General features: G+C 44.6%; 5 protein-coding genes, 1 long non-coding RNA gene and 1 pseudogene across 17 annotated transcripts in view; 1 reads left to right on the top strand and 6 right to left on the bottom strand.

Moving 5' to 3' along the window:
- Positions 1–1200: 1200 nt before the first annotated feature.
- Positions 1201–45704, bottom strand: LOC101283004 (zinc finger protein 77-like). Of its 11 annotated transcripts, XM_033400732.2 has the most exons (5): positions 42754–45054; positions 42250–42387; positions 34067–34193; positions 31832–32012; positions 29971–31416 (listed from the first exon to the last, which is right to left on the bottom strand). In XM_033400732.2, the coding sequence occupies exons 1-5, from the start codon at positions 42754–42756 to the stop codon at positions 30309–30311; spliced, it is 1557 nt and encodes a 518-aa protein (XP_033256623.1). In that variant the 5' UTR covers positions 42757–45054; the 3' UTR covers positions 29971–30308. The 11 variants fall into 11 exon arrangements, with proteins under 11 accessions (XP_049563139.1, XP_049563138.1, XP_049563140.1 ...); XM_049707182.1 differs by lacking the exons at positions 29971–31416; positions 31832–32012; positions 34067–34193; positions 42250–42387; positions 42754–45054 and adding exons at positions 1201–2790; positions 3431–3611; positions 5632–5758; positions 45099–45524; XM_049707181.1 differs by lacking the exons at positions 29971–31416; positions 31832–32012; positions 34067–34193; positions 42250–42387; positions 42754–45054 and adding exons at positions 1201–3018; positions 3431–3611; positions 5632–5758; positions 45099–45524.
- LOC125963793 (uncharacterized) lies at positions 7628–8911 on the bottom strand. Its single transcript, XR_007476201.1, has 2 exons — positions 8546–8911; positions 7628–8326 (listed from the first exon to the last, which is right to left on the bottom strand). It is a non-coding gene; the product is annotated as an uncharacterized LOC125963793 (long non-coding RNA).
- Positions 45705–48469: 2765 nt separating the features above from the next.
- LOC101284265 (heterogeneous nuclear ribonucleoproteins A2/B1-like) lies at positions 48470–50223 on the bottom strand (annotated as a pseudogene).
- A 3207-nt stretch (positions 50224–53430) lies between these two features.
- LOC125960246 (zinc finger protein 77-like) lies at positions 53431–84231 on the bottom strand. Its single transcript, XM_033400733.2, has 4 exons — positions 84093–84231; positions 60364–60490; positions 59137–59314; positions 53431–58731 (listed from the first exon to the last, which is right to left on the bottom strand). The coding sequence occupies exons 1-4, from the start codon at positions 84093–84095 to the stop codon at positions 57540–57542; spliced, it is 1500 nt and encodes a 499-aa protein (XP_033256624.1). The 5' UTR covers positions 84096–84231; the 3' UTR covers positions 53431–57539.
- A 5728-nt stretch (positions 84232–89959) lies between these two features.
- Positions 89960–100651, top strand: LOC101283253 (zinc finger protein 77-like). The gene is made up of 4 exons (XM_012535679.3): positions 89960–90120; positions 95449–95575; positions 96429–96489; positions 96880–100651. Exons 1-4 carry the CDS (start codon positions 90118–90120, stop codon positions 97919–97921), a joined length of 1233 nt encoding a protein of 410 aa, XP_012391133.3. The 5' UTR covers positions 89960–90117; the 3' UTR covers positions 97922–100651.
- Positions 100652–105003: 4352 nt separating this feature from the next.
- Positions 105004–121310, bottom strand: LOC101284520 (zinc finger protein 555). 2 transcript variants are annotated; one of them, XM_033400740.2, is made up of 4 exons: positions 121035–121310; positions 110436–110562; positions 109818–110001; positions 105004–109051 (listed from the first exon to the last, which is right to left on the bottom strand). In XM_033400740.2, the coding sequence occupies exons 1-4, from the start codon at positions 121035–121037 to the stop codon at positions 107590–107592; spliced, it is 1776 nt and encodes a 591-aa protein (XP_033256631.1). In that variant the 5' UTR covers positions 121038–121310; the 3' UTR covers positions 105004–107589. The 2 variants fall into 2 exon arrangements, with proteins under 2 accessions (XP_033256631.1, XP_049563147.1); XM_049707190.1 differs by lacking the exon at positions 121035–121310 and adding an exon at positions 111892–112230.
- Positions 121311–142642: 21332 nt separating this feature from the next.
- Positions 142643–144179, bottom strand: part of RAX2 (retina and anterior neural fold homeobox 2) — a 3838-nt gene continuing 2301 nt past the window's right edge. The window contains exon 3 of the mRNA XM_004277200.3: positions 142643–144179. This exon is cut by the window's right edge and continues 254 nt beyond it. Coding sequence (XP_004277248.1) covers positions 144095–144179 — 85 coding nt within the window. The 3' untranslated portion in view covers positions 142643–144094.

Raw genomic sequence — 144179 nt, forward strand, 5'->3', positions numbered from 1 at the left:
AAATATAGTAGGTTTATGGCTTAGAGAGCAGTCAGCTATAAGAGAAAACATGGGCTTCCTTGGTGGTGCAGTGATTAAGAATCCACCTGCCAATGCAGGGGACACGGGTTCAATCCCTGGTCTGGGAAGATCCCACATGCCACGGAGCAACTAAGCCAAAGTGCCACAACTACTGAGCCTGCTAGAGCCCATGCTCTGCAACAAGAGAAGCCATGACAATGAGAAGCCTGCACACTGCAATGAAGAGTAGCCCCCACTTGCCTCAACTAGAGAAAACCCATGCGCAGCAACGAAGACCCAACACAGTCAGAAAGAGAGAGACAGAGCGAGAGAGAGAGAGAGAGAGAGAACGCTCACAATAGGCCAAATACATTCAAAAGTGCTTATTGCAATCACAGAAGTATCCAGAAACAACAAATGTAGGGTCAGTGCAGCCTCAACAGTGCAACCAGGGAAGTAAGTTTCCTGCATTTGGTTGGGAAGGAAACAGCCTCTCTACTAAAGGAACAAGATGCTTCTTACAGAAATCACATAATTATGAGAATCATTGGACATGAAGGGGGGGTGTCACAGGATATGAGTAAATCACTAGGTGATCTTCTGAAGCCTGAAGAAGTAGGTTGATGGACACCAAAGAGCCATAGGAACATGCAAGGATCTGTGTGCACTTGAAAACCAAGGAAGATCCATGAGAGAACTTGTGGACAAGTGTGGAATCTGCTGCCCAACAGGGAACTAACATCAAACACATGTCTGGTTGGGGGCTGTTCCACATGGGCAGAGCCAGAAGTCAGAAAACGGTGCTGGAACTCAGGCTCACCAGGTTGCCATGCATCTCTGTCTCCTGATGGTACAGAAGACCCGAGAATCATGGCTTCCCCGCTTCTGCTTTCCAGACCTCATGCATCTTCTTCTTCCCATGAACTTTAACTCAGAACCACTAACAGAAGGAGTCTGGATATACAATTTCCCACCTCACCCAAGCTGACAACACAATTCAGTAGAACCGTCTGGACAGGAGCTTTCATCTTCATGCCAGCAAGTCACTCGTCTTAACTCCATGGATCATGTCCAATTTCCAACCAAGATCATGGACATGAACAGAGGTCAAATTTATGAACATAATCAGATGAGACAGAAGGTCCTCCAAGACCTTGCACAATTACTAATTTCTGTGAGGACATATATGCAAAAAGGAAACATGGAAAAGACATACATTTCAGTTTAATACTCCAGGGGAGGGTAAACACTGAGTCAGAAAATTCCAGTATCTGTAACAGTAGACCAGGAAAGACATTTCAACAATACAGGTCTCATGATCACATATGAGGAAAACAATGGGATGTAAGAATCAAAACTTTTTTCATCTAAAATTATACCAAGTTGCACCTGAAAAAACCCCCAAAACCAAAAACCGCTTAACATCCCTGGGTTCAAAAGACAGTGTAATGGAAACGAGACAAGTTTTATATGAGATACAGATGAAGGGGACATGGAGGGATAATTAATTATCTTAAGTGTTCAGATCAGCAACACGAACTAGAAATTAATACACTGGGATCCCTATTCAGGATGAGGCACTTACAAAGGAAAAGCCATGTTTATAACAAAAGATTTCTGTTGTGCTCTGAGTTTTCATTTACAAAATAAGTGAAGTGCTGAAGGTTTTTCCACATTCTTTCCATTCATAAGATTTCACTCCATGTGATTGCTTCCATTTACAATGAGGTTTTAAGGGAGAAGGAAGGCTTCTCCACAGTTTTGTATTCAGAATTTTCACCAGTGTGTGTCTTCATGTGTCTTTGTAGGGATATCAGATACCTGAAGGCTTTCCCACACTGCTGACACTGATAGGGCTTCTCTTCACTGTGTGTTTTTATATGTTGTCGAAGGGATGAGGAAGTAATAAACGTTTTCCCACATTCTGTACATTCATAGGGTTTTATTCCACTGTGTATTTTCACATGTTTTCTAAAGTATTTGGGACAACTGTAGGATTTCCCACATTCCTTACACACATAAGGTTTCTCTCCAGTGTGGATCCTCACATGTCCTTGCAGGGATTTGAGATAGGGGAAGGCTTTGCCACACTGCTTACATTCATAGGGTTTTTCTCCACTGTGTGTTCTCATGTGTTCTCGAAGGTAAGTGCACCAACTGAAAGCTTTGCCACACTGCTTACATTCATAGGGTTTCTCTCCAGTGTGCATTCTCACATGTTCTCGGAAGTGTGAGATGCGAGTGAAAGCCTTTCCACATTCTTTACATTCATAGGGTTTCTCTCCAGTGTGAGTTCTCACATGCCGTGCAAGTTGGCAATAATAACTGAAGGATTTCCCACATACTTCACAAACGTGGATTTTCTGTCCATAATGACCTCTCACATGTCGCTGGACAGATGACAGGCAAGTGAATGATTTTTTAGATTTCTTACACTGTAAAGACTGTTTGCTACTGTAACTTTTCACATATCTCTTAGATGCTCTCCCATCATCCTGAAGTTTGTCAGTTTTCTCTACAATGTCTGTTCCACCAGGAGGATTTAGGCATGAGACACAGGTGCAGGTTTGCCCACATTCTTCACATGGATGAGGTTTGTGTCTGGTGTGAGATCTTTGCTGATTCCTCTGGAAAGAACAATCCCTGAAGGCTTTTCCACACTTAGTGCATTTACAGGGCTGAATTGCAGTCAGATAACCCTTATGCACAGTAAGGTGTGTAAGCTGGTTCCGGGTTTCTAGACATTGATGGCCTTCTTTACCTTCACAGAGGCTCTCCACCAAATGATTTCTGTTCAAAGTAGGAAGCACAGTATTAGGGATTAATAATGATTTCTTGGGCTTCCCTGGTGGTGCAGTGGTTGAGCGTCCGCCTGCCGATGCAGGGGACACGGGTTCGTGCCCTGGTCTGGGAAGATCCCACATGCCGCGGAGCGGCTGGGCCCGTGAGCCATGGCCGCTGAGCCTGTGCGTCCGGAGCCTGTGCTCCGCAATGGGAGAGGCCACGACAGTGAGAGGCCTGTGTACCGCAAAAAAATAAAAATAAAAATAAATAATGATTTCTTTATTAATAATTTATTGATGGATGTTAATGATTATTTTGACTACGTATTTGCCATGTGCACTGAATTGGCATGTTTTTGGCACTCTCTGCATTGTGACAAAGTTCAACAAGTTTAATGCTCCAGCTGAGGGCTCAAACAGAGCCATAACTTTCAGTGTTTTTTACATATTGGGTTTCCTGATCATTGAAATTTCCTACTAAATTAAGTTTCAGATGCTCAATGTCTACATCACATTTATAAAAGTATTGTGTTGTAAAAACTCTGTGAGTACACAATTGTTTACCTAGGTTTATATCTTTTATTTAATTTCAAGTGAGTCTAACACTCTGCCGAGATCCCCCTTCTCCTTGTGGGAGTGCCACTCACCTCAAATGCCTCTCCTGGGTTACACGCTGATCTCTCATGTTATGAAATGCCCAGTTTTCTCCCAAAAAAGAGCAGGAATCATTTCTTGTGAATCTTACTATTTTCTCTTCACTGCATAGTCCAGTCTCCAAAATATCCCAATGAGCACTTGATCTACTGGTTTTAACTTGAGGGCAAGAACCTGCAACAATTGGTAACATAACTAAATCCTTGGGAAAGAAATGGTGGGATAAAGGAAAGAGGCCATTTGTACTTTTTTTCCATACGCTGATTCAAAAAATGTAAAATAGTTTTATAAAGGAAGGAAGGATATATGTGTGATATTGTGATTTATAAGAAATATATACATATATATTTGGTCATTCAGATGACCAACATACACTTCTCACATAAATCAGGTACTCATCCACAGTTCCCTGCTCACAGCTCCCAAAACCTTTGGAATTTCCTGAGTGATAAAAGCAATGGAATAATATTTGATCTCCTGTTCTCAGTTCTTGAAAATGCTTCAGGGTCAGAAGGGTGAAATAAGTGTTGTTATTCATAACAAGCCCTTTCCATCACAATTGGGTTTATATTCGTGAAGGTGACTGTTGAAAAGCAGCGCAGGATGGGGGCTGGTTGCCGATGGAGATGCCATGTGACTAAAGCGTGGAACTTTCAGTCCCACTCACACCCCCAGACACCCCAGCACCTCTGGGGAGGGGAGAGGAGCCAGAGTTTCAATCACTTGCCAATGGCCAATGATTTAATCAATCATGCATATGTAATAAAGCCTCCATAACCTCCCCCACCCCAGCAAAAAGAAGTTCAGAGAGCATCTATGTTGGTGAAAACATGGAGATAATGGGAAGACTGGCACCTGGAGACAGCATGGAAGCTCCAAGCCCTTCTGACATATACTGCCCTATGCATCTCTTCCATGTGACTGTTCCTGAGTTATATCCTTTTATAATAAACTGGTGATGAAGTACATGAAATGTTTCTCTGAGTCCCGTGAGTGTACTAGCAAATTAATTGAACCTGAGGAGGGGGGTCACGGGAACCTCTCTCATTTATAGTCAGTTGGTCACAAGTACTGGTAACAACCTGAGCTTGAAACTGGCATCAGATGAGGGCGGGTGAAGACCAGGGGTGAGTCTTGTAGGACTGAACCCTTAAGCTGTGGAATTTGAGGCTACCATGGGTGGATGCTGTCAGAATTGAGTTGACCAATTGTGAGGAGCCTAAACACACAAACACACAGATACACACATGATGCAATTGGGTCCAGAACCTAATTTATCACTCAAGCAAAGAAAAACTCTGAAGACCTCATCTATTTGGAACTTTGGCAATGGTAGAGAAAATGAGTCAAAATGGCAGCCTGTCCACTAAGAAATACCTCAAAAAGAATGGAGACTGATGTTGAGATCAATATTACCAGAGAAGCAAAGTAGCAAGAAACTGGGCAAAATGCACATTCCCAAATGCTCCCTTTATAAAAGGAGCTACAGAAAGACTTCTCAAGCGGGCAATGATGGATGAAAAGTCCAACAGGGAAGCCAGGTTAACGACAAACGTCACTTCTCAAAGACAGAGTCATGTTTCTAACAGTTATGTCCAAATATCTCTCCCTGATACAGAACCTGCTCCTCCCGAGAGGTGTGCCCTCCTGGTGATCGCAGGCACAGAGGCCCTAGAGGAAGCCTATCTCCAGTGACCCAGCTGCCACTAGGAGATCAGACGGTGCGTGGCTGCTGTCCTGTTCGTGGAGAAAATCTTCTGAGGGGGAGGATGGAGGACAACAAGCCCTCCGTGAGATGGGCCGATTCTCTGGTCCTCATGTCATTGAGGATGGGTGAGTTTGGGTTTAACTGAAGCAAGATTATCAGGTCAAATGTGTATTGATCACAGTGCAACTTTCACAGGGTGAAAACAGTAACGCTGCTCTCACTGCCCCAAAGTAACACTGGAGACCACGCTCACATTTACACAATTAGGGAGCCTCAGGATTCTGATCAAGAGCAATAAAAGTCAATTCAATATAGAAATATTTATGGTCATGGAAAAGCTATTTGACTCTAGGTAGGTTCTATAAAGGTGGGGACCACGTCTGCCTGTTTTTCAACATATTCCTATTCCTTGGTTCCAGTAAGAAAAAACATTGTAAGAAATATTTGTTCCCTAAAGACTAAGTGCAGGGAGGAAGCCGTCCTCACCCACGGAGGCCAGGTTCCTGAAGGTCTCCAGCATCACGTCTCTGTAGAGCTTCCTCTGAGCCAGGTCCAGCAAAGCCCACTCCTCTGCAGTGAAGTTCACAGCCACATCCTCAAAGACCACCGAGTCCTGAAACAGCCACAGGTTCCATGTCAGCAAGGCTCCCTCTTCACCCCCATGTGTGGGAGGATGGGGAGGCTGGCAGTCGGAAACCGGACTCAATTCCTAGGACTCCTGAGCTTACACTCTTGTGGGAAATGAACACACACAAGTCAATCAAATGCATTTTACTCAGTGATGCTAAGTGCTGGAAACTGAAGCAACATGTAACAGCAACAACAGATGTAGACTTATAGACACACGACTAAAAAGAACTGTTTTTTACCAAATATAAAATGGATAAACAATAAGGATTTACACAGGGAACTATATTCAATATACTGTAATAACCTATAATGGAAAATAATTGGAAAAAAAGACTATAGATATATACAGACATATGTGTGTGTGTGTGTGTGTGTGTGTATAAGGGAATCACTTTGCTGTGCACCTGAAACTAACACACAATTTATTTTTTTTTAACTTTTTGGCTGCACCACCCAGGACATGGGATCTTAGTTCCCTGACCAGGGATTGAACCTGCGCCCCATGAAGTGGAAGCTCGGAGTCTTAACCATTGGACCACCAGGAAAGTCCCCTAACACAATACTGTAAATCAAATGTACTTCAATTTTTTAAAAAAATTGTTTTTAGTGAGAGAGCAGAACCTGAGGTGGTAAAGACTGAAAATAAAATCATCATTCAGATAAGAAGGAAATGAATACTTGGTTTGGTCAAAAGTTATTTCCTTGAAACTCCAAGCAGGAGCAGACTGTCAGGAGGTCGTGAACACTGATTTTCCAGGGCCACTGCATCTGAACAACTCTCGCCTAGACTGAAGAGCATGTAAAAGCCTGGGCCAGTCCCCTCATATCCAACAGAGGCAGACACGACCCCCTGCCAGGATGAGGTGGACACCGAGGGCACAGACGCAGGCCAGGGCCCACGGCCTGGGACAGCTGTGGGGTAAGAAACGGCCTGTTTCCTGAGGGATCTGTCAAGCCAGCAGGGCCTCTCAGATAATCATGTGCCCAGAAATGGAGGAAAATGCTCCATGAAGAAGAGTCGAAGGATCTGACGGCAATAGGGCCAAAGGAGACTTAAACAGAGAGAAAAAAACACCTAGTTATTATCTTTAGGACAATATGGATGACACCAGACCCCTGAAATACAAAGCAAGCAATTATTTTTATAAATTAGAATTTTAATCCAAAATATAGTCTGACAATCTAAATTATAAAAAATTCCAAATACATCAGCTACAAAGAAGGCAAGGCTGCCTCGCCTGAGTCTGCGACTGGGGTTTGCTAATCACACACCTGATAAGAAACTTGTATTTTAAATACATTTTAAAAAACTAATAGGACAACAATAAAAACAAAGGGCAACAAGAGAAAAACAAATAATGCATAAATAATGGACAAATAATGTGAGCAGACATTTCTCCAAAGAATAAATACAAGTGGCCAATAAGCCCATGAAAAGATGCTGGACGACACTCATCAGGGAAATGCCAAAGCTACAGGCAGATACTTCACACCCACCAGGATGGATATAAGATGGACAAGCAAGACAAGGTGGGGCAGGCAAGGATGTGGGGAAGTTGGAATCTCACACACTGTTGATGGGAAGGTAAAATGGTGAAGCCACTTGGGAAGACAGTCCAGCAGATCCTCAAAATGATAAACACAGTGTCACCACATAACACAGCAATTCCACCCTAGGTATCTATCTACCCAAGAGAGGAGGTGAAAGCGAACACCAACACAAAAACTAACACGCAGATATTCACAGCAGCATGACTTATGACAGCCAAAAAGTGGAAACAAATCAAAAGATCATCAAGTGACTTGGATAAGCAAACACAATATAATCTCACAACGGAATATCATTTGCCAGAAGAGGAATGTTGTACTGATCGGTGGCACAAAACCAATAAACTTTAAGACCATTAAGACTCCACATAACACTTATACGAAAGGCACAGAATGAGCAAATCTATAGAGATAGAAAGTAGATTAACAGGGCTTCCCTCGTGGTGCAGGGGTTAAGAATCTGCCTGCCAATTCAGGGGGACACGGGTTCGAGCCCTGGTCCGGGAAGATCCCACATGTTGCGGAGCAACTAAGCCTGTGTGCTGCAACTACTGAGCCCACGTGCCACAACTACTGAAGACCACACACCTAAAGCCCATGCTCCACAACAAGATAATTCACTGCAATGAGAAGCCTGTGCACGGCAACGAAGAGTAGCCCCCGCTCACCACAACTAGAGAAAAGCCTGCGCAGCAACGAAGACCCAAGACAGCCAAAAATAAATAAATAAAAATAAAGTTCCCCTTAAAAAAAGAAAAAGAAAAAGAAAGTAGATTAATAAACTGCCTAGACCAAGGGCGGGTGAAGTCCTGGAATGAGGGGTGACTGCCAGCAGATACAAGTTTTCTTTTGGGGTGATAAAAATGATTTAAAATCAGAATATGAGGATGCTTGCACAATTGTAAATATACTAACACCCTGGAATTTTACACTTTGAACAGGGAAACCTTATGGTACATAAATTATATGTCAACTAAAGCTGTTTAAAAAATAGATTCAGGGGCTTCCCAGGTGGCGTAGTGGTTGAGAGTCCGCCTGCCGATGCAGGGGATGAGGGTTCGTGCCCCGGTCCGGGAAGATCCCACATGCCGTGGAGCGGCTGGGCCCGTGAGCCATGGCCGGCTAAGCCTGCACGTCTGGAGCCTGTGCTCCGCAACGGGAGAGGCCACAACAGTGAGAGGCCCACGTACCACAAAAAAAAAAAAAAAAATAGATTCAGGACTTCCCTGGTGGTGCAGTGGTTGAGAATCCGCCTGCCAATGCAGGGGACACGGGTTCGAGCCCTGGTCCGGGAAGATCCCACATGCCACGGAGCAACTAAGCCTGCATGCTACAACTACTGAGCCTGTGCTCTACAGTCCATGAGACACAACTACCGAGCCTGCGTGCCACAACTACTGAGCCCGTGTTTCACAACTACTGAAGCCCATGTGCCTAGAGCCCGTACTCCACAACGAGAAGCCACCACAATGAGAAGCCCACACACCACAACGAAGAGTAGCCCCAGCTGGCCACAACTAGAGAAAGCGTGCGTGCAGCAACGAAGGCCCAACGCAGCCAAAAATATAAATTAAGAAAGAAAGAAAGAAAGAAAGAAAGAAAGAAAAAAGAAAGAAAGAAAAATATGAAGTGCTTTTCAAACTCTCATCCCAATGGAGCAAAATACCAATGAACAATTATTCCCCTGCAGGATCCATATTAATGGACTCTCACCTTCAATCATCTCATCTATCTCCTCATCACTAAGGCATAAATTGCTTGAAAGCAATTGAAATACCAGTCTTGGAACTTTAAACATTATCTGCTTTGTAGTTCCTTCCTATTGTTCAATGGGGAACTGCTCCTCTTTAGTAAACAGATATCTGTGTACACTGCTGGGCTGCCTTGGGTCAAGATGTGATGGACCATGAGAGCTTTCAGGGTATGTAGAATTGGAAAATATATTTTTAAAAATCTGCTGGGCTTCCCTGGTGGCGCAGTGGTTGAGAGTCCGCCTGCCGATGCAGGGGACACGGGTTCGTGCCCCAGTCCGGGAAGATCCCACATGCCGCTGAGTGGCTAGGCCTGTGAGCCATGGCCGCTGAGCCTGAGCGTCTGGAGCCTGTGCTCTGCAACGGGAGAGACCACAACAGTGAGAGGCCCGCGTACCGCAAAAAAAAAAAAAAAAATCGGCCCAATGTTGTTGAGCAGAAGTGCTGGTTTCTATTTAAAACGTGTTGTTCTGCTACATATACCAGGATGGGAGCAAAAGATGCCTTAATATGTCATGTGTCATGTGCTGGAGACAATGAGTTTAGTAAATGCCTGTTTATCTTCTGTGTTTTTAGTATTGGATGACTGAGGTTTTCTGAGTGGTTTATCATAAAACCACACTTCAAGTCTTGTTTCTGCTCAGAGTCTTTTCAAGTATTCAAACATATTTCTCACTCTGAGCTCTTGGTAATAACAGACACAGAAATCTCTCTAATACTGATCTGCCATACATGCTTGATTTTTAAAATCATTAATAGAGGAGAGTGAAGACAACCTACACAACAGGAGAAAATATTTGCAAACTATGCGACCAACAAGGGCTTAATTCCAAAATATATAAACAGGGCTTCCCTGGTGGCACAGTGGTTGGGAGTCCGCCTGCCAATGCAGGGGACATGGGTTATGCCCCGGTCTGGGAGGATTCCACATGCCGCGGAGCGGCTGGACCTGTGAGCCATAGCCGCTGAGCCTGCGCATCTGGAGCCTGTGCTCTGCAACGGGAGAGGCCACAGCGGTGAGAGGCCCACGTACCGCAAAAAAAAAAACAAACCAAAAAAACCCAAAATATATAAACAGCTCATACAACTCAACAACAACAACAAAAACAACCCAATCCAAAATGGGCAGAAGACCTAAATAGGCATTTCTCCAAAGAAGAAATACAGATGGCCAATAGGCACATGAAAAGATGCTCAACATCACTAATTATTAGAGAAATGAAATAAAAACTACACCTCATGCCAGTCACAATGGCCATCATTAAAAAGTCTACAAATAACAAACGCTGGAGAGTAGGTGCGGAGAAAAGGAAAGGGAACCCTCCTACACTGTTGGTGGGAATGTAAATTGGTACAGCCACTGTGGAAAACAGTATGAAGGTTCCTCATAAAACTAAAAATAGAATTGCCATATGATCCAGCAATCCCACTCTGAGACATATATCCAGACAAAACTATAATTCAAAAAGATACATGCACCCCTATGTTCATAGCAGCACTGTTCACAATAGCCAAGACATGGAAACAACCTAAGTGTCCATGAACAGAGGAATGGATAAAGAAGATGTGGTATGCGTACACAATGGAATATTACTCAGCCATAAAAAAGAATGAAATAATGCCATTTGCAGCAAAATGAATGCAACTAGAGATTATCATACTAAGTGAAGTAAGTCAGATAGAGAAAGACAAATACCATATGATATCACTTATACGTGGAATCTAAAATATGACACAAATGAACCTGCCTCTGAAACAGAAACAGAATCACGGACACAGAGAACAGACTGGTGGTTGCCGGGGGAGGGGGGAGTTGGGGGTAGAATGGGGTGGGAGGTTGGGGTGAGCAGATGTAAGCTTTTATATACAAAATGGATAAACAACAAGGTCCTACTGTACAGCACAGATAACTATATTCAATATCCTATGACATACCATAATGGAAAAGAATATTTTAAAAAAGAAATAACTGAATCACTTTGCCATACAGCAGTAATTAACACAACACTATAAGTCAAGTATACTTCAATTTTAAAAAATAATTAAAAAAAAAAAGAAACAAGCAGTAGAAATGTAAAAGTTTAAACAGACTTTTCTTAACATAGACTTTTAAAACTAATTGTCATTAGGGGACTTCTCTGGCTGTCCAGTGGTTAAGACTTGGAGCTTCCACTGCAGAGGGCATGGGTTCGATCCCTGGTTGGGGATCTAAGATGACACGTAGCGCAGTCAAAAATAAATAAATAAATAATTAAAACTAATTGTCATTAAAATTAACTTTCTTTCTAAAATATGTTTAATAAAAAATATAAAACAATTTAATGGAAAAATTTCAAAACATTATTGACTAACACCATCCTAGAAGGAAATGAATGAAGGGATGGCGCATATCCACAGAAAAGAGACCAGGATGTCAGCTTCTCCCGAACAGGTTAAGAGTTTTAAGAAAATTCCATTAAATCTAAAATTGGCTTGTTTTGGGGATGGTTTCATTCTGTTTTGTTTGAACTTAGAGAAAAACTACTTCTAAAAACTGAAATGGAAAACAAATTTCTAATAATAGCCAAAATTTTCTATGGAACAAGGTGGTGGGATATTCCGTAACAGACATTGAAGCATTTTAAACTGCAATGATTAGGACAGGATGGTGTTAACAGAGGGATGGACAAATACACCAATGGAAAAACAGCGCACTGAAACAGGCCCACCTGTTTTTGTCAAGTGGATCAATGCCAGAGCATAAGCTGCTGGGCAGGGGCCAGATGATGACACTTGGACCTGAGGGGCAGTGATTACTGGGTATTTACAGGGGAATAAGATATCTTTTTCCTTAGTAACGGCACATGCAATAACCAATTCACTGTGAACTTAACTGTGAAAGAAGAAAGTAGAACACATTGAGAAGTTACAGGCAAACTCACTCATGACTTGAGAGTAGGGGAAATTTTCCTATACACGAAAAGAAAGGAGCTACAACGGAAGAGGTTGATAAATTCAGTTCAAGTCTATTAAAGTTAAGAATTGTCCATGAAGTGTAGAATAAAAAGAAATGATAGGGATTTCCCTGGTGGTGCACTGGTTAAGACTCTGCACTCCCAATGCAGGGGGTCTGGGTTCGATCCCTGGTCAGGGAACTAGTTCCCACGTGCACACTGCAACTAACAGTTCACATGCCACAACTAAGGAGCCCGCCTGCCACAACTAAGACCAGATACAACCAAATAAATCAATAAATAAACATTAAAAAAAAGAAAAAAAGAAATGATAACCCACAGTTTGGGAGAACATCTTTGCCATACCTAGAAATGAAAAGAGATGAATGTCCGGTGTATGTAAATAACACATAAAAAATCAATAAATATACAAATGAATTAAAGGTGAGAAAACAACTGAAAACTATCTCACAGAAGATGAGCCACCACTTATAAGAAATGCTCAGGCTCAATGATTATCAGTAAAGACCAATATACAATCACAAGCAGATCCATTTTACACACTTGAGATGAACAAAATTAAGCCGGAATTTCCAAATCTCCATCTGCCGGAAATGACGTGGAATAAACACTCGTCTCCAGCCCTCCATCCACACTTCCTAGTATTTTGAAAATATCCATAATCTACAATCCTACAATTTTCCTTCCACATGTACAAAATTTATATTGCACTGGCACTTGGAGACAAAATCAAGGAGTTTAACGGCGCTGCTGACAAATCAAAATTAAACATGAGACAACTCAAGCCTCACACGACTGTATGGAGGATTTAACCAGGTGACCTCTGAAACCAACACGTGTGAAACAGACTGGGGCTGAGAACCACAGAGAAGCCTTCTGTGTGGCATTACTTGTGTGGTACGGGTCATATTCACTTATTACAAATTCAGCAGAAGCAAAATCGAACAAAATGATGCTTGGTGATGAAGGACAGATGTAAAGCTGCAAAGAATAACAAAAAGACCAGGGGGCTTCCCTGGTGGCGCAGTGGTTGAGAGTCCACCTGCCGATGCAGGGGACACGGGTTCGTGCCCCGGTCCGGGAAGATCCCACATGCCGCGGAGCGGCAGGGCCCATGAGCCATGGCTGCTGAGCCTGCGCGTCCGGAGCCTGTGCTCCGCAACGGGAGAGGCCACAGCAGTGAGAGGCCCGCGTACGGAAATAAATAAATAAATAAATAAATAAATAAATAAGACCAGGATGATGGGCACCCTGGGGGCCGCTCACTGGGAAGTGCTACCAGCCAACCAAGGGAATAAATATCTACACCTTCAAGTAACGGAACAAAAGTCTTCAGTACGCACACTGAGTCACATGACACAAGATTCCATCAAAGAAACAAAAGGGAAGAGCAGCCAAGTGTGAGCCGCTCAGATCAGCGGCCTGCTGCCCACGGTGCACAAGGAAACCCCAAGTCAGAAGGTCAAAGCCATCCGAGCTGGGGGGCTGGGATCCCCCTACTGACACACAGCCTGGCTGGGCACCCCCAGGGCAGGGAGAGGGACCGAGCTCCAGAGCTCCACACGCCTGTGCTGCCTCTCTCAGTGTGGAAATGCCCCCTCCTTCTGGGTCTCAATTCTCACCCAGAAGGAAACGCTCAAGTTGAAGTTCTGACCCAGAGAAACTCTCCAATTCATCAACCCTCTCAACAGCAGTTGAGTTCAAGGAGCCTTCTCCACGCCTGACCTTCACAGACTCACTCAGGGTGCGCACATCACACTCAGAGCATCAACTCTCTTGGATGAAGCCAAAAGCAAAGGTCAGGGAACAGCTGAGGGCAGCAGAACCTCAGAGGACAAACCACCCCTAGCATTCCTGCAGGTGGATCCCCTCCCCTACGCTCATGCCACAAACAGATCCTTCTGTGGTGGTTCTATGGCCTGGAGGTCACCGGCGTAGGAGTGGGGTAGGGTGGACAGCAGGACCCAAGGCCACGTTCCTTCACCTAGGGAAATTCTGGGGCACTTTTATGATTTGAGGAACAGGATACTGCTCATCCCTTTCAGAAGACAGGCATCAGTTCACTAATATCCTCATGATGACGAGCTGTAACTCATCTAAAAAGAAGTGAGCAAGTCTCAGTAGCACTGGTCACATTTCACAGAATTTCCATTCATCTCTGTTGACCAGCTAATAACAGGAAGTAGACAAGACTCAGACAGTGTCAGAACTCTGCACCCTGCATGGAAGAGCCACTATGATTCCTATGAATCTTTTTAATCAGTATGTCCACCCATTTCACATGAAGGGGTGGGACTGCCTGAATTTTCTGAAATTCTAATGGAAGAGAAAACATTTTCTGTACTGAGACACTTCTCCCCAGAGGCATCTCTGGTTAAGGCCCAAAGGCCCAGAATAATACAAGTCAGCAGGAAAGGGCAAAGACCTGAGACGCTTACTACCCTCACTAAGGAGAAGAAACCAGGCAGAAAGAATGCGGAATTTTACACTTGCTGAAACCGGAAGCTGGATCAGGGGAAGCTATTAGTGCTGAGCTGGACCCAGAGGAGGCTGCTCACAGGTGTCAGGGGACAATGCTGAACCCTCCCTGAGCCCTGTGCTCCTGGAAACTTCGATGGAAGGTGAAAGGACCCCCCCACCCTTTGGTCTTCTGGAAAACGGCAGGCTGCAAGAAACCACCCCTGTGCCCCACCTGACTCAGATAAGACTCACACGGAGGCCCCCTCTTTATCCAGGACAAGGCCAGACGCAGTCCCCTCAGAGCCCCATCTCCACCTCATCAGTGATTAGCGGAACTGTTCCCCCCACTGACCAAGCAGAACAAATGTTTGTTGGCCAAACTTTGGTTCAGCTCCTCTCCTTCCCCCTCACCGCAGCCAGACGACAGACCCCTAAGGACAGGCTGGCCTCAGGGATCTGCTATCTGAGCATCACACCTGGTCCCTCCTGGTGATGTTTACTCCTCTGTATAAGAGAAAAACTCTCTTTGCCCAACTCCTGAGATGCTTGCAGATCTTAGGGTCAGATGTCCCCTTTCCTGCAGAGCCCCCTGTGCCTGGTGCAACAGACCCTTCTCCCCCTGCAGGAACTCATTTGGATAAAGGTCTCTTGTTTTGAAGTTTAGATTAGTTTATGCTACAGGCTTGACCAAGTATTCTCAGTGGCCATGTGAAAATTAAGAGAAAACTCACTAAAAAAGATGTTGGTGGGGAGAAGAGGGAGCCTCGGCCAGTACCACGTGATGTCAGTTACAGGAACAAGTGTCAATTAGAGACCCCAACAGAACAAATGGAAACAAGAAAGAATCACCAATTGAAGGCCACAACAGGAAAATATGTGCATGCATGGCATCTTCTCAAGAAACTGGCTACCCCAGCAGCTAGCCAGTGAGAAACCAGCATCACCCTGAACTCTCCATTTTCTCCAGTGGAAGTTGCTTCAGTACTATAACCTCTCCCAACTCCATCCTTTCTCTCCAGTAAATAAGTTCCTTGGACTTGCATATGGCTTTTACTATTCGTTGTCTGTCCCAAATTGCAATTCTTTGTTGTTCCCAAATAAACCCATTTTTGCTGGTAAACAGCTGATTTTTATTTTTAAGGTCAACGACTATTTCCTAGCCCACCTTTGATCAGGCTTCTCACCCACAGGCCCCTGATTTTAGGTTTTCTCCCCCACCTCAACCCCACCCTCACCCGCAGCCCCACCCCAAGCGACAATGAGCTGCAGAACAAGCCCTTGCAGACCTGGGCCGAGAATGCGCTGACCACAGGGAGCCCCGATCCTGAAAAACAGCCTTGCTCTCACCCGCCTCACAGAGAAGAGAAAAGCCCTTTGCTGTGTGGTTGGAGACGCTGGCACCTCTCTGAGATCCCAGCCTCGGCGCTATCGCAACAGCATTCGCAATACAGGCTCCTTGCTTGACAAGTCTGGGCTGGACTTCATCTGTCAGGTCCAGGGCGGGTCCCCTCCCCACCAGCGCCTGAGCGTCTGCTCCGCTGGTGCTCCCTCGGACCCCACCCCCTGCCCTCCCGGCCCAGGAACAGATCAGGGCGCTCAGACCCTGTGCGTGGATGGGATAGGACTCCTGACCCACGTCGTGGGTGAGGGTAAAGAGTTGAGTGCGGACTGTGGACAGGGAGACGGGGCCCGCGGCCCGTTCCGGCCAGTTGGAACGAGCCCCGGCGGGTCTCAGCGCATTGCCCGCGCACTCACCATCTCAGCCCTGCTCTCGGTTCTCACGGCGTCCTCTCCGCGGCCCTGTGGCCCGACCGCCCGCGCAGGTGAGAGGGACAGCGAGTGGACACCTGGACCCCATGTGGCGCGCTGGACTCCCGGGAGGCGGAGAGCGACGTCCCCGCGGGGGGGATGCGCCCGCCCCCGGCTCTGATTGGATGAGGCTCGATCCCTCGCGCCCTGATTGGATGGACCCCCTTCAGGCCCTGATTGACAACGTTGCAGGCTTGATTCTGAGAGAAGGGCCAGCTGTAGGTCACGTGGCGGAGCAGGGCGGAAGTGCCGTTTGTTGCCTTCAGCCCTTTACCGCCTGGCTTTCTATGGGACGCCACACCTGGCCGCCAGGATCCTGGGCTATGCGCAGAATCTGCTCCTGGCCACACAGCATCAGCTCAAAGCTTGCAGACCCTTTCTCCTAAACAGAAAACTGCTGACTCAGTCTCCCCTCCTAGTATCCCCACCTGTCCAGGGCTGCCCCTGCCCTTTAGTCCGAGGGCTGGGGCACGAGGGGACAGGTGTGAAAGGAAAATCAAAATGGAGTCAGTATTGCTAAGAGAGCGCTCTAAAATGGAGCCAGGAGGCCACTGAGGAAGTGGGGCTTATGCAGGTCTCAGCCCAGATGGAATCTGAACTTTTGACCACTTACTGACTTAACGCAGCCATCCAGAACATCTGCCCAATGACCCAGAAAGTCAAGATACTTATTGGACCCTTCCCCTAAATAACTCGTGACAGCCTATCCCTTAAGGACAAATATTTCCTTCCCTGTGTGATGAAATAAAATTTATACTTTGAGAAAGCACAAGTAAATTTTAACATAAAACGCTCTCTCTCCGTCTGTTTGGAGCTCCTCCCTCCCCACTGAGTGTTTAAGCATATGCACTACACGGTAACCACACCTCTTCAAAGATGGGCACGCCTTCTCAAACGTAAAGATCAAAATTTTCCCTTTCTTTTGAGGCTAGCAATGTAACTTCTGTACGTGCTTACCTGGACTATGTATCTTTGGTGAACTTTATGTGAAATGTCAGTATGTCATTTTGATGTACGATCTTTCATCTCAAAAATGTACATGACTGTGTTTTCGACTTCTAACTGGTGGAACAGTTCTCAGAGCTTCTGAGAGACTGTCTCCTGGGTTATAATCCTTAGTTTGGCTCGAATAAAATTCCCTTTCTTCTTAATTTAATGGTTACTTGAATTTTCCTCCGCGTCTGTCAGAGTCAGTCATAATTTCTGCCAGACAACTTTAACAACCTTGTGGCTTCTGCTTTATAAACTCCTGACTCTTTCTCTTCCCCAGAACACTCTGGTTTTGCCAGAACCTGTGTACCCCAAATTGAAATTCTTAAGACCCCCAAATAAACCGCTTTGTTCTTTGCAGCCTCAATACTGATTATTATTGAACATGATAGAGGAGGACCTGGGGAACTCCTGGGTCAGGGGACGGATGGAGGGCAATGTCACTGTGGATCTGTGCCCTTCCTTTAAGAACAAAGACACTCTGTGACACCACTGCAGGCATTGCAGGAGCCAGTTTTTTTGGTGGGTTTTTTTTTAACACCTTTATTAGAGTATAGTTGCTTTACAACGGTGTGTTAGTTTCTGCTTTATAACAAAGCAGGAGCCAGTTTGACTTTGACCTTTGACATTAGGAGGTCCGGCCCTCCTGACATACTCACACATCTGGGCTCCACCAACTTTTCCCCGTCCCATTTCTTACGCACATCATCAGGCTCCCTCCCCACAGGAGGAGGGAACGCTGGGTCGGCCCCACACCTGAGCAGCACTGAGGTTCCGAACAAGCCCCTGGTCAGCTTCTCCAGAGAATAGGAGACCCAGGGGACCCTGTTCAGTCCAGCCACACTGACCCGCAGTCCGCGCACCGCCCTCACTCGCCCAACTTCCCTCCTCACACAGAAGAGAAAAAGCCTTTTTCTGCGCGGTTGGAGAGGCTGACATATCTCTGAGATCCGAGCCTCGGCGCTATTGCAACAGTATTTGCAATTCAGTCTCCTTGCCAAGTCCGGGCTTGACTTTATCTGTCAGACCCAGGGAAGACCTCCCTCGCCCCCAGCTTCTGACCGTCCTTTCCTCCCTCGCAAGCCCACTCCGCCAAGGGCTCAGTCCGGATGCCCGGACCCCAATCCGCCGCCAAGGGGGAGAGTCAAGTTGGGATCCCGGGACTGGAAGCCGGGTCCCCTCCCCGCGGCCGAGGGGGAGAATTGGGTCTGGACACGGGGGTGGGTGGGACGCAGGGAGACCCTGGCCAGACTGCCTCTTCCGGCAGGTCCGGCCAGTTCGAAGCAGCTTTTTCCTTGTTCGGGCCCCGGGCCGCGAGCTCACCATCTCCGCCTCCTTCCCGGTTCTCTGAAGAGTCCTCCAGGCGACCCTCCGACCTGGGCAGGTAAGACCGACGGGGACGCGACACCTAAGGCCGCGCGGGACAAGTTCGCACCAGCGTGCGGGCCGCTGAGAGAAACTTCCGGGGGCTCGGAACGCGCCCGTCGCCCGCCCTCATTGGACGGCGCTCCGGGGCCCGAGCCCTGATTGGGCGGTAACCCTTGCCCCGCCCCCGCCCCTACGGGCAGTCCTCCTGGTCCCTTCCTACCCTGATTGGCTGGCTGTCGAGACCCCGCCCAGTCTCCGCTGACTGGACAGTTCAACCAGGCCCCGCCCCTGCTCCGAGTGACAGGCCACAGGGACACACGTCGCTGATTCCCCAGCCCGGGACCTGGCCTCCATGCAAGAACCCGCTCCCAGCCAGGAGGTCCCTGTGGCATCTGCTCGCAGCTGGGCGGCTCCCCTGTGTCCTCCTCCTGCACCTGGAAGTCCAGATTCAGTTTCCCCGCGGATCGCTCCATATCGGGAGTGAGGATGAGAAAGGACGAGACACAGGGCTTCGTGAACTCCGGAGTCAGGACACTGACCGGGGAGAAGTCACCGGGGGAATGTGCCCGTTAAGAACCAAACTCTCAGTGACATCAACACGTGCAAGGCAGGGTCAGGCTAGGTTTTGAAGTGTGACCCTTGACACGGGGAGGTCCCACTTTTCGTCCCCGCTTCCTGCCTCTGGGGCTTGAGATCAGCAACCCAAAAGCCAGGGACCTTTCCCCCTGGGAAGTCGGACCCCGAGGCCCCAGCCTCCCTGCAGCCTCAGCACATACACAGGTGTGAAATGTCACCGTTCTCAGGTGTGCATTTTACACTGCAAAGAAATTTGTGTCCGATCAGGCTTTAGTCAGTCCAAGTGAATTTTGAAACGTAGAAGTCTATATTTCCTTATTCAGATTGTATAGCGATGGTTGCACAGCTGTGCGATGTACAAAAAGCCACTGAGTTTTACACTTAAAAGTGTGAACGTATGTGAGAGTATGTGAAATATATCTTCAAAAAAACAAATTATAAGGCTATTTTATATCCATGATAACCCTACCTCCTGATCACCACTAAAATACTTTCTGTCTCACTGGATTTACCTATTCTGGACATTTTATATATCTAAATGGAATAATACAATATTGGCCATTTGTGTCTGGCTTTTTTCCTCAGCATAATAATTTCAAGGTTCATTCACATTGCAGCATATCAGAGCTTTCTTCCATTTTATGGTTAAATACTGCTCCATCCTATGTACAGACTATATTTTGTTTATCCATTTTATGAAATACAATGTATATTTTGAGGCAGGACAATAAAATTTAAATGTAAATTTCTCTCTGTCCTTTTTGGCCTCCTCCCTCCCTCCCCTTTAGTGGGCAGTGAGTATCTGCCTTATATATTAACCAGACCTCCTCAAAGATAGGATTCCTGCTCAACCATAAAGATCCTTCTTTTTTTTTCTTTCTTCTGACCCTAACAACGTAGCTTCTTAGAAGATTAGCATTCTTTCCCAACTTTGTAAGGGGTCATGGTTACTTACGGGGTTGCTTTGTACATGCTTACCTGGACGGTGTATCTTTGGTGAACTTCATGTAAAATATCAGTATGTCATTTTGATGCATGAAATTGAAAATATATTACTGTGCCTTTGACTTCCAGCAGGTCAAGTCCTTTGTTGTTTTTTTAACTGGGTTGTTTGTATTTTTGTTACTGATGCGTGAGGTTTTTAATGTATTCTGGACAATAAAACCTTATCCCCGGACTTCCCTGGTGGCGCAGTGGATAAGAATCCGTCTGCCAATGCAGGGGACACGGGTTTAAGCCCTGATGCGGGAAGATCCCACATGCCGCGGAGCAACTAAGCCCGCGAGCCACAACTACTGAAGCCCGTGCGCCACAACTACTGAAGCCCGCGCGCCTAGAGCCCGTGCTCCGCAACAAGAGAGGCCACCACAATGAGAAGCTTGCGCACCGCAACGAGGAGTAGTCCACGCTCACTGCAACTAGAGAAAGCCCGCTCACAGCAACAAAGACCCAACTCAGCCAAAAATAAATAAATAAATTTATATATTAAAAAAGACCCAACGCAGCCAAAAATAAATAAATAAAATAAATGTATACATATAAAAAAAAAACCATACAGCTCTTTGTGAAATATTGACATCGTGGTGACATGGCTCTCTCCTTTCCTAGAACCCTTTCCATCATTCCGTTTCTTTTAGTCTGCTTTGATATCATTCAATATAATTAAAAATGTTTTGCATAGAGTTCTCTCTATATGTTTCATTAATTAGACTTATTTTGATAATTGAATAATTTCATTTTTACCTTTGGACATGTTAACTTTTAAGTTATACACTCAACTTCTTTTTGGTAACGATTAGAAAGGTATTGATGTTTATTTTTATATGGTTTGCATTCTGAAAACCTGTTAATCACTTTCGTTTTTATGGTTACCCCCATGTGGTTTTTTTTTTTTTCCCCATGTGGTTTTGAGGTTCTATATGCACAACTGTTTCAGCAACAAGATACTTTTTTTCTTCCTTTATAATTCAAATACCTATTTCTCCTGGCACCAGCTAGGCTATCTAGGAGACTGCTAAAGGGGTGATGGGTATGCAATTTTATTGAATAAGTGACCTTTGACTACTTATATGTACTTTCTATCATGAAAAAATTTTTGAAGATGCCTTTCAAAAGATTATGAAAGTTCTCATCTATTCTTAAATTAGTAAGAAATTTGTCATGGATGTTAAATAGTATAAAACACTTTTTATCCATGCATTGAGATTATTTGAGATAGCTTTTTATAAATGTGGTACTATGGTGAGTTATATTGATGATATCACAGCATTTTATATTTGAAAACGCAATGCAGAAAAATGCATAAAATGTACACTCGACAGAAATATGACAAAATAAACATCATGACATCACAAACTGGACAAGAAAGAGAGGCTGCGGCTACACCTCACATCCCAGTGGTTATGATGACCTGTCAGGAGAGCCACCTGCCCGCTCAGTCACCAATACCCTAAACTTATAAAAGGTCATTTCCTTTCTCCCTCTAGTTTCATCACCTAAGTATACAATAATTTTCCCTGTTTTATATTGCATGTAAATAGAATCAAAGAGTATGTATCACTTTATATCAAATATCTCTTGTTCAAAGATATTTACAATCTTCCTGCGCTTAGCCCTTCATTCACTTTATTAATCTATTATTATCCTTCTAGGACTATACCATTTTCGTGTATTGATTCAACTGCCAGCCACTATTTTGGTGTTAACAAACCAATTTGTAAAAAAAAAAATTTTTAAAAACCCCAGTATCTGCAATGGGCTTAAAGCGATGTGCATTTTGGGCGCGGGGGTGGGAGGGGAAAAAAAAAAAAAGCGACGTGCACTAAAAGGACGTCAGCCTATACCAAATTGCAAAAGAAAAAAACCCCAAATCAAAACCGATTTATCATCCCTGGGGCCAAAAGACATTGTAATGGAAATGAGATGAGTTTTATATAACTACAATTAGTTAAAGACCTAGATAACAAAATGTATGCAGTACGGATGAAGGGGACATAGCGGGATAGTTAATGCCCAGGTTTTTTGTTTTTAATGACATTTATTGTTTTCTTTCTAATTTTACAAGTAATCCGTGTTCACTGCAGACAACTAGAAATAAATAAATAAATTAATTAATTAAAATTTAAAAAATAAAACAAAATAAAGCTCTTGAATGAATACAGTGCACCGGAAAGATGATGACGACGATGATGATGATTGTTATTATTATAAGCAGGAAAATGCCCAATGTTCGGAGTGCACTTCAGAGCCATGTTCCCCAAGATCCAAACCATCGAAAATCAAGTAAGTCAAAGAAGGACCCCACCGAAAGAGTCACCTCTTTCAGCCAAGGGGCTTGCTCAGTGAGCTCGTGTAACTGAGTTTCAACTTTCCAGGTGTTAATCCAGATAGCAGGTGGTGCTGGCCACAGCATTCACGTCTCCTTGCTCGGCTGTAAGATAACCGAGGCCTATCCTATTATCAGAAAAAACTCTGGCCAGAGTGTCTAAGGTTCTTTGTTGGGCAGCTGTGGATTCTGCCATACTTTCAGAAGTTATGGGGCAGTTCCTGATCAAGGGTCATTCACCTTTATTCCTCACCAGGAAGTAGGGTCCTGCCAAAGGAAGCAAATCCTGAGTCATCGATGCCTCCTGGAAAATCCTTTAAATTAACAATGTAAATTTAGGGGAGTTGAGCAATAAGGCGTCTCAGTAAGTTTGTAAACAGGTGGCAGCCCAGCTAGATAATGTGAGAGGCATTGCCCGCTACGCGGTAGCCATTCAAGCATTCATAGGCCCAAGGAGAACTGTTACCGTAACGCAAGTCCGTGTGCCCAACGCACAGTGAGGCTAAACAATACCAAAACATTGGAGTTTGGAACAAAGAAAGGTTTATTGCAGGGCCATGCAAGGAGATGGGTGGCTCATGCCTGAAAAACCCCAAACTCCCCGAAAGCTTTCAGCAAAGCCCTTTTATAGGAAAAGTGAGGGAGGGGCGTAGTTAGTTGTTGCCAACTTCTTGGTGTCGGAGCCTTTGCTCTTGAGGTCAGGTCACGGTCAGGTCACGATATTCCTGTAAACCTCCACCAAACAAATGTTACTCTCTGCTCTGACAAGAAAAGGCAAGGTCCCAAGACACAACTTTCACTCTCTGAGGTCCAGGTGCTGGCTAAGAGGAGGCAGATCTCGGTTGGTGGCTCCCTCAGGGCCAGGTCCCCAGACCCTGCCCAGCTGTCATCGCTGAGGGAGCAAGGCACCCATGACCCAATTGGCCCTCAGGCTCCTCAGGCCACCCAAACAGCGGGGGCCAGGTCCCACAGACTGTGTCCCACGCAGACTACCATTGCCATGAGGTCGCAGAGGCGGGGATGGGGGAGAGGTTCACCGCCCCCTCAGGACCTGGGCCCGGCCAGTGGGTGGTCCTGGTGAGGGCTCTGGAACCCTGCAGGACACACCCCCAGCCTGTTCCCTGGGTCCCCCAGCTCACCCGCCAACCCGAGGACGGGTGAGCTGGAGGGCCCCGGGGAGAAGGCCAGGATCTGCCTCTTACCCCACTCTCCACCTGACGACCACCACTCCGGCGACCCTTGGCTCGATGCCCCTCCACTGGTTGCTCATTGACAGCTGCTCGCTTGGGGCGGGGCCCACTGCAGCACCGACCAATGGCTGAATGGGCCCTCTAACGATCGCCCATTGACAGTTGCTAGCTTGGGGCGGGGCCCACTGTGCCGACCAATGGCTGAGCATGACCTCTAACGTGGCTCTAACCTTCCCGCGTTAATGGTCTCCCGGTAACAGTTGCCTGGTAACAGGGTGGAGGTGGTGGGTGGTGGGGGGTAACTGCTCGTAGCAACGGCCTAGGGCTAAGGGCTGCACACTGCAGCGCTCTATTACAGTTCTGAGCAAACTTAGTTATTTAAATGAAGTCCCAGTTTTACATAAGTACACTATTGATATTAAAGCTAATTTTAAAAATTCTTATATTTATTTATTGATCACACACAAAAATTTTCCCCGATTCCATTCTTATAAATTTTCTGTAATTTTCTATGTCCATTTTAGTTTATCCTCTTGGAAATAACCAGCTTTACTTTAGGACAAAATCACTTTCTCTCTTTTTTTTAATCGTTTTTCTCTTTTTTTTTGGCCGTGCCACACGGCATGCAGGATCTTAGTTCCCCCACCACAGATGGAACTCATGCCCCCTGCAGTGGAAGCAGGGAGTCTTAACCACTGGACCGCCAATGAAGTCCCGTAGGACAAAATCACTTTCATTTCCCTCATACCTCATACTGTTTCTAAACAAAAAACATATCTTACTTTCCTCGAAAATAGAATTATTTCCCTAATTATTTTTAGTAGTTTTAATTACATGTATTAATTAGAATTCTTAACAATTAGAACTAAGAAGTAAGCAACTGTCTTTACATTAACATTTGGAGAATTGTCAGACTTACAAGAACTGTTTACACTTTCTAGAAACGTGCTGTTTCATAGAAAATTTCTCATTTTTACCAATGGAATATCTTTAATTCCTCCATAAAAGGAAGCAAAAAGTGGATAAACCTATGCTCAGTAACTAATGTTTCAGTATTTTTTCTTATTTGGAAATGATCTGGATATTCCATGTATTTAACTTAAATCATCATTTAACTTAGGAAAACTTTAAGATTCTAGGTTACCAAAAGACTTGGGGAGTCTTTTGGAAAATTCACCTAAAACCTTTTTATCTTGCAATCTATTTGTTTGTTTTCAACTATTATGTTTCGATTCGTTTTGAAAATTTAATTAAATCGTTATTTTTTTTCCTGACAAATTTTGTAAGAGATAAACTGAAGTTACTTGACTTTAGGTAAACTTAAGTAAAAAAATTTTTTAACATCTTTATTGGAGTATAATTGAATTACGTTGTTGTGTTAGTTGCTGCTGTATAACAAAGTCAATCAGCTTATGTATACATATATCCCCTCCCTCTTGCGTCTAAAATTTTTTTTTTACATCTTTATTGGAGTATAATTGCTTTACAATGGTGTGTTAGTTTCTGCTTTATAACAAAGTGAATCAGTTATACATATACATATGTTCCCATATCTCCCCTCTAAGTAAAATTTTTATATTTAATGCTGATAACTCTAAAGACATGCCTATTTTAATTAAACCAACAAATGTAAATTAGCTTCACTAGTGAATATTCTCCCAGATGACGTGAACCTGAAAAGCATTTTGGTTAGTTTCCACTACAGTTCTGGGAATTTAATTTATATGTTTATTTTAAGGCAATTAAATAGAGCTCCTTTTACAATATAAATTAATTTTGTCAATACCATCCAGAGGTTAAAAAAAAACACCGTCTCTTTAATGTACATTCATAGACATACACAAACACACAGATCCAAACAGAGACCTTAGAAGACACTTTAAGGGTTTCTTGTTTTTCTAAGTTGAAAATAACTTTTCCCCTTTCCTTTTACTTCTCATTACAAACACATCCCTGAAGTTTGTACTTTAAACATACGGCCTAGATTAGGATTTAACATTTTTTATCTCAAAGGCACAGGGAAATGATATAAATTCCTCTAAGAAGGACTCTGGCTTCCTAAGACCAATAACTTAAAAGCTTTTTGAGATAAATAGGGAAGGTTTTAGGATTGGTAAAAAGAAATAGATATTGGATTGCCTCTACAGCTGTTTTTTTTTATTTGTTAAGATAAGTACAGTTGCTCTCAGTTCCTCAAAGAATTGGGTTATAGTGTAAATGATATCATGCGTTGCTCCACCTCTCCACCTTTGCTGGAATGTTCTTCTTTCCCTATGGGTACATTTAACTTAAGGTAAAAGGCCTAACGAAATTTTTTTCTTTCAGGCTCTGCATATCAGCTTCTAATCTGGCCAAATTTCTGGTTTAAAGTTATTAAGTCCTTTCAAATGTCGTGTCAGGTTTCAGCCAGGAGCAGTGAATATTTTTGGCAATATGAACAACGTCTTGGATTCAAGAAGTGTCCCCAAAGAGGTACAAAATATATTATCTTCACGATATCTAGAGTCACTCACAAAAGAGCCAAAGAAAGCGCCATCAACTTGTATGTCCCAGGAAAGCAGAAAGCTCAGCCAAGTTTTTTCTTTTTCCTATTTATTTATTTACTTTTGGCTGCATTGGGTTTTCATTGCTGTGCGTGGGCTTTCTCTAGTTGTGGTGAGCAGGGGTCACTCTTCGTTGCAGTGCGTGGGTTTCTCATTATGGTGGCTTCTCTTGTTGTGGAGCATGGGCCCTAAGCACGTGCGCTTCAGTAGCTGTGGCATGTGGACTCAGTAGCTGTGGCTCGTGGGCTCTAGAGCGCAGGCTCAGCAGTTGTGGCGCACGGGTTTAGTTGCTCTGCGGCATGTGGGGTCTTCCCGTACCAGGGCTCGAACCGTGTCCCCTGCATTGGCAGGCGGATTCTTAACCACTGCGCCACCAAGGGAAGTCCCCCAGCCAAGTTCCTACGACATAAAACAAGACATGCAAGGAACCAAATCTATCCCTGGGAGAGAAAGGACCAATAACCATTTGGTATGGATTTTGGAAAGGAACAGCTGTGAAATGTTATTTCCCTCTCTTGACTGGGCAGTACAGACAGAGATTTGGGAGTGCTATGATAAGAATTTTCACCCTTAGCTGATTTTGCCAGTTTTTCCAGGATCACATCTGCAGGTTCTGAGTGGGGTAGAAAGTGGAGAGCATAGCTCTGATTTTTACTAGAATTTGGCTAGGCTTTTAAATTAATTTTAATTTTAGTTTCCCCTAGGCTGTTAAAGAGAATAATGCAGCAGTTTACCAGAAAATCTCTGAGTCTCATCAACTCTGGGAGGGATCCTCCTTTCAAGGTAGGTATGAGGGTGTATATGAGGCTGTTAACTTGTTGGATTTATGTTGCCTTTTATATCATTAATTTTTCATTAGCTTTTTGCAAGGAAGCTTTTAATGAAGGTATTTTTGGAATTCTGAAGCCTTTTGGGAGCTTCTTGGTGCCAATTAAAGTAAGTATCCCATTCTGTTTGTTTCATTTGGGAACTCCTGAGTGCACCTCTGAAATCATCTTATCCAATTAGAGAGGTTCTTCTAATGGGCATTGCAATTCCCCTGGGGGCTGACAGCAGTTATGTAGGACCCTAGTCTGTTAGGTTAGGTGCAACCCACATTTCAGTCTGGCCATGTTTTGGGGTCCCCAACATGACAGGTACCAAGCCAAGTTCTCGGGAAACAAAACAAGCTTAGCAAGATTTTGCCATTACTACAAATATCTACAGCTTCTGGGACCACCGTTCTTAGATATTAAAAAAAAGCAAGTGTGCCAGAAGGGGATACACTTGACTCTTTAGATTTTAAGGATCCCATTGTATTACTGGTTTTGTATTTTTAGCTAAGCTTTTGGGTCTCTCGAGACAATCTGATAACTAAAAGGGACATGATGCTGGGTTGGAAGATGTGTGATGTATTACGCTGTTCCTCACTACATGACAATTAATCTTCTTGAGGTTTGAGGGTGACCCAGTATCAATCTAACCCATTTCGTAACCAACTTAACCTAACATGGGTGTCTGAGTTAGGTGGCAAGTGCTTTAACAGCATTGAACTTTGCATCCCTTGCCCAACTTTTGTGGCTATGGCTTCTGAAATTCCCATGTAGCAAATAGCCTTTACCTCATGTGCACATTAACAGCATCCAATGGTAACCAAGGAAATGGAGCTGTGGACACCAGTAGCAACCAAAGAACTAGAGACAGGGAAAGGATTAAACCAGCAGACCTCACAGATGGGCACTGTGGACTCATTCCTAACAAATGGAGAACTGCACTTGCCATCAGCAGTTCCCAATGTGGACTGTGGGGGAAAATTCTAATACATAGGGAACTATACACTAAACCACCAGCAGATCCCAGTAAGGAAACTGGGAACAGAACCAAGGGCTGGGGCTTAGAAATTACTGCAGACTTCCCAAGAAAAGGCCCCGTGTGCACCACCAGCAATTTCTGTGGAAACTTGGACTAGGGGAAGTGCTGACCCAGCAGACCTCAACAAATGGGGACTGTGGACTCAGGACTCCACATGGTTGGGGAACTGCAAGCTGCCACTAACAGTTCCCATGTGGATCTTGGGACAGAAAAAAGGTTGGGATTTTCCAAACACCTGAAAATTACAAACTGAAAAGCCAAGTAGAGTGGGAAGCTCAATGCGAAGAGACTGGAGATCTGAACCAAGAGGAACTTATCCATGGTCCTCAGAGACAATGAGAAAGACAGTGAACTCAAAAGGGTTTCCCTCGTACCATACCTGTGTTTCTCATTGTCCCCAAATGCCAAACATGTGTCTGGTTGGGGGCTGTTCCACGTGGGCAGAGCCAGAAGTCAGAAAATGGTGCTGGAACTCAGTCCTACCAGGTTGCCATGCATCTCCGTCTCCTAATGGTACAGAAGATCCGAGAATCATGGATTCCTCACTTCTGCTTTCTGGACCTCACACATCTTTTTTTTTTTTTAATTAATTTATTTATTTTTGTTTGCATTGGGTCTTTGTTGCTGCACGCAGGCTTTCTCTAGTTGCAGCGACCGGGGACTACTCTTCGTTGTGGTGGGGGGGCTTCTCATTACGGTGGCTTCTCTTGTTGCAGAGCACGGGCTGTAGGTGTGCGGGCTTCAGTAGCTGTGGCTCACGGGCTCTAGAGCGCAGGCCCAGTAGTTGTGGTGCACGGGCTTAGTTGCTCCGCGGCATGTGGGATCTTCCTGGACCAGGGCTTGAACCCATGTTCCCTGCATTGGCAGGTGGATTCTTAACCACTGCACCACTAGGGAAGCCCTGGACCTCATGCATCTTTTTCTTCCCTACACTTTAACTCAGAACCACTAACAAAAGGGCTCTGGGATACATAGCTTCCCACCTTGCCCAAGCTGACAACAAAATTCAGTAGAACCACCTGGATAGTAGCTTTCAACTTCACACCAACAAGTCGCCCTTCTTAACTGAATGTTTCGTGTGCAATTTCCACCCAAGATCATGGACAATGAAGAGAGGCCAAATTAATAAACATAATCAGATGAGACAGAAGGTCTTCCAAGACCTTCCACAATTACTAATTTCTGTGAGGAACACAAATATGGTATCCACTAGCAACAAACATGGAAGACACACCTTTTAGTAATATAAACTAAGGGGAGCATAAATACTGAGTCAGAAAATTCCAGTATCGTTCAGGAACCAGAAAAGACATTTCAACAACACAGGTCTCACATCATGATCACATATTAGGAACATAAGACAAAGTAAGAATCAAAAATATTTTCATCTAGGGGCTTCCCTGGTGGTGTAGTGCTTAAGAATTCTCTTGCCAATGCAGGGGACACAGGTTCGAGCCCTGGTCAGGGAAGATCCCACATGCCGTGGAGCAACTAAGCCTGTGCGCCACAACTACTGAGCCTGCACTCTAGAGCTCACAAGCCACAGCTGCGGAAGCCCGTGTGCCTAGAGCCCGTGCTGTGTGATGAGAAGCCACCACAACGAGAAGCCCACACACTGCAACGAACAGTAGCCCCCACTCACCGCAACTAGGGAAAGCCTGCGCGCAGCAACGAAGGCCCAACACAGCCAAAAATAAATAAAATAAATAAATTCATTAAAAAAATTTTTTTTCATCTAAACTCATACCATGTTGCACATGAAAAAAACCACAAACCAAAAAGACTTTCACTCTGGGTTCAAAAGACATTGTAATGGAATTGAGACAAGTATTATATGACTGTATAACTATTTAAAGTCCAAGATAACAAAACATAAGTAGCAAAGATGATGGGAACATAGAGGCATGGTTATTATCTTAAGTGTTCAGATCAGTTAACATGAGCTAGAAATTAATACACTGGGATCCCTATTCAGGATGAGGCACTTAAAAGGAAAAATCATATTTCTTTCCATTAAAAAATTTTGTCTATCCTGAGTTTTCAAGTATAAAATAAGTGAAGTGCTGAAGGTTTCCCAACATTCTTTCCGTTCATAATGTTTCTCTCCTGTGACTGCTCCATTTATAAGATTTTAAGGGAGAATGAAAGCTTTCCCATAGTTTTTCTATTCAGAATTTTTCGCCAGTGTGTGTCTTCATGTGTCTTTGCAGGGATATGAGACACCTATAGGCTTTTTCACACTGCTGACATTTATATGGCTTCCCTTCACTGTGGGTTAGCATGTGTCCTTGCAGGGATCTGGGATACCTGAAGGCTTTCCCACACCGCTGACACTGATAGGGCTTCTCTTCACTGTGTGTTTTCATATGTTCTCGAAGGGATGAGGAAGTAATGAATGCTTTCCCACATTCTGTACATTCATAGGGTTTTACTCCACTGTGTGTTTTCACATGTTTTCTAAAGTATTTGGGACAACTGTAGGATTTCCCACATTCCTTACACACATAAGGTTTCTCTCCAGTGTGGATCCTCACATGTCCTTGCAGGGATTTGAGATAGGGGAACGCTTTGCCACACTGCTTACATTCATAGGGTTTTTCTCCACTGTGTGTTCTCATGTGTTCTCGAAGGTAAGTGCACCAACTGAAAGCTTTGCCACACTGCTTACATTCATAGGGTTTCTCTCCAGTGTGCATTCTCACATGTTCTCGGAAGTGTGAGATGCGAGTGAAAGCCTTTCCACATTCTTTACATTCATAGGGTTTCTCTCCAGTGTGAGTTCTCACATGCCGTGCAAGTTGGCAATAATAACTGAAGGATTTTCCACATACTTCACACATGTGGATTTTCTGTCCATAATGACCTCTCTCATGTTCCTGAAAAGATGAGGGACAAGTGAGAGCTTTTCCAGACTTCTTATACTCTAAAGACTGTTCACTACAGTCACTCTTCATGCACCTCTTAGATGCTCTCCCAGCATCCTGATGTTTATCGGGTTTCTCTACAATGTCTGTTTCCCTGGGAGGGCTTAGGCACGAGATACAGCTGCAGGCTTGCCCCCATTCTTCACATGGATAATGTTTGTGTCCAGGGTGAGATCTTTGCTGATTCTTCTGGAAAGAATGATCCCTGAAGGCTTTTCCACACTTAATGCATTGATGGGGCTGAATTCCAGTCCAATAACTCTTATGCACAGTAAAATCTATAATCTGGTTCAGGGTTTCTAGACATTGATGACCTTCTTTACCTTCACAGAGACTCTCCACCAAATTATTTCTGTTCAAAATAGGAAGCACAGTATTAGGGATTAATGATTATAAGTGATTTCTTAATTAGTGATTTGTTGATGGTTATTCATTATTATTTTGACTACACATTTGCCATTTTCAATGAATGGGCATGTTTTCAGCACTCTGTGCATTGTGACAAAGTGCAACAAGTTTAATGCTCCAGCTAAGAGCTCAAGCAGAGCCATAACTTTCAGTGTTTTTTACATATGAGGTTTCCTGACCAGTGTTTCCTACTGAATTAAGTTTTAGGAGCTCCATATCTACATCACATTTATAAAAGTAGTTTTGTAAGAATTCTGTGAATAGACAATTGTTTAGCTAAGTTTACACTTTTTCTTTAATTTTAAGTGAGTCTAATACTCTGCTGAGATTCCCCCTCCCCTTGTGGGAGTGCCACTCACCTCAAACGCCTCTCCTGAGTTAGATGCTGATCTTGCATGTTATGAAATGCCCAGTTTTCTCCCAAAAAAGACCTGGAATCATTTCTTGTGAATCTTACTACTTTCTCTTCACTGCATAGTCCAGTCTCCAAAATATCCCAATGAGCACTTGATCTACTGGTTTTAACTTGAGAGCAAGAACCTGCAATAATTGGTAACATAATTAAATCCATGGGAAAGAAATGGTGGGATAAAGGAAAAAAAAGAGACCACATGTAGATTTCTTTCCATAGACTAATTCAAAAATGTAAAATAATTTTATAAAGGAAGGTAGAAGATGGTGATATTGTGATTTATCAGAAATATATATATATTTGGTCATTCAGATGACCAACATATATTTCTCAGATAAATTGGGTCCTTATCCAGAGTTTCCTGCTCGGGGATCCTAAAACCCTTGGAATTTCCTGAGCAGTAAAAGCAATGGAATAATATGTGGTCTCTTGTGCTCATTTCCAGAAAACGCTTCAGGATCAGAAAGGTGAAATAGGTGTCTTGTTATTCATAAAAACCCTTTCCATCCCAATTGGGTTTATGTTAATGAAAAAAATTGTTACAAGGAAGTATGGGGGCTCGTTGCCAATGGAGACACCATGTGATTAAAGGGTTGAAACTTTCAATCCCACCCACACCCCCAGACACCCCAACACCTCTGGGGATGGGGGAGGGGCCAGAGATCAAATCCACTGCCAATGATTTCATCAACAATGCCTATGTAATGAAGGCATGAAAAAAAAGTTCAGAGAGCTTCTGGGTTGATGAACACATGGAGATGTGGGGAGACTGGCACCTGGAGAGGCACAGAAACTCCTTTTCAAAATCTTACCCTATGCATCTCTTACATCTGGCTGTTCCTGAATTATATCCTTTTAAAATGAACCTGTGATCTAGTAAGTAGTATGTTTCTCTGAGTTCTGTGAGCTACACTAATAAATTAGTTGAACCCAAGGAGAGAGCCATGGGAACCTCTGATTTATAGCCAGTTGGTCAGGAGGACAGGTAAAAGCCTGGACTTGAGATTGGCATCTGAAGTGGGAGAATATGGAGTAAGTCTTGAAGAACTGAAACCTTAAGCTGTGGAATCTGTGGCTATCACTGTGTAGATGGTGTCAGGATTGAGTTGAATTCTATGATGTGCTGCTGGTCCAATAATTGTTTGTTGGTGTGAGGTGCCTTAACACATGTGCACGTGTGCACACACAAACACACATTAGAATTGGGTCCAAAACAAAATTAACACACACACACCCACACCCACACTGGAATTGGGTCCAAACCAAACTTAACACACACACAAAGAAAAACTCTGAGGACCTCAGCTATTTGGAATTTTAGCCATCATAGGGAAAATGAGTCAAAATGGCAGACTGTTCACTAAGAAATAGTTCAGAAGAGATACTTCACAGAAGCAAAGCAGGCAGGAAGTGGGCAAAATGCACACTCCTAAATGCTCCCTTCATAAGAGGAGCTACAGAAAGACTTCTGAAGTGGGCAAAGATGGATGAAAAGTCCAACAGGGAAGCCAGGTCACCTTCTCAAAGATAGAGTGACAAACGTCACCTTCTCAAAGACAGAGTCATGGTTCTAACAGTTATGACCAAATATCTCTCCCTGATACAGAACCTTCTCCTCCCGAGAGGTGTGCCCTCCTGGTGATCGCAGGCACAGAGGCCCTAGACAAAGCCTATCTCCAGTGACCCAGCTGCCACTAGGAGATCAGATGGTGCATGGCTGCTGTCCTGCTCGTGGAGAAAAGCTTCTCAGGGGCAGGATGGAGGACAACAAGCCCTCCATGAGATGGGCCGATTCTCTGGTCCTCAAGTCACTGAGGATGGGTGAGTGTGAGTTTAACTACAGCAGGATTATCATGTCAAATGTGTACTGATCACAGTGTAACTTTCACAGGGTGAAAACCGTAACGCTGCTCTCACTGCCCCAAAGTAACACTGGAGACCACGCTCACATTTATACAATTAGGGAGCCTCAGGATTCTGATCAAGAGCAATAAAAATCAATTCAATATAGAAATATTTACGGTCATGGAAAAGCTATTTGACTCTAGGTAGGTTCTATAAAGGTGGGGACCACGTCTGCCTGTTTTTCAACATATTCCTATTCCTTGGTTCCAGTAAGAAAGAACACTGTAAGAAATATTTGTTCCCTAAAGACTAAGTGCAGGGAGGAAGCCGTCCTCACCCACAGAGGCCAGGTTCCTGAAGGTCTCCAGCATCACGTCTCTGTAGAGCTTCCTCTGAGCCAGGTCCAGCAAAGCCCACTCCTCTGCGGTGAAGTTCACAGCCACGTCCTCAAAGACCACCGAGTCCTGAAACAGCCACAGGTTCCGTGTCAGCAAGGCTCCCCCTTCACCCTCATGTGTGGGAGGATGGGGAGCCTGGCTGTCAGAAACCGGACTCAATTCCTAGGACTCCTGAGCTTACACTCTTGTGGGAAATGAACACACACAAGCCAATCAAATGCATTTTACTCAGTGATGGTAAGTGCTAGAAACTGAAACAAAATGTAACAACAATACCTGATAAACACTCATGCATACATAATGAAAAAGAACGGTTTTTACTGAGATAGAGCAGACTGTGAGGTATGACACATACTGAAAATGAAATCATCATTCAGATGACATGGAAATGGACACTTGGCCTGCTCATAAGTTATTTCCTTGAATCTCCTAGAACTGGAGCAGACTGTCAGGAGGTCGTCAACACTGATTTTCCAGGGCCGCTGCATCTGAACAACTCTCGCCTGGACTGAAGAGCATGTAAAAGCCTGGGCCAGTCCCCTCATATCCGACAGAGGTAGAGATACGAACCCCCTGCCAGGATGAGGTGGACACCGAGGGCACAGACGCAGGCCAGGGCCCAGGGCCTGGGATACCTGTGGGGTAAGAGGAAGCCTGGTTCCTGAGGGATCTGTCAAGCCAGCAAGGCCTCTCAGATAAATAATCAAGAAATCAAGAATAATGCCCCACGAAGAAGAGTCATAGAAGGATCTGATGGCATTAGAGCCAAAGATGACTTTAACACAGAGAAAAATCACCGAATTAATGTTTTTAGGACAATATGGTATGACTCTACACCCTTGAAATATAAAGCAAACTATCTTTATCAATTAGAATTTTAATTAAAAATATATTCCGAAAATTGAAATGATAAAATATTCCACTACATCAGCTACAAAGAAGGCAAGGCTATCTCACCCGGGCCTGCAACTGGGGTTTGCTAATCACACACCTGAGAATATGGGACATTAGTCATCAGGGAAATGCAAATGAAAACTACAAGCAGATACCTCTTCCTACCCACTAAGAAGGCTATAAGACAGACAAACCGATGCTGGCGAGGATGTGGGAAAGTTGCAACCTTACAAACTGCTGGTGGGAAGGTAAAATGAAGCCACTTTGGAAGACAGTCCAGCAGATCCTCATGATAAACACAGTTTCACCATATAACACAGCAATTCCACCCTAGGTATCTATCTACCCAAGAGAGGCGAAAGCAAACACCAACACAAAAACTAATACACAGGGACTTTCCTGGTGGTCCAGTGGTTAAGAATCCGCCTTCCAGTGCAGGGGACACAGGCTCGATCCCTGGTCAGGGAACTAAGATCCTACACACCGCGGGGAAACTAAGTCTGTGCACTGTAACGAAGACGATCCCACGTGCCACAACTAAGACCTGATGCAGCCAAATATATAAATAAATATTTTTTAAAACCCCCAAAGTAATACACAGATGTTTACAGCAGCATGATTCATAACAGCCAAAAAGTGGAAACAACTCAAAAGGTTATCAACTGATTTGGATAAGCAAACACAGTAATCTCACGACGGAATATTATTTGCAACAAGAGGAATGAAGTACTAATCCATGACACAAAATCAATGAACTTTAAAAACATTAACAGGTTTCACAAAAGCCCACAGGCAGTATCATATCATTTATGTGAAATGTACAGAATGAACAAAGCTATAGAGACAGAAATTAGATTAATAAACTGCCTAGACGAAGGGCGGGTGGAGGCTTGGAATGAGAGGTGACTGCCAGCAGGTACAAGTTCTTTTGGGTGATAAAAGTATCTAAAATTAGAATATGAGGACGGTTGCACAATACAGTAAACATTCTAACACTTCTGAATTTTACAGTTTAAACCAGGAAACCTTACGGTTCATAAATTATACCTCAATAAAAACTGTTCAAAAAATAGATTCAGGGCTTCCCCGGTGGCACAGTGGTTGAGAGTCCGCCTGCCGATTCAGGGGACACGGGTTTGTGCCCCGGTCTGGGAAGATCCCACATGCCGCGGAGCGTCTGGGCCCGTGAGCCATGGCAGCTGAGCCTGCGCGTCCGGAGCCTGTGCTCTGCAAAGGGAGAGGCCACAACAGTGAGAGTCCCGCGTACCGCAAAAAAAAAAAAAAAAAAAAAAGATTCAGACTAGCTAAAAATATGTTCTTCTTAATCTAATGGCAACTTTATTCAAAAGCACCAGAACTTGGGCAAATAAAAGAATATGAATTGCTTAAGGAACAAAGTTACAAACGTTTCAGAGATCCAGTAGGTTGAGGAGATATCACAAACCAATTGTCAAGGATGCAACAAGTGCCCAGAGATGGAACTTGATGCATGATGTTCTATTTCTACAGGAGACAAAAATTCAGTCTGGTTTTCTTTCAAGACTACAGGCTGAAAATGGTGATTCCCCAAACTGCCTTAACAGAGATTTCCTGGAGAGAAGTAACGTGGCACATTCCACCATGTGTGAGCTGAAAGTAGAGTGGGCCAGTCATGTTCAACTTGGAACTGCCGTCACCTACGGACTGTTTCCACCCACCAAGGAGAGCTCCTGGAGAAGAGTCCTCCCAATACCCTGCACCATCCATAAGCCTGATCATTTAGAAGTTGAAACTCCTAAAACGGCCCCATCAAGAAAGAAAAAAGACAAAAAATAACCACTTTCAAAAGCCCAGAATGAAGAGTTGGCAGATAACATGGCTCAGCAAAAAGCAGCTCCCGAGGATGGGCTGAGTGGATGTGAAGCCTTTAAACACGACTGGCCCTAAAGATGATGAACGATGCTCAGTCTTGGAGATGAGGAAAGACTGTCTTTTCAAAAAGGAACTGGGCTCAAAATCTTTCATAGTCTTCCCTAGTGTGGAGGGAGGTTTCCATAAAGCACAATTTTTGATACCATTCTTGGGGGGAAAATGTTGCAAGCTGACAGTTCATGAAAGATGTAGTTCTAGTACACTATTTCCACGCACCTGCCTTAATAACAGGTGAACAGGTCACTCTTCAGTATACTTTATGGAGCCTGTTGAGCTTTGAAAATGGACAAATATGGGAAATAATAAATAGTTAGTATTAAGTTAAATGATCTTATTCTAGTAAACATGATTTTTTTTAAGGCATATGAAGTGCTTTTCAAACTCTCATCCCAATGGAGCAAAATACCGATGAACAATTCTTCCCCCACAGGATCCATATTAATAGAATCTCATCTTTAGTTAAGTTTTCATCTCGTCTATCTCCTTATAACTGAAGCATAATTTCTTGAGAGCAACTGAGATACAAGTCTTGGAAATTTTTTACATAATCTTCTTGTCATTCCTTCCTACTGTTCAACGGGGAACTGCTCCTCTTTACTAAACAGATATCTGTGTACACCACTGGGTTGCTCTGGGTCAAGAAGTGCTTCATCAGGAGAGCTTTCAGGGTGTGTGGAATGGGAGAATATAAAAAACAAATCTGCCCAATGCATTTGAGCAGAAGTGCTGGTTTCCATTTAAAGCCTCTCTCTCTGCTGCACATACCAGGATGGGAGCAAAAGATGCCGTAATATGTCATGTGTCACATGCTGGGGACAATAGCTTAGTGTCTCTTTATCTTCTGTTCTGTGTTTTTAGTATTGCATGACTGAGGTCTTCTGAATGGTTTATCATAAAACCACATTTCAAGTCTTGTTTCTGCTCAGAGAGTCTTTTCAAATATCCAACCCTGATCTCTTGGTAATAATAGACATAGAAATCTCTCTAATGCTGACCTGCAGTACATGCTTGAGTTTTAAAATCATTAATAGAGGAAACTAATGGCGTCATTTTACCAGGAAATAATACATGCAGGCCTTGACAACTCTGTGGGTTTAATTCCAGACACCACAATAAAGGAAATATTGCAATAAAGTGAATTACACAAATTTTTTTGCTTCCCTGTACAGGTAAAAGTCACATAGTCTTTTAAGTGTTCAATAGACTTATGTCTAAAAAACCTTGTACATACATTAAAAAACACTATTGCTAAAAAATGCTGACCATCAGTGAGCAAATACTTTTTGAAAATGGCACCCACAGACTTGCTGAGATGTAGGGTTGCACAACACCTTCAATTTGCAAACAACACAGTATCTGCAAAGTGCAACAAAAACTGAAATGCAAGGGACTTCCCTGGTGGTCCAGTGGTAGAGAATCCGGCTTCCAATGCAGAGGATGAGGGTTGGATCCCTGGTGGGGGAACTAAGATCCCACATGCCACAGGGCAAATAAGCCTGCGCGCCACAAGGAAGAGCCCACGTGCCGCAACGAAGATCCGTGTGCCACAACTATGACCCAACGCAGCCAAATAATAATAAAACAAACCAACAAAAAATGACAATCAACAGACACCAACATCAAAATCACACATGGAATTATCTGACAAGGATTTTAAAGTCACTGAAAAATACTTCAGTGAGTAATTACAAACACACCTGAAACAAATAAAAAATTGAAAGTCTCAGCAAAGAAAGAAAAGATACAAAGAAGAACCAAATGGATATTTTAGAACTGAAAAATACAATAACTGAACAAAAAACTGGATGGTTTCAATACAGAATGAATATGACAGAGGAAAGAATCAGTCAACTTGAAGGTAGAACATCAGAATTTACCCAATCTGAACAACAGAGAAAATAGACCAAAAAAAAAGTGAAAGAGCCTTAGTGACCTGTGGGACAAACACAAAAGATAAAACATTAGTATCACTGGAGTCTCAGAAAGAGTGGAAAAAAGTATGCAATAGAAAATTACTAGAAGAGGGACTTCCCTGGTGGCACAGTGGATAGGACTCCGTGCTCCCAATGCTGGGGGCCCGGGTTCAATCCCTGGACAGGGAACTAGATCCCACATTCATGCCGCAACTAAGAGTTTGCATGCCACAACTAAGGAGCCTGCCTGCTGCAACTAAGACCCAGTGCAACCAAATAAAATTTTAAAAAACTACTAGAAGAATTATAGAAATGAAGAACAGATGAGTGGCTGTCAGAAGTTAGGGGTGAGGGTAAGAAGGAAGTGGGGTTTGTGTGACTATAAAGGGATAGCAGGAACTATCTTTGCAGTGATAGAATAGTGTCTTGATTGTGGTGATGGCTATACACATGTACACATGATAAAACGGTACACGCACACATACACATACATATAAAATTGGTGAAATCTAAAAAAACCAAACAACCCTACACTTTCAAGTAATGGAATAAAAATGTCTTACATGCTTGCACACTGAGTCACAGGGCAGAACACTGTATTGAGGAGGACACAAAGGGGAAGAGCAGCCAAGTGTGAGCCACTCAGGTCAGCAGCCTGCTGCCCACGGTGCACAAGGAAACCCCAAGTCAGAAGGTCAAAGCCATCCGAGCTGGATGGGTACCCCCAGGGCAGGGGGAAGGACTGAGCTCCACCTAAGTATAGGAATGCCCCCTCCCTGGGCCTCAATTCTCACCCAGGAGGAAACGCTCAAGTTGAAGTTCTGACCCAGAGAAACTCTCTAATTCATCAATCCTCTCAGCAGCAGTTGAGCCCAAGGGGCCTTCCCCACGTCTGACCTTCACAGACTCACTCAGGGTGCACACATCACACTCAATCCACCAACTCATTGAATGAGGCCAAAAGCAAAGGTCGGGAGACAGCCGAGGGCAGCACAACCTCAGAGGACAAACCGCCCCCAGCACTTCTGGAGCTGGATGCCCTGCCCCATGCTCGTGCCATCAACAGCTCCTTCTGTGGTGGTTCTATGGTCTGTAGGCCACCTGCAATGGGGGGATGGGGGAGATGGGGTGGGGCAAGACCCCAGGACACCTTCCTTCACCTCCCTCACAGGCTCAGCTTGTCCCCGACCCAGACGATGCACCTGCATCATGATGATCCCTGTGGGTCATTTACATGAGACGAAGACCTGTCTCAGTGTGTAAATGAGAACCTGCAGGATCACTGCTTCCTCCTGTGTTCATGGATAATGCAGGAGAGGGAAACTTTAGGGCATTTTTATGGTTTGAGCAACTGGTTACTGCTCATCACTTTCAGAAGACAAGCATCAGTTCACTAATATCCTCATGATGACAAGCTGTAACTCATTTAAAAAGAAGTGAGCAAGTCTCAGTAGCACTGGTCACATTCCACAGAATTTCCACTAACCTCTGTTGACCAGGTAGTAACAGTGGACCAGGATCAGACAGTGTCACAACTCTGTACCCTTCATGGAAGAGTCACTACAATTTTTATGAATCTTTTTAATCCATCTCTCCACCCATTTCACAAGAAGGGGTGGGACTGCCTGCATTTCCTGAAATTCTTCTTCCTTTTTATAAAAAATAAATTTATTTATTTATTTTTGGCTGTGTTGGGTCTTCATTGCTGCGCGTGGGCTTTTCTCTAGTTGCAGCGAGCGGGGGCTACTCTTCATTGCGGTGCGCAGGCTTCTCATTGCGGTGACTTCTCTTGTTGCGGAACACAGACTCTCGGCGCGCAGACTTCAGTAGTTGTGGCTCGCGGGCTGAGCAGTTGTGGCGCACAGGCTTAGTTGCTCCGTGGCATGTGGGATCTTCCCGGACCAGGGCTTGAACCCGTGTCCCCTGCATTGGCAGGTGGATTCTTAACCACTGCAGCACCAGGGAAGTCCCATTTCCTGCAGTTCTAATGGAAGAGAAAACATTTTCTGTACTGAGACACTTCTCCCCAGAGGCATCTCTGGTTAAGGCCCAAAAGCCTGGAATAACACGAGTCGTCAGGAAAAGGCAAAGACCTAAGATTCTTACTACCCTCACTAAGGAGAAGAAACCAGGCAGAAAGAATGCGGAATTTTACACTTGCTGAAACCGGAAGCTGGATCAGGGGAAGCTATTAGTGCTGAGCTGGACCCAGAGGAGGCTGCTCACAGGTGTCAGGGGACAATGCTGAACCCTCCCTGAGCCCTGTGCTCCTGGAAACTTCGATGGGAGGTGAAAGGACCCCCCACCCTTTGGTCTTCTGGAAAATGGCAGGCTGCAAGAAACCGTCCCCGTGCCCCACCTGACTCAGATAAGACTCACACGGAGGCCCCTTGTTTATCCAGGACAAGGCCAGACGCAGTCCCCTCAAAGCCCCATCTCCACCTCATCAGTGATTAGCGGAACTGTTCCCCACACTGACCAAGCAGAACAAATGTTTGTTGGCCAAACTTTGGTTCAGCTCCTCTCCTTCCCCCTGACCTGGCCTCACCGCAGCCAGACGACAGACCCCTAAGGACAGGCTGGCCTCAGGGATCTGCTATCTGAGCATCACACCTGGTCCCTCCTGGTGATGTTTACTCCTCTGTATAAGAGAAAAACTCTCTCTGCCCAACTCTTGAGACACTTGCAGATCTTAGGGTCAGATGTCCCCTTTCTTGCAGAGCCCCCTGTGCCTGGTGCAACAGACCCTTCTCCCCCTGCAGGAACTCATTTGAATAAAGGTCTCTTGTTGTAAAGTTTGTAATTTTTTTAATGCCACAGGGTTGACCAAGTGTTCTCAACGGCCCTTGTGAAAATTAAAAAAGAGAAAACGCACTAAGAAGAAGTGGGGGTGGGTGCAGAAGGGACAGCCTCACCCAGAACCACTTGACATCAATTACAGGAAGAAGTGTCAATTACAGCCCCCAACAGAAAAATTGAAAACACGAAAGAATCAACAATTACAGGCCCCAACAGAAAAAGATGTACATACATTGAATCTTCTCAAGAAACTGGCTACCCCAGCAACTAGCCAATGAGAAACCAGCATCAACCTGAATTCTCCATCTCTCCACGGACTTTACATCAACACAACCCCTCCCAACTCCCTCCTTTTTCTCCAATAAATAAGTCTGTTGGACTTGCCTATGGCTTTTGCTATACTTGTCTGTCCCGAATTGCAATTTTTTGCTGTTCCCAAATAAATCCATTTTTCCTAGTAAATAACTGTTATTTTTAAGCTCAACATCCATTTTTTTACCTAAACTTTACTCAGGCTTCTTCCCAAATGCCCCTGACTCTGGGTCACTCCCCGCTACACCTCCCAAACTGAGCATCACTGAGCTGCAGAACAAATCCCCTCTCACCTGGGCCGAGGACGCCCTGACCACAGGACCTCTGGTTCTGTCAATCCGCCTTCCTCTCACCCTCCTCTCACAGAAGAGAAAAGCCCTTTGCTGTGTGGTTGGAGACGCTGGCACATCCCTGAGATCCGAGCCTCGGCCCTATCGTAACATTAATTGCAAAACAGTCTCCCTGACCAACCCTGGACTTGACATTATCTGTCAGGTCCAGGGCGGGACCCCAGCGCCTGACCGCCTGCTCCGGCGGCTCGTCCCGTCCTCGCTCAGACACCCACCGGGACAGGGACTGGGTCGGGACTCACGGGATCCCAAGTTGCGGTCGAGGGCGGAGACCCGAGTTGGGACACGAGACCCCGCGCGAGGACCGGACAGGACCCCGGGACCGCGCGACGCGGTCGAGGGTGGAAACTAGGGTCTGGACCGGGGTCAGGGAGTCCTATCCTGCTGCCGTTTCCGGCCAATTCGAACCAGCCCCAGCCGGTCTCGGCGCCAGCCCCACGCACTCACCATTTCAGCCCCTCTCCGCGCATTCAGGTCGTCCTCCCCGCGGCCCTGCAGCCCAACAGCTCCGGCAGGTTAGAGCAACAGCGACGGGACACCTGAGGTCCCCTGAAGTAGGTGCGACGGAACGCCCGGGCGGCTAAGAGCGACGTCACAACGTAAGCGAATGCGCCCGCCCCCGTCTCTGATTGGATGAGGCTCCAAGCCTTCGCACCTTAATTGGACGAGTCTCTAGGCACACCCCCTTCTTGGGCTCTGATTGACAACGAGTGCAGGCCTGGATTCTGAGTGAAGGGCAGGCTGTAGGTCACGTGACGGAGCAGGGCGGAAGTGCGGGTGGTTGGCTTCAGCCCTTTACTGCCTGGCTTTCTATGGGGCGCCAGACCTGGCTGCCCTGGTGGACTCTAAGCCGAATGTACTGCTGGCCAGACAGACACAGCATCAGCCCACAGCTTGCAGTCCCCTTCTCCTGAACAGAAATGTGCCACTCAGTTCCCCTCAGTGCCCCCTGTCCAGGGCTGCCCCCCTAAGTCCGGGAGCCAGGACAGCAGGGGACAGGTGTGAAAGGAAAATCAAAATGGAGTCAGTATTGCTAAGAGAGCGCTCTAAAATGCAGGCAGGAGGCCACTGAGGATGTAGGGCTTATGCAGGTCTCAGCCCAGATGGAATCTGAACTTTTGACCACTTACTGCCTTAACGCAGGCATCCAGAACATCTGCCCAATGACCCAGAAAGTCAAGATACTTATTGGACCCTTCCCCTAAATAACTTGTGACAGCCTATTCCTTAAGGACAAATATTTCATTCCCTGTGTCAGTCTGTCAAAATTCATGCCAGGCAACTTTAACAACCGTGTGGCTTTTCCTTTAATAAGTCTGTTACTCTTCCTCCTCCCTACAACACTTTCAGTGTTACGCTGTTGATGAAAAATTAATGAATAGTCGATCTAAAAGAGAAAACAGAAAATTTTGTTTAAGCCTATGAGAGGATTATAACCCAGGAGACAGTCTCTCATAAAACTCAGAGGGCTGTTCCACTTACTAGAAGTCTAAGACCATCATATATATTTTTGAGGCAAAGGAGCATATATCAAAATGACACAATGACATCTCACATAAGGTTCACCAAAAATACATAGTCTAGATCTGCAGCAGATCAGCATGACCCCTGACAGGATTAGGAAAGTTATGTTATCTTGGAGTTACATTGCTGGTGGCAGAACGAGGAAAAAAATTTGATCTTTCTGGTGGAGCAGACATTCCTACCTTTGAGAAGGTCTGTTTAATGCATAATGCAGATGCACAATGCACATTAGGGAGGGCCCAATAAGGGCAGAGAGTAATGTTATGCTTAAATTTTCTTTCTTATGCCTCAAAAACATAAATTGTATTCCATCAACTCAAATCTGGGTCCCCCAAGTTGCAATTCCTAAGACCTCAAATAAGCTCAATACTGATTACTGTTCCACATGACACAGGAGGGCCTGGGGAACCTCCCGAGTCAGGGGTCGGCCTGGGGGCAAGGTCACTGTGAATCTGTTCCCAGAGTACAAAGACACTCTGTGATGCTCCCTGCATGTATTCAGGGGCCAGCCCCACTTTGACATTTTATCTTTGACACCAGGAGATCCGGCCCTCCTGCCCACACATTTGGGCTTGACCAAGTTCTCTGTGTCCTGTTTCTTACCCCACATCGTCAGATTTCTCCCCACAGGTTCCTGGACGGGGTGTCGCCCCCACGTCTGAGCAACACTGAGGTTCCGAACAAGCCCCTGGTCAGCTTCTCCAGGCAACAGGTGACCCAGGGAGCCCTGTCCAGTCCAGCCACGCTGGCCCTGCACTCCGCGCACCGCCCTCACTCGCCCAACTTCCCTCCTGCTCGCCCTCCTCACACAGAAAAGCCCTTTGCTGTGTGGTTGGAGACGCTGGCACATCTCTGAGATCCGAGCCTCGGCGCTATCGCAACAGTATTTGCAATACAGTCTCCTTGACAAGTCCGGGCTTGACTTTATCTGTCAGGTCCAGGGCGGGTCCCCCACGCCCCAGCGCCTAACGGCCCGCGTCGGGAATAGTCCTGTCCTCCCTCCGACCCCCACGGGGCCAAAGACTCGGTCCGGACGCCCCCGGACCCCGAGTAGTGACGGAGCAACACGGCAGGTCCTCAGCCCGCGGCCGAGGGGGAGACTCGGGTCCGGATCCCGGGTACCCACCCCGAGGCCGAGGGGGAGACTCGGGTCGGGACGCCGGGGTGGGTGGGACGCGGGGAGACGCTGGCCCGGCCGTCGCTTTCGGCAAGTTCCGGACGGTTCGAACCAGCCTTTTCCGTGTTAGGGCCCTGAGCGGTGCACTCACCATCTGTGCCTCCTTTCGGGTTCTGCGAAGCGTCCTCGGGGCGACCCTCCGACCTGGGCCGGTGAGACCGACGGGGACGCGACACCTGAAGCCACGCAGAACAAGTTCGCACAAGCGCAGAAAAACTTCCGCGGGCTGGGAACGCGCACGCCGCCCGCCCTCTTCGGGGCCCGGGCTCTGATTGGACAGTAATCCTTGCCCCGCCCCTGCCTTGATGGACAGTCCTCCTAGTCCCACTCTATCCTGATTGCTTTGTCCGGACCCCGCCCGATCGCCGCTGATTGGACAGTTCAACCAGACCCCGCCCCTACATCCGAATGACAGGGCACAGGGACACGTGTGGCTGATACGCCGGCCTGGGAATTGGGCTCCGTGCAGAACGGGCTCTGGGCGCGGCACACCCTGTGGCATCTGCTCGGTGGCTCCCCTGTGTCCTCCTCCTGCACCTGGAAGTCCAGACTCAGTTTCCCCGGGGATCGCTCCATACCCGGAATGAGGATGAGAAAATACGGGTCATAGGGCTTTGTTGATGGAAATAAAAAATAAACGATCTATAATAGGAATAGAAAAATCTTTTGAGCCAAACTGAAGACTAGAGCCCTTAAGACGGCCTCTCAGATAACTCAGAGAACCTGCTCAGGAAAAGCATGGTTTTTAGCACCGTTTTCTATCTTGTAAGAACTCTTAACAGCAAACAATGCAGGGAAACATTCCTTCAAGGTTTCAAAAACGAACAGATCAGGGACTTCCCCAGTGGTCCACTGGTTAAGACTTCGTGCCCCCAGTGCAGGGGACGTGGGTTCAACCCTTGGTCAGGGAACTAGATCCCACATGCTGCAACTAAAGACCCCGCATGCCACAACGAAGATCTCGCGTGCTGCAACTAAGACCCGGTGCAGCCAAATAAGTAAATATTTTTTTTAAAAATGGCAAAAACAAACAAACAACAATAACAAAAACCAACCAAACAAACAAACAGACCAGCACATAGGCTGCAGCAGGAGGCAACGAGTAGCTATCGAAGGAGGACCAGCATTAGTGTCCCAGGAAGGGAGACATCTAGTCTTTATTTTTAACACGGACATCTTTTGTTCTGGTCAATGTGTCCTTTAATAATTAAAGCAGACAATGTGTTTGATAGGCCACAAACAGGCCATTTTAGTTAGTATAAAATTCGAGTTAAATCATGTATAAGTCCGAATAACTTCCCCATACCTCAATAGGTGAAAATTTCTTTCATCAGCTTGGTGATCTCCAGTGTCAGGGCATGGCCCAGGGCAAGGTCCCGGTGGAAATGTGCCCTTTAAGAACAAAGACTCAGTGACACCACCCACCATGTGCAACGCAGGGTCAGGCCTGGTCCATGTGTGACCTTTAATAGCAGGAGGCTCTGCCCTTAGTCCAAGCTCCCACCGCTGGGGCTTGAGGTCAGCTACCCAAGGCCCAGGGAACTTTACCCCATGGGAAGTCAGACCCTGAGGTCCCAGTCTCTCTGCAGAACCGGTCTCAGTACAGACACTGAGATGTCACAGTTCTCAGGTGTGCATTTTATACTGCACGGAAATTTATGTCAGATCAGCTTTTAGTCAGTCTCTGTGAATTTTGAAATGTAAGAAGTTATATTTCCTTTTTCACACTGTATAGTGATGGTTGGACAGCTGTGCAATGTACAAAAAGCCACTGAGTTTTACACTTAAAAGTGTGAACGTTATGGTATGTGAACTGTATACTCATTTAAAAACAAATTATAAGGCCATTATAGCCATGATAACCCTACCTCTTGGTCACCACTAAAATACTTTTTGGGGGGCTTCCCTGGTAGCGCAGTGGTTGAGAGTCCGCCTGCCGATGCAGGGGACGCGGGTTCGTGCCCCGGTCTGGGAAGATTCCACATGCCGCGGAGCAGCTGGGCCCGTGAGCCATGGCTGCTGCGCCTGCGCGTCCGGGGCCTGTGCTCCACAATGGGAGAGGCCACAAAAGTGAGAGGCCCGCGTACCGGTAAAAAAAAAAAAAAAGAAAGTAAGGGAAGCTCTGACACATGCTGCAACATGAATGAAACCTTGAAAATATGCTGAGGAAAAAAGCCAGACAAAAAAGACCAATATTGTATGATTTCATTTAGGTATATAAAATGTCCAGACTAGGTAAATCCAAATACAGAAAAAAAAATTTTTTTTAAGAATTTTTTTGGCCATGCCTCGCAGCTTCTGGGATCTTAGTTCCCCCACCAGGGATTGAACCCAGGCCCTCAACAGTGAAACTGCAGAGTCCTAACCACTGGACTGCCAGGGAATTCACAGACAGAAAGTTTTTTGTTTTTTGTTTTTTGTTTTTGTGACACGACAGTGACAGGCCCACGTACCACAAAGAAAGAAAAAAAAAATTCTTTCAGCGGCCATGGCTCACGGGCCCAGCCACTCCGCGGCATGTGGGATCCTCCCGGACCGGGACATGAACCCGTGTCCCCTGCATCGGCAGGTGGACTCTCAACAACTGCGCCACAAGGGAAGCCCTTCCCTTACTTTTTATGACTATTATTCTCATCCTATGTACAGGTTACACTTAGTTTATCCATTCAGCCACTGATGGACATTCGGGACATTTCCATCAGCCACTGATGGACATTCAGGACATTTCCACCTTCTGGCTATTGTGAATAGTGCTGCAACCAGCATTCACGTACACATATTTGAGCATCTGTTTCAGTATAGGCAGGAGTGGAAATGTTGGCTCACAGGGTTAATTTCATGTTTAACTTTTTGAGGAACCACCAAGCTCTTACCCACAGTGCCTGCACCATTTTACATTCCCACCAGCAGTGTACAGGGTTCTAATTTCTCCATATCCTTGACAACACTTCTTTTTTTTCCTTTAGAATTATTTTATTAAATCATAAATGTACAACAGCTTCTTAACTCTAAGACACACTTAAATTTTTTTAAAGGAAAAATGTTATGTCTTATTACACCATGATCCTGGCTAATAGCTTTTCAAAACTTTGAGAAAAATCTTAAAAAAGCTTTTACATGTCACCTGAAACTTACAAATTTAACATTATCAAAGGAGGAATGCTTCTACACTTACAAAGACCGCTAGAAAGAAACAACAAATAAAAAGCTAAGAGGGCTTCCCTGGTGGCGCAGTGGTTGAGAGTCCACCTGCCAATGCAGGGGACACGGGTTCGCGCCCCGGTCCGGGATGATCCCACATGCCGCGGAGTGGCTGGGCCCGTGAGCCATGGCCGCTGAGCCTGCGTGTCCAGAGCCTGTGCTCCGCAACGGGAGAGGCCACAACAGTGAGAGGCCCACAAAAAAGAAAGCTAATAAACTGTCTCAAAGGCACTTTTTTTTTTTTACAATCCTTCCTCCACAGTAATGTTATTAAATAATCCAATCCATTCACAGAATGGCTCTCTGCATCTGCTCTGGTGTCTTCTGCCATATTACTGCATATTTATGCATGATTGAGATAAGAGTTTCCTTAACATTGTTATTTCCATAACCTGAAGCTGTTCTGTTACCTCTGGGCTCTCATCCTCTCATATTTATACAGTGAAGCCCATGGTAAATAGGAAGAAGATCAATATCGGCTTCTCCCTCCATAACGCCCACTTCCTTCACTGCTTCCTGGACCATAGTTTCCTCCACCATATGGTCCCCCCCATGTTCCTGCTACCACCAAAGTTTCCACTCTTCATTGGACCGTAGTTAGAAGGTTGCTGGTTATAATTTCCAAAATCATTGCCATTTCCACTTCCACGATTTCTTCCTCCATAGATGCCATACCCACCCCAGGAGCTCCCACCCTGGTTGCCAGATCCAGAACCTCTACTACCATATCCTCCTCCTCCATAACCTGGGTCACCTCCAAAATTGCCACCTCCAGGCCCTCCTCCATACCCAGCATACCCATCTCTAAATCCAGGACCACTTCCGTATCCATCAGGTCCTCCTCTTAAGTTACTTCCTGGTCCTAGTCCTGGTCCAAAATTGCCACCAGCACCACGAGAATCTCCAAACCAAAGTGGCCTCCTCTTCCACTTCTAGAACTTTGGACTTCCTGCATTTCTTGTCTAGACAAAGCCTTTCTTACTTCTGCATTATGACCATTGATGGTATGGTATTTCTGCAACACAGTCTTATCCACAGGATCATGCTCATCAAAAGTAACAAACCCAAAGCCTCTTTTCTTTCCAGACTGCCTATCGGTAATTATCTCAATGGTATCAATTTGTCCGGATGCCTCAAAGTAATCTCTAAGATAATGTTCCTCAGCATCTTCTTTAATTCCACCTACAAACAGCTTCTTCAGAGTGACATGAGCCCCTGGCTTTCCAGATTCCTCTCTTGCAAACAGCATGTTTTGGCTCAATCGCTCTCCCATCAGTTGAACGAGGTCTGGCAGCCATGGCAGCATCGATCTCAGCCATGGATGAAAAAGTTACAAAATCAAATCCTCATGATCTTTCGCTTGCAGGATCCCTCATTACCACACAATCTGTAAGTTTTCCCCCATTCGCAGTAGTTCTTCAAACTTTCTTCTGTAGTTTCAAAGCTCAGGCCACCAATAAAGAGTTTACGGATTTGTTCCTTTTCTCTCTCCATCGCAGACTCCGTCGCTTCAGCTCGATTTCCCGCAGCCGAGCGAGATGAGAGAGATCTCCGCGGACGAACACGAACCGGACTCGTCCCCGCGCTGTAGTCAGAACTGCCGCTGCTCTAGGAGCACCTCCACTCTCTGGACCCGGCGCTACTGCTACTGCCACTAGAGCCGCCGCCGCTGCTTTTCTCCTCAACACTTCTGGCCATGATTCTAGCCATCCTAGTAGGTGCAAAGTGGTTATCTCATGTGGTTTTGACATGCATTTTCCTGATGATTAGCGATGTGGAGAAAATTTTCATCTGTTTATTGGCCATTTGTTTATCACTCCTGGACAAAAGTCTATTCAACTTCTTTCCCATTTTTTAACTGGGTTGTTTGCATTTTTATTATTGATATGCAAGGCTGTTTAATGTGTTCTGGATAATAAAACCTTATCGCATGTATGATTCCCAATATGTTCTCCCACTCTGTGGGGTGTCTTTTCACTCTCTTGATAGTGTCCTTGGATGCACAAAAGATTTTATTTAAAAAAAATATATATATATATATAAGATTTTACTTTTGATAAGGTCCAGTTTATCTATTTGTTTCTTGTGTTGCTAGTGCCTGTATTCCTGTCTTACTGGTTGTTTGGCCTGAGGCGTTCAGCACTGGAGTTTGCAGGCAGTTGGATAGAGCCAGGTGTTGGTGCTGAGATGAGGACCTCCAGGAGGCCTCACTCCGATTAATATTCCCTGGGGCCTGAGGTTCTCTGTTAGGCCAGCGGTTTGGACTCAGAGCTCCCACCACAGGAGCTCGGGCCCGACCTCCGGCCTGGGGACCAAGGTCCCTGCAAGCTGCGTGGTGTGGCAAAAAAAAAAAAAAAAAAAAGAAAGAAAGAAAAAAGGGAGAAGTACAATATCAAAGAACAAAATAAAATTAGAAAGATGAAAAATATATTAGGTAAAATAAAAACATAATTGAAACAACCAGTCGCTGGGGGTTCCTCCCATCCCCTTAGGTGTCTGTGGTCCCCCACTGGTGCCTGGTAGGTGCCCTAGTTGTGCAGAGACGCGAATTCCGCGTCTTCCTAGTCCGCCATTTTCCCTACGTGAAGTTTTAAGTGATAATTGTTTTATGCTAGATCTATTTAGAATAGCTTACCAATTTTGAGGGGGTAATTTACACCCTTAGAGTTTGCTACGTTAAATTGAATGATGGGAATTCATTGAATGTCTATGTCATTTCTGAGTAAGATAAAACACTGAAACATTAGTTATTCAATACTAAACAAGTCTAAGTTTACCTACTTTTGCCTTATTACAGAAAACAAAAGATATTTGGATCTATTAATAAGATACTTTTTACTGAATTGGAAAAGAAATATTGGTATAACAAACAGTTCACAATTGCTTACTTCTTAGTTTCATTATAAATTAAGGTTTCTAAAACTACTAAGATTAATAAGGAATACATCCTTGTATGCAAGAAAATTAAAAGAAAAATGTATAAGTAATGGGAATGCATTTTGTTAAGGAAAAACGAAGTGACTTTGTCCTAAAGCCACTTATTTCTAAATGGGAAAGAAAACAAAGGACAGGTAAAATGGACATAGAAATTTGTAAAAGTTTTGTGAAAAAAAGGAATCTTTAGAAAGGATTTTTTTGTGTCATCAGGACTGGCTAAAATTGGAATAAATTTAGGTGAACAAGTTTTAATATGACAAGTAAGTTAGTGCAAAAGTAAAAATTGGTTGTTCTGTTAAAAGAATGAATATTTTTTCTAGTGGTCTGCTCGTGATAATAAGAGACTATAAAAGGTGGACATGTTTTGTCAAAAATAACCACTATGTTCAGTGTTGTCTTTATGAGTTCTTTTGTTTTAGGTACCTCTTATAGCTTTAATTTTCTATTAGTCTTTTGTAATGAATTTTTAAGAAAATTTTTTTGACTTTTGGAGGCCCCTACATGCCAATTAATCCCATTCTGTTTGTTTCACATGGACGCCCTCACTTTTAAGTACACTTTCTTTTTAATTCTTAAAAATTTTTATTATTTTAAAAATGTTTAGTAAGTGCACTTTTTTTTTTTTTTTTTTTTGCGGTACGCGGCCTCTCACTGTTGTGGCCTCTCCCCTTGCGGAGCACAGGCTCCGGACGCACAGGCCCAGCAGCCATGGCTCATGGGCCCTGCCGCTCCACGGCATGTGGGATCTTCCCTGACCGGGGCATGAACCCGTGTCCCCTGCATCGGCAGGCGGACTCTCAACCACTGCGCCACCAGGGAAGCCCAAGTGCACTTCTTAAATGATCTTATCTAATTGGAATGTTCCTTATAACAACAATTGTAACGCTAGGTTTTAATTTCCCTGAGGAATGAGAGCCGTTTGGTAGGACCCTAGCTGCAAATGGAGATTAATATACATTTCTGTTTGGCCATATTTTGGGGCTCCCAAGCCATGTTCTCAAGACACAAAATTTGTAGGTTGTTGTCAGTAAGATTTTGCCATTTTTACAGATATTTATAGCTTCTGGGATCACAGTTCCTAACAGGTGTACTGGAAGGTGGCATGCTTATTAACCATGTGGATTTAAGGATCTTATTTATTTATGTATGTATGTACCTTTCTTTCCTCCCTCCCTCCCTCCCTCTATTTCTTTCTTATACTTTCGGTCACTTGGAGTCAAACTAATACCTAAAAGGGACATGCCACTCAGTTGGAAACTGTGGTAGTTTACAATGTACTACACTGCATAGAAATTTTCTTGAGTTTGGCAAGGGACCTTGTACCATTCCAACCCATTCTGTGACCAACTTATCCCAACATGGGAGTCTTTGAGTTAGGTGGCAAGTGTTCTAACAGTTCTTAAATTCTTGATCTGTGACCACCAAGTTTTGTGGCTTTTTGGTTTCTGAGATCCATGTTAGCAGTAGCCTTTATCTATACAAAACAAGGTAAACATGTTCACCAAAACAAACCAGCAGCAACCAAGACACACTGCTGCAGAAGTCCATGTACACCACCAGTAACTCCCAGCATGGGGGACTTCCCTGGCAGTCCAATGGTTAGGACCCTGCACTTTCACTGCAGGGGGCACAGGTCCAATCCCTGGTCGGGAACTAGGATCCAGCATGCCTCAGGGCATGGCCAAATTAAAAAAAAAATCCCAGCATGGACTAAATAAGGAGACTCTAGCAAATGGGATCAATAGACTGGAACTGGGGAAAGGACTGTATCAGCAACCCCAGTAAAGGGGAAATGCAGGGTGCAACTTGTGAAAGGGATTCCAAACAAGCAGGAGATTGCAGACTGAACTAAGAACTAGGGACTAGGGTTCTGGATGGAACCATCTTCTAGCTCAAGCTGACCCACTAAACCCTTGACTGGAAAGTCAATTCGATTGGGAGTACAACAGAGAGCAGAGCTCAGAAATGAGAGGAACTTATCCACAACCCTCAGAAATGGTGAGAAAGACAGTGAACTCGAAAAAAGGTTTGCTGGTACCATGCCTGTGTGTGTTTTTTTAAATTAATTAATTATTTTTTGGCTGTGCTGCATGGCACACGGCATGTGGGATCTCAGTTCCCTGGGATGAACCTGTGCCCCCTGTGGTGGAAGTGCAGAGTCTTAACCACTGGACCACCAGGGAAGTCCCCCATGCCTCTGTTTCTGGTCATCTCTGAATACCGTTGGAAAATCCTTTGATCCCACTGCTGCCACCAAATCTGTTAAATAGCAAAAATTCACTGAGTAAATTTAAAGATCAAATTGGCTTTATTGAACAATTGATGAACTGGGCAGTGTCCCGTCTGGCAAGTAGAAAGGCACACCACTGAGCTTCAAAATAGGAAAGGTTTTCAAAAGTGGAAAGGAAATTATTAGCAAAGAATGCATCGTTTCAGGCAATGCCGCCCTCCTAAGGGGGATGGAGGGGGCCTGTCAAGGGGATTACCTCACTAGTGCTGAGCAGGAAAACCCAGATCGACTGGTTAAAGGTCACACTCCTGGGAAAGACTGAAAGTGCAATTTGGCTAGGTGGTAAGTTTTGGCTTGCTGACATGGGATTCAGCACAAGTGACTACATTTTGGGCCCAATGTCTCCTTTTTTTTTTAACACATGATGTCATAATCCATACAAGACAGGGAGGCTGCTGTCACACCCCCCACATCCCACTTGGGTTTATGCCCCATCAGAAGCCCCACCCTGCCCTCTCACAGTTACCAATATCCCAAACTTTTAAAAATCATTTCCTTTCATTTACTTTTAGTTTCATCAATAATTTTTCCTGTTTTATATTGCATGTAAATAGAGTCAAATGGTATGTATCATTTTATATCGTGTCTTTTTTTTTAAATATCAGCTTTAACAGTCCACTTTTTAAATTTTATTTATTTTTTAATTTTAGCTGTGCTGGGTCTTCATTATGGCACAAGGGTTTCTCTAGTTGTGGCACTCGGACTTAGCTGCCCCTTGGCATGTGGGATCTTAGTTCCCCAACCAGGGATCGAACGTGTGTCCCCTGCATTGGAAGGTGGATTCTTAACTACTGGACCACCAGAGAAGTCCCTATCAAGTGTCTTTTGTTCAAAAATGTTTTGCCGTCCACAGCTTGGTAATTTATGCACTTTTATTAATCTATTTTTATGCTTGTAGGACTATACCATTTTCATGAAATGATTGAACTATTAGGAGCTTTTTTTCCCCATATTTTTGCCATTGGGACCAATGTTTGTAATAACATTCTCTTACAATATGTTTTTATTTTTTAAATTTATTTTTATTTTTTGGCCACACCACAGGGCATGCGGGATCTTAGTTCCCAGACCAGGGATCGAACCCACACCCCCTTGCAGTAGAAGCTCAGAGTCTTAAACACTGGACCGCCAGGGAAGTCCCTAAAATATTTTTAAAATTGTAATAAAATTCTCATAAGTTTATCTTCTGTCTTAGTATGCCCTGATCTCATCTTCATCTCAGCACACTCCAAGTTCAACTCCTTACACTCCAGCAATATTCTTCTCCATTGCCCACGACCTACATGTCAGTTGATGGCAATACCATCATGCCAGTTTTTCCTGCACAAAATAATAGAGCCACTCTTGACTCTTCCTCTCACCCCACCTTCAAGCCATCAAGAAATTCTGATGGCTCTTACTTCAAATTACATCCGGGCTCCAACCTGGCACATCATTGCCACTGCTACCAACCCCATCTGATCCACCACCTTAAGTGACAACATCCTAGAGTCTGTTCTCAAGGTAACACAGGGACTTTGTAAAGCTGCCTCATCTGGCCACTTTTAGGCTCTGTCACTCATGGCCAATGTCAGTGCACCACAGCATGTCAGTGCATCAGGACATGATGTGCCTACCCACCGCCATTGCTCTCCTCTCACCTCTGCTGTTCTTGCCACCAGCACACTCTGCTCCAGAAACACTGGCCTCTGGCTGTCCTTCAAATATCCAAGGCCCACACCCTCCTTAGGAACTACATTAGTCTGCTTGGGCTGCCCTAACAAAGCACCGGAGACATGGTTTAAACAACAGAAACTTATTTTCTCACAGTTTAGGAGGCTGGCCGTATGAAATGAAGTGATCAGCAGGGCTGGCTACTTCTGGAGACTCTGAGGAGGAACGTGTTCTAGGCATATCTTCTAGCTTCTGGAGGTTGCCAACAATCCTTCGCATGACTTGGCTTGTACAGAGATCACACCAATCTCTGCTCTGTCTTTACATGGTGAAGACATGTCTGTCTCCTGTGCAGGTCTCTGTGCCCAAATTTCCCTCTTTTTATAAGGATACACATCATTGGATTAGGACCGACACCAATCCAATGTGACCACATCCTGATTACATCTGCAAAGACCTTATTCCAAATCAGGTTGTGTCAGTGATTCCAGGTGGACATGAAATCGGTGGTGGGGCAGGGGAGGACACACTACTTAAGTCAGTATATGTGTACGTATTTTATGTGGGGGGCTGTGCCGTGTGGCACGAGGGATCTTAGTTCCCTGACCAGGGATCGAGCCCGTGCCCCTTGCATTGGGAACGTGAAGTCTTAACCACTGGACCAGCAGGGAAGTCCCACACATTTGTATATATTTTAATAATCCATTTAGGTATCAACTTCCAGTGTTATCTGAAATAATTAGTTTAAACTTCCGCTATAATATTCCCTGGAATAAATGAATGAATGAAACATCCATCTCCATATCCCTCTCATCCCCACTGTGCTACATTTCTTGGTACTACTGTGAAAGGTCAATGAAATCTAAAGGTAGATATGTTTCTGCTGAATTGTTGTTTCACTGAGGGTAAGGCTGGGAGGTATGTTTCCCAGGATCCCCGCCTTTACGATTCCAGGTTACAATTCACCAACAGCTTAACTCATATGAGATTTGGAAGGCACCAGTGAAGAAAGCATTCCTCCCAGGGTTTGGAACCACCATATACAGACAGACCAGTGCACAGGGGCTTGTGGGGCAACCAGGTAGGAGCTCGTGATCACCAGCCAGGTCAATCAAGTAAGTAATCAAACCAGATGCCAACTTTTTCTCTTCCATTTTCTAGGGGTCCTGGCTTCCACACATTACCTCTATAAACCCCCATCATGGATCAGATTCTGTAGCCAGAAATCCACAGGGTTGGGTTCATCAAACATGTCTGATTGGGACTGTTCCACATGGGCAGAGCCAGAAGTCAAAAAACGGTGCTGGAACTCAGGCTCACCAGGTTGCCATGCATCTCTGTCTCCTGATGGTACAGAAGACCTGAGAATCATGGTTTCCACACTTCTGCTTTCCAGACCTCATGCTTCTTCCTCATCTTAAGAACTTTAACTCAGAACCACTAACAGAAGGACTCTGGATATACAGTTTCCCACCTTACCCAAGCTGACAACACAATTCAGTAGAACCGTCTGGACAGGAGCTTTCATCTTCATGCCAGCAAGTTGCACTTCTTAACTCAATTATCATGTCTGATTTCCAACCAAGATCATGGACATGAACAGAGACCAAATTACAAACATAATCAGATGAGAATGTTATTTTCCAAGACCTTCCACAATTACTAATTTCTGTGAGAAACAAAGATATGGTATCTGCTAGCAACAAACAACTTGGAAGACACACCTTTCGGTAATGAAGGTGCAAGGGGAGGGTAAATATTGAGTCAGAAAATTCCAGTATCTGTAACAGTAGACCAGGAAAGACATTTCAACAATACAGACCTCATATCATGATCACATATTAGGAAGATAATGCAAAGTAAGAATCAAAAGCTTTTCACCTAAAAATTATACCAAGTTACACATGAAAAAAAAAACAAAAACTGAAAACCACTTATCACCCCTGGGTTCAAAAGACATCATAATGGGAATTCCCTGGCAGTCCAGTGGTTAGGACTCTGTGCTTCTACTGCAGGGGGCATGCATTTGATCCCTGGTCAGGGAACTAAGATCCCGCAGGCTGAGCAGGGCAACCAAAAAAAAAGACACTGTAATGGAAATGAGGCAAGCTTTATATGACTGTATGATTATTTGAAGTTGGAGATAACAAAATATAAGTAGTACAGATGAAGTAGACATAGAGAGATAGTTATTATCTTCAGTATTCAGATCAGCAATATGAGCTAGAAATTAATACACTGGGATCCCTATTCAGGATGAGGCACTTACCAAGGCAAAACCATATTTATCTCTGTTAAAAGATTTCTATTGTGCTCTGAGTTTTCATGTACAAAGTAAGTGAAGTGCTGAAGGTTTTCCCACGTTTTCCCTTTCATAAGTTTTTCTCTACAGTGTGCTGCTCACATTACAAGTTTGAAGAGAGAATGAAGTCTCTCCCACGGTCCTTGGATTCAGAGTTTCTCCCCAGCATGTATCCTCATGTGTCCTCGCAGGTTTGCGGGGTACCAGAAGGCTTTCCCACATTGCTGACATTCATAGGGCTTCTCCTCACTGTGCATTCTTACGTGCTTTCGTAAGGACGAGGGCCAACAGAAAGCTTTCCCACACTGTGTACATCTGTAGGCTCTCTCCCCACTGTGCGTTCTCATGTGTCCTCGAAGGGAGGCATGGCGAGTGAAGGCTTTCCTGCAGTGCTGGCATTCGAAGGGCCTCTCCCCAGTGTGCGTTCTCTCATGCTCCCGGAGGGATGTGGAACAACTGTAGGCTTTCCCGCATTCCATACATTCATAGGGTTTCACTCCACTGTGCATTCTAACATGCTTTTTAAAATATCGCTGATGCCTGAAGGCTTTCCCACAGTGCTGACATTCATAGGGTTTCTCTTCGCTGTGTGTTCGTGCGTGTTCTCGAAGGGATGAGGAGCAACTGTAGGCTTTGCCGCATTCCATACATTCATAGGGTTTCATGCCACTGTGTGTTTTCACATGTCTTCTGAAGTATTTGGGACAACTGAAGGTTTTCCCACATTCCTTACACACGTAAGGTTTCTCTCCAGTGTGCATTGTCACATGTCCTCCCAGGGATGCAGGATATCGGAAGGTTTTCTCACATTCCTTACATTCATAGGGCTTCTCTCCAGTGTGAGTTCTCACATGCCGTGCAAGGTAGGAATAATACATAAAGGATTTCCCACATACTTTACACACATGGATTTTCTGTCGATGGTGACCTCTCTCACGTCCCTTAAAGGATGAGGGACAAGTGAGAGCTTTTCCAGACTTCTTACACTCTAAAGACTGTTTACTACTGCCACTCTTCACATATCTCTTAGATGCTCTCCCAGCATCCTGATGTTTTTCCAGTTTCTCTACAATGTGTGTTTCCCCAGGAGGATTTAGGCACGAGACACAGCTGCAGGCTTCCCCACGTTCTTCACATGGATAAGGTTTGTGTCCAGGGTGAGATCTTTGCTGATTCTTCTGGAAAGAACAATCCCTGAAGGCTTTTCCACACTTAGTGCATTTATAGGGCTGAATTCCAGTCGGATAACCCTTATGCACAGTAAGACGTGTAATCTGGTTCAGGGTTTCTCCACATTGATGACCTTCATTACCTTTGCAGAGATGCTCCACCAAACCATTTCTGTTCAAAATGGGAAGAACAGTATTAGGGATTAATGATTATAACTGATTTCTTCATTAATGATTTATTGATGGTTGTTCATTATTATTTTCACTATGTATTTGCCATTTTCAAGGAATGGGTATGTTGTAGGCACTGTCTGCATTGTGACAACATGTAACAAGCTTAATGCTCTGGCTGAGGGCTCAGACAGAGCCATAGCGTTCTGTGTTTCTTACATACAGGGTTTCCTGGTCGTTGTTTCCAACTGAATTATGTTTCAGATACCTCACATTTATGAAAGTATTCTCTTGTGAAAATTTTCTAAGTAAAAAATTGTTTAGCTAGGTTTATACCTTTTCTTTAGTTTCAAGTTAGTCTAACAGTCTGCAGAGATCTGCCTTCCCCTGTAGCTGTGCCACTCACCTGAAATCCCTCTCCTGAGTTTGGTGACCTCGGATGTTATGAAATATCCAGTTTTCTCCAAAAACAGAACAGGAATCATTTCTTGTGCATCTTACTATTTTCTTTTCACTGCATAGTTCATTCTCCAAAATATCCCACTGAGGACTTGATCCACTGGTTTTAACTTGAGGGCAAGAACCTGTAACAGTTGGTAACAAAACTAAACCCCCAGGAAAGAAATGGTGGGATAAAGGAAAGAAAAGAGACCATATGCAGATTTCTTTCCATATACTGACCCAAAAATGTAAACACATTTTATAAGGAAAATGGACATGGGAACAAAGAAAAACTCTGAGGACCCTTAGCTATTTGGAACTTTGGCCATCGTAAGAAAAATGAGTCAAAGTGGCAGCTTGTTCACTAAGAGATACTTCAAAAAGAATGGAGACTGATGTCGAGATCAGTATTTTCAGAAAAGTAAAGTAGGATGGAACTGGGTAAAATGCACATTCCCAAGTGCTCCCTTTGTAAGAGGAGTTACAGAAAGACTTCCCAAGTGGGCAAGGATGGATGAAAACTCCAAGAGGGAAGCCAGGTTAATGACAAACATCACCTTCTCAAAGACAGAGTCATATTTCTAACAGGTATGTCCAAATATCACTCCCTGATCCAGAACCTTCTCCTCCCGAGACGTGTGCCCTCCTGGTGATCGCAGGCACAGAGGCCCTAGACAAAGCCTATCTCCACTGACCCAGCTGCCACTGGGAGATCGGATGGTGTGTGGCTGCTGTCTTGCTCATGGAGAAAAGCTCCTCATGGGGAGGATGAAGGACAACAAGCCATCCATGAGATGGGCCAATTCTCTGGTCCTCAAGTCACTGACAATGGGTAAGTGTGGGTTTAATTGCAGCAAAATTATCATGTCAAACGTATACCGATCACAGTGTAACTTTCACAGGGTGAAAACCATAACACTGCTCCCACTGCTCTAGGTGACACTGCAGAATATGCTCACATTTATAAAATTCGGGACTCTCAGGATTCTAATCAAGAGTGACAAAAAGTCAATCAATACAGTAAACTTTGTTTTCATGGAAAAGCTACCTGACCCTAGGTAGGTTTCATGAAAGGTTGGACTGTGTCTGTCTTTTTTCCAACATGTTCTCATCCTTGTCCCTAATAAGAAAGGACAATTTTAAGAAATATTTGTTCCCTAAAGACTAAGTGCAGGGAGGAAGCCATCCTCACCCACGGAGGCCAGGTTCCTGAAGGTCTCCAGCATCACGTCTCTGTAGAGCTTCCTCTGAGCCAGGTCCAGCAAAGCCCACTCCTCCACGGTGAAGTTCACAGCCACGTCCTCAAAGACCACCGAGTCCTGAAACAGCCACAGGTTCTGTCAGCAAGGCTGCCTCTTCACCCCCGTGTGTGGGAGGATGGGGAGGCCGAAAGTCGGGAACTGGACTCAATTCCTAGAACTCCTGAGCTTACACTCTCTTGTGGGAAATGAACACACACAAGCCAATCAAATGCATTTTACTCAGTGATGCTAAGTGCTGGAAACTGAAGCAAAGTGTAACAGCAATACTTGATAAATACTCACATACACATAATTAGAAAGAATTGTTTTTACTGAAAGAGTATATCCTAAGGTATGATAAAGACTGAAAAATGAAATCATCATTCAGATAACATGGAAATGGATACCGGGCTTGGTCAAAAGTTATTACTACCTTGTCACCTCCAAGAACCGGAAACAGAACGTCAGTGCTGCTGGATCTGAATAACACTTAACTTGAAGGCAAAAGCAGCAGGGAGTCTGGTCTAGCCCCCTCATATCCAACAGAGGCGGAGATACGACCCCCTGCCAAGATGAGATGGACACCAGGGGTATACAGGCAGTCCAAGGCCCAGGGCCTGGCACATCCACTGGGTAAGCAAAGGCCTGGTTCCTCAGGAATCTGTCAAGCCAGTGGAGCCTCTCAAATTAATAACAGAGTGCTCGGAATTCAAGGAACAGGCCCCACAAACAAGAGCTATTGAAGGATCTAACGGTAATGGAGTCAAGTTGACTTTAACAGGGAGAAAAAGAACCTAATTATTATTTTTAGAGAAATATTGGGGACTTGCCAGGTGGCACAGTGGTTAAGAATCTAACTGCCAATGCAGGGCACACGGGTTTGAGCCCTGGTCCCAGAAGATCCCACATGCCGCGGAGCAACTAAGCCCATGCATCACAACTACTGCACCTGTGTGCTACAACTACTGAGCCCACGTGCCTCAGCTACTGAAGCCTGAGTGCTCCAGGTCCCACGTGCCACAAATGCTGAGTCCACATGCTACAACTACTGAAGCCTGTGCACCTAGAGCCCACTCTCTGCAATGAGAAGCCACTGCAATAAGAAGTCCACACACCTCAAAAAAGAGTAGTCCCTGCTCACCACGACTAGAGAAAGGCTGCCTGCAGCAATGAAGACCCAACACAGCCAAAAATCAATAAAATTTTTTAAATAAAGAAATATGGGACCACACTGCACTGATGATATAAACAGACAATGACAAAAATAAAAATTAGAGATTTTTTAAAACAACAAATATGGTCTCAAAATCTGAAGGAAAAACAAATCCCCACAATATCAGCTACAAAGAAGGCAAGGTTACTTCAACTAGGGTTGCAACTGGGTTTGCTAATCACACACCTGATGAGAGGCCTGTATCAGAAATATATTTTAAGAACTCATATGACAAAAAATAAAAAAAATAAAAGATAAGAATATAAAAGACAAATAATACAGTTAAATAATGGGGCAATAAATGTGAATAGACAATTCTCCAAAGAAGATATACAAATGGCCAATAACCATATGAAAAGAGGCTCAATAGCATGAGTAATTGGTGATCCATATACAAAATTGAATTGTGGAGAGACATTTCCCAACCCCTTCTATGAGGCTTGTATTACCCCGATACCAAGACAAGAAAAAGACATCACATGTAAAGAAATCTACAGAGCAGTATTCCATATAAATATAGACAAAAAAATTCCTCAAAAATATCCACAATCCAAATCTAGAGAGATATAAAAAGTACTAAACACCATCACCAAGAGGGATTTATCCCAGGAATAAAAAGTTTGGTTCAAAGAAACAAAGCATTGGTATCAAATACCTTATTAACAAAGAACAAAAACCATATAATCACCTCAATAGACTCAGGAAAAGTATCTGTTAGAACATCACCTTTTCATGATGTTCTTCTCTAAGTGGAAAAGACCACAACTAGATATATAAAAACCAGAAAGGAAAAGTTGCACTGGTAAAGTCAAAGATAAAGTAAAGGTAGTAGATCAACCACTTACAAACCTAGTAGGAAAGTTAAAAGACAAAACTAGTAAATTTATCTATATCCATAATAAGTAGTTAAGGAATACAGAAAACAACATATGTAAAATATGATACAAAAAAATATTAAAGGACTTCCCTGGGGATGCAGTGGTTAACAATCCACCTGCCAATGCAGGGGACACGGGTTCATGCCCTGGTACTGGAAGATCCCACATGCTACAGAGCAACTAAACCGGTGCACCACAACTACTGAGCCTGTGCTCTAGAGCCTGCGAGTGACAACTACTGAAGCCCACGTGCCTAGAGCCTGTGCTCTGAAACAAGAGAAGCCACCGCAATGAGAAGCCTGTGCACCGCAATGAAGACCCAATGCAATCAAAAATAAATAAATAAATAAAGTTAAAAAAACTAAACACAAGTGGGAGGACTAAAAATGCAGGGCTGTTAGAACTTAAGGTAATCATGTATATAGAAAGGTTGCTATGTATAAACCTCATGGTAACCACAAACTAAAAATCTATAATAGATACACACAAAAGAGAAAGTAATCCAGACATAACACTAAAGATAGTCATAAAATCACAAGAGAGCAAAAGAAGAATAAAGGACAAAAAAAAAAAAAAGCTATAAAAACAACCAGAAAGCAATTAACAAAATGGCAATAAGTACATACCTATCCATAATCACTTTAAGTAAATGGACTAAATGCTCCAATCAAAAGACATAGAGTGTATCCACCACAGGGCAGACAGCAGAAGCAAGAAGAACTATAATCCTGCAGTCTTTGGAATGAAAACCACTTTCACAGAAAGAATGGCAAAATGAAAAGGCCGAGGACTATGTACCAGAGGAAGGAACAAGATAAAAGCCCAGAAAAACAAGTAAATGAAGTGGAGATAGGCAACCTTCCAGAAAAAGAATTCAGAATGATAGTGAAGATGATCCAGGACCTCAGAAAAAGAATGGAGGCATAGATTGAGAAGATACAAGAAATGTTTAACAAAGATCTAGAAGAATTAAAGAACAAACAAACAGAGATGAACAATACAATAACTGAAATGAAAAATACACTAGAACGAATCAATAGCAGAATAACCAAGGCAGAAGAATGGATAAGTGACCTGGAAGACAGAATGATGGAATCACTACTGAGGAACAGATTAAAGAAAAGAGAAATGAAGACAGCCAGAAACCTCTAGGACAACATTAAATGCACCAACATTCACATTAAAGGGGTCCCAGGAGAAAAAGAGAGAGAGAAAGGACCCAAGAAAATATCTAAAGAGATTATAGTCAAAAACTTCCCTAACATGGGAAAGGAAATAGCCACCCAAGTCCAGAAAGTACAGAGAGTCCCAGGCAGGATAAACCCAAGGAGAAACACACTGAGACACACAGTAATCAAATTGACAAAAATTAAGGACAAAGAACAGTTATTAAAAGCAACAAGGGAAAAAGGACAAATAACATACGAGGGAACTCCTGTAAGGGTAACAGCTGATTTCTCAGCAGAAACTCTACAAGCCAGAAGGGAGTGGCATGACATATTTAAAGTGATGAAAGGGAATAACCTACAACCAAGATTACTCTATCCAGCAAGGATCTCATTCAGATTTGACAGAGAAATCAAAAGCTTTACAGACAAGCAAAAGCTAAGAGAATTCAGCACCACCAAACCAGCTCTACAACAAATGCTAAGAGAACTTCTCTTAAGTGGGAAACACAAGAGAAGAAAAGGACCTACCAAACAAACCCAAAATAATTAAGAAAATGGTAATAGGAACATACATATTGATAAGTACCTTAAATGTGAATAGATTAAATGCTCCAACCAAAAGACACAGATTGGCTGAACAGATACAAAAACAACACCCATATATATGCTGCCTATAAGAAACACACTTCAGAACTAGGGACACATACAGACTGAAAGTGAGGGGGCGGAAAAAGATATTCCATGCAAATGGAAATCAAAAGAAAGCTGGAGTAGCAATACTCATAGCAGATAATAGACTTTAAAATAAAGACTGTTACAAGAGACAAGGAGGGACACTACATAATGATCAAGGGATCAATCCAAGAAGAAGGTATAATAATTATAAACATATATGTAGCCAACATAGGAGCACCTCAATACATAAGGCAAATGCTAACATCTATAAAAGAGAAAATTGACAGTAACACAAAATTAGGGGGGGACATTAACACCTCACTTACACCAATAGACAAATCATCCAGACAGAAAATTAATAAGGAAACACAAGCTTTAAATGACACAACAGACCAGACAGATTTAATTGATATCATAGGACATTCCAACTGAAAACAGCAGATTACACTTTCTTCTCAAGTGCACATGGAATATTCTCCAGGATAGATCACATCTTGGGTCACAAATCACGCCTTGGTAAATTTAATAAAACTGAAGTCGTCATCAAGCATCTTTTCCAACAACAAAGCTATGAGATTAGAAATAAATTACAAGAAAAAAAACCGTAAAAAACACAAACACATGGAAGCTAAAACAATACGCTACTAAATAACCAAGAGATCACTGAAGAAATCAAAGAGGAAGTCAAAAAATAGGTAGAGACAAATGACAATGAAAAAACGATGATCCAAAACCTATGGGATGCAGCAAAAGCAATTCTAAGAAGGAAGTTTACAGCAATACAATCCTACCTCAACGAACAAGAAAAATCTCAAATAAACAATCTAACCTTACACCTAAAGTAACTAGAGAAAGAACAAACAAAACGCAAAGTTAGTGGAAGGAAAGAAATCCTAAAGATAAGAACAGAAATAAATGAAATAGAAACAAAGAAAACAATAGCAAAGATCAATAAAACTAAAAGCTGGTTCTTTGAGAAGATAAACAAAATTGATAAACCTTTAGCCAGACTCATGAAGAAAAAGAGGGAGAGGATTCATATCAATAAAATTAGAAATGAAAAAGAAGTTACAACAGACACCACAGAAACACAAAGCATCATAACAGACTGCTACAAGCAAGTCTATGACAATAAAATGGACAGCCTGGAAGAAATGGACAAATTCTTAGAAAGAGGGGCTTCCCTAGTGGTGCAGTGGTTGAGAATCCGCCTGCCAATGCAGGGGACACGGGTTTGAGCCCTGGTCCGGGAAGATCCCACATGCCGCAGAGCAACTAAGCCCGTGCGCCACAACTACTGAGCCCGCATGCCGCAACTACTGAAGCCCGTGGGCCTAGAGCCTGTGCTCCACGAGAGAAGCCACCACAATGAGAAGCCCGCGCACCGCAATGAAGAGTAGCCCCCGCTTGCCGCAACTAGAGAAAGGCCACATGCAGCAAAGAAGCCCCAACACAGCCAAAAAAAAAAAAATTCTTAGAAAGATATAACCTTCCAAGACTGAACCAAGAAGAAATAGAAAATATGACAGACAAATCACAAGTAATGAAATTGAAACTGTGATTAAATATCTTCCAACAAACAAAAGTCCAGGACAAGATGGCTTCACAGGTGAATTCTATCAAACATTTAGAGAGGAGCTAACACCCATCGTTCTCAAACTCTTCCAAAAAACTGCAGAGGAAGGAACACTCCCAAATTCATTCTACAAGGCCGCCATCACCCTGATACCAAAACCAGACAGAGATACTACACAAAAAGAAAATTACAGACCAACATCACTGATGAATACACATGCAAAAATCCTCAAGAAAATACTAGCAAACAGAGTCCAACAACACATTAAAAGGATCATACATCATGATCAAGTGGGATTTATCCCAGGGATGCAAGTATTCTTCAATATATGCAAATCAATCAATGTGATACACTATATTAACAAATTGAAGAATAAAATCCATATGATCATCTCAATAGATGCAGAAAAAGCTTCTGACAGAATTCAACACCCACTTACGATAAAAACTCTCCAGACAATGGGCATAGAGGGAACCTACCTCAACATAATAAAGGCGATATACGACAAACCCACAGCAAACATCATCCTCAATGGTGAAAAACTGAAAGCATTTCCTCTAAGATCAGGAACAAGACAAGGTTGCCCACTCTCGCCACTATTATTCAACACAGTTTTGGAAGTCCTAGCCATGGCAATCAGAGAACCAAAAGGAATAAAAGGAATTCAAATTGGAAAAGAAGAAGTACAAGTGTCACTGTTCACAGATCACATGATACTATACATAGAAAATCCTAAAGATGCCACCAGAAAACTACTAGAGCTAATCAGTGAATTTGGTAAAGTTGTAGGATACAAAATTAATGCACAGAAATCTCTTGCTTTCCTATACACTAACAATGAAAGATCGGAAAGAAAAATTAAGGAAACAATCCCATTCACCACTGCAAAAAAAGAAAAAATAACTAGAAATAAACCTACCTAAGAAGGTAAAAGACCTGTACTCAGAAAACTATAAAAAGAAATCAAAGATGACACAAACAGATGGAGAGATATACCATGTTCTTGGATTGGGAGAATCAGTACTGTGAAAATGACTATACTACTCAAAGCAATCTACAGATTCAATGCAATCCCTATCAAATTACCAATGGCATTTTTTACAGAACTAGAACAAAAAAATCTTAAGATTTGTATGGAGACACAAAAGACCCCAAATAGCCACAGCAAACTTGAAGGAGAAAAACAGAGCTGGAGGAATCAGACTTCCTGACTTCAGACTATACTACAAAGCTACAGTAATCCAAACAATACGGTATTGGCACCAAAACAGAAATACAGATCAATGGAACAGGATAGAAAGCCCAGAGATAAACCCATGCACATATGGTCACCTTATCTTTGATAAAGGAGGCAAGAATATACAATGGAGAAAAGACAGCCTCTTCAATAAGTGGTGCTGGCAAAACTGAACAGCTACATGTAAAAGAATGAAATTAGAACACTCCCTAATGCCAAACTCAAAAATAAACTTAAAATGGAATTAGAGACCTAAATATAAGGCCAGACACTATAAAACTCTTAGAGGAAAACATAGACAGAACACTCTATGACATAAATCACAGCAAGATCCTTTTTGACCCACCTCCTAGAGAAATGGAAATAAAAATAAACAAATGGGACCTAATTAAACTTCAAAGCTTTTGCACAGTAAAGGAAATCATAAACAAGATGAAAAGACAACCCTCAGAATGGGAGAAAATATTTGCAAATGAAGCAACTGACAAAGGATTAATCTCCAAAATATACAAGCAGCTCATGCAGCTCAATATCAGAAAAACAAACAAACCAATCCAAAAATGGGCAAAAGACCTAAATAGACATTTCTCCAAAGAAGATATACAGATGGCCAACAAACACATGAAAGGATGCTGAACATCACTAATCATTAGAGAAATGCAAATCAAGACTACAATGAGGTATCACCTCACACTGGTTAGAATGGACATTATCAGAAAATCTACAAACAACAAATGCTGGGGAGAGTATAGAGAAAATGGAACCTTCTTGCACTGTTGGTGGGAATGTAAATTGATACAGCCATTATGGAGAACAGTATGGAGGTTCCTTAAAAAACTGAAAAAAGAATTACCATATGACCCAGCAATCCCACTACTGGGCATATACATGCACTCCAGTGTTCACTGCAGCACTATTTACAATAGCCAGGTCATGGAAGCAACCTAAATGCCCACTGACAGATGAATGAATACAGAAGATATGGTACATATATACAGTGGAATATTATTCAGCCATAAAAAGGAACGAAATTGAGTCATTTGTGGAGACGTGGATGGACCTAGAGACTGTCATACAGAGTGAGGTAAGTCAGAAAGAGAAAAGCAAATAGCGTATATTAACACATATATGTCGAATCTAGAAAAATGGTACAGATGAACCCGTTTGCAAGGCAGAAATAGAGAAACAAATAGAGAACAAACGTATGGACACCAAGGGGGGAAGTGTTGGGCAGGGGGTGATGGTGAGATGAACTGGGAGACTGGGATTGAAATATATACACTGATTTGTATAAGATAGATAGCTAATAAGAACCTGCTGTATAAAAAATAAAATTAAAAAAAATTAACAAATTGAACAAAAAAGAATGACTCACATTCTGGGGACATTTTAAATTTTTTTTTAAATGAAATATCAGTTAGAGAGAAAAAAATCATTAAAAAAGGAAAACACACAAAGTGGCTGAATGGATACAAAACCAAGACCCATATATATGCTGCCCATAGGGACTCACTTCAGATCTAAAGATACACAGATTAAAAGTGAGGAAATGGAAAAAGGGATTCCAAACAAATGGAAACAGAAAGAAAGCTGGAATAGCAATACTTAGACAAAACAAACTTTAAAACAAAGATTGTAACAAAAGACAAAGAAGGACATTATTTCATGAAAAAAGTATCAATCCAACAAGAAGATATAACACTTGTAATTATATATGCACTCAACATAGGAGCACCTAAATATATGATGCAAATATTAACAAACATAAAGAATGAAACTGACAGTAACACAATAGCAGGGGACTTTAACACCCCACATACATCAATGGACAGATCATCCAGACAGAAAATCAGTACTGAAACACTGGCTTTAAACAACACATTAGGTCAGATGGACTTTAAATTACACACACACACACTAGAGTTTTTATATATAAAACATTCCATCCAAGAGCAGCAGAATACACATTCTTTTCAAGTATACATGGTACATCCTCCAGGATGCATCACATGCTAGACTACGAGTCTCAATACATTTAAGAAGAATGAAATTGTATCAAGCATCTTTCCCAACCACAACAGTATGAGAAATATATTCTTATATATATACATATAAGAAAAGAACAGCAAAAACCCCACAAAAATGTGGAGGGTAAACAACATGCCATTAAACAACTAATGGTTTATTGAAAAAATCAAAGAGGAAATAAAAAGATACCTGGAGATAAGTGAAAATAGAAACACAATGTTTCAAAAATCTATGGGATGCAGCAAAAGCAGTTCTAAGAGAGAAGTTCATGGTGACACATCCTACCTCAGGAAACAAGAAAAACCTCAAATAAACAATCTAACCTTACACCTAAAGAAACTAGAAAAAGAATAACAACCAAAATCCAAAGTTAGTAAAAGGAAAGATATAATAAAGATCAGGGCAGAAATAAATGAAATAGAAACTAAAGAAAAACAACAAAAAAGATCAATGAAATGAAGAGCTGCTTCTTTTAAAAGATAAACAAAATTGATAAACCTTTGGCCCACTCATCAAGAAAAAAAAAAGAGAGCCCAAATAAATAAAATCAAAAAAGAAAGAGGAAAAATTATAACCAAAACTACAGAAATACTAAGGATAAGAGATTACGCCAAACAATTACTCACTAATAAAAAAATGGATAAATTCCTAGATGTGCAATCTTTCAAGACTGAATCAGAAAGAAATATAAGAGGGACTTCCCTGGTAGTCCAGTGGCTAAGAGTCCTTGATCCCAGTGCAAGGGGCCTGGATTCAATCCCTGGTCAGGGAAATAGATCCCACATGCTGCAACTAAAGACCCTGCATGCCACAACTAAAAGATCCCACATGCTGCAACTAAAGATCCCACATGCCACAACAAAGATCCTGCATGCTGCAACTAAGACCTGGGGCAGCCAAATAAATAAATATTTTTTAAAAAAAGAAAAGAAAAAGAAACATAAGACATGAGTGGACCAGTTACTAGTAATGAAATTGAATCAGTAATTTAAAAACAAAAAAAAACCTCCTGACAAACAAAAGTCCAGGACCAGATACCTTCACAGATGAATTCTACCAAACAATTAAAGAAGAGTTAATCCCTATCTTTTTCAAACTATACCAACAAATTGAAGAGGAATGCTTCCCAGATCGTTATATGAGGCCAGCATCACCCTAATACCAAAATCAGACAGATACTACACACAAAAAGAAAACTACATGCCCATATCACTAATGAACATAGACACAAAAATCCTCAACAAAACACTAGGAAACAAAAATCAACAATACGTTAAAAGGATCATTCACTATGATCAAGTGGGGTTTATCCCAAAGATGCAAGGATAGTTCCACATCTGCAAATCAGTCAACATGATAGAACTCATTAACAAATTGAAGATTAAAAATCATATGATCACCTCAGTAGATTCACAAAAAGCTTTTGACAAAATTCAACATCTGTGTATGATGAAAACTCTCAACAAAGTGGGTATAGAGGGAACATACCTCAACACAATAAAGGTATATATGACAAACCTAGAGCCAATATCATATTCAATGGTGAAAAGCTGAAAACATTTCCTTGAAGATCAGGAGCAAGACAAGGATGCCCACTCTCGCCACTTTTAATCAACACAGTATTGGAAGTCACAGCCCCAGCAATCAGACAATAAAAATAAATAAAAGGAATCCAAATTGGAAAGAAAGAAGTAAAACTGTCACTGTTTGCAGATGACATGATACTATACGAAAATATCCTAAAGATGCCACACACACACAAAAAACTGTTAGGGGCTTCCCTGGTGGCACTGTGGTTGAGAATCTGCCTGCCAATGCAGGGGACACGGGTTCAAGCCCTGGTCCGGGAAGATCCCACATGCCACGGAGCAACTAAGCCCGGGCGCCACAACTACTGAGCCTGTGCTCTAGAGCTCGTGTGCTACAACTACTGAAGCCCATGTGCCTAGAGCCCATGCTCCACAAAAAGAGAAGCCACCGCATTGAGAAGCCCGCACACTTCAACGAAGAGTAACCCCCGCTCGCCACAACTAGAGAAAGCCCGCACGCAGCAATGAAGACCCAACACAGCCAAAACTAAATAAATAAATAAATAAACTGTTAGATTAAATGAATTCAGTAAAGTTGCAGGATATAAAATGAGTATACAGAAATCTGTTCAGTATCTAAACACTAACAACAAACTATCAAAAAGAGAAATTAAGAATAATTCCACTTACAACTGCATCAAAAAATAAAATACCTGGGAATAAATCTGAGGAGGTAAAAGAACAGTGCATAGAAAACTATAAAACACTGATGAAACTGAAGATGACACAAAGAAATGGAAAGTTTTATTGTTCTCATTGATTAGAAGAATAAATATTGTTAAAATGACCATACTACTGAAAGCAATCTACAGAGTCAAGGCAATCCCTACTAAAATACAAATGGCATTTCCCACAGAACTAGAATGAACACTTCCAAAATTTGTATGGGAACACAAAAAACCTCAAATAGCCAAAACAATTTTCAGAATGAAGAATGAAGCTGGAGGTATCATATGCTCTGATTTGAAACTATACAACAAAGCTACAGGAATGAAAACAGTATGGCAGTGGCACAAAAACAAACACATCAATGGAACAGACTAGAAAGCCCAGAAATTAACACACATTTATTTGGTCAATTAATATATGACAAAGAAGGCAAGAATATACAACGGGGCGGGGAGGAAGATAGCCTCTTTAATAAGTAGAAAACTGGACAGCTACATGCAAAAAACCCAAAAAAACAAAACCAGACTACTTTCTCACACCATACACAAAAGCAAACTCAAAATGGGTTAAAGTCTTAAATATAAGACCTGAAGTCATAAAGCTTCTAGAAGAAAACATAGGCTTGATGCTCTCGGACATGTCTTAGCAATATTTTTTGGATATGTCTCCTCAGGCAAGGGAAACAAAAGCAAAAATAAACAAATGGGACTACATCAAACTAAAAAGCTTTTGCACAGTGAAGGAAACCACCAATAAAATGAAAAGGCAACCTACTGACTGGGAAAATGACATATCATTTGCAAATGATATGTCTAGTAAGGGATTGATATCTAAAACATATAAAGAACTCACACAACTCAGACAAAAACAAACAACTCAATTGAAAAATAAGCAGAGGACCTTAACAGCCATTTTTCCAAAGAAGACACACAGAAGGCCCAAAGGCACATGAAAAGGTGCTCAACATCACTAATCATCAGAGAAATGCTCATCAAAACCACAAGGAGATATCACCTCACAACTGTCAAATGGCTATTATCAAAAAGAAAACAAGTGGGGCTTCCCTGGTGGCACAGTGGTTGAGAGTCCACCTGCCGATGCAGGGGACACAGGTTCGTGCCCCGGTCCGGGAAGATCCCACATGCCGCGGAGTGGCTAGACCCGTGGGCCATGGCTGCTGAGCCTGTGCGTCTGGAGCCTGTGCTCCGCAACGGGAGAGGCCACAACAGTGAGAGGCCTGCATACCGCAAAAAGAAAAAAAAAGAAAACAGGTAACAAGTGTTGGTGAAGATGTGGAGAAAAGGGAACCCTTGTGCACTATTGGTGGGCATGCAAATTCATGTAGCTGCTACGGAAAACAGTATGGAGTTTCCTCAAAAAATTAAAAATATACTCTATAGTACAGGGAACTCTACTCAATACTCTGTAATGGCCTCTACGGGAAAAGAACTTTTTTAAAAAGTGGACATATGTATATTTATAACTGATTCATTTTCTGTATACCTGAAACTAACACAACATTGCAAATCAACTATACTCCAATTAAAAAAGTTTTTTAATTAAAAATAGAACTACCTCACAATCCAGCAGTTCCACTTCTGGGTATTTTTCCAAAGAAAACAAAAGCACAAACTTGAAAAGATACAGGTACCTCTATATTCATTGAAGCATTATTTAGAATAGCCAAGATATGGAAGCCACCTAAGTGTCCACTGATAGATGAATGGATATGGATATATATATATATATGTATATATACATATATATATATAATGGAATATTACTCAGCCATATAAAATAAAGAAATCTTGCCATTTGTGACATAAACCATATGATTTCACTTATATGTGGAATCTAAAAAACAAAACAAATGCACAAAGATAACAAAACAGAGTCAGAGATGCACAGATAAATAGCAGCTGCCAGAGGGGAAGGGGTTGAGAGGATGACTGAAATAGTTGAGGAAGATTAAGAAGTAACAGCTTCCAGGCTTCCCTGGTGGCACAGTGGTTAAGAATCTGCCTGCCAATGCAGGGGACATGGGTTCGAGCCCTGGTCCGGGAAGATCCCACATGCCTCGGACCAACTAAGCCCATGTGCCACAACTACCGAGCCTGCACTCTAGAGCCCACGAGCCACAACTACTGAAGCCTGCGCACCTAGAGCCCATGCTCCGCAACAAGAGAAGCCACCACAATGAGAAGCTTGCGCACTGCAACGAAGAGTAGCCCCCGCTCACCACAACTAGAGAAAGCCCGCACTACAACGAAGACACAATGCAGCCAAAAATAAATAAATAAATAAATTTAATTTAAAAAAGGTAACAACTTCCTTTATAAGTTATAAAATAATAAGTCACTGGGATAAAATGTACAGTGTAGGGAATATAATCAATAATAATATCTTTGCATGGTGACAGTTGGCAACTAGACTTACAGTGGTGATCATTTTGTAATGAACAGAAATAGTGAATCACTATTTTGTGCACTGGCACTAACATAGTTCTGTAGGTCAATTATACTTCAAGAAACAAAGAAACTCATAGAAAAAGAGATCAGATTTGTGGTTACCAGAGGCAAGGGGTTGGGGGAGTGGAAAGTGGATAAGGTGGTCAAAAGGTACAAACTTCCAGTTACAAGTTAAATAAGCACCAGGACGTAATGTACAACATGATTAATATAATTAACACTGCTGTATGTTATACATGAAAGCTAACAGAGTAAATCCTGAGAGTTCTTGTCACAAGGGAAAAAAATTTTTTTTCTTTTTAGAATTTTTTTAAAATTATTTATTTTTGGCTGTGTTGGGTCTTCGTTTCTGTGCGAGGGCTTTCTCTAGTAGCGGCGAGCGGGGTCCACTGTTCATCGCGGTGCACAGGCCTCTCACTATTGCGGCCTCTCTTGTTGCGGAGCACAGGCTCCAGACATGCAGGCTCAGTAGTTGTGGCTCACAGGCTCAGTTGCTCCACGGCATGTGGGATCTTCCCAGACCAGGGCTCGAACCCATGTCCCCTACATTGGCAGGCAGATTCTCAACCACTGCACCACCAGGGAAGCCCTCTTTTTTAAATTTTGATTGGAGTATATTTGATTTACACTGTTGTGTTAGTTTCAGGTGTACAGAAAAGTGAATCAGTTATACATAAACATATATCCACTCTTTATTTTTTAGATTCTTTTCCCATATAGGCCATTACTGAGGATTGAGTAGAGTTCCCTGTGCTATACAGCAGGCCCTTATTAGTTAATTTTATCTATAGTAGTGTGTATATGTCAATCCCAGTCTCCCAATTTATCCCTCCTTCCCCTTACCTCCTGGTAACCATAAGTTTGTTTTCTACATCTGTAACTGTTTTTTTTTTTAAATAAATTTATTTATTTTATTTACTTTTGGCTGCGTTGGGTCTTCGTTGCTGCATGTGGGCTTCCTCTAGCTGTGGCGAGTGGGGGCTACTCTTCATTGTGGTGCACGGGCTTCTCACTGCGGTGGCTTCTCTTGTTGCGGAGCACAGGCTCTAGGCATGTGGGCTTCAGTAATTGTGGCATGTGGGCTCAGTAGTTGTGGCTCGTGGGCTCTAGAGCGCAGGCTGAGTAGTTGTGGCCCACAGGCTTAGTTGCTCCACGGCATATGGGATCTTCCTGGCCCAGGGCCCGAACCCGTGTCCCCTGCATTGGCAGGTGGATTCTTAACCACTGTGCCAACCAGGGAAGTCCCTGGTCTCCTTTCAATACAACAGAGTGAAAATGGTGATCCCAAAGCTACCTTAATAATAGAGGCTTCCTGAATAGAAACATGGCCCCAGACTCCTCCATGTGCCAGCTTAAAGCAGAGCAGGTCAGCCAGGCTCATTTAGGAACCGTCACCACCTAGGTATTGTCTGTATCTGCCAAGGACAGTTCCTGGAGAAGAGTCCGCCCATTACCCTGCACCATCCATAAGCCTTACCATCATTGTTGAAACTCCTATCGCAGCTGCATCAAGTAAGAAAAAAGACAAAAAGAACCACTTTCAAAAGCCCAGAATTGAGAGCTGGCAGATACACGGAGTCAGCCAGGAGAACCTCCCTGAGGACGGGCTGGGTTGATGATGTGGTGAAGCCTCATAGAGGGAAAAGTAGTTTTTCCTTCTTCTGTGCTGGGGGAAAAAAAACAGTTTTCCCTACTGTGTGTTTCTTCCCTGTGTGTCTCTTTTCCTTCACAGAGAACACTTCACTTCAGACACTTCTGGTCTCCAGTGTGTGGCGGTTTCTCCCCACACCAGGCAATTCTCTGTGACTCCAACTGGGTTTCCCATGCTTTCACTCAGTGCTGATACACTCTACCTGGAGAGATCCCACAGGTTAAGGGCTCAGTCCCTCAAGACTGACCCCAACCCCCAAACACACACACACTTCAGACGCCAGTCTCAAGACCAGGCTGTCACCTGTGCTTCTTCTGACCTACCACCTATAGATCACAGGTTCCCACGACCCCTTCTCCTGGGGTTCCATTAATTTGCCAGAGTGGCTCACAAAACTCAGGGAAGCACTTACCCACGTTCACCAGTTTAATAAAGGATGCAATAAAGGATACAGACGAACATCCTGATGAAGGGACAAGTAGGGTGAGGAATGTGGGAAGCGGCACAGAGCTTCCATGCCCTCTCTGGGCATCACCCTCCCCACACCTACCCCTGGTCACCAACCCAAAAGCTCTCTGAACTCCAAACAACTGGGATTTTGTGGGGGTTTCATCACAGAGGCAGGAATGGTCATTAAGTCCATTTTCAGCCCTCTCCCTTAAGCGAATGTGGGGCTGACAGTTCCAAGCTTCTTATTATGGCTTGTCTTTCCAGTGACCTGACCTCATCCAGGAGGCATCCATGAGCCCAGAGTCATCTCATTAGAACAAAAGGCACTTCTATGACCCAGGAGATTAGAGGGGTGTCAGGAGCCAGGGGCAGAGACCAACATATATCTTCTATAATCTCGTAAGTCTTTAAACACAACTGGCCCTAAATGTGATGATTTGCCCTCAGACTTGAAAGCAAGGAAAGAGCGTCCTTTCAAAAGGAAACGGGGGATTTTCCCTGGTGGTCCAGTGGTAAAGAATCCACCTTACAATGCAGGGGACACAGGTTCAATCTCTGGCCAGGGAACTAAGATCCCACGTGCCACGGGGCAACTAAGCCCACGCACCACGACTACTGAGCCTGCGCTCTAGAGCCCACGAGCCACAACTACTAAGCTCATGCGCCTCAACTAGAGCCCACGTGCCACAAACTACAGAGCCCATGTGCCCTAGAGCCTGTGCGTCACAACTAGAGAGGAGCCCGAGCACCACAACGAACAGCCCGAGAGCCACAACGAAAGATCCCGCATGCCGCAACTAAGACCTGACGCAGCCAAAAACAAATAAAATAAGTAAGTAAGTAATAAGTCTTTAAAAGAAAAAAGGAAACTGGGTTCAAAATACTTCATGAGGGACTTCCCTGGTGGCGCAGTGCTTAAGAATCCGCCTGCCAAAGCAGGAGACATGGGTTCGAGCCCTTGTCTGGGAAGATCCCACATGCTGCGGAGCAGCTAAGCCCGTGGGCCACAACTACTGAGCCTGCTCTCTAGAGCCCGCGAGTCACAACTGCTGAGCCCGTGTGCCACAACTCCTGAAGCCCGCGCACCTAGAGCCCATGCTCCGCAACAAGAGAAGCCACTGCAATGGTCCGGGAAGATCCCACATGCCACGGAGCAACTAAGCGCATGTTCCACAACTACTGAGCCTACTCTCTAGAGCCCGTGAGCCACAACTACTGAAGCCCACGTGCCTAGAGCCCATGCTCCGCAACAAGTGAAGCCACTGCAGTGAGAAGCCCGTGCACCACAATGAAGAGTAGCCCCCGCTCGCCGCAACTAGAGAAAGACCGTGCGCAGCAACGAAGACCCAATGCAGCCATAAATAAATAAATAAATAAATAAATAAATAAATGTTGCAAGCTGACAGTTCATGAAAGATGTAGTTCTAGTACACTATTTTCACACACCTGCCTTAATAACAGGTGAACATGGGCTTCCCTGGTGGCGCAGTGGTTGAGAGTCCGCCTGCCGATGCAGGGGACGCGGGTTCATGCCCCGGTCCGGGAAGATCCCACATGCCACGGAGCGGCTAGGCCCATGAGCCATGGCCGCTGAGCCTGCGCGTCCGGAGCCTGTGCTCCGCAAGGGGAGAGGCCACAACAGTGAGAGGTCCGCGTACCACAAAAAACAAACAACAACAACAAAAACAAAACAAAAAAAACAGGTGAACAGGTCACTCTTCTATGTACTTTATGGAGCCTGTTGAGCTTTGAAAATGGTCAAATACGGGAAATAATAAATAATCAGTATTAAGTTAAATGATCTTTTTCTAGTGGATGTGATTTTTGCTTTTTAAGGAGTATGAAGTGCTTTTCAAACTCTCATCCCAATGCAGCAAAATACCAATGAACAATTCTTCCCCAGGAGGATCCAAGTTAATGGAACCTCATCGTCAATCAAGTCTTCATCTCGTCTATCTCCTTATCACTGAAGCATAAATTTCTTGAGAGCAACTGAAATACCAGTCTTGGAACTTTTTTACATAATCTTCTTTTCCTTCCTTCCTACTGTTCAACGGGGAACTGCTCCTCTTTACTAAACAGATATCTGTGTACACCACTGTGTTGCTCTGGGTCAAGATGTGCTTCATCACGAAAGCTTTCAGGGTGTGTGGAATGCGAGAATATAAAAAACAAATCTGCCCAATGCATTTGAGCAGAAGTGCTGGTTCCTATTTAAAGCCTGTCTCTTAACCTGCATATACCAGGATGGGAGCAAAAGATGCCTTAATATGTCACATGTCATGTGCTGGAGACAATGAGGTTGGTGAATGCCTGTTTATCTTCTGTTCTGTGTTTTTATTTTTTTTTTTACTTTTAATTAATTAATTTATTTTGGCTGCACCGCGTGGTGTGTGGGATCTTAGTTCCCCGACCAGGGATTGAACCCGTGTCCCCAGCATTGGAAGCGCAGAGTGTTAACTGCTGGACCACCAAGGAAATCTGTGTTCTGTGTTTTTAGTTGTTTAATAACTGAGGTCTTCTAAATGGTTTGTCATAAAACCACATTTCAAGTTTTGTTTCTTTTCAGAGAATCTTTTCAAGTATTCAAATGTATTTATCACCCTGATCTCTCAATAATAATAGACACAGAAATCTCTCTAATGCTGACCTGTAGTACATGCTTGATTTTAAAAAACTGTTAATAGGGGACACTAATAGAGTAAGTTTCACCAGGAAAAAAATATTGTAATAGAAGAAAACATTTACCTTTATTCATTGCTCAAATGTTTGTGTATGTCACACCCCAAAAGAATATGAAAATAATCACAGAATGAGATTTTTAGTAAGTTTCCAGTATATAAACTCATAAAAATAAATCTTGGTGTATTTTGAATCACTAGAAACAAGCAATTGAAAAGTAAAAATTTTCAGGACTTCCATGGCAGTCCAGTGGTTAAGACTCCATGCTTCCAATGCAGGGGGTGAGGGTTCGACCCCTGGTTGGGGAACTATGATCCCACATGTTGCACGGTACGGCCAAAAAAAAAAAAAAAAGTAAAAAATTTAAATATTAGACCTTTAAAACTAATTGCTACAAAACTAATTTTCTTTAAGTCCTAAATTATGTCTAATAAAGGATATAAGCTGATTTGTGGATAAAGTCCAAAATGTTATCAAACGACCCCACAGTAAAATGAAATAAATGGAGAGATGGGCACATTCTCAGTAAGGGGACTTGATGTCACCATGACGTCAGCTTCTCCCAAACAGGTCAAGAGTTTAAGAAAATTCCACTGGATCTTCAATTCCATTGAAGGTTTGCTTTGGGTTTTGGTCTGGGGGTTGTTTCTGTTTTGTGTTTTGTGTGAACTTAAGAAAAACTACTTTTAAAAACTGAAATGGAAGACAAACTTCTAAAACAGCCAAGACTTTCTACAGAACAAGGTGGTGGGATTTTCCCTAACAGACATTGAAACTTCTTAAGCTGCAGTGATTAGGACAGGATGGTGTTAACAGAGGGATGGACAAATACACCAATGGAAAAAAACCACAACACATTGAAAGAGACCCACATGTTTTCAGCATGTGGATCTACGCCAGAGCACTTGATGCTGGGCAGGGGCCAGATGATGACACTTTGATGGGGCAGTGACCACTGGATACCTACAGGGGAATAAGAAATCTTTTTCCTTATAAGTGCATATACAATAACCAATTCACTGTGGGCTTAACTATGAGAGACGAAAGTACAACACATTGAGAAGTTACAGGTAAATGCATTATGACTCGACAATCGGGGGAGTTTTCTTATAGAGGAAAAATAGAGTAAGCTATTGGAGAATGTCAAGTCTATTAAAGTTAAGACGTGTCCATCAAATAGAATAGAGAGAACTGATGAACCACAATCTGAGAGATCATATTTGCCATACCGAGAAATGAAAAAGGTTGAATGTCCAGAGTATGTAAAGAAAGTATAATAAATCAGTAAATATACAAATGAATTACAGGTGAGAAAATGACTGAAAACTATTTCACAGAAGACGAACACCATTTATAAGAAGTGCTCAACCCCAATGGTTAACAGTAAAAACCAATATACAATCACAAGGAGATCCCACTTCGCATATTATGATGGACAAAATTAAGCTGGATACTCCTGAGCCAGGCTGGAACCTGGAAGCTTTGCTGCAGTGCCTGCAACTGGACAACCATCTCCTCCAGCAACAAGATACAAAGAGACTATAAGGGACTAAAAAAACTGCACAGCAGGCTTGGGGCAAATTAGGAACAAGAAGATACAAAAAGACCAAATAATCCAACTGCCACTTCTGAGGAGTCCGGAGCAAAAGCAGGGTATTGCCCATGCACCTGGCACACAGCACCACCAAGGGGGTGGGCACACCACCCAAGCCACCCCTCCGGCACAGCTGCTGGACTAGAGCCTCCCCACCCAATATAAGAGAACGCAGCTCACCCCCACCCCGTCCTCAGAGAGTGAGCAAGGAAACCTGTTGCTTGTTTTCGCTCCCTCCTGCTGCCGCAGGAGCCCCAATAAAGCCTTGATTGGAATTTCTTGTCTGGCCTCTTATCAACTTCTGTTGATTCAAGTCCAAGAACCCTGGTCAGTTATACTCCAAGTGCTGGAAATGGCGTAGAATCAACACTAGACTCCAGCCCTCCATCCACACTTCCTAGTATTTTGAAAATATCCATAATCTACAGTCCTTCAATTTTCCTTCCACATGTAAAAATTTATATTGCACTGGCATTTGGAGACAAAATCAAGGAGTATAAATAATAGCACGGCTGATAAATCAAAACTAACCATGAGACAACCCAATCCCCACAGAACTGGATGGAGGATACCACCTGGTGACTCCCTTCCTCTGAAACCAGCACATGTGAAACAGACTGGGGCCAAGAACCACGTAGAAGCATTCCGTGTGCCATTACTGGTGTGGTACGGGTTATATTCACTTATTGCAGATTCAGCAGAAGCAAAATCAAAACGCTGCTCGGTGATGAGGAACAGGTGTAAAGCTGCAAAGAATACCAAAAAGACCAGGATGATGGGCACCCTGGGGGCCGCTCACTGGGAAGTGCTACCAACTGACCAAGGGAATAAATATCTACACCTTCAAGTAATGGAACAAAAGTCTTCGGTACTCACACTGAGTCACATGACACAAGATTCCATCAAAGAAACAAAAGGGAAGAGCAGCCAAGTGTGAGCCGCTCAGATCAGCGGCCTGCTGCCCACGGTGCACAAGGAAACCCCAAGTCAGAAGGTCAAAGCCATCCGAGCTGGGGGGCTGGGATCCCCCTGCTGACACACAGCCTGGCTGGGCGCCCCCAGGGCAGGGGGAGGGACTGAGCGCCTGAGATCAGTGTGGAAATGCCCCCTCCTGAGGACCTCAATTCTCACCCAAGAGGAAACACTCAAGTTGAAGTTCTGACCCAGAGAAGCTCTCCAATTCATCAATCTTCTCAGCAGCAGTTGACCCCAAGGAGCCTTCCCCACGTCTGACCTTCACAGACTCACTCAGGGTGCACACATCACACTCAATCCACCAACTCCTTGGATGAGGCCAAAAGCAAAGGTCAGGAAACAGCTGAGGACAACAAAACCTCGGCTGACAAACCACCCCCAGCCCTTCTGCAGGTGGATCCCCTACCCCATGCTCATGCCATAAACACCTCCTTCTGTGGTGGTTCTACAGTCTGGAGGCCACAGGTGTGGGGAGGGGTGGCAGCAAGGGCCCAGAGCACCTTCCTTCACCTCCCTCATAGGCTCAGCTTGTCCCTGCCCCAGGGGATGCATCCACATCAAGCACTGTGGGTCATTCCCAGGAGACAAAGACCCCTGTCTCAGTGTGTAAATGAGAACCTGCAGGATCACTGCTTCCTCCTGCGTTCACGGATAATGTAGGAGAGGGAAATTCTGGGGCACTTTTATGATTTGAGGAACAGGATACTGTTCATCCCTTTCAGAAGACAGGCATCAGTTCACTAATATCCTCATGATGACGAGCTGTAACTCATCTAAAAAGAAGTGAGCAAGTCTCAGTAGCACTGGTCACATTCCACAGAATTTCCATTCACCTCTGCTGTCCAGGTAATAACAGTTAGTGGACCAGATTCAGACAGTGTCAGAACTCTGCACTTTGCATGGAAGAGTCATTACAATTTCTCTGAATCTTTTAAATCCATCTCTCCACCCATTTCACATGAAGGGGTGGGACTGCCTGTATTTCCTGAAATTCTAATGGAAGAGAAAACATTTTCTGTACTGAGACACTTCTCCCCAGAGGTATCTCTGGTTAAGGCCCAAAGGCCCAGAATAATACAAGTCAGCAGGAAAGGACAAAGACCTGAGATGCTTACTACCCTCACTAAGGAGAAGAAACCAGGCAAAAGAATGCAGAATTTTACACTTGCTGAAACCGGAAGCTGGATCAGGGGAAGCTATCAGTGCTGAGCTGGACCCAGAGGAGGCTGCTCACAGGTGTCAGGGGACAATGCTGAACCCTCCCTGAGCCCTGTGCTCCTGGAAACTTCGATGGAAGGTGAAAGGACCCCCCACCCTTTGGTCTTCTGGAAAACGGCAGGCTGCAAGAAACCACCCCCGTGCCCCACCTGACTCAGATAAGACTCACACGGAGGCCCCTTGTTTATCCAGGACGAGGCCAGACGCAGTCCCCTCAAAGTCCCATCTCCACCTCATCAGTGATTAGCGGAACTGTTCCCCCCACTGACCAAACAGAACAAATGCTTTTTGGCCAAACTCTGGTTCAGCTCCTCTCCTTCCCCCTGACCTGGCCTCACCGCAGCCAGCCGACAGACCCCTAAAGACAGGCTGGCCTCAGGGATCTGCTATCCGAGCATCACACCTGGTCCCTCCTGGTGTTGTTTAAGCCTCTGTGTAAAAGAAACTCTTTGCCCAACTCTTGAGACACTTGCAGATCTTGGGGTCAGATGTCCCCCTTCCTGCAAAGCCCCCTGTGCCTCATGCAGCAGATCCTTCTCCCCTGCAGGAAATCATTTGAATGAAAGTCTGCCTTTAGGAAATTTGGATTTTTATTTGACACTGGCTTGACCCAGTGTTCACAATTACCCATTTCTTACTCAAACTTTACTTAGGCTCCTGTCTACCCACAGGCCCCTGACTTTGAGTCACCACTCCCTCCCCCCGGCCCCCACTGAGAAGCACTGAGCTGCAGAGCAAACCCTCCCCTCGGCCCCCCTCCCCGACCCCGGGCTGAGAATGCGCTGACCACAGGGACGCCCCTGTGGTCAGACAGCCTTGCTCTCACCCTCCTCACCCATAGCCCTTTTCTGTTTAGTCTGAGACCCTGGAACATTTGTGGTATCCGAGCCCTGTCCCTATTCCAAGTCTTTGGAATATTAAAAACAAGACCACAGCCCCAAACGGAATCGGTTATTTTAAGTCCCAAATCACCAAACAGAGACTTAATTACAGTTTCAGCCTCTCCCAGAAACGGAATCTGAAACCAGTCAGTCAGGAATTACCTGGTCAGCACAGTGAAGTGATCTGCCTGACAGACCCCTGCCCTCCGTAGAGTAACCTGGCCACAGACAATCCACTTTTCGCTACTTTCTTTGCCCCGCTCCCTCTGCCTGTGGAAGACTTTCATTCCGTACAGCTCCTGGCAGCGCCCTTATAGATATGCTGGATGGGAAGCTGCCAGATTCATGAATTGTTGCATACAGACGTAAGAGCTTCAAAATGTACTCAGTTGGATTCTGTTTTTTAACGGGAATAAAGTTTCTCCTTACCCAATAAGGGTTTGACTTTATCTGTCAGGTCACGGCGCGTTCCCTCACCCCCGCCCCTGACCACTGCCCGGGTCACCTGGTCCTCCCTGGGACCCCCAAGGGACGCATACTCAGGTCGGGACTCCCCCGCCCCCCACGAGAGGACGGGAAAGACAGGACGCCGGGACCCCACCCCGCGGCCGAGGGGGAGACTCGGGTCGGAATCCAGGGGAGCGGGCGCGGAAGACCCGGGCCTGCCTCAGCTCCCAGGCGGTCCTAATCAGCCCCTTCCGTCTCTGGCCCCGGCCCGCGCACTCACCATCTCCGCCCAGGTCCTGGGTGTCCAGGGCGTCCTCCCGCGGCCCCGCAATCTGGGCCGGTGACAGCCACAGACACTGGACACCTGGGTCCGCGCCCCTCAGGTGCGCAGGCGCGCCGAGATGCGCCGAGAGCGACGCCTGCGCGGGCTGGGAAGGCTGGGAGGGCTGGGAGGGCTGGGAGGGCTGGGAGGGCTGGGAGGGCTGGGAGGGCTGGGAGGGCTGGGAGGGCTGGGAGGGCTGGGAGGGCACCCACCCCCGACCCTGATTGGACGGAGCTCCGGGCTTCCGCCCTCTGATTGGACGGTGTTCCAAGCACTACCCTCCCCGGGGCTTATGAGTGTACGCTACTCCGTGACCCGCCCCCGGCGCCCTTTAGAAAAGGACTCCAGAACCGGCCCCCGCAATCCTTGATTGGATTGTTCTCCGGGAACCTGCGCTCTGATTGGTCGGTACTCCAGGCACTCACCCTATTGAGGACTCTGAATGTATAGTGCGCGGACAAGCTTCCGGGTTCTGATTGGACAATTGTTCAGACCCTTCCCGTCCCTCCGCCCAGTTTCACGGGCTCCACCCTAGCGCTTCTGATTATTTCCCGGGCCCCGCCCCCGTCTCCGTTGATTGGACAGTGTTATAGTCCCTAAGGCCTCAGTGATAAGCTGGGACGTTGGTCAGGTCCCTAAGCCGGGCAGAAGTGCTGTTTTCGAGCCCAGGGCCGTGGGCTCCCAGCAGAACTTGTTCCCGGGCAGGCGGACCCGGACCGGGACGTCCTGACTCAGTTTCCCCGCGGAGAGACCCCTGTCCAGAGTCAGGACTGGACAAGATGGGCCGGGAGAGGCTGGTGACCTCCAGGGTCAATGGTCGACCCGGGATCAAAGGTCACCATGTGTCTGTGCCCTTTAAGAACAAAGAAACGTTCGCCTGTAAGGCAGGATCCGGCCGGGTTTGACGTGTGACCTTTGACACCTACCGCCCTCCTGACCCGCCCGCATATCTGGGCTTGACCAAGTTCTCTGTGTCCCATTTCTTACCCCACAGCATCAGGCTCCCTCCCCACAGGAGGGGGGTACCGTTGGGTCGCCCCCACGTCTGAGCAACCCTGAGGTTCAGAGCAAGTCCTTGGTCAGCTTCTCCAGAGAATAGGCCACCCAGGGAGCCCTGTCCAGTCCAGCCACACTGACCCGCAGTCCACGCACCGCCCTCACTCGCCCAATTTCCCTCCTCCCTTCCTCACATAGACGAGAAAAGCCCTTTTCTTTGTGGCTGGAGAGGCTGACACATCGCTGAGATCCGAGCCTCAGTCCTGTTGCAACAATCTTTGTGAATAAAATTTCTCTTTAAGTATAGATTAGTTTTTTATTAGACATACTTTTATTTTTTCGGCCGCACCATGGGGCATGTGGGATATTACTTCCCCTACCAGGGATCGAACCCGTGTCACCTGCAGTGGAAGCATGGAGCCCTAACCACTGGACCTCCAGAGAAATCCCATAAACATACTTTTAAAATGATGAATCCTGCAGCTTCCTGAGAGCTTGGTTCTAGGGCCATGTTGCCCAGGGTGATATGGCACTGGGATATCCTTTCCCAGTGGATACCCATTTGGGTTGACATGCATCCAATTTTTGTGGCTCTATGGTAGAGCCATAGTGGCTGAGCCACTTGCAGAATTCAATGGCAATTGTGGGCCTGGGAGCTTGACTTGCAAATACCTTTCAAATCAAGGTGCACAGCTAGCAAGGGTGACGGCAGCCTCTCTGAATCTGCCATCATTGGACTTAACTGGCACAATTAAAGCCTCAGTTATGGGTGGCTGAATCTAGAAGCTCCCAACAGTCCAAGGTGTTGCCCAGAAGGATGATGAGATGGTTCTGCTGCAAATAGGTTTTAAATCATATGACCAGATTTGGGTGTATGTGGTTCATAAGGTATCAGGTTGTTTGCCAATTAAAATACATATGGTTGTATTTTGAGGTTGGAACTCCAGCACTAGCCTGCATGGACTTTAGTCAATAATAATGTATCAGTGATAAAATAAACAAGGTCCTACTGTCTAGCACAGGGAACTGTATTCAACATCCTGTGATGAACCGTAATGGAAAAGAATATGAAAAAGAATGTATATATATATAACTGAATCACTTTGTTGTACAGCAGAAATTAACACATTGTAAATCAACTATACTTCAATAAAATTAAAAACCTTAAAAAAAAGATTGTGATATTCCAAACTCAACCTCCATAGCTTTTATAACAACCATTCAAATTAAAGAAAAGGTAGTTAAAAAAACAGTCCCTGCATCTCTCAGTATATTGATGGCAATACTAATTTCTGAAATTCCTCCATGAGTGAGGTGTTGCTTCAGGCTTACTATCTTAAGGAACAGTTCTAGAAGCATCTCTTTGACCTTTCCCCAACAATATGCCTCAAGGAAACCAAAATGGTAATTTTAGTGGTTAGTAAGTGTATCTATTTCTACAATCCATCCTGAGCCTGAGGAACTAATCTATTTTCGTTATTTTTATAGGGCATTTTGTAATTTATGATTTTGTAAGTTTCTGTGCACAGGCTTTGCACATTTTTCTTGGACTTCAACATTTTGCTTCTGATTTATAAGCGCTTTTAAAACTATTAATTAGGGTTTCTCTGGTGGCGCAGTGGTTAAGAGTCCGCATGCCAATGAAGGGGACACGGGTTCAAGCCCTGGCCCAGGAGGATCCTACATGCCACGGAGCAACTAAGCCCGTGCACCATGACTATTGAGCCTGCGCTGTAGAGCCCACCAGCCACAACTGCTGAGGCCCGTGTGCCTAGAGCCCATGGTCCGCAACAAAAGCCACCACAATGAGAGGCCCGTGCACCGCAAGAAGAGTGGCCCACGCTCGCCCCAAATGCAGAGCCCCCTGCGCAGCAACGAAGACCCAATGCAGCCAAAAAAAAAAAAAAAAATTATTAACGATATTGCATTTTTGCTATGACAGCATTGAAAACATTTCCAAGTTATTATATCTTTCATCTTATCATTTATGACGTTTTTTATTTTTTTCAAATCTTGTCATCATTCTATTTATAGTTTTTCTTTGGATGTCGTGACTTTCACTCCCTAAGTATACAGAAATACTTACTGATGTTTTCTTTTAGTTTTTTGTTTTTTTTTAGCTGCATTGGGTCTTCGTTGCGGCACGTGGGACCTTCCTTGTGGCATGCGGGATCTTTCATTGCAGCACCCAGACTCTTTGTTGCAGCATGGGCTTCTCTCTAGTTGTGGCGCATGGGCGACAACAAGAGCATGCAAGCTCAGTACTTGTGGCACACAAGCTCTCTAGTTGCGGCGCACGGGCTTTAGAGCACAAAGGCTTAGATGTCCTGCAGCATGTGGGATCTTAGTTCCCCAACCAGGGATAGAACCTGTGCCCCTGCAGAGGAAGCATGGAGTCTTAACCACTGGACTGCCAGAGAAGTCCCTCTTTTTTTAAGTTTAAATCTTTATCTCATCTGGAATTTATGTGGATGTAAGTAGAAAGAGGGCTGAGATTGAATCATCTCTTGCCATAAATCATCATATACAGTATTTTATTATATCCTTGTGTCTGTTTGTAGACTCTCAAGGGTGTATATGTTCATTCCAAGATTTCTCAACAATGGCACTATTGTTATTTTGAGTCAGATAATTCCTTGTTTCTGAGGGCCATTTCAATTATTTGTACTCATTTGTTATTTTAACTGGTGATCTGATCAGAAGTTCTTCCTCATTCTTCATTTACATTTGACTACCTACTCCTTGCACTACTTTCAGAAATTCTTTTATAATTATCTTATTATGAGGCATAAAGTACTTCTTGATGCAAATTTGGTTTCTCTAAATTTCTAAATTTCTAAAATTTCTCTAAATTTCTCTAAATTTTATGGCTAGGTTTAGAGAGACCTGCATCTTTGAACTGAGGAGTCTTCAATCCAACAATGTTATTTATATATCCATGAAGGTGACACCTTTGTCACTTCATCAGGAAACACTTTTAAATATTCTTATATGGATCCAGCACATGGCATTAAGCCTATCCTGCAATATCTAATATATAGTTTCCCAGAAAATGCAATTTTAGTCCAATAATGTATTTTATGATGTAAATCATATATATTTAATCAGTAACTAGTAAATTGCCAATAGTTCTAACAGTTTTATAGTTGTTTCATCTTTAGTTTCTCAAGAAAGCAATGTTATCACCTCCAATCACAATATTTATTCCTATCCTTTACAGGGCTCATTGTCTATTCTGACATGATCTTATTACAAATTAAAGCAATGATAAATAATTGAGGTGAAAATAGACATATTTGTTTTGTTTGATTGTTCCTTTCAGTCGGAAGTCCTACTGATATCAGTTCCTCTTTACTTCCTGCTCTCAAACACCTTCAATGAGTCGCAGCCTGGCCCGGCAGTCATTGCCTAAAATCGATCAGAGAAAATTTAGTAATAATAATAATAATAATAATGGCAGTGTCTCTAGCAGCTAAGATTGTGAAATAAGGCCACAGACTTCTTTCCAATAGTGCTGAAATTACGTCGGGGAGACAGACAATAAGCACCAAATAAACTCACAGAAAATGGGGAGTATAAATGCAAGAAAGACTCCTATTAGAGCAATTAACAAAAGGAGAGATAATGCTTCCGGGGGGACTCCTCAAAAGGTCACGTGAGAGAGAGACCTTTACACTGAGACCAAGGAGTAGAACATGAGGTGTCCGACTGTGGGGAGAGAGAGGAGGGGATGTTTTCTTACAGGGAAAATGTCACTGATTTTTTAATTGATGGATTAGATCTGCAGAATGGAGAGAGGGTGGTGTTGGACCCCCGCAGACCTATGGCAACAGAAGCTGGGGGAGTAGGGGTGCCTCCGCACAGATTTTAAACAAAATAACGGAGGGAAGGGAATTCCCTGTCAGTCCAGTGGTTAGGACAGGGCGCTTCCACTGCAGGGGGCATGGGTTCCATCCCTGGTCCGGGAACTAATATCCTTCAAGCCGCGCGGCGAAACAAAGGAAAAATAATAGAGAAAATAACGGAGGGAAGGACAAAGAATATAAATGGGAACATTGACAAGAAAAATCCTAATCATACGCTAAAATGATAGAAATGAAATCTTATAGAAGCAAACCAGAATCAGATCTAAGTGCATTTAAAAAAAAAATCAGATTTCGAGACCAAAGTGGAAAAAATACGGTTTCCCAGAAAATTCAGACACAATGATATCAATTTTCAGTATAGGTGCTGATATACTAGAGGTCGTGGTCCCTAAAGCCCCAAGTCCACCCCTGACCCTGGAAGTCACCAGTCTCCCGCGTCCTGTCCAGTCCCGCCTCCAGACACGGGGTGCTCCGCGTGGAAACTGGGTCAGGACATCCAAGACCAGAAAGGAGGACGAAGAGGGGCCGTCGAGCTGCGGGCTGACGCCAAGTCCGACCTGCCCGGAGCGAGTTCCGCTCGGAGGCCACATCCCGGGAAGGCAGTTCCGCGTCCAGGGTAGAAGACCGGGTAAAGACAGGGCAGAAGCTGAGAATCCACGTTTCCGCCCGGCTTTTCCACGTGATCCCTGCCCCCGCCCATCTCCCAGGCAGGGTCGGTGCAGACACTCAAATTGCCCAATCAGGGGCACCGGGGCCTGTAGCACTATCCTCAGAGGCTCCAAAAGTGGTGCCCGAAGCGCTGTGCAATCAGGCTGCGTGCCTCGGGAAACTACCCAATCAGAGTCCCCATGGGGAGGGATTACCTGGAGAACCGTCCAATCAGAGTGCGGGGAATTCCAATTCTATCCAATCAGGGCGCGGGGCCCGGAACACCGTCCAATCAGGGCCGGGGGGCGGGCACGCTCCCAGCCCATGTAGGGGGTCGTTCTCGGCCGGCAGTGGTGCTGGTGCGCTACCCCGCGCAGCCCGAGGTTAATCTTCCCCATCGCTTTCACCTGCCCAGGTCGCGGGGCCGCGAGACCGCGGGAAGGACTTCCGGCAGAGTCCGGAGCGGGGCGGAGATGGTGAGTGCGCTGACCGGGTCGGAGACTGCGAGGGGCTGGTTCGAACCGGCAGGAACCAGCTGGAAGCTGACGCGGGCTGGGGTCTCCACGCCCCTCCCGGCCAGAGTCCCCGCCCTTGGTCGCGGGGTGGGGGTGTCCCCCTGTATCCCCTGCTTTTTCTTTAGTGACTCACCAAGCTTCCTAAACTATGAGGCTTTAAATGAGGGGATCTTTTAATTTCTCATTCGTTTATCGCAACCACAGGGGGGAGGGTATATAGCACTTATTAGACATTCAAGGTATTTTTCATTAAATGGATGGATTCTGGTGCCCATGGGATTGAGTTTCTCGCATGTAAAAAACTAGGATTAGAGTCAGCATTTCAAGTACAAAGAATGAGTTGCAATTACATTGAACCTGTAGATGAATTCGAGGGTGGATCTACACCTTTTACGGTATTGAACTTTGCGATCCACGGTCTTGGTATGTCTCTCCATTAATTTCCTTTAATAATGTTTTACTGTTTTCGTCATGTTTTACAAAACCTTTGTTAGACTTGTTCTGCATGTAATGTCGATGCTGATTTAAATGGTATCTTAAAAAAAATACTGTTCCTGGTACATAGAAGTAAACTCATTTTTGAGCATTTTTCTTAGTGTCTTTGTTAGGTGCAAGCATAGATTTTAATTATTGATCTGTAAAATCTTTGAATCTTTACTTACAAAATCTTACCTGCAAATAATTATACTTCAGCTTTTTTCTTGTCCTGTCATTTTACCTTTTTCTTTTCTTTTTAAATGATTCCCAGGACCTCCTGTCCAGTGTAGAATAAGGTACTCTGTGTGTCTTGTCTTCTTGACAAGAGAGCTGTTTTACTATTTCAGATTTTTCATTTAACATTGCAGTGTTTTTATGCACCATCTTCCCCAGGTAGCCATGTTCCTTCTAGTTCTGATGTATTAAATTTTTATGTCCATTAATGATAGTCATTGTTTTGGATTTGACGACAACGAATTATGATTTTTCTGCATTTCTATTATATAGTAAAATGGATTAACTTTTGTATACTGAAAACTACAAAAAAATCTATTTAATTTTTATTGTAGTATTGTTGCTTTACAATGTTGTGTTAGTTCCTGCTGTCCAGCAAAATGAATCAGTTATACGTGTACATATATCCCCTCTTCTTTAGATTTCCTTCCCATTAACGTCACCACAGAGCACTGAGTAGAGTTCCTGGTTTTATAAAATGGATTAATTTTTAAACATTATTGCATTCCTAGAGTAAAATGTGCTTGGTTGTGGGACTTCCCTGGCGGTCCAGTGGTTAGGACTCCATGCTTCCACTGCAGGGGGCACGGGTTCGATCCCTGGTCTGGGAACTAGGATCCTACATGCCCCATGGCTCGGCAAAAAAAAAAAAAAAAAAAAAAAGCTTGGTTGTGCTTGATTATGCACATTACTCATTATTTAGGGAACTAATTTTTAATAGAACTTTGCACCTGTGTTTGTTAATGATAGTTTATTTTTTTCGTTTGTACTATTCTGTTCTTGCCATGTCTCTGAAAAAGGAATTGTTTTCTGCACACAGAATTATTGATCTCGTTAATATTTAATAAAACTAGCCTGTAAAACAATTTGGGATTTTTGTTTCCTTTTTGTGAATGTTTGAAAATACCCTTTTATTATCTTTAAATTACTTTCGACTACTGAGTAGTATGGAAGTACTCATATTTTAAAATTTTATTTTAGACCATTCCCTTCCTCTCGTGTTTAATCCCTAGAACATCCCTAATTATGCCTGCTTTTTCATTTGTAACTTTATTTGCCCATGCTTTGTTTTTCTTGAAAAAAACTGTCAGAGGTTGCAATCTGATCAGTTCTAAGAGATGTGGTTTGTACGGTTTTTTGTTTTGGACTCACCGCACAGCTTGTGGGATCCTGGTTCCCCAACCAGGAGTTGAACCCAGGCTCTTGGCAGTGAAACCACAGAGTCCTAACCACTGGACCACCAGGGAATTCCCAAGAGATGTGTTTTTAGCCTCCCTTTTATATAGTTCATTTGGCCCTTCACATTTCATTCTGTGCTTTCTTCTTTTATTCTGCTTCTCTTTTTCCAGATTCTTGAGTTCATTTTTAGCCCATTGGTACTGTTCGTTCTTTCTTTCTTTTTCTGGGAGTAGATGGTGCTTCTGCTCTTGGCTGGGGACACTTTGATTCTAGTCTCTCTCCAGTGGGACATGGTGAAGTTAACAAGCACTTGAAACCTTTCCAGAGATTTTGTGAAATCACAACATTCTGTTTCTAATCCCTATAGTTTAAAAACGCAGTGGCATTAAAAACAAACAAAAAACCAAGCCACGGTATCCATTTCCAATGTTACCCAGATGGTTATGTCACTGTTATGATTTCATTCTGCCCCAGTCCCTTTGCTCATGTTCCTAGTTCCAAATGCCTTCATTGTCCTGTATTTTACCTACAGCACTTACCCCTTCATCTAGATAATATTCAATTTACTTATTGCCTTCCACTGTGAGATTTTAAGATCCATGTGGTTCAGAATTTTTCTCAAGTGCTGTATCTCTATAACTGCATGTAGTAGGAATTATCACCTAAATAGATTTTCAGCAAATGAATGAGTCAGAGCTACAGCTGTATAGAGAAGCAACTCGCCTGAGACAGAGGGCTTTGCCAGTAGAAAGAGCCCAAGGATGTCTGATGTGAAGAGAATGTTCCAGTTTTCTAGTCTCCACTGTCCTCTCCAGGAGACAGGCAGAGTCTAGATCTGCACTGTCCACTAGAGCACCCCTGGCCACACATGGCTGTTGAGCTCTTGTACAGCTATCAAAATTGAGTTGGGTGCATGTGTGAGATCCATACCAGATTTCTAGCATTAAGTATGACAAAAATAACATAGGCTATCTCAGTAATTATGTTGGTTATGTACTGAAACGATCTGTATACTTGTATTTAGTGGGCAAAATGAAAATTATTAAAATTTCAATACAGGGACTTCTCTGGTGGTCCAGTGGTTAAGACTCCATGCTCCCAATGCAGGGGGCCCAGGTTCGATCCCTAGTTGGGGAACTAGATCCCACATGTCACAAGTGAAGATCCCGCATGCTGCAATGAAATCCCACGTACCACAACTAAGACCTAGTATAGCCAAATAAATAAATAGGTAAATAAATATTAAAAATTTCAATACGACATTTTTATAAGGTAGCAACAAGAAAATTCAAATTTGGATATGTTGTCTGTATTGTCTTCCTATTTAATGGCACTGCTGTAGATCAGGGGTTCGCAAACTACAGCCCACAGGCCAAACCCAGCCTGCCACCTACTTGCATAAATAAAGTTTTATTGGCACACCACCACATCCATTCTTTGACGTGTTGTCTCTGGCTACTTCTGTGTGACAAAGGCATACCTGAGCAGTTGTAACAGAGACCACGTGGCTAGAAAAGCCTAACAATGTACTCTCTGATATTTGCAGACAAAGTCTGCTGATCTCTGCTCTAGGTCATTGTACACATTTTGAGGAATAATGGGCATAATCATCCTGTAACATGTATGTACAGAAATGCAGCTGCTAGACATTTAGGCTTTTAAAGCAGTCAGACCTACATACAAGGTTCTAATTGGGTAACATTGAGCATATTATTAATTGATTCTGTCCTTTTGAGTTTCCTCTGCTACATACTGATTGTAATGATATCTACTGTGAGATTTATTATGAGACATAAATGAACTCAGGTGTGCAAAATATTTCACACATCATGGTTGCTCAAATAGCACATTTTCTTATTAATGCTGTTGTGAGACTGTTACAGGTTTTGATGGCTTTTAAATGTCACCTGATACACAGTGGTGGAAGAGTTAGTTGAATTTTATCTGTGGATAAAAGTTTGTCTTGAGACAGTGCTACATACCAGAGTACCTTGGTAATTAGTAATTAGGGATGCCCAAAGCAGCTGACTTTACTTACCAGCCTCATGAGAGAGTGTTCCCATTCTGAAGCATTCTCATTCTGCTGCTGTTTATTGAACAGGTAAATTGTATCCCCTGCATTGGAGTGTGGCAGCCTATGTTCACACCTCTGTGTGTGGAAGCTGATGGAGTGATGCACTTCCTCAAAAGCCAGGCTATTGGGGGACCCTGCAAGCCATCAGATTCCATGCTCAGGGGTTGGGCAGTTATGCCTGTCTGCATCCACGGGGTGCAGAAATGACTGCTGTTTGTAGTGCCCCTAGGAGGCTGGTGTATAAGTCAGTGCCTCTGGCTTTTCAGTGGGAGCAGATGTCCTTCGGGAGGAAGATGCCACCTGATCCCTTTATACCTTTTATGATCTGGGCAGATTCACAGCCAAACCCTTCTGGACTTCAATTAATTCATTTCCACAGTGGGCTCAGAACTGCCTCTTCACAGGCAGGAAGGACCAGGGCACTCTTTTCTGGGGAAGGCAAGGCTGTTCTGGTGTCTTGTGACATCAGTGACATCAGTTGAGGAAGAGCCACCACCCATAATTTTGACATCACTCATAATTATCAGCACTCAGGCCCCTGAATGCAGGCACTGTCGTGAGGTCTGAAGTCTTAGGCTTCCCTTCTCTTGGCTGGGCTCCAACTTGTCAATACACTGACTGCCTCCTGGAGAGCATGGAGAGAAAGGAAAAGGTGCTGTTTTATAAAAGAACAGGAGACAGATAAGTAAATATTAATGCTTCGCATAAAGGTGGACCTGCCAGTTTATGATGGATTGGAATTTTCCAAGGAACTATATCCATCTCAGGGCCTGGGTTGAAGGTTGGGCATAATCAGGCCTCTTGAGAATCAAATTGTTGGTGAGGGGGCAAGCAAGAAATGCCCCTGGACCCTCACTGTGTTTTAATTCATTAAAACCTCATCCAGGCCTGACTTGGTTTCATATCACGCTTTGGCCTGTATTGGACCATGAAGAAGGAGATGAAATCATTTTCATTACAAGGAACTGATGTTTTTAAAGATAAAATAATTGTTTTATTTGTACAGTATTTCTTCCATATCTCCAATGTATTGTGGACTGTTCTGGATCCTTCAGATGGAGGGGAAGAGTGGAAGGAGCCAGAGTCAAACTAGAGAGATGGGTGTTAAATCTATGAGGCAGGCTGGCATCTCAGAGGAAGTCAGCGCTGAAGAGAGGGGAAGAGATGATGACAGAACCCTAGAGTTGATGGGAGACCACAGAACCATGGATGAACTTGCTGTGAATTGAGTCCTGGTTCCCCAATGCTGTCAGCCTCCCCCTTCCTTCTGCACACACAGGTGGAGAGTGGTACCTCGTTAAACCAGAATTTGTTGGATGTTTTAGGAGTCAGTGGTCTTTGAGGATGTAGCTGTGGACTTCACCCCAGAGGAGTGGGCTTTGTTGGATCCGGCTCAGAGGAACCTCTACAGAGATGTGATGCTGGAGACCTTCAGGAACCTGGCCTCAGTGGGTAAGGATGACATCATTCCTTTACTGACTCTGTAGAGGACAGGTATCCCCAAGCTATTGAGCTTGCTCTAGAACTTGGGCTGAACAGTGGGAATTTATTGCTAAGTAAGACAGACATGGTCACATTACTATGGAGCATATAGTCTAACAGCTTTCTCATGTATGTAGGAAACCTACTACTTTCTCATTAAATGTTTTTAGCCTCTGTAAGGGTTATAACTGTTCCTTAAGAGGAGCAGCCCTTGTTGGGGAACATTACATTTGGAAATATTAATTAGAAAAAGAAATTACTTCTTTCTGTGGAAGTTGAATTTTGCAGATACGTTAGCTTCCCTTTTTTTGACTTTTCATCCATCCTCATGAATAGCCTTGCCCACATTGAAAGACCTTCCATATTTCCTCTTTGAAAGTTTATATTTGGGCATATGCATTTTGTCCAATTCCGTCCTATGTTGCTTCCTGACAATAGGGCATTTATGTCACCAGAAGTCTCAGTCTTCATGGAAGTATTTCCAGTAAATTGCCCACCATTTTGTCTTCTTGTCCTTATTATTGTCAAAGTCCTCAAGTAGCCAGAACTCCTCCAATTCTTTTTTTACTCAAAAGTGCATTTTTCCTTATAAAATTTCTCTTGGGTTGCTCTTGGAAAGAAATGTACATGTTTCCTACTTATTTTCTTGCCTTAATCCCATGAGTTCATTCCAAAGAAAGTAAACTTGTTACTATTTTTCATATTATGGCACTCAAATTAAAATCAATGGGTTAAGTCCTCTACAGTGAATGTTTGGGGAAGTATGAAATGAACAGAATATAGTTAAGTTTCAGAAGAAATGATTCCTGGTTCTCCATTTTAGGAGAAAACTGGAAATGCCATAGCATTGAAGATCAGCACAAGAACCAAGGAACACATTTGAGGTGAGTGACACATACATTAGAGAAAGTAGGTCTCAGGAGAGAGTGCCATGATATTAATAAGTGTGTAGATATATGTCAGATCTTAAGTGTTCACAGAGAATTTTCACAAGACAGTTTTATAAACATGATACAGATGTTGGCTGATTGAGACGTAGTTCAGTTGTAAACAATTGTCAGGAAACAAAATCCCATATATAAAGAACAGTGAAAATGGTACCTCAGGTTGAGCCCCCTGTCAGAGCACTCAGCTTATATCACTTTGAAACAATTCTAACAGGGCAAGAAACATACACATTCACTGAAAATGGTAAAAGTGTAATCATATTAATCATTAAAAACCATAATGAATTGTTAACAAATCATTAGTAATATGATTCCTATTTTTAACAGATGGCGTGTGGTGGAGATACCCTCAGAAAATAATGAAAGTAATCAATGTGGAGAAACCAACCAGATTTCCAATCTTATTGTACATAAGAGACTTTCTACTGGAGTAAAATCCTATGAATACAATAAGTTTGAAAAACCCATCATGGATTCTTCAACCCTCAAGAGTCCCATAGCATCATCTCAACATGGACAAAAACCCTATCAGTGTAAGGAATGTGGGAGAACTTTTATTTCTTACTCATCCTTTGGGGCACACATAAGAGCTCACACTGAAGAGAAACCCTACGCATGTAAAGAATGTGGAAAAGCCTTTATATATTTCTCCAAACTTAGAGTCCATATAAGAACTCACACTGGAGAGAAGCCTTATGAATGTGAAAAATGTGGGAAAACCTTCAGATCTCCCTCAAACCTTTGGACACATAGAGAAACTCATACTGTTGAGAAACCCTATGCTTGTAAAGAATGTGAGAAATCCTTCTCTTCTCCCTCTTCTCTTAGAAAACATGTGAAGGTTCACAGTGCAGAAAAAGCCTATGAATGTAAGGAATGTGGAAAAGCCTTCCTTCATTCTTTTTACCTGATCATACATGCAAGGATGCACACTGGAGAGAAAGCCTATAGATGTGTGGAATGTGGGAAAGCCTACAGCTGGCCCTCAGACCTTAGGATTCACATGAGGACACACTCTGGAGAAAAGCCTTATGAATGTAAACAGTGTGGAAAATCTTTCAGTTCTCCTTCATCCTTTAAGGGACATTTGCGAACTCACACTGGAGAGAAACCTTACGCATGTAACAAATGTGGAAAAGCCTTCAGTAGTCCTTCATACTTTAGAACACATGTGCGAATTCACACTGGAGTAAAACCCTATGTGTGTAAGCAATGTGGGAAAGCTTTCAGTTGGTCATCATCTTTTCGAGGACATTTGAGAACTCACAGTAGAGAGAAACCGTATGAATGTAAGGAATGTGGTAAAGCCTTCAGTAGGCTTTCATCCTTACAAAGACATGTGAGAATTCACACTGGGGAGAAACTCTGAATGTCAGCAGTGTGGGAAAGCCTTCTATACTCCCCTATCCTTAAAGAAAACACATGGAAACTCAGGAAGGAAGGAAACTCCATGCCAGTTCCAATGATGGAAGGCCTGCATGCAGTTTACATGTATTGTGCACCACAAACTGCATAACATTGGAAAATATTTACAAAGGTCTTGGATATACTGTTGGCTTTATTAGTGCCTTATTCTTAAAGTAGATCCCTATCACATTATTTCCAGTTCTTTATGAGGATAACAGCTAGGAGATAATAATTCTTTAAGTATTACTTTGCCAGGGCTGCCCTAACAGATTGCCACAAAGTTGGTGGCTTAAAGAAACAAATGTATCCTCTTTCAGTTCTGGGTACTAGAAATTGGAAATCAGGTGTTATTAGGGTTGGTTCCTCCTGAGGGTTCTGAAGAAGAATCAGATCCACGTGCTCTACAAACTTCCAGTGGCTACAGCAATCCCTGGTGTTCTTGGCTTGTGGACGCCATCATTTATTTATTTACTTATTTATTTTTTGGGCCACACTGTGAGACATGCAGGATCTTAGTTCCCTGACCAGGCATTGAAACTGCGCCCCCTGCAGTGGAAGCACAGAGTCCCAACCACTGGACTGCCAGGAAGTCCCAGTAGGCACAAGCATGCATCATTCCAATTTCTGTCTTAATTTTTTTTAATTAATTTAATTTTGGCTGCATTGGGTCTTCATTGCGCACAGGCCTTCCCTAGTTGTGGCGAGCAGGGGCCACTCCTCGTTGAGGCGCACAGGCTTCTCACTGTGGTGGCCTCTCTTGTTGTGGAGCACGGGCTCTAAGTGCGCGGGCTTCAGTAGTTGTAGCGCACGGGCTTAGCTGCTCTGCGGCATGTGGGATCTTCCAGACCAGGGCTCGAACCCATGTCCCCTGCATTGGCAGGCGGATTCTTAACCACTGTGCCACCAGGGAAGTCCCTGACTGGGAATTTTAATATTTCTTGTTTAGAAGGCAAAAAAGAGGGCTTCCCTGGTGGCGTAGGGAAGAGAGGCCACAACAAGAGAGGCCGCGATAGTGAGAGGCCCGCGAACTGCGATGAAGAGTGGTCCCCGCTCGCCGCAACTAGAGAAAGCCTGCACGCAGCAACGAAGACCCAACACAGCCAATAAATTAATAAATTAATTTAAAATAAAAGAAGGCAAAACGAAGGGACTGGGGCTAAAATTAACTTGTAAGGAAACAAGTCAGTTTTGTTAGCTAGACTAGGAGAAAATTTCATCATTTTTGTGATTTGCATAATTCTTTTGATCCTGTGTGACGACATGATCACGGAGTGCTCTTGCTTGTGCCTTACTCTATAACATAACACCCAGTGGCCTTGTCTGATGACAGTGTTGTTTAAAATGGTTTCTGTTTAAGGGACCTGCCTGGTGGTCCAGTGGTTAAGATTCTGCACTTCCACTGCAGGAGGCACAGTTTCGATCCCTGGTCAGGGAACTAGGATCCTGTTTGCCACCACGTGGCATGGCCAAGAAATTAAAAAAAAAAAAAAAAAGGTTTCTGTTCAGCAGAACACCACAGCCTAGGAGTGAAGACCAGGCCAGGTAGATCCCCGTCTCAAGGGCTGATTCTTTTTTCTCACTATGTGAACATTTTAGTATGTTTACTATATATCTGCCACTGTTTTGTTTCCCATAAATTAGTTCAGTTAATGTAAGTTGAGGTAATCCTCCAAAACTATAATGTAGATACTCTAATCTCCTTTTGTGAGTTAACTGGGGCCTACAGATTACAAAGCTAGCAAGTGGTAAAGACAGGATCAGGATTCAAAACAAAACCTTCTAGCCCTGAGACCATGCTCTTCACTGCATGTTAGTCTTTGAACCTCCTTAATACACCAGCCATTCTAAGCTCAAAACAAAATTAGGCCCAATCATGGCACACATGGTAGACTCTCAATGCAGAAGCAGGAAACAAGTGCTTGCAGTTCTGATTTGGCATCAAAGATGGAAATATGTGTCTTGGAGGAAAATAATCCATGATAAGAGAGATAATAGGGAAAGCAGGAGGGTGTAGTCTGTATTTTTTTTTCCTCTGAAAGGCAGGGGGGCATCAGTGAGTGAGGATGTGTTCATTAACTTATAATTTCATCATCTAGTGTCTTAAGTAAATACTACTAAAGGAAATGCTCAAGGGAAGTAGAATAATGAGTCTCCATAAAAATAAAATCCTTGTGGTTGCCAAGGGGGAGGGGGTGGGGAAGGGAAGGATGGGGAGTTTGGGATTAGCAGGTGCAAACTATTATATATAGGATGGATAAACAAGGTCCTACTGTATAGCACAGAGAACTATATTCAATATCCTGTGATAAACCACAATAGAAAATAATATGAAAAAGTATATATATATGACTGAATCACTTTGCTGTACAGCAGTAATACAATATTGTAAATCAAGTATACTTCAATAAAATTTGAAAAATAAAATTCTACTCATGGTTCAATTTGCAGTAATTAAAAGCTCTAGCTCATGTGACATGTACTTAGGAATTGGAAAGGGTTTCTGTCATCAGTGTCCCATCATTTATTTGGGCCACATAGTGTGGCTGTTTATAATCCTTTTGAAAGAACTGTAAATTGGATTATATATTTGGCATTATCATTTTGCTATTATAGTATAGTCCAATGAGTTTTGTATCCTGGAAATCAGAGTTGCCCCCTCGTTTGCAAAAGGAATATGGTCATTTGCACAGCTATACCCTAGCATGTGCCTTTTCCTATGAGCAGAATGATACCTATACAAGCTCTCGGAAATGCCGTGGTAGATGCAAGGAAAAGTGCGGTCAGTGACAGGATTTTTCCACATCATAAATCCATTTCAGCTCTCAAATTCCTTTCCCAAGCCCATTTCTATGTCTTTGCTGAGAGACCTCATTAAGGGATCCACACCTGTCTCCATTTGGGGAATATTTCCCCTAAGCAATGCCATGTGGCAGTGAGTGGGAACAGAAAACAAGGGCAACCAGGGCCCAGGACAGTTACTAACAAACTTTGGGCCAAGGGCAGAGGAACCAGCTCTTGATCATCTTCAGCTCTGCAGCAAGTACCAGGGTCACCACGCCTACCTCAGTCTCACCACCACCTCGACGCTGGACCCACAGATGCCGCATGCGCAATCACAGCCCCTGTGTCGCAGTCGACCACCATGCGTCAGGAGCAATCGGGGCTGGGGCTCAGGGCTGCACATGCGCAGTCCACACCTAGAGCCACCTGGACTCTGGCTCCCTAGTCATTCGCAGGCTCCAGACTGGCTTTAAAGAGCCCTCCCCTTTGTCCTCCAAGTTCACTCACTTCCTGGGACACCACCCCAGGGAACCTGAGCCCCTTGAAAAATGCAGCTGGAAGAAAGACAGCCCACAGAGACTAGATTCCAGGCCCTCATTGCTTCCAGCACACAACGCGGCCTCCATGCCCCACCAGCTGCCCCCAGAGGCTGCTGGCCGTTCTGACCTTTGTCGACTGCCCAGGTTCAAGTGGATTATCCTTCCCGTGTTGGTAGCTGTGGCCTCTGGTTTTCCGGAAAAGCCCGAAAGGATGCCAGGCAGGGCCGAAGGTAGCAGAAATCTCTGCCTTCTACTCCGGCCTCACTGGACCTCACTTCCGCCTCCAGCCAATAACCAGGTACTGAGGCCAGGCGAGGGGTTGGGAGGTTTCCTGAGGCTTCAACCTCCCTTCCTTCCCCGACCATGGCTGCCACTGGGAAGGCAACTAGGTGCTAAGGAAACCACAGCAGATGCTGAGAGACTTAGTAGAGGATACGACAGCTAAAGAGGGATTGCACACCTTGGCAGCCCCAATGCAGTTCCTCCCTGAAATCAAAGGGACAACAAATACCCTCTGTATTGTCAGGTAGTGAGGGGCCTGTTCTTGGAAGACACCTAAAGCAGAGTGGCTGGCTGAAGCATCCTTGACAAGGGATGTTGGCCATTGACTCTCAGGGCCTCAGGCTCTTATCATGTGGTGGTGATGTCCCCTTGGCAGTTTCTTACGGTGAGTGCCTTCGAATGTTATGCACGGTGAGGGCTCATCATTGTGAGGTCCCCTCCCTCACCAGGTCGGCTGAAAGACCCTCCTTTGGGATTTGTTTTGAGTGCCAAGGGACATCACTCTGCCACATGGGAAGGGGGTGAGAACTGTATGGGTCTGTTATGAGCTTTGAACAAAACCCTCATTGTTTGTGTGTGAATATATAAGTATCTAAACCTGGTGATTCAACTAGCGTTTATTGATCACCTATGTACCAGGTCCTGTTCTACATGCTGAAGATGCAGCAATGAATAGACACACATACTCACACACACACACACACAAAGTCATGGGGATGTAATGAACAGCAAGGTGACTATAGTTAATAATACTGTACTGTGTATTTAAAAGTTCCTAAGAGAGCAGATCTCAAAAACTTCAGTACACACACTGGGGAAAACCCAGAGACAGAGAAACACTACAGTCATCCATGCAGTGAGATGCATAGACAATCGGCACTCCTGTCAGGACACAGGAACCACTACTCAAACACCTGAAACTTCCCAGACAAATGCATGTGGTGGCATGACAAAATCACACAAACTTTGTCACTGGGACATACACGTGGACACACTCAGACACAGACACATAAATTCAGACACACTGGCAAAGATGATGTCTCCAGAGAAACTAATACACTCCCAGAGATACACAGCCTACAGCATCTGCGACTCCCCCACTCCCCAACAGCTCTCTTTACTTAGAACTAACCAACATCAGATACGTCATCTATTTCACTTGTTATCGCTCCTCCTGGAACAGGAACTTCACACTTCCTGAACCTGCACAGTACAAAACGCCTCTCTCCCTAAGAACCACAAGAACCCAACCTGTGGAAGAAGTGTCAGGGGCCCAACGTGGCTTGGGTTATGATGTTCCAGCCCCCCACACTGCTGAGGATTCTACCAGCAACACACTCATCACTACCTTTACCCTTTGTCACTCTGCTTTCCAATTGGAAACTCAATGCGGGCAGCAATGGTGTCTGTCTTGTCGACTGGCAGCCATGTGTCCTGCACTGTGGTCCCCTTGGCAGCACTCTCTGCTGGTCTCATGTGCCCGTAGACTCCACTCCGTCCACCCTGGGTGGCCCCAATGTCCTCCCCGAGACTCCGAGGATGGGCGCTTAGGGAGCGTGGACCACACATCTCCAGGCCACAGAGGTAAGTCTTCCTGATGCGCAAGACGTGGTGACCTGACTTCCATCTTTCCCTGGGCGGCCTCTCAGTCGCCCCACCCACGAGCACCTACGCACTTCTGCGAAGTCTGCGATCCCTGGTGTCTCCAGCGGTGTTTAAGAGGCAGTCGCGTTGCATGCCGGGAGGAGTCTGGGGGCGGGGCTCTGGGCGTCTGCTTCTGAGATCTTCATTTCCCACAGGCCACAGCGGCTGAGACTACGCTCAGGGCAGGCATTGGTAGAAGTGCGCATGCACCGCAGTGGGGCACGACCCAGAGGGGAGGTGGGGAGGAGGCGCGACTGGAAGTGATAAGTTTGAGTGGGATTGGTGCACCTGCAACCTAAATCCTCCGGTGGTGGATGATCGTGGGGCAGTGGGTGTATGCGCGTGGGCGCCAACGGGCAGGCCATGGCTGGATGTCCCTTTGACGTCCCTGGAGGTTTTGAGATTGGTGTGCGCCTTGGAGCTTGTGGGCGCTGAGCTGATGCTCCTGAGGAAGCGGGGGTTGCTGTGGCCACGGGCCGTCTGTCGCTTTGTCGCAGGTTCTGCTACTGCTGTGTTTCTGTCATCTCCCAGACCCATGCGGCTGCCGCAACGTTCCACATGTGGGAGTGTAGAACCCTCATGACGTCTCCCAGCAAGAAGTCACAGGACCCGGCCTGATGCAATTTTAGAGCTGGATGGCCTCCAGACAGGCCCAGGAAAGGCATGACGCTGATGCCCAAAGATTAAGATGCCCCCAGGCAGGTCTCTTGGGGAGAACTGTAGGGGCACTTTTATGGTTCAGACCAGAGCATTCCCAGAGATCTCACTGGAGGAAGCTAGCATAAACTCGGAGAAAGATTCCAGGAGCCCTTTCACTTCTCTCCTGTTGTGCGAGGCTAAGGACAGACGTGGTCTTTGCGGGTGTTTCCTAACTTTAGACCGAGTTCCAAGAATCTGTTTGGCCCCAAGTCCTTCTCCCGGCCCCCTCCAGGTCCTTCAGCATTTATTGAGGATCCCAAGATGGAGGTGGGCTGGGTGTCAAAGTTCAGGAGTTTTAAAATTCCCTTAGCAAACGAAGGCTTTGTTTTTCTATTATTTTTAATATACATGCAGTAAAATTCACTATTTTAAGTGAAGCGCCATGAGTTCTTATAAGTGCAGAGATAACACCAACAGTCAAACTGAACACGCCATCACCCTGAAAAGAACAGGTGCCCATTTGTTCTCAAATGCCCCATCCATAATCACTGACCTGTTTGTTTCCTATACTCTTGTCCTATCCACATCTCATAAAAGGAAAGCGTTCCTTTGTTAGGAGTCTTTTTGTAAAACTTGATGCCATTTTTCTAAAATTCAGAAATCACACTTGCCTTCCAGTGTTAAATGTCCAACACTTCCCAATAAAGATTAAGCAAAACTAAAACCTTCAAACCTGACATTCCATTTTTATGAACTACATGAGTTTGGGCAACTCTGTGCTCCCCGTGCTTGCCATCATCTGAATGATAGGAGGGAAGGAGGTACAGATGATTGTCAAATCACATCAAACTATGGAGTGCTATGAAAACCTAAGTTAGCACGGAAAAAAAAATTAGAGATTAGACATCAACTGCTCTTTAATAAAAATAACTGACTGCTTCTGTTCTACCAATTAGTTTTAGACAACCTCAACTACTTATGCTTTCTACACTCACCAAGCACCAGCCCAAATCGGAAAATATATTCTTCCAAACAACCTCTGACTGGTACATCCCACTGTCTGTGCACTCATTCAAATTGCTTTAACTCAATACATCCATTTTCTTTGATCAAACCAATGTGGTCCTTGTGGCTTTTGGCTAGAGACCATTGACAAAACCATTATTTAAGCTTTTATTATTAACAAAGAATAAGCAATCCATTTAATGACAGATGTTGAAGTATGTAACAATAAAAATGTTTATATGACAAAAACCACCTTAACTTGCATATGCCAGCTAATATTGTCTCAGACTGTATAATGCTTAAATTAGCAATATTAGTTGATTTAAATCCATAATTGCAATGGAATACTTTAACATATTCTCAGTACATGAAAAATAATAACATTTGTATTATGGATTGAACTGTGTTCCCCCCAAAATTCATATGTTAAAAGTTCCAGTATCTCAGAATGTGACCTTATTTGAAAATATGGTTGTTGCAGATATAGTTAAGATGAGGTCATACTAGAATAGGATGGGCCCTAACCCAATATGTATGGTGTCCTTATAAAAAGAATGCCATATGAAGAGACAGGCATGCACAAGTAGAATGCCATGTGAAGATTTTTTTTTGGGGGGGGGAGCTGCGTTGGGTCTTCGTTGCTGAACGTGGGCTTTCTCTAGTTGCAGCAAGCGGGGGCTACTCTTCGTTGCAGTGCGCAGGTTTCTCTTGTTGTGAAGCACTGGCTCTAGGTGCATGGGCTCCAGCAGCTGTGGCATGTGGGCTCAGTAGTTGTGGCACACAGGCTTAGTTGCTCTGTAGCATGTGGGATCTTCCTGGACCAGGGCTCGTGTCCCCTGCGTTGGTAGGTGGATTCTTAACCCCTGTGCCACGAGGGAAGCCCCCATGAGAAGATTAGTTATGCTTGTTGCAAGCCAATGAGCTAACAGAAGCTAGGAGAGTGCTGGAACACATCCTTCCTTAGCACTTTCAGAGGAAGCATGGTCCTTCCAACATCTTAACTTTGGACTTCTGCTTCCAGAACTGTGAGACAAAAATTTCTGTTGCCCTAGCCACCCAGCTGTGTGGTGCTTTGTTACAGAAGCCCTAGGAAACTAATACAGTTTGTATACAAGTGATTTGGAAACACAGTAAACAAGATATTTCTAAGACATACCTACAGAAGATTTTTCTTGAAAATAAACACTGTTTTTAGTGACTTAAAATCAAACATAATAATTAAACCCATATCATGGAACTGCATTCAGCTCTAACAGACATCTCCCCAAATTCACGAGGAGTATGTTTGTTCTCATGTAGGACTGAGTCAGCGCATTTAAAAATACAGTAGGACTTCCCTGGTGATGCAGTGGTTAAGACTCTGCACTTCCACTGCAGAGGGCACAGGTTTGATCCCTGGACAGGGAAGTTCTGCATGCCACATGGTGCAGCTGGAAAAAAAAAAAAAAGAAAAAAGGAAAAAAATACAATACCTTAACAAAGTCCCACAGGTTGTTTTGTTTTCCTACAACATTGTAGCTTTTGTGGTAGAATCACGATCAGAGAGTCACTAAAAGTTTTGAGAACAAAGAGTCTGCTATACAAATTAGACCTTGTAAAATATGTTAACATCTAGAGAAGAGTGGAATCACAGCATCAGAGATCACTAAACATGAGTCTGAATTAGTGGTCTGCAGGACATGTTAGGGTTTGTAGGAAAATCCACATTGTGAGTGCCTGACCACATGACTGAATCCCTGACACCAAGCTCTTGGAGGTATTTATGGAAGCCTATAACTCTGAGAAAAATAGAAATCAAGTACTTGGCATTTCTTTTGATGATACTCTTGATTGGTAAGGCCAACAATCAGGAAAACGGGCTGAAAGCTGGTTTCCAAGTAGCCCCTATGCATCTCTCTCTCATACTTTAATGTGGCTGCAAAAACTTAGTAATGGCTTTATTTCTGCCTTCCAAATCTCATGCCAATAGGCTACTGGTAAATTCGAACACAGAATCATAAAGGGAAGGGATTCTGGGAACTGTAGCTCCTAACATTACCCATGCTGACGTAACACAATCCAGAACTCTGTATCTCATGATCACATCACAAGTGTCTCTTAAGTAAAAACCCACTGTTTAATTCGCTATCACAAGCAAGGACAAAGCGAAGGGCAAAAGCTGAAAGTAACAATTCACATGAGACTGTAAACTTGGAAGAACTCTGCATAATTAAAAATTTCTGCCAAATATTTAGAAGAAAAACAGAATAAGATTCCACTAGCCTAAATAAACAAATATTCTCTCAATCCATGGTGGAAAACATATAATGGTTGATTATCCAGTATCTGCCACACTAAGCCAGTAGGAAAATACAAACAAATACCACACTGTCATTGTTCCAATAACCCCTTTAAGGACAATTTAAAGAACTAACATATTAAAACTACTTATATATTAAAAATACACTTCAAATCACCCATGAGTCCAACAAACTGTAAAGATGCTTTATTTCCTAAAACATAAGAAAAAATACTTCCTGCAAAATTTACGTACTGTAGCCAAAAGAGTCCTTCAACAGTTAATTTTCATCTAAATGTTTATTTGCAAAAGAACTGGAAATACACTCCCTATGGGTCCACTTTAGTGATGAAGGACTCATAAAGGCAATACCAGGTTTACAACTTTTGTAAGATTTCTCTCCTGATGTGAATTTTCTGAAGCACTGTGCATGAATTCATTTGCAGGAGGATTTCCCGAGTTTCATATGTAGTGTTTCTTGGTAGTATGTATCCTCACATGTCTTCTTAAGGATGAGGAACAACTGAAGGCCTTCCCACACTGCTTACATTCATATGGTTTCTCTCCAGTGTGCATTCTCATATGTATTGGTAAAGATGAGGGCCATTTGAAGACTTTACCACATTCCTTACATTTGTAAGGTTTCTCTGCAGTGTGCGTCCTCACGTGCTGTTGCAAAAGTTCAGGCCAGCTGAAGGCTTTCCCACATTGCTTGCATTCATAAAGCTTCTCAGCAGTGTGCCTTCTCATGTGTCTTTGTAACGAGATGTGGCAACTGAAAGCTTTCCCACAGAGCTTGCATTCATATGATTTGTCTCCAGGATGCATTCTCACATGCTCTTGATAGCAAGCAGACAAACTGAAGGCTTTCCCACATTGCTTACATTCGTAGGGTTTCTCTTTAGTGTGTGTTCTTGTATGTTTTCGCAAGGATATGGGCCAGTTGAAAGTTTTTCCACACTGCCTGCACTCGTAAGGTTTCTCTCCAGTGTGCACTCTCATGTGTCCTCGAAAGGATGAGGGGTGGCTGAATGCCTTACCACACTGGTTACATTCATAGGGTTTTTCTCCACCATGTGTCCTTTCATGCCTTCGAAATGACTGGGGATAAATGAAGGCTTTTCCACATTGCTTGCATTCATAGGGCTTCTCTCCAGTGTGAATCCTTTCATGGCTTCGAAAGGATTGGAGATAAATGAAGGTTTTCCCACACTGTTTACATTCATAGGGCTTCTCCCCCGTGTGTGTTATCATGTGCCTTCGAAAAGCCGAGGAATAACTGAAGGCTTCCCCACATTCCTTACATTTATGTGGTGTCTCCCCAGTGTGTGATATCATGTGTCTTCGAAAAGTTGAGGAGTAACTGAAGGCTTCCCCACATTCCATACATTTATAGGGCTTCTCTCCAGTGTGTGTTATCATGTGTCTTCGAAAAGTTGAGGAATAACTGAAAGCTTTCCCACATTCCTCACATTTATATGGCTTCTCTCCAGTATGCGTTCTCACATGACTAGTAAGACTTGAAAAATCAATGAAGGCTTTCCCACATTGCTGACATTCATAGCTTTTCTCTGCAGTATGAATCCTTATATGCCGGTTGAGGGAAGAAGTACGAGGAAAAGTTTTTCCACATAATTTACACACATAGGGTCTCTCTCCACTGTGGGTTCTCACGTGCGTCCTTAGGTGTGAACGACAACTGTAGGTCTGCCCACATTCCTGACATTGATATGGTTTGTGTCCAGTGCAAACAGCGATGTGACTCTTGAGGGATGAATGATGCGTGAAGACTTTTCCATGTGTACTGCATTCATACCTTTTTACTCCAGTAAGAGTTTTCTGGTACAGGTTAAGATTTGGAGTCTGACTGAAGCCTTCCCCACATTGAGCATTACTTTCATGGAGTCTCTCCACCACGTGATTTCTGTTAAAAATGAGAAGCATGTTATCAATGGCTTGATTAATAATGATTTATTATTAAGTACGAGAATTACATTTTCACCAATTTCAGTGGATGGATAGATTTTCTCCCTGACTTTTTTTTTTTAAAAATAAATTTATTTTATTTATTTATTTTTGGCTGCATTGGGTCTTCATTGCTGTGCGAGGGCTTTTCTCTAGTTGAGGTGAGCAGGGGCTACTCTTCGTTGCGGTGCGCAGGCTTCTCATTGCGGTGGCTTCTCTTGCTGCAGAGCACAGGCTCTAGGTGCACGGGCTTCAGTAGTTGTGGCACACAGGCTCAATAGTTGTGGCTCACAGGCTCTAGAGTGCAGGCTCAGTAGTTGTGGCGCACGGGCTTAGTTGCTCCACAGCATGTGGGATCTTCCCCAACCAGGGCTTGAACCCACGTCCCCTGCACTGGCAGGAGGATTCCCAACCGCTGTGCTACAAGGGAAGCCCTATCTGACTACTTTTAAAGTGGAATGAACTCAATGCCACAGAAGGGGGCTCAACCACAACGATTACAAAAACAATGTTTCTTAAACATGGGCTCTTCTGTTGATCGTTTTCAGCTGTTTCTATCACTCAACATCAATGTCGCATTTAAGAAAAAAAATCATCGTGAAAATCTCTATGAATAAACAAATTTGATCTAGGCTTACATGTGTTTTGTTTGTTTGCTTTTTAAACTTTATGACATACTAAGATTCCCTCCTGAAATACTGCTTTCTCTCAAGAGTGCAACTCACCTCAGATGTCTCCCTTGATCTATGTGCTGATCTTCAAGGCTGAGTTCTTCCCAAATTTTTCCTAAGACGGAGGCCAAGGAATCATTTCCAGTGAACTTTGATATTTTATGCTCCTTGGATATTTTATTCCCATAAATATCCTGCTGAGAAACTGACCCATTGGCCTTAAATTGAGTCTCATCCTCTGAAAGCAAAAAGGTAACAAATCTTACAAGAAAGGAGGTACCTGTTAGCCAAAAAGGACACGGAGGAGTTTAGCTATGTCAAGACTTCATCAATAACAAGTATAAGGGGTCAAAATGGTAAGCACTTTAACAAACACAGTAAAATTCTCATATGGTTCAAAAACAGACCTCACTGGGCCCCCTAAGGCCCCATGAAATCTATATCCACCAATGATGCTAAGGGAGCTTTCTTTACAGAAAGAAGAACTCAGTTTAATACACAGATTCTCAGTCTCATGGGGAGAAACTATTAGATTCTAAGTCTCTGATGGTTATGACCATGTCTGTCTTATTAGTTAACATATTCCCTTTCCACGGTCCAATTCTTGGAACAGTGATGTGCCAGAAATGCTTGTCTCTAAATGACTAAGTGAAGGAATAATGTCATTCTTACCCACTGAGGCCAGGTTTCTGAAGTTTTCCAGCATCACATCTCTGTAGAGCTCCCTCTGAGCAGAATCCAGCAAAGCCCACTCCTCCAGATTGAAGTCCACGGCCACATCCTCAAAGACCACCGAGTTCTGAAACACCCAAGATATGTGCAGGTGCATGGGTGAGACTCACAGCATTGAACAACTGGACTCAAGTCACAGGAAGTTCAAATAAGATTCCATGGTCATCTAACATCTACTCTGTGATCCAGTCATCACACCTCCTACTTTATGTCCACAATCACAGATTATCGTCACAGATTTAACAGCACTAAAACACTGAACTTATCTCTACACTTTTACTGTGACCATTCAAGGCTTATTCTTCTCCAACCAAAGGGTTTAGACCACATTGGAGAAACGAAAAAAAATGCTATACAAATGAAATAATATTTGCATTTTAAGACCCATCAATCCCTTGTGACACAAGTGACTTTAGCTCCTTCCTACTGTACAACATCCATAAGCACATGAAGCCCAAGGTCAACCTGGATGAGGTTTAAGGAATACAAACACAATGAAGGACTGGGAACTTTTCCTTCTCTTTCCACCACCAAATATGAGAGGCCCATGGGCCTGTGGGAACCCAACTTGCTGTAAGGGCCTGCTAGCCATATTGTCTTTTTTTCTTTTTTTAACATCTTTATTGGAGTATAATTGCTTTACAGTGGTGTGTTAGTTTCTGCTGTATAACAAAGTGAATCGGCTATATGTATACATATATCCCCATATCTCCTCCCTCTTGCGTCTCCCTCCCACCCTCCCTAACCCACCCCTCTAGGTGGTCACAAAGCACCGAGCTGATCTCCCTGTGCTATACGGCTGCTTCCCACTAGCTATCTATTTTACATTTAGTAGTGTATATATGTCCATGCTATTCTCTCACTTCATCCCAGCTTACCATGCCCCCTCCCTGTGTACTCAAGTCCATTCTCTACATCTGCATCTTTATTCCTGTCCTGCTCCTAGGTTCTTCAGAGCCTTTTTTTTTTTAGATTCCATATACATACATATATATGTGTGTGTGTGTGTGTGTGTGTGTGTGTGTGTGTGTGTCAGCGTATGGTATTTGTTTTTCTCTTTCTGATTTACTTCACTCTGTATGACAGACTCTAGGTCCATCCAAGCCATACTGTCTTAAAGAACTCCAGGCCATCAGGACAGTCCAACTGGCTGAATGAAATATTTCTTTTGAAGAAATATTTATTTTAACATTTTTGTGTAATAGTTATCACCAGCTCAGTTTCTACTCTTTTCCTCTGTGTATTTTCATGAAAATAGGAAGTCAGAACTGCATATGTTCCCTACACTCCTGAGCCAGTGCTGCTGCCCACCAGTTCTGAGTTCACACACACACACACAATACATGATGCCAAAACAGCTCTTCTACCAGACCCATAAAAGAGTACTCTTGGTGACCTTGAGGATAAGGTTAAGAGCCGTACTTTGCAAAGGACTTTAACATCAAAAACATCTGACAGTGGGCTTCACTAGTGGTGCAGGGGTTGAGAATCCGCCTGCCAATGCAAGGGACACAGGTTCGAGCCCTGGTCTGGGAAGATCCCACGTGCCACGGAGCAACTAAGCCCGTGCGCCACAACTACTGAGCCCGCGTGCCCAGAGCCCATGCTCCACAACAAAAGAAGCCACCACAATGAGAAGCCCACGCACCACAACGAAGAGTAGCCCCTGGTCACCACAACTAGAGAAAAGCCCACGTGCAGCAACGAAGACCAAATACAGACAAAAAGAAATTAAATTAATTAATTTAAAAAAGAAAACATCTGACAGCAAATTTAGCCTTGAGTATAAAATATATAGAGGGTTCAGCAGTGCTTTCCTACAAAGGAAACACTCCCTTGCCTCAAATTCCAGGAGACAGTGATTCCACACAAACCATCCTAGAGGCTGCACTCTCAATTTCTCTCACGTCCGTGTCCCTCCCCTGGTGGGCACATGAGCGTGTCAGGCCAACCCCTAAGCACAGGGACCACTGAGCTGCATGCCTCCCTTAAGCCATGGTTTTTTAAAAAGTTCATCAACCCGCTGACATCCATGAGCATGGGAAAGAAAACACTCTCATATAATAATCCTGATGCCAGTATTTAGTATATATTCAATGGAGTAGCAGCATAACAGGAATATCTCTACTGTACAGGGAACAACAGGAGCTTCTGGAGCTTCTGGAGGTGAGATGCTCTCTGTACAGTTATCTGTAGTGTTTCCTCTACTTAGTGTGCAGGAAAGGAGTTGACATTGCAAACCTTAACTTTATCCTTGGCAGTGACTGCTAGCAAGGTTGGCCTTGGCCAGTGTGTGGGAACTTTAATTTCTGAAGGTTTCACATCACCCTAATTATTACTCCCTGTCTCTGACTGTGCAGACAACACTGTTAGCACTGAGCACCTGCTTTTCGCCTGGGAGTCTGGGCTTTGGGTCCTTGTTGTGCAGAGGATGCTCACATGATCAGCTGTGAGCTGATAAAAACCCCCGGTGAACTGAGTCCCCAGTGAGCCTCCGGTAGATGGTATTTCACATGCTGTCACGACTCATTGCTGGGGCTATCAGGTGTGTGATGTGCGACTCCACTGGGAAAGGACTCTTAAAAGCCTGCACCTGGTTTCCTTCAGATTTCTCCTCATGCGCCTTTTCCCTTTGCTGATTCTGCTGTGCTCTTTTGTTGTAACAAATCACAGTCATGACTCCAACGATATGCTGTCACGTGAGTCCTACCTGCAGGACCTAGGGGTGGTTTTGGGGACACCAGACACATTAGAACTGGGATTTGCTAGAGCAACCCTGATTCACTAAAATACGGCAAAAGCACTGTCTGGGAAGTGGGAGAGTGAAGGAGGAGGGGATGGCAAACCTTTGCAGCAGGGTAGCTATGGAGTCATCCAGGTATGAAAGGGCAGCTGTCTGGTGTGAGGCTAAAAGTTGACTGAGGTGTGGGAATTCCCTGGCTGTCCAGTGGTTAGGACTCGGCGCTTTCACTGCTGGGGCCTGGGTTCCATCCCTGGTCGGGGAACTAAGATCCCACAAGCTGTGCCGGGGCAAAAAAAAAACAAAACGTTGACTGCGGTAAAAATAAGCAATCCAGCTCCAGGAGGTCTGGCTCACTGGATATACCAGCTGCCTGTGGCCATGGAGGCCAAGTGAGAAGAAAATCAAAGTTCAGCACAGGTGACACCTGTGATTTTTGCTCTCTCTTCTAGGCAGGAGGAGAAAGGGCTGGCAAGTTCCCAAAAGTGAGCTTTGGATAGGCAAAAAATGTTAAAAGATTGTACTGCATCAGGAGAAAAAAAGTTAAATCAGTTCCTAGAGCTGAAACAAAATTTTAGACAAACCAAAGGGGAGGGGACAGCCAGCCTTTCTTCAGCCTAGCTGCTGGGCCTCCTGGCCCACCCACATGTGCCAGCCAGTATCTTCCCAGCTGTAACGCTATCCCTGTAAACGCTAAATACGTTTACAGAGATAGGCTGAAATCCTAACCCCTGATACCTATAAATGTGACCTTACTTGGAAACAGGGTCTTTGCAAATGTAATCAAACTAAGATGAGGTCATTAGGATGGGCCCTAATCCAATGACTGGTGTCCACAGGAGACAGGGAAAATGCCATGTGAAGACAGAGCCACACAGAGAAGGCAGCAGAGGAAGAAGATGGACGCAGAGACTGGAATCATGCTGCCACAAGCAATGGAACGCCTGGGGATACAGAAGGTATAAGAGACAGGAAATGACCCCAGGACCCTAGAGAATTCTGAGGGAGCATGATCCTGCCAACACCTTCATTTCGGACTTCAGCCTCCAGAAATGTGAGAGAACACCCACATTGTGGTAATTTGTTATGGCAGCCCTTGGAAATGAACACAAGGTTTGACTGCAATGAGGGAAAAAAGGGGGGGGATTTTTTTTTTTTTTTTTTACTTAATATGGTTTTGTTTTGTGGCTACTGCACCTGCTTGGATGGTAAAAATGGATACTAATGGTATCTGCTTGTAATTTTATAAATGCTAGAGAGATCATCCCCATCAGTGCTAAGAAAAATGAGACACAGCTTCCTTGCTGTTTCCAACTGGTGCCTGGATTGGAATTGGAACCCTAAGTATCAGAAACAAGATTAGGTCTCCATAAATGATTTTTTACTATGACTTTTACCCACTGGAGGTTCAAAAAGAGGTAAACAGGGACTTCCCTGGTGGTGCAGTGGTTAAGAATCTGCCTGCCAATGCAGGGGATACGAGTTCAAGCCCTGATCCAGGAAGATCCCACATGCCATGGAGCAACTAAACCCATGTGCCACAACTACCGAGCCTGCACTCTAGAGCCCATGAGCCACAACTACTGAGCCCACACGCCTAGAGCCTGTGCTCTGCTACAAGAGAAGCCACCACAATGAGAAACCCATGCACCGCAATGAAGAGTAGTCCCCACTCACTGCAACTAGAGAAAGCCCGCATGAAGCGACGAAGACCCAACACAGCCAAAAATAAATAAATAAATAAATAAATAAATAAATTATTTTAAAAAAGAGGTAAACAAAATGAAAAAACAGGCAATCTTTAAGTAAAGATATACTTTTGGAATTTTAGGTAGAAGTTTTCAGTTTGCTAAAAAGCTCTTTTGAAAACCTATTTCGGATGACCTTCAGAGGCTGATTGCCCAGCAGGGGCTTAGCTGGGACTCTAAGGCAGACCAGACAAGAAGGGATTAGGACAGTCTCAATGCAGGGAGAAAGGTACCCAATCTTGTTGACTTTGCTTTATTCTTGCAGTCAGAAATCACATCCATGAGCAGACTATACACCGAAGCCTGGGAGGCCTCCTAGTGAATCTCTGAACCTAGGGTGGTCATGGGGACTGCTACAGACTGAAGGTTTGTGTCCCCCCAAAATTCACGTCAAAACCTAATCCCCAATGTGATGGTGTTTGGAGGTGGGCCTTTTGGAGGTGGCCAGGAATGGGATTTGCCCTTATAAAAAGGACCCCAGAGAGCTCCTTGGACCCTTCTGCTGTGTGAGGACACAGTGAGAAGACGGCCACCTACAAACCAGGAAGCAGACTCTCACCAGACACCGAATCTTCTGGTGCCTTGATCTTGGACTTCCAGCCAAGATCAAGTTCTTGGACTTCCAGAACTGTGAGAAACAAAGGTCTGCTGTGTATAAGCCACCCAGCTTACAGGTGCCCCAGCTGACTAAGACAGGGACTCCCAACACATCTAGCTTGAAACCGTCAAATATTTAACACTTTACAATATTAATTTTTTTCTTTTTTTTTTGTTTTTGTGGGATTTTCTTCGTTCTTTTTAAAAAATTTTTTTTGTTATATTACAATACTAATTTTTAAAATGTGCCATTGAGCACACATTATATGAGAAAGACAAATATACTTATAATAACTCTGTAAAGCAGACATGATTAAAACGAGTTCACAGCAGACGAAATGCAGAACAGCGAATTAATAACATCATGCCAGCTTGGCACACTTGCCCTTCTTTCACACACACCTCACAGCTGTTTTGCTAGTGTGACTGTTACTTCCCACTGTGATGAGGAGATAAGCTAGCTTCTGCCGGGCGCTGTGGAGAGCAGCCAACAGAAACATCCTATTCCATCCTTACATCTCACACTGCTTCTCCTGCCAAAGCCCCGTGCCCATGCAAAAACGCTTTGTTTGAAGACCTGACCTCTGGCTCTTTCATTTAGTAAAATTTGTTTAGGTTACAGTACTTGCAGGCACTAGGGCTACAGCACTAACAAAACAAAAATTCTGAACCACGTGGATCTTAAATTCTTTTGGAGGAAAGCAGTAAATAAGCAAATCAAATATAATTACTGAGGAAAATGTGGCAGAGCAAGGGGATTTGGAGGGGTATATATATATGGGAAGGGGCAGAGATTTTCACGTGTGTGTATATACACGTTGATATCGATACACATATATATGAATGAATGGCTGCAGGGCAGAGTAAGGGAGAACAGTAAAATAACCATTTGAGATAAGACTGCAAACTGGCACCTAAAAATCTAAATAACAAATATATACATATATATATACACATAATTACATATAATTATATATATCTTCACGTAATTCAACATATTGGTCATATTTGGAGAGTGGCAGAGGGGCCTGCCACTGGGGTTCATTTCAAGCCTTTTAAGAAAGCTTGTTCTACATTTAGGGCTGAGTTTCATTTAACAGAGGATTACTTTTTTTAAACATTTCTGTCAACTGTACGTATGTCACATGCATTTTCCTGCACTGATGTTATATGATACAACAGAAAACTCTAAAATCAATTCACAGGATTTACCTGTAATCATCTTAGAGCTGCTGAAAGCCATTTTATAATATTCAACAGTCATACATAAAAAAAAACTCTTACCAATGGGGAATAGATGGTAATGTGCATGACTGGATAAAGGAAAATGGACAAAGGAATATTCAAACGAGACCAAAGAACATATAAATGGTATGAAATTCACTGTTTTCTCCAAGACAATCAGGTACAAATGAAGTGTGGACAGATGACCTGACTCTCAGTCAACATTACATTAGCAATCCAATCTGGAAAATGCACAAATGTGCAATGCCAGGAGACACTTGTCTTAATGCCTAACTCAACAGCTGCACATGTATGACACCAACAGAACACAAAGATAATCGTACAATAAGATTCTGAACAAGATCTCAGGATAAAAATTCAACATAAAAATAAATTTCATTACCTTTCTAATTAATAGCAACAGCAAGTTGGAAAGTTCACTTTAAAAAGATAACACATACATAAACAAATGGGACCTAATGAAATTTAAAAGCTTTGCACAGCAAAGGAATCCATAAACAAGATGAAAAGACAATCCTCAGAATGGGAGAAAATATTTGCAAACGAAGCAACGGACAAAGGATTAATCTCCAAAATATACAAACAGCTCATGCAGCTCAATATCAAAAAAACAAACATTGCAATCAAAAAATGGGCAGAAGACCTAAATAGACATTTCTCCAAAGAAGACATACAGATGGCCTACAAACACATGAAAAGATGCTCAACATCACTAATTATCAGGGAAATGCAAATCAAAACTACAATGAGGTATCACCTCACACCGACCAGAATGGCCATCATCAAAAAATCTACAAAAAAGGGTTTCCCTGGTGGCGCAGTGGTTAAGAATCCACCTGCCAATGCAGGGGACACAGATTCAAACCCTGGTCTGGGAAGATCCCACATGCCGCAGAGCAACTAAGCCCATGTGCCACAACTACTGAGCCTGTGCTCTAGGGCCCGTGAGCCACAACTACTGAGCCCATGCACCACAACGACTGAGCCCGCGAGCCCCAACTACTGAAGCCCATGCGCCTAGAGCCCGTGCTCTGCAACAAGAGAAGCAATCGCAATGAGAAGCCCGCGCACTGCAACGAAGAGTAGCCCCCGCTCACCACAACTAGAGAAAGCCCACGTGCAGCAACTAAGACCCAATGCAGCCAAAAATAAATAAATTAATTTTTTTTTTAAATCTACAAACAGGACTTCCCTGGTGGCGCAGTGGTTAAGAATCGCCTACCAATGCAGGGGACACAGATTCGAGCCCTGGTCTGGGAAGATCCCACATGCCGTGAACCAACTAAGCCCATGCGCCACAACTACTGAGCCTGCCCTCTAGAGCCTGCGAGCCACAACTATTGAGCCTGCAAGCCACAACTACTGAAGCCCACACACCTAAAGCCTGTGCTCTGCAACAAGAGAAGCCACTGCAATGAGAAGCCCATGCACCGCAACAAAGAGCAGCCCCCGCTCGCCGCAACTAGAGAAAGCCCACACACAGCAACGAAGACCCAACGCAGCCAAAAAAATTAATTTTAAAAACACTTAACTTAAAAAAAAAGTCTACAAACAATAAATGTGGAGAAAAGGGAACCCTCATGCACTGTTGGTGGGAATAAATTGATACAGCCACTATGCAGAACAGTATGGAGGTTCCTTAGAAAACTAAAAACAGAAGTACCAAATGATCCAGCAACCCCATTACTGGGCATACACCCAGAGAAAATCATAATTCAAAAACACACATGCACCCCAATGTTCATTGCAGCACTATTTATAATAGCCAGGACATGGAAGCAACCTAAATGTAGAACATGTGGTACATATATACAATGGAATATTACTCAGCCACAAAAAAGAATGAAATTGGGTCATTTGTAGAGATGTGGATGGACCTAGAGACTGTCATACAAAGTGAAGTTAAGTCAGAAAGAGAAAAACAAATATTGTATATTAACGCACATATATTTGGAATCTAGAAAAATGGTACAGATGATCTTATTTGCAAAGCAGAAGTAGAGACACAGACAAAGAGAACAAACGTATGGATAGCAAGGGAGAGGTGGGGGGGGGAAGAATTGGGATAATGGGATTGACATATATACACTATTGATACTATGTATAAAATAGATAACTAGGGCTTCCCTGGTGGCGCAGTGGTTGAGAGTCCGCCTGCCCATGCAGGGGACACGGGTTCGTGCCCCGGTCCGGGAAGATCCCACATGCCACAGAGCGGCTAGGCCCGTGAGCCATGGCTGCTGAGCCTGCGTGTCCGGAGCCTGTGCTCCGCAACGGGAGAGGCCACAACAGTGAGAGGCCCACATACCGCAAAAAATAAATAAATAAATAAATAAATAAATAAATAAATAACGATAACTAATGAGAACCTACTGTATAGCACAGGGGACTCTACTCAGTGTTCCGTTGTGACCTAAATGGGAAGGAAATCCAAAAAAGAGGGGATATATGTATATGTATAGCTGATTCACTCTGCTGTACAGTAGAAACTAACATAACATCGTAAAGCAACTATACTCCAATAAAAATTAATTTTAAAAAAGGTAAAAAAGATAACACATACAGCAGAAACTAACACATTGTTAATCAACTATACTCCAATAAAAATTATTACTCAAAAAAAAAAAAAGATAACACATACCATGGTAAAAACCAAACTGAAGTAGTACAACATCAGTTTAATGAAGGCTATAAAAAGAACCTAACAAAAATTTTAAAACATGAAGGATAATAACAAAGCAAAATGAAATAAATGACAAGATGGCACATGTTCTTAAAAAGAAATCAGTGTTACCAAGATATCAACCCTCCCAAGACAGAGTCTTTATAAAATTCCAAAAAATTGCCAAACCAGATGTTTTTTAGGATTTGACAAATACTAACTTTACACACAAATGCCCCCAAACAGCCAAAATATTCTTAAGTACCAGGCAGGAATCCGTATCACACTGCAAGGGTTTTAAAGCAGCAGCAACTCCTGACAGGACGGAATTGGCAAAGGAATGGACGACTAAATCTACAGAAAGGAACAGAGCCCCAGGCAGGCCTGTGGCTATGGGGAGGGGGAGACCTGATTCACCACAGGGTACCCACGGGGAGCCAAGCAGAAATGATAGACACTTCCACACATGGGACAGGACAAACTGATATCTAAGTAACATCCGTGTATTCCCACCTCTTCCATGGGCAATAACTAATTTACTGCAGATTTAAGCAAAGTGTGTTGCAGATAATAAAAAACAACAGTATCATCTACCGTCACAAATTAAATAACTGGTATTTTTGGTGAAACTTCACCTACCACACTATGTGGTACTGTATTCACTTCTCTGCAGCTGTTCAGGAAGCGACAGACCTGAGAAACTTACTACAGACAGGAGGAGATTTTAAAAGAATGTTTAACAAACATAATGTATGACATTTTCTTTTTTTTTTTCCTGAAACTCACCCCTTTGAAAGTATTTTATGTTATATTTCCTGCTGTACTAATTCAATGTATTTTACACTTGCTGAAAATCTGAGGTTCCAGTAAGTGAATACATCTTTTCAAGGTGAAAAACCCACGGAGGGGTTGTGCTGAACTGGTACCCAGACACAGATGACTCAGGGTCAAGTGCAACCACGCTACCACGAGGGGCACCACTGCTAACGTGCTCCCTGAACAAAGGACACCGGCTATGTCCCCGCTGTGTCGCCAGTGCATTTGACTTGGGGGGTGGGAGGGGGTGAGGGGTGCTGCCCCACCTCACAGTGGGCTTTCCTCGACCTTTGCGTTAGTTTTTCTCCCTTGTGTGGTTCTTGTGAGAACCCAGGGGGCAGGAATCATTTCCGCCTTTTCCCCTCAGGCGTCCAGTCAGCTGACAAATAGTGTCCCTCCATGGAATGAGAACTGAGGCTGGGGTCATTTAGGACGGAGGACCTACCGGGAGACGCCCTCCCAGCCCAGGGCCCCCAAGCAGGTCACCCCAGGCTCCCCGCCCGCCCCCGCAGGCTGTCGGGTGGAAGGAGCCGACCAGGGGCTGATGTTCCCGGACCCCCGAGAGGAGAGCAGTTGTGCACATCTAGGTCACCCAGATAGTCCTGAGACACCGGCCCCACAAGCGGGGGCCGGACAGGACGCCGGGACCCCACCCCGCGACCGCTTCCAGCCGGTTCCGGACGGTTCGTAACAGCCCCTCCCGGTCTCGGGCCCCGGTCCCGCGGACTCACCATCTCTGCCAGGCTCCCGGCTCTCCCAGGCGTCCTTGCCGCAGCCCGCGCAGGTGAGAGGTACGAGGAACCGACACCTGGGCCCACGCGGCGCAGGTGCGCAGGAGCGGCACGGCTGGCCGAGAACTACCCGCTCACGGGCTGGGAGCGTGCTCTGACTGGACGGTGCTCCTGGCACTCTCTTCCATCTGGCTGTTGATTGGTAGATGCTTCGCGCCCCACCGTCCTGACTGGACAGTGCTTCGGGCATTGCTACTGCCCGGGCCCCTGACTGGACGGTTTCCCGAGGCCCGCCCCCTGACTGGACGGTTTCCCGAGACCCGCCCCTGGAGCCCCTGATTGGACAGTTCTCTGGGCCCGGCCGGCGAGCGCCTGCTTGTTCTCCGGGCACCGCCCCGTCGCATCTGATTGGACATTCCTCCCAGGCCCGCCCTCTGGTTATTGAGTGACAGGCCTTCGTAACACATTGTGGACCGACCCGCCCGCGCGGGACGTGGGCCCCGAGCAGAACCTGCTCTCGGGCGGTCGAACCCGGCGTCCTCCCGCAGTTCGGCGGCCCCTCCTTGTCCTCCTTCTGGACCGGGAAGTCCTGATTCAGTTTCCACGCGGAGCGTCCCTTGTCCGGAGCCGGGACTGGACAGGATGGGACGGGGGAGGAGAGGGTCTAGTGACTTCCGGGGTCAGCAGTCGGCCCGGGGGCGAGGTCACCGTGGAAACATATATTTGTTTAAGCCCCCTGGCGCGCGGGCTTCTCATTGCAGTGGCTTCTCTTGTTGCAGAGCACGTGCTGTAGGTGCGCAGCCTTCAGTAGCTGTGGCGTGCGGGCTCTAGAGCACAGGCTCAGTAGTTGTGGCGCGTGGGCTTAGATGCTCCGCGGCCTGTAGGATCTTCCCCTTCCAGTGATGGAACACGTGTCCCCTGCATTGGCAGGGGGATTCTCAACCACTGCGCCACCAGGAAAGTCCCTGAATTCCTATTTTAACTTATATAAAACAACAACAAAAAAAGCTTATATAAATTTAGGATGGACCTAAGAACTCTTAGTACACTTACTAGATGGGAGCTAAACACCGACTGCATTTAATATGCCTGCTTCTTTTAGAAAACATTCTCTCATTTGACGTTAAGTGGATGCCCAAATTCTGATATCGTTTGTCATTCTATTTACAGACAGAACTTTAAAAATTCCTTTTTTAGGAATTCCCTGGCAGTCCAGTGGTTAGGACTCCGAGCTCTCACTGCCGAGGGCCCGGGTTCAATCCCCGGTCGGAGAACTAAAAATCCCACAAACCGTGGGGCATAGCCAAAAAACTAAATAAATAAAATAAAATTTTATTTTTTACGGTTTTCAAAAAGGTTTTAGATGTTTTCATAAAAATGAGTGTTTAGAGAATTAACATATAAAAAAGCTTCAAGGCAAAAATAAGTTACTCATTGGATTTATAAACTATTAAAGATAAAATATATACTTTTAAAAATATGGGTTAATAATGCATGCCGAGTTTCAATAAATCAGCATGGAATTTAGAAGTCTGCCTTAAGATCGGGTCCTGGCATGGCCCTCAAGCACTCCTGTCTGTTTGCCATAATGTGCTCAGAGATCTATCCTGTGAGCCTCACACATAAAGAACACGTCATTTCATGTATTAAGGTGAAAAATGAGGCTGGTTTCTGAATTCTTCACCAAACACCCATTGCCACAAGAGAGCAGAGTAACACGTGTAGCCATCTGAGGGAAAGGAGGGGCGATGCAAGATATTTAGGCCACGCTGGGATATTATTCATGCACAGAGGTAACAAAGACATCCTCAACCACGCAAGGAATGAGAGGGGCCAATCCCTCTCCCTCCTCCAGATTCTGTCCCCCCTCCAGTTGGCAGAAGCTGCTGGCAAAGCAGAAATGCGGTTTGCAGCGTTTTCACCCACATCACAAAGCAAAGGGTTTGTGGGTTGGTTCAGCCCATAGAATTAAAGGTCCCCAAAGATGTCCACATCCTAATCACTGGAACTTGTGACTGTCACCTTAGGTGGCAAAAGGGACATTGCGGGTGGGATTAAGGCCCCTGAGACAGGGATGACCCTGGATTCCCCAGGGGGCCCAGTGTCATCACAGGGTTCTTATAAGAGGGAGGCGGGAGGGTCAGAGGCAGAGAGAGACGGGAGATGCTGCGCTGCTGGCTGTGAAGATGCAGGAGGGGCCGCAAGCCGGGGATGCGGCGCCTCTAGAAGCTGGAAAAGGCGGGAACCTATGCTCCCCTGGAGCCTCCGGAAGGACCGGCCCTGCCCACACCTTGAATTTGGACTTCTGCCCTGCAGAACTGTAACAAGAATAAACTGGCTACGGGCTTCCCTGGTGGCGCAGTGGTTGGGACTCGGCGCTTTCACTACCAAGGGCCTGGGTTCGATCCCTGGTGGGGGAACTGAGATCCCGCATGCAGCAGGGCACGGCCAAAAGGAAAAAAAGGGGGAGTTCCCAACCAACGTCCAGAGGAGGGAGTTCAGACGCAGCAGAACCAGAAGTCAGACTCCACTAGTGCCTGGTGGGTACCTGTCTGGCTTACAGCTCAGGGACCGACAGACGCTGGGCCTGCAGTAAATGCAGCACGGACCACCAGCACGCGGGCCGGCCGGGAATGCTTTCCCCATTTCTTGCTGAACTGGTGATTCTAACTTCTGGATCCGTGAGTATGACCTTCCCACTTGAGAAGCTGCTCCTGCTTCTTCGCGATCGATCTGCTCTAGGGTCATGCGATGGAGGGTCTATTACTGACTTTTCCTGGACAACCTCACAGGGCGGTCATGAGGGCTCATGAGTTCACATGGGTCGTGGCCTCTGCTGCCCACAGAGCCAGAGAGCCTAGAAGCCACACCGAGCAATCTGACCAGGGAGACCCTCACCCCAAACCTGAGGTCTGTAGATACTGGTTCTTTGGTGCCATGAGTTGGAGTTCCATGTCACAAAGCACAGAGGGGTAAGGAGTGGGGTTTGCTACCTGCCCCAGACTCACCTGCTCCCTGAAATACTCGGGGAGAGCCGAGTTTGGGGAAGGGAGGATGAAGGGGTGGGGGATGACAGATGCATGGTACCTGGCTGGCTGGGCTGCTGGCTGTCCTGAGAAGGAAAACTACCTGTGGAATTGGACAGTGACAGACCCGACCTCAGGAAAGTGGGTGTGCTGGAGTGCTGGATCCCCTGGCAGGTTTGGGCCATTCGGGCTAAAATGAGGGGATTTTTAATTTAAAAAAAAAGAAAAGAAAAAAAAAAAAGCAAGTACTGGTGATGCCTTTGGTCTTTTCCCTCTTCCAGGAGGAGCAAGGGCTCAGACATTCCCAAAGAGGGTGGTGTGGAAGTGAACAAAACATATTCAGTGTCCCTGTTGCCTATTCCTCCTAGCATAAAAGAACAGCCTTTTTCCCCCAGTGGCTGCAGCTGCTACAACCTCCCCCAGGGCCCCCTGCATTCCAGCTGGCGGCTTTAATGTTAACCCTGCAATTGCTGAATCACTGAAAGGGTTGAGTGAATTTGCAAGGAAAAAAATGTCAATGGCTCTGTATTGAATGGCTCTTAACATAGGATGCATAATAAAAAATTAGTGTGAAATGTTATTGGTTTGCATTTATTAAATACAATAATATATTTATATTATAATAATTATAAGCATTATAGTATTACTATAATCCATTATTCTGATTATTATAATAAATGATATAAATATATTATTATAATTTCATAACAGAGAGATCATTCCAATCAGGGAAAGGTGGGGGAAAAAAGTCTTAGTGGGACACAACTTCTTTGCTTTTTGCAAAGCTCCGCGCTGAAACCTGACCGTGTCCGTGTGGGCTGTTTCAGCCAGGCTGACCTGAGAGCGGGTCCAGGCGCAAAAAACAGGACTTCGACTCAAGGACCAAAGCAGATCCAGGACACCTGACCAAGGCTTCTACCTATGAGAATCTCACGGATGCTGCGGGGACCATCTGGGAGACTTACAAATGTCCACGAGAAAGGGCTTGTTTCCCTAGGGGACCTGAAACCGAACTGTGGACCAGCCCTGTTTTTCTGATGTGGAGAATAATTATGCTCAGTGAAATAAGCCAGACACAGAAGGACAAACACTACATGATTCCACTCACAGGAGGTCCCTGGAGGAGTCACATCCACAGAGACAGGAAGTAGATGCTGGGGGCCAGGGGCTGGGGGAGGGGTGGGGAGTCAGGGTTTCCTGGGGACAGAGTTTCAGTTTGGGAAGATGAGAAAGTTCTGGAGATGGATGGTGGGGATGGCTGCACGACAGTGTGAATGTACTTAAAGCCACTGAGCTGTGCACTTAAAAATGGTTAAAATGGTAAACTTTACATGTATTTAACCACAATAAAATTTTTTTTGAAAGAGGAAAAATGGTTAAGATGATAAATTTAATGTTATGTGTATTTCACCACAATTTTTAAAAATATAAATGTTTTCAAGAGGATGGCACCTTGCAGGGGGGGGGCCCTCCCTGCCCTATGGGGGAAACTGCAGGGTCTTCAGGTGGTACAGAGATGTTCCAGACCCTGGGAAGGAAGCACAGCCCTCCTCTGGGGATACAGTGCACCTCTCCCTACGCTTAGGAGGAGCCTGAGTGCCTGGACCTAGACACTCATGGTGAATTCTCCCACCTTTCCCACAAAGCAAGGGCACTCCGCTTCTGACAGGTGTGTTCCCTCTGGACATACTGGGTGCCTTTCGGGGGAAGAGGAAACCCCACTGGGGCCAGGGGAGCAGGCACCCAGCAGCCATCCTCTCCACCCTCCTGGGCAAAAGCAGCTTCCCGGGCAGGAAGGGCTGCAGGAGAGGAAAGGCAGAGTGAAGACCAGACCCAGCCTGTCCCCAGACCCCAGAATCCCCTCCACCACTTGAGATGACCCCCGCCACAGAGGATGGTCATGGAAGCCAGGACAGGCCAGGGGCCTTAATGGCTCCATTTTCTGGATGAAGATACAGAAGGTCTTGGAAGCACACAAGTTCTACGGTGAAGCGCTCTGTATTAGCAACCCAGGGCAGCTGTAACAAATGACCACACACTAGGGGGCTTAAAACCTCAGAAATTTATTTTCTCTCAGTTCTGGAGGCTGGAAGCCTGAGATGCAGGTGTGGCAGAGCCGTGCCCCCTCTGAAGGCTCCAGGGCAGGGTCCTTCCTGCCTCTTCCAGCTTCTGGGGGCTCCAGGCATCCTTGACTTGTGGCCCCATCACTCCAGTCTCTGCCTCCCCTTCTCTCTGTCTCTGTGCATCTCTCTCCTCTTCTTATAAGGACACCAGCCACTGGCTTAGGGACCCCACCCCCACCCCACTCCAGGATGACCTCATCTTAACTAATGACATCTACAAAGACTGTTTCCAAAAAAGGTCACATTCTTAGTTTCTGGGTGGACGTGAATTTGGAGGCGCGGGACACAATTCAAACCAGTAGGACCTCCCAGGCCCACGTTTTGGAAGGCTCAGTTCAGACCCCCCATCCCCAGGCTCTGCAGCAATCAGATTCACCTCTCCCTCCCCACAGCCGAATCCCTCTCCGCCCTCCTTTCTTAGGCCAAACTGCCCAAACTGCTCCATGCTGTAGCAGGAAGGATCTAGATGGGCCTGCCCCGCCTTATGAGAAACAGGAGCACGTGGCCCTGAATGCCCGCGGGGAATTCTGAGCTCCCCACATACCCAGGGGACCCCCTGCCTTCCAGCGGGAGAGCTCCAGGTGGATCTGGGCTGTGCTGATTCTGGAATTCTCCACAGTGACAGGACTCTGTCCTTGACCAAACGTTAGGCCCCTCTGATCCCTCGTCCCAACTAGGCTTCGACCTTTGGGCTCCCGAGTTTGTCTCTGCATTGCACAGTTTTGGCAAAAACCCTGCTAAGTGACTTCAGCGAAAACGCCTGCCCTCTGTTTCTATAGTTATATGAGCTGCCACCGAGGGGGAGGCTGGGCGGTGGCTATATGGGACTCTGCCCTGTCTTTGCAACTTCTTATGAGTCCGTAATTTGTTTAAAATTTAAAGTTTTAAAAAATAGTAGTCTCCCCCCCCAAAAAAAGAATTTCATGGGAAAGGTTGATTAGGGAAAAAATGCCTAAAAAGGGGGTGATAATTGTTTTTAAAGGCTAAGAACACTGCCCAAGGGGAAGCTGTGTGAAGGTACATGGGAACTCTCCGTACCACCCTGGCAATAGACACTTCCAAAAAAAAAAAAAGAAGGGAATTCCCTGGTGGTCCAGTGGTTAGGACTCTGCGCTCTAACTGCGAGGGCCTGAGTTTGATCCCTGCTTAGGGAACTAGGATCCCACAAGCCATAGGGCGAGGCCAAAAAAAAAAAAAAAAAAAAAAGAATTGACACTTCTCTAAAGACAACATACAAATGGCTAATAAGCACATGAAAAGATGCTCATGGTCACCAGCCATCACGGAAATGCAAATCAAACCCACACTGAGATAGCACCTCATCTCCCCAACAGGATGGTTAGGATCAAAAAGACAGACAAGGGCTTCCCTGGTGGCGCAGTGGTTGAGAGTCCACCTGCCGATGCAGGGGACACGGGTTCGTGCCCCGGTCCGGGAGGATCCCACATGCCGCGGAGCGGCTGGGCCCATGAGCCATGGCCGCTGAGCCTGCGCTCCGCAACGGGAGAGGCCACAACAGTGAGAGGCCCGCGTACCGCAAAAAGAAAAAAAAAACAGACAGACAAATAAAGCAACTAGACTCCAATAAAAATAAATAAATAAATAAAGAGAGGTGTAATAAGAAAATGTAAAGAGCTCACGCACAAAGAAATAAAACTGCACTATAATAAAATTTTAATAGCACATTACCCCTTTGTCTAAAACAACAACAACAAAAAGCCCCAAAAGACAGACAATAATGAGTGTTGCCAAGGGCACCGTCACCCATTGCTAGCGAGAATGTAAAATGGTGCAGCCGCTGTGAAAAACAGTCTGGCAGTTCCTCAAATGGTTAGGGTTGCCATAAGACCCAGTTCCACTCCTAGGTATCTACTCAAAAGAAAAGAAAAAAAAAAACCACATCCACACAAAAACCTGTACACCCATGTTCACAGCAGCATAACCCACAACAGGTGAAAGGTGGAAACAACCCAAATGTCCATCAAGTGAGGAATGGATAATCCCCATAAGGCACATCCACACAATGAAAGATTATTTGGCCATAAGGAGAGAAGCCCTGACACTCGCTACAATGTGGATGGACCTTGAGAACACGACGCTCAGTGAGAGAAGCCAGACACAGGACACAGTGTGTGATTCCATGGATGGGAAATGTCCAGAACAAGCCAATCCACAGACACAGAGAGTGGGTTCCTGGTTGTCAGGGGCTGGGGATGGGGAGGGGGATGACTGTTGATGGGGACGGGGTTTCTTTTTGGGGTGATGGAATGCTCCAGAGTTAGACATAATCTAACTATACACACACACACACACACACACACACACACACACACGTGTAAATATACAGCAAAAAGCCAGCAAGGACAGACACCAAACGATATCACGGTTACCTCCAGCAAGGACCTGGAATTATGAAAAGTATCAAGGAAAACGTGATGTGCAGTCAGCTTCTCGAAATAAAATCGAGATAAAATAGAAAAGTTTAAAAATCTAAAAATGACGGCAGCTTTCGCTAAGCTTCCGAGGGACCAGAGGGGATTTGATGCAAATTCTCTTCCCGAGAGCTGGCTCTGACTCATTCCACGTGGGTGGTGGGAACTGTGGGCGCACAATGCTGTGCCGAGCCATGCCCCCGAACTGCACCAGATGCACCCCAGGACACAGAATACTTTACCCAGGGGGAACATCTGCTGCTAAGACTGTCATGCGCTGAATCACGTCCCCTAAAAGATACGTTCCAGTCCTGACCCTATTACTATTGGAATTTATTTGCAAACAGGCTGTTTGCAGATGTAATTAGTTAAGATGAGGTCATACTGGGGCAGAGAGTGTCCTAATGCGATATATGACCGGTGTCCTTAAAAGAGAGACAGACACACAGGGAGAAGGCCATGTGACTACAGAGGCAGAGACTGGAGTGATGCATGACGGCCACCACCAGAGGCTGGAAGAGGCAGGAAGGACCCTCCCCTGGAGCCTTCAGAGGGAGCAGAGCCCTGTGACACCCTGATCTCTCTGCTCGTGGGACTTTAAATTGCAGCTGATGGCAATGGGTCCAGGACCCCCGTCCTTTCCTAGCTCTTCCAGACCAATCCTCTCCCACCCTTGGGTGGTTCGCAGGACCCTCCCTGCCTCGTGGTTGATGTCAGTGATCCCGTTGGACCCTCATTCACCCAGGCCTGTGGCACCTGGTTCAGGGTCTTCCCTTTCAGTTTTCAAACCACTGAAACTCATCCTTTCTCCACAAGAAAGGGCTGATGAGGACTTCCTGGCAGGGAAAAGTGCAATCAACCCCAGGGAAGGGGAGAGGTCGGTGAGCTTGTTGCTGGGACATTGGCAGAATGGTCAGCTCATTCCTGAGCAGGTGTGTCAGGAATCAATGGAGTGGACTCTTGATACCTTATCACTAGAATCACAATGCTAAGGTGTAAGACCCCTTGGCACGGGCGACCTGGGTCTGGATCGTTCTCTGAGGGTCCATCCTGGGCGCTGCAGGGTGTTGAGCAGCATCCCCGGCCCCCACCCACTCAATGTCAGGAGACACCCCCAGTCATGATAACCACAGATGTCCCCAGACACCGCCCCGTGTCCGCCTGGGGGCAGAACCACCACAGGTGAGAACCCCTGGGTTAGCCCAAGTGCCCACTAAGTCTACACCCTGGATTCCGGGCGTTCGGTTTACCTCGTTTCCCTGTAACGTCCGGCCTCTGGAAACTCCGTTTACTTCACGACAGAGTTTGCCCCATGGACCTGTCATCCAGGGGCACTTCCACAGGGCAGGGCTCGGACTTTGCCATTCTGGGTGCTGGGTGGCCTCGGGCAAGCTGCTCGACCTCTCTGCCTCTCTTTTGCCGCCTGCAGAGTGACGGGCGGAGCAAACCCAAGGGGAACACCCCAGGCCACCCCTCCCGCCCGGGACCCCGCCCCAGACCCCGTCCAAACCCACGCCCGCCTAACTACCCGCACAGGAGCGGGGGCCAGGCTCGGGGTCTGCATCCCAGCGCGGCTGCGCGGCCCGGACAAACGCTGCCCGGGTGCTGCGGCCCCAGGTGTGGGGGAGCGCTCCGGCGCCGCCGGGTCCTGCCCGGGTCCCGCCGCGGCGGAGGCCCTCGGTGCAGCTTGTCCCGGATACCCGTCAGCACCCCGTCCGCCCGCCCGCGCCCCCCGTTGGCGCCCCAGCTAACTCACGCCGCTGCCACCGCCCCCGGACGCGCGCCCAGGACGGACCCGGCAGTGCGCCTGCGCGCCACGAGGCCGTGAACTACAAGTCCCAGAAGGTTCCGGGCGCGACCCAGGGTCCCCGTCCCTCCGGGGGCAGCGAGTTGAGTCACAGCTCTCTCTGAGGGCGGGCGGTGTCTCCTCAGGACTGAGATGCTTCCTGCAGCTGAGCACTTCCTCCGGTCCCAGGCGCACACGCGCGCTCCCTGAGAAGCTCAGGCGCATGAGTGTAGTGGAATAACTGAGGACATGGAAAGGAGACGTGACCCATGAGCCCCCCCGCCCCCAGCAAACTGGGGGCCGGCGAATAAGCCAGAACTGCAAACAGTCCTGATTGCTTTGAGCGCCCCCGGCAAACCGGGGACCTGCGAATAAGCATTGAGTGCTTTGGGCACTGATCCATGAGATGTCCTCAGTATAATCAGAATGGTGGGAACACAAGGCAATGTCCTTGTGCTGCTTTTGCGCTCAAGGACGAAGCACGGCATGTTTTCAAGAAAGCCCATTATTGCTTGTATAATCAATAACAGCATATGTTGCTGCTTTGGCACTTCTGGAATGTTAAGAAAACAAGTCTTAAAATGTAAACATAGATAATGCTTAAATAAAAGCTACCACAGCAGGACAGACGGCGCTGTTTTGCCTGAGCGAGCGGCAGCCCTCTACTGCTGTGTTTCGGCACAATTCATCTCGTGTGATGAGCTGACTTTCGGCCCTGTCCTAAGAAAAACTACAACACATGAGCGGCCTTTTCTTAAATAAGGGAGGAAATACGGTATATTCAGCGCCACGCCCAAAACATAGCTTTGCCAATAAAACAATAATAACCAGTATTATTTATTAACACATTAATAAGTGTATAATCCATTATATACCTAGTAAAATTGTTTTAATGATAATGTGTATTTATTAGTAATATTAATATATTGATTTATGTTAATAATATTCTGTTAAATAATAAAACTACCATAATTAATATAGTATAGGTTGGTAATATATTCTTAAAACAATATAATATATTATTAAATTATATATTATATAATATAGTAAATGTTATCATTCACTGATAAAACAATAGCTATTTATTAATAAATTATATGAATATTTTTATGTATTTAAATTATTATTATTGTTACTATTGGACCAAGCCATAATGTGTTATCTCTCTTCCTTGATACTACTTCTCTCACTCTTTTTCTCTATATATGATGCTGTCTCTGCAATATCCCAAGTCCTCTCCCCTACAGCATGTTTTTGTTGTTTTATTTGGCTGCATTGGTTCTTCGTTGCTGCGCGCGGGCTTTCTCTAGTTGCAGTGAGCGGGGGCTACTCTTCGTTGCGGTGGCTTCTCTTGTTGCAGAGTACGGGCCCTAGAGCGCGCAGGCTTCAGTAGTTGTGGCTCGCGGGCTCTAGAGTTCAGGCTCCGTAGTTGTGGCACACGGGCTTAGTTGCTCCGCAGCATGTGGGATCTTCCCAGACCAGGGCTCGAACCCATGTCCCCTGCTTTGGCAGGCGGATTCTTAACCACTGCGCCACCAGGGAAGTCCCTACAGCATGTTTTATGTTAGAGAAGAAATGAAGTCCCCAGAAAGTGCAGAGAAGTTGACAATGCTTCCTCCGTTACAACTGATGACCACTGGCACTTGATGGTGTTTATGTGCTATGTAATTATAAACGTTCTCATTGTGACTTTGCCATATGATCAACCGGTTCTTGGGCAAAATGGATTAGGATCCTTTCTCTAAAGTTACATTTTACTTGTTTCAAGCTTTGGTTTAGATAGAATAAACATCAGGTTAACTAAACATCAGGTTAGAAAGCTCTGACGTTTGTATGAATTTGTGTGACATATGGCCCAAGCCAACTCAATAATAAACATGATGTGTGTGATAGATTGAATGTTTGTGACCCCACAACATTTGTAAGTTGAAATCAAATCCCCAATGTGATAGGTTAGGAGGCAGGGCCTTTGGGAGGCGATTAGGTCATGAGGGTAGAGCCCTCACTAGTCAGATTAACGCCTTTATAAAGGGACCCCAGAAAGCTCCCTCTCCCCTTCTACCACGTGAGGACACAGGAGAAGTCAGCTGTTTGAAACCTGGAGGAGGTTCCTCATCAGAACTTGACCATGGTGGCACCCTGACCTCAGACTTCCAGCCTCCAGAACTGTGAAAAGCAAATTGGTGGTTAAGCCACCCAGTCCATGGTAATCGTTAGAGCATCCCCAATGGTATAGGACGGTGTGTTGAACAATTTTCCAACCCAGCTTTTTCAGACTGACTTTACTGGTATAAATACCTCAATTAGGGCTTCCCTGGTGGCGCAGTGGTTGGGAGTCCGCCCGCCGATGCGGGGAATGCGGGTTCGTGCCCCGGTCCGGGAGGATCCCGCGTGCCGCGGAGCGGCTGGGCCCATGAGCCATGGCCGCTGAGCCTGCGCGTCCGGAGCCTGTGCTCCGCAGCGGGAGAGGCCACAGCAGTGAGAGGCCTGCGTACCGCAAAAAAAAAAAAAAAAAAAAAAAAAAATCATAGCAGTGGGCTTCTCTGGTGGCGCAGTGGTTGAGAGTCCACCTGCCGATGCAGGGGACATGGGTTCGTGCCCCGGTCCGGGAAGATCCCACATGCCGCGGATCAGCTGGGCCTGTGAGCCATGACCACTGAGCCTGCGCGTCCGGAGCCTGTGCTCCGCAACGGGAGAGGCCACAACAGTGAGAGGCCCGCGTACCGCAAAAAAGACCAAACCAAAACCAAACCAAAACAAAACAAAAAAATAGCCTAAAGGCAGGAAAGGGAGAAATGGAAACGCATAACACTATTGTGAGGTTCTTATACTACACATAAAGTCCTATAATATCAAGTGAAGATAGACTGTAACAAGTTAGACATGTACTCTAAGTCCTAAAGTAGCTGACAAACAAAATGTCAAAACACACTTACAGGGACTTCCCTGGTGGTGCAGTGGTTAAGAATCCACCTGCCAAAAAAAAAAAAAGAAAAAGAAAAAGAATCTGCCTGCCAATGCAGGGGACATGGGTTCAATCCCTGGTCAGGGAACTGACCCACATGCATGCTACAACTAAGAGTTCACATGCCACAACTAAGGAGCCAGCAAGCCGCAACTAAGACCAGGCACAACCAAATAAATAAATAAATAAAATACTCAATTACTCCAAAAGAAGGCAGGAAAAGAGAGAAAAGGGTAAGATGGAGTGAGTAACATATAAATAGCAAGATGATAGACTCAAATATCACCATATTAAAAATAACATTAAATAAAACATAAATAAAATAAAAATTTAGAAAGGGAGAAAAAAAGTAAAAATTACATTAAATGTTAGTGGTATAAATACCTCAATTAAAAGTCGGAGATTGTTGGGCTTCCCTGGTGGTCCAGTGGTTACAACTCTATGCTCTCACTGCCAAGGGCCTGGGTTTGATAACTGGTTGGTGGGAAACTAAGATCCCACTTACTGTGTGGTGGCACAGCCAAAAAAAATAAGTCACAGAATGTCAGAGAAAAAAGTTGACCCAAAACTATGCTGGCTTCAAGAAATGTGCTTTAAGTATGAAGACCAAATACAGGAAGTGGAAAGATATAGCATGTCAATACTAGTCAAAAGAAGGTATATTTGGGGACTTCCCTTGTGGTTCAGTGGTTAGGATTCCACACTCTCACTGCTGAGGGTCTGGGTTCAATCACTGGTCAGGGAACTAAGATTCCCACAAGCCAAGGGGTGTGGACCCCCCCAAAAAATTGCAAAAGAACAAAAAGAATGTAGAATTGGCTGTATTATTATCAAAGTCAATTTAAGAGCAAGGAATGTTACGAGGGATAAATGTCACTTCATAATGATAAAAGGTTCGAATTAATCAAGAAGACATAACAATCCAAAACATTTATGCACCTAATAACAGAGCTTCAAAATACATGAAGCAAAAATGGATAGAACTTCATGGAGAAATTGATAAATCCACAATTATAGTTGGAGAATATTTCAGTACTCCTTGTATCAGTCAAGGTTTCCAGAGATATAGAGAGGAAATGATTTTAAGGAATTGGCTCACATGATTGTGGGAGCTGGCAAGTCTTCAGGGCAGGCAGGCAGCCTGGAGACCCAGGGAAGAGTTGATATTGCAGATGAAGACCCAAAGGCAGTCCGGAGGCAGAGTTCCTTCTTCCTTCGAGGACATCAGCCTGTTTTCTCCTCAAGTCCTTTAGCTGATTGGATGAGGCCCACCCACGGTATGGAGGGCAATCAGCTTCACTCAAAGTCAACTTACTTAAATATTAATCACATCTAAAAATGACCTCAGCAACATCTAGACTGATGTTTGACCTAGCAACTAGGTACCATAACCTAGCCAAGGAGACACAAAAAAGTAACCAGCACACCCTTCTCTCAATAATTAATAGGACAAGTAGGCAGAACATCAGCAAAGATATAGACTTGGAAAACACTACCAACCACTTTGGCCTGACTGATGTGTATAGAACACTAGACCCAACAACAGCGGGATACACGTGCTTCCCGATTGTGCACAGAGCAGAGATAGACTATTCTGGACCATGAAAGAAACAAACCTCAATACCCTCAGAAGGATCCAAGTGTTTTCTGATCACAAAGGAATTAAATTTAAAATCAATAACAAAAAGATCTCTGGAAAACCCACAAATATTTGGAAACTAAATAACAGACATCCAAATAAACCAGGAGCCAAAGAAGACACAAGAACGGAAATTAGAGGGCTTCCCTGGTGGCGCAATGGTTGAGAGTCCCCGCCTGCCGATGCAGGGGACACGGGTTCGTGCCCCGGTGCGGGAAGATCCCACATGCCGCGGAGCGGCTAGGCCCGTGAGCCATGGCCGCTGAGCCTGCGCGTCCGGAGCCTGTGCTCCGCGACGGGAGAGGCCGCAGCGGTGAGAGGCCCGTGTACCGCAAAAAAAAAAACAAAACGGAAATTAGAAAGTACTTTGAACTCAATGAAATATCATTCTAAGTGCAAAGATTAAGAGCCACTATCATTCTCCTTGTGATCCATGGATACTTCACCTGCTGCTAATAAGACATTTTTCTTGTCAGAACTTCTCTTGTTCTGATTCCCCACTCTGTGTGCAGCTAGGGCTGTGGTCCTGGGTTCATGAAAACCCCTCAGGAGGGGAAGCCTATCTGCTGTGTTGATTGCACCACTCACCCACATGGGGAGCTTTCCAGTCAGACTGGCTTTGTAAGATTTGACTTTCTCCAAACACAGGAAGGTTAATCCCAAATTTATGTCCAGCCGCCAGTATAACGTATACAATACACTTTCACTCACTGAGAATCTCCTCAGTCACGTAAGTTATATTAAAGAAACTTTTGCTGTCTAGTCCTCACAAGAGCCCCATGGGGTGAGTCCTATCATGACCAGCATTTTACTCGAAGAATTGGAAGTACGTCTAAAAGCAACGCCTTTGTAAGCGGCAGAGTGCAGAATTCATTCTGAGTCTATAGAATTCAAAATCTCCTCTTTCAACTACATCACACGGTCTTTGAAATTTTATAGTCTAATGAATGAAGCATGGCAAATACACAAATTCTTTCACCACCGTGCAAAAGGCTGGATGAGAAGAAGCTTGCACAAGAAACTTGAACATGACAGTCTTCAAAGATCTGGGAATGATTCCCAAAGGAGATGTAGTTTGAGCTGAGTTTTTGAAGCCAAGTAGAAAACTTTTGCTCCGCCAGACCTACCGTACACGTGTTTCTGCCCCACCCTCTACCCTGGGAAACTGACTTCTACGGATCACACCAACCAAGGTCATTTGCCTCCTGACTTCCATTTGGCTTTGACCAACTGGGAGCGGCAGCACAAGATCGGCAGGGAGGGGAAATAATTAGGAGATATGTCTTCCTGTCTCCCTCCATGCTGGGTCATGGTTTGGCCATGGCTCTTGGTCTAGTGAAAGCTTCAGCTGCTGTCATGTTGAGGTCTTGCTGGGTTCCATGATTTAGTCCCTTTTTCCCCTTGAGGTCAAAGGTAGTAACCGCTCCCACTCTTGCCCACTGCAGAATGCCACAGAATCCTTTGTTGGCTTTCTTTAAACGTATCCACGTATTTGCACATAGTCTTTTCAGGGAACGTTCTTCCATCACTCTCTTGAAGGGTGCCATCTGTTTTCTAGTGACACCCTTATGAACAGAGAGGGAGACTCGAGTCAGAGAAAAACGTGTGCCAGGGCACAGGGGAGGGAATGAGCCAGGAGCATTTCAAGCTTGGAGGATTTCAAGTAGATAAAATGCATCTCCTGCTATAGGCTAAAGAGTGTGAACTCTACCCAGAAGCACATAGGATCAGTTTTAAACAATTGCATCATCAGATTTGCATGCTTAAGCAGTCACTTCATGAGTGGTGCACTCGTAGGAGGGAATTAGAACTGAAGACTGGAAATTCATTGCAAGTGAAGGGAAGCGATACAGTGACTATCCCTGTATACGCATTTTTGCACACTTGGGCCAATAGTGTATAAACCACATTTTGGAAAGACAAATATCATATGACATCACTTATGTGTGGAATCTTAAAAAAGGGTACAAATGAACTTATCTACAAAACAGAAATAGAGTCACAGATGTAGAAAACAAACTTATGGTTACCAAGGGCTAAGGGGGGAGGGATAAATTGAGAGATTGGGATTGACATATACACACTACTATGTATGAAATAGATAACTAATAAGGACCTACTGTATAGCACAGGGAAGTCTGCTCAGTATCTTGTAACAACGTATAATGGAAAAGAATCTTAAGAAGAGTGGATATATGTATAACTGATTCACTTTGCTGTACACCTGAAACTAACACAATATTGTAAATCAACTATACACCAATAAAAAGTTTTAAAAAAACACATTTTGATTTTCTATAGGATAAATGCCTATAAATGCAATTGCTGAGTCATTTGCATATGTACATACTCATCATTTTAAGGCCCTACGACACATTTTACCAAATTGCTTTCTCAAATGCTTGTACCTATTTACCAAAAACCTCATCCTTTTACCACTAGGGTTTGCAATTGTAAACAGCTTTTGCTAATAAAATGGTATGCCGTCATTTTATAGCACATTCCTGTATTATTAGTGAGGCTGAATATCTTTTCCTATATGTATTAGCTAAATTCCCCAACCAATGCTTCATATTTTATCAGAGTATTGTCATCTTCTTGTTGATTTTAACAACTCTTTATAAATACCATCCTCCCTACTATATAAGCTGAAAATATTGTTTCATTTTATTCTTTTACCTGTGTATGGTGACATTTGCCAAATTAAAGCTTTGAATATTTATGTAGTTGGCAATCAAAATTCAATTAACAATCAAGTTAAGAAGAAAAAAGAATTTAATTCGAGCCAAACTAAGGATTATAACCCAGGAGACAGACTCTCAGAAGCTCTGAGGATTGTTCCACCTGTTAAAGTGGAAGGCACGGTCACATAACGTTTTCAAGACAAGAGATCGTACATCAAAATGACATAATGACATTTTATACAAAGTTCACCAAAGACACATAGTCTAGGTAAGCACATACAAAGCGAGTAGTAAGTCATCATGACCTTCTACAAAGTTGGGAAAGAACACTATTCTTTTAAGAAGTTACATTGAGAGTGACAGAAGCAAGAAAAAAATTGATCTTTAAGGCTGAGCAGGTGTTTCCATCTTTGAGGAGGTCTGGTTCATGTGTAATGCAGATGGAAGGGAGGGAGGAGGCCCAAATGGACACAGAGAGAATTTTATAAGTTTTCTCATCCTGCCTTAAAATATAAATTTTATTTCATCATACTTAAAGAACAAACTTGTGATTCCAAATTTGGGCAAATGTAAAATTATGCAGTGATTCAAAGTTAATTGAATATGTTGAATTTTTAAATCAAAGGTGATGTGCAGAGATTCACTGAAGGAATCCAAGGCTCTCTGCCTAAGAAACGTATTGTTTTGGTAATGACCATATCAATTGTCTTTTCATCCTTTCACTCAGCAGATAAATAGGGTTCCAAGCAGCTTTTAGCAAACGTGATTTCTTCTAACCCTCTCTGGATGCGTCATTCTGGGTCAATTCCTTTCGGTGACTGATAAAATATGCAATAGTGTTGGGTTGTAGTTTGCAGCTATGAGAAACACAATGCCCAACTCAAACTATCCTTTTAAGGAGGAAATTTGTTATATCCCTTAACAGGACATGGAGAGAGCCATGGTCCTGGGGTTAATTATTTCAAGCGCTCATCGGGACTTCCCTGGCTGTCCAGTGGTTAGGACTCCGCCCTTCCACTTCAGGGGGCGAGGGTTTGATCTCTGGTCAGGGAACTAAGATCCCACAAGACAAGCAGCGCGGCCAAAAAAAAAAAAATAATAAGTTCTCATCAACATCATCCATGAGACAAGTTCACCCTATCGTCCATTTCAGTGACTTGGTGAGGTCACCCATGGGGGACCTCACCACCCACCAAAGTGGGTCGTATCATCAGGGACCTCTTCAACACATTGAGTTTGAGACACAGGCATTACAGGCAGATCCACATTACAACACAGGGGAAGCAGGGCACAGGGAGAGACAAAGCAGCATTCCCTCTGAGCCGTGGCTCGGCCCAGTATCTGCAGAGACAGCCTTCAAGGCTGAGGTTTCATCTGCCATCTTTTTTTCCAGTAATGCGCTGTCCACTACAGCCGGCACTATTGAGTCTTGAAATGTGGCTATTCCAGGGACTTCCTTGGCACTCTGGTGGTTAAGACTCTGCACTCCCAATGCAGGAGGTGTGGGTTTGATCCCTGGTCAGGGAACTAAGATCCCCGCATGACGCACAGCGCAGCCAAAAAAAAAAAATGTGGCTATTCTGTGCTGAGCTATGCTGTGAGTGTTATAAAATAGATACCAGATTCTGAGGCCTTTGTTCAGGAACAAAAAAGAATACAAAATATCTCATTACCACAAGTAAGGAGCCCACCTGCTGCAACTAAGACCCGGCACAACTAACTAACTATTTAAAAAAATCTCATTAGTAGCTTTTTAATATGATTTTTATTTATTTATTTATTATTTATTTTTGGTTGCATTGGGTCTTTGTTGCTGGTACACGGGCTTTCTCCAGTTGTGGCGAGCAGGGGCTACTCTTTTTTTAAAATTTTATTTATTTTTGGCTGCGTTGGGTCTTCGTTGCTGCGCACGGGCTTTCTCTAGTTGTGAGCGGGAGCTACTCTTCGTTGCGGAGCATGGGCTTCTTATTGCAGTGGCTTCTCTTGTTGTGGAGCACGGGCTCTAGGCGCGCGGGCTTCAGTAGTTGTGGCACGCGGGCTCAGCAGTTGTGGCTCATGGGCTCTAGAGCGCAGGCTCAGTAGTTGTGGTGCACGGGCTTACTTGCTCCACGGCATGTGGGATCTTCCTGGACCAGGGCTTGAACCCGCGTCCCCTGCATTGGCAGGCGGGTTCTTAACCACTGCACCACCAGGGAAGCCCCCAATAGCTTTTTATAGTGATGACACATTGAAATGATGTTTGGGATAAGCTGGGTTCAATAAAATACATTGTCAACGTTGATGTCACCTGTTTCCATCCACTTGGCTACTAGATTTAGACTGACACATAGTCCATGTTGTATTTCTCTGGCACTGGTCCAGGAGATCAGGACACCTGTCCTACATCGTAGGATGACTTTCATCCAGGTACCTTCTGGATGAGCCTGGAAGGGCGACCTGTGGTGAGGCCTTGCCACCTGCTGGACACATCCAGTACTGCAGCCTGCCTTCTCAGTTCACTGATTTTGCAACTATTCATTGAGTAACCCCTACGCATTGACAACAGGCTCAGTGCCAGGGGGGGATGCAGCACTGAACCCACTAAGACCACATATGAGGTGAGGCAGGTGGGGCTGGAGGTTCACAGGATACAGATAAATGCATGAGTGAATATGTCATAGGTTCAGGGGTGATACGTGTGTGGAGGGATAGAAAGGAGAATACGGGACCTACAGAGAGAAGAGCTGCACCTGTAGCCAGGGATGTCTGGGAAGATCTATCTGAGGATTTGACATCTGAGTGGGGGCATGAAGAAAGGGAGGGAGGGGACCATGAACACGCATGTGCAAAGCAAAGCAGGTGCAAATGTTCCCTGGGGTATTTCCAAACACTTTCCTCTTCACTTTCCTGCTGGGGCCAGACAGCTTCTGAAGCCGCATTTGACAGTTGAGGAAACTGAAGCCCAGGAAGGTGACAGCCGAGGTTACTCATCCCTCATCCCCTCCCCTTCCTTGTCTTGAGCTAACCCTGCTTCCCACTGCAAACAGGCTTCCCTATGTCTTGTGGATACTGGGGACAACTCTGTCACTGCATCACCCTCATGGACACACCCCACAGCTGAGGGGCCAACGCTGAGTTAGCAGATGCCCCACGGGTGGTGCTTCTGGGAAAGCAATTGTTTTCCACATTAAAAAAAAAAAAAGACAAAGCTGGCACGTGCATTTTGCCTCTGTCTTTCCATCTTCCCCCTCTCTGGAATACAGCTGCAATATCTGAATGAGCAGAAGCCACCTTGCAACCATGAGGACAAATGTCACCAAGAACAGGGGCACCGGCACCCGCAGCCCTGAATTGCCCATCTCGAGATTTCTTGTTGTTTGAGGGGGAAAATGCTCTCAGTTCTTTGGAGTGTATATTTGGATGTGGAGTTGCTAGTTCGTATGGGAATTCTATGTTTAGCTTTGTGAAGAGCCTATAGGTGAGGTCTTTGCCTGTTCTTGAATTTCACAGACGTCTAAGCTTACGGTACGTCCTCTTTTTGTTCTGGTTTCATTCGCTTAGCAACGTTGTTGAGATTCCTCCCTGTTGGCAGCCCAGCTCTGTATATGGTCCTTGTCTGTCCTTGTCGTGTAGTCTTGTGTTGTACAAACAGAACAACATCTTGGGTGGATGCAGCCGAAGTTTTGTGAAGTGTAAATTGTTCCATTAGCACAAAATACTGTCTAATTTTAGACCTTCTGATGGGCATATAGGGCATATTCTGTTGTGGTTTTAATTTGCATTTCTCTAATGACAATTGACATTGAATACCATTTCATAAGGTTGTGACTATTTGGATTGACTCTTTACCGCAGTGTCTTTTGCCCATTAAACCAAAAAATGGTTGTCTTTTTCTTATTGGTGTGTCTGTCCTTTTTCTAATTGTCAAGGCTATGGGTCCTTTGCTGGTCAATGTTTCAAATATCTTCTCCCCCTCTGTGGTTTGCCTATGCTCTCTCTTAATGGTATATTTTGATGTACATAAGTTCTTAAATTTTACAAAGTCCAGTCTTTCTGCTGATGTATAATATTCCTTACTTCCCATTTATAATATATTTGGCAAGTGCCAAGGTCTTGAAGACATTCCCCTACAGTTTTTTTCTAAAAGCTTTAGTGTTCTGCCTTTTTAGTGTTCTGCCTTTCACAATAGATTGATGATCCATGTAATGTTTGTGTATGGTGTGGGGCAGGGATCAAGGTTGAGTATTTTCCATATACAGGTCCCTTTGCTGGAGAGGTAATCCTTCTCCGATGTGCAGGGCTGCCTTTGGTGTGAATCAAGCAACCGTTCACATGTGGGTCTGTTTCTTTGGTTCCATCAGTCAACTTGCCTGTCCATCCTTGGGCCAAAACCACACTCCCTTAATTACTGCGGCTTTCTAAAAGTCTCGATATCTAATAGTGTAAGTCCTCCAAATGCATCGTTCTTCTTCTAGATTGCCTTGGCTATTCTAGGTTCTTTGTATTTTAATATAAATTTTAGAATCATTTAGTCAGTTTCTACCAAAAAAAAAAAAAAAGGTCTGTTGGGATTTTAATTGGGATTGCGTTGACTCTGTAGATCCATTTGGGGAAGATCTGACATCTTGTGAACCTTCCAACTCCATGGGTATATCGTATCCCTTCATTCACTCACGTTTTCTTTTGTTTCCCTCAACCATATTTTGAGTTTCAGTGTCAAGCAGCTGTACGTCTTTTGTCCAACTTATTCCAAGGTGTTTGATGGTTTTGATACTATTTTAAATGGTATCTTAAACATGTAAATAGTTCCTTTTCCAAGTGCTTACTGTTAGTATATAGAAATGGATAAGAGATGCGGACATTTCACCAAAGATGCACAGATGGCAAACGAGCGCATGGAAAGGTGCTCAGCACCACGTGTCAAGAGGGAAAAGCAAAGTAAACCCACAGCGGGATGCCGTGTCACACCTGAGAACGGCTAAAATCCATACACAGGGATTTCCCCAAGAAAGATGAAGGTGTAGGTCATGTACACAAATGTCCACAGCAGTTTAATTCATAATCGTCCCAAGCTGGAACCCACCCCAGAGCAAACCAGAGGAGTGAATAAACAGACGTGTGTCCCCTACTACGGAATAGGGCTCACCAAGAAAAGGGGGTCCGCCTGGACGTCTCTCAAAATAATTGTCCTCAGCATAAGAAACCAGACAAAACCTAGTAAAGAAGACATCCTGTGTGGTTTCCTTTCTATAAAACCTTAGGAAACCCAAGTGAATGTCCAGTGACAGAAGCAGACGAATGGTCGTGTGGGGAGGGGCGGGCGGGGTGGGAGAGGACTGGGGAGGCACGCAGCAGCTGAAGGGGTGCGCACGTCATGTGACCGTGGCGAGGCTTCCAGGAGTGTACACAGACGTCAAGGCTTACCAAGTGGTATGCTTTAAGCACGTGTGATTAACTTTACGGAAATCTTACCTCAGTAAAGCTGTTACTATATATATACACACACGGAACCCCTTCCAGATGTGGTGGTTGTTCTGCGACTCTTCAACAGAGGCCTGGGTGAGGGTCAGGAGCCCGGTTCTCAACCCAGTCCAGACCCGGACAGTCTTGGGCGGGTCCTGCCCTGTATCCCCTGGCTGAAGGGAGGTGAGGACCGCCACGTGGGAGACATGGGTTGGACAGAACAAATGCTGGCCTTGTCACCAGGGCCCCGACCCCCCCCCCCCCCCCCACACAGTGGGCTGGGAGACACGATGGGGGCTGTGGCCAGTGGGGACATAAGCCACACCGTGGCAACTGGGAGGAGCAGGGACAGACAGTATTCGCCCAGCCTCAGCAGAGAGTCCCCTTGTTAGCGCCCAGCCTGGGTCCAGCATGGGGCCTGGGCTGATGGAGTCAGGCAATGAGTTTAAAAAGAGCTCCGCCCCCTACTGGCTGTGTGGCCTCAAGAAACTGGCTTCCCCTCTCTGGGCCTCAGTTTCCTCCCCTGAAAGATGAGGCTGGTGGCCATGCCCACCTCGTGGGGTAAAGCAATGGGCACATGGGGAGCACACAGTGAAAGGGGGTGGGTTGAACATGAACTGCTACTGCTGTTACTTGTTACTTCTTAGAGAGAGGGCGGCAGGCGGAGGGACTTAGACTCATCAACTCAGAATTCACACCCCAGTGGCTCCTGATTGCAGTCTAAGAACCTCAGAATCCAGCCCACCCACACCCACTTGACAGATGGGGAGACTGAGGCCCCACACTCCCTTGAGACCAGGCCAGGGACCCATCCCCCTGGCCGGGGATCCTCTGGCCACCTCCTTCTTGAAACTGGGTGCCAGTTACCCTGCAAGGCAGGGTAAGGAGGTGGTGGTGGGGTGGGGGACCTGGCATGGGTGGCCACAGACAGGCTGAGGAGGGAGGGCTGGGCAGGCACCAGGTTCAGGCCGATGGCCAGGCCCTGTCCAGAGCCTGCACGTGCTCCTTGGCCAGCAGCCGCAAGGACGCCTCCTCCAGGGTGAAACCG

Source organism: Orcinus orca, chromosome 3 (assembly GCF_937001465.1).
Source record: "Orcinus orca chromosome 3, mOrcOrc1.1, whole genome shotgun sequence".
NCBI classification, from domain to species: Eukaryota; Metazoa; Chordata; class Mammalia; order Artiodactyla; family Delphinidae; genus Orcinus; species Orcinus orca.

What these genes read in the sequence shown, in the direction of transcription:
- LOC101283253 (XM_012535679.3), top strand. An exon ending in CAGGAACCTGGCCTCAGTGG is followed by an intron (nt 95,576 to 96,428) that starts GTAAGGATGACA and finishes TCTCCATTTTAG; the next exon opens with GAGAAAACTGGAAATGCCAT. An exon ending in AACCAAGGAACACATTTGAG is followed by an intron (nt 96,490 to 96,879) that starts GTGAGTGACACA and finishes TATTTTTAACAG; the next exon opens with ATGGCGTGTGGTGGAGATAC.
- LOC101283004 (XM_049707181.1), bottom strand. Translation starts at nt 45,509, where the DNA reads ATGCCACAGGGTGTGCCGCGCCCAGAGCCCGTTCTGCACGGAGCCCAA. An exon ending in CCCGAAAGGAGGCACAGATG is followed by an intron (nt 5,759 to 45,098) that starts GTGAGTGCACCG and finishes TGGCTGTTTCAG; the next exon opens with GACTCGGTGGTCTTTGAGGA. An exon ending in ACCCAGGAGAGGCATTTGAG is followed by an intron (nt 3,019 to 3,430) that starts GTGAGTGGCACT and finishes TGCGGTACACAG; the next exon opens with GCCTCTCACTGTCGTGGCCT.
- LOC125960246 (XM_033400733.2), bottom strand. An exon ending in CAGGAACCTGGCCTCCGTGG is followed by an intron (nt 59,315 to 60,363) that starts GTGAGGATGGCT and finishes CAACTGTTACAG; the next exon opens with GTTCTTGCCCTCAAGTTAAA. An exon ending in ACTCAGGAGAGGGATTTCAG is followed by an intron (nt 58,732 to 59,136) that starts GTGAGTGGCACA and finishes CATTTTGAACAG; the next exon opens with AAATGGTTTGGTGGAGCATC.
- LOC101284520 (XM_033400740.2), bottom strand. An exon ending in CAGAAACCTGGCCTCAGTGG is followed by an intron (nt 110,002 to 110,435) that starts GTAAGAATGACA and finishes TTTTGCTTTCAG; the next exon opens with AGGATGAGACTCAATTTAAG. An exon ending in GATCAAGGGAGACATCTGAG is followed by an intron (nt 109,052 to 109,817) that starts GTGAGTTGCACT and finishes CATTTTTAACAG; the next exon opens with AAATCACGTGGTGGAGAGAC.